Source organism: Helianthus annuus, chromosome 4 (genome assembly GCF_002127325.2).
Source record: "Helianthus annuus cultivar XRQ/B chromosome 4, HanXRQr2.0-SUNRISE, whole genome shotgun sequence".
Taxonomy (NCBI): domain Eukaryota; kingdom Viridiplantae; phylum Streptophyta; class Magnoliopsida; order Asterales; family Asteraceae; genus Helianthus; species Helianthus annuus.
The window spans coordinates 204,534,363-204,678,541 of NC_035436.2; the positions used below are offsets into that span (position 1 = coordinate 204,534,363).

At 37.0% G+C, this 144,179-nt stretch overlaps 3 protein-coding genes and 2 long non-coding RNA genes across 10 annotated transcripts; 4 read left to right on the forward strand and 1 right to left on the reverse strand.

Annotated features, from left to right (window-relative positions):
- Positions 1-29,972: 29,972 nt before the first annotated feature.
- Positions 29,973-30,508, forward strand: LOC110935332. Its single transcript, XR_002589052.2, has 2 exons — positions 29,973-30,116; positions 30,212-30,508. It is a non-coding gene; the product is annotated as an uncharacterized LOC110935332 (long non-coding RNA).
- Positions 30,509-44,065: 13,557 nt separating this feature from the next.
- LOC110935333 (late embryogenesis abundant protein M17) lies at positions 44,066-44,709 on the forward strand. Of its 2 annotated transcripts, none has more exons than XM_022177749.2 (2): positions 44,066-44,208; positions 44,311-44,709. In XM_022177749.2, the coding sequence occupies exons 1-2, from the start codon at positions 44,121-44,123 to the stop codon at positions 44,568-44,570; spliced, it is 348 nt and encodes a 115-aa protein (XP_022033441.1). In that variant the 5' UTR covers positions 44,066-44,120; the 3' UTR covers positions 44,571-44,709. The 2 variants fall into 2 exon arrangements, with proteins under 2 accessions (XP_022033441.1, XP_022033442.1); XM_022177750.2 differs by having other exon boundaries at positions 44,314-44,709.
- Positions 44,710-59,376: 14,667 nt separating this feature from the next.
- On the reverse strand, positions 59,377-85,125 carry LOC110938125. 5 transcript variants are annotated; one of them, XR_004890916.1, is made up of 6 exons: positions 84,763-85,125; positions 80,082-83,458; positions 77,690-77,787; positions 75,802-76,615; positions 74,410-74,563; positions 59,377-60,898 (listed from the first exon to the last, which is right to left on the reverse strand). It is a non-coding gene; the product is annotated as an uncharacterized LOC110938125 (long non-coding RNA). The 5 variants fall into 5 exon arrangements; XR_004890914.1 differs by having other exon boundaries at positions 74,410-77,787; positions 80,082-80,235; positions 81,474-83,458; XR_004890913.1 differs by having other exon boundaries at positions 75,802-77,787.
- A 14,028-nt stretch (positions 85,126-99,153) lies between these two features.
- Positions 99,154-99,742, forward strand: LOC110935334 (glycine-rich protein 3 short isoform-like). The gene is made up of 2 exons (XM_022177751.2): positions 99,154-99,301; positions 99,391-99,742. The coding sequence occupies exons 1-2, from the start codon at positions 99,205-99,207 to the stop codon at positions 99,597-99,599; spliced, it is 306 nt and encodes a 101-aa protein (XP_022033443.1). The 5' UTR covers positions 99,154-99,204; the 3' UTR covers positions 99,600-99,742.
- A 27,082-nt stretch (positions 99,743-126,824) lies between these two features.
- Positions 126,825-127,274, forward strand: LOC110938129. The gene has a single exon (XM_022180601.2). The coding sequence runs from the start codon at positions 126,840-126,842 to the stop codon at positions 127,257-127,259; it is 420 nt and encodes a 139-aa protein (XP_022036293.1). The 5' UTR covers positions 126,825-126,839; the 3' UTR covers positions 127,260-127,274.
- The last annotated feature ends 16,905 nt before the right edge of the window (positions 127,275-144,179 follow it).

Genomic DNA, 144,179 nt, shown 5'->3' on the forward strand with positions numbered 1-144,179 from the left:
AAGTGCATGCTAATTTTTGCCTTAAAAAGTGCACTTAGATGATGTTTGGGATTAAGTTTGGAAATCAGTTATTGACTTATTAACTTTTTGAAAAACCTAAGTCAATAAGTCATTTCCAAAAGTCAGAATTTGATACTTTTCCAAATGACTTATTTTATTATTGGCTTTAATAAGTTAATAGGTCATTTCCAAACTCAATCGTAAACACCTTTTTTAATTTCATCCCTTGGCACACATTTCTAAAGGCTAGTAAAAAGAGATCCCATGAAAACGCGGCCTAAATTTTAGCCGCCTTAACTGGTTTTGTCGATTATATTAGTAACGCCTTAAATCTGTGTTTATTTTTTTATCCTTAACTTGTCTATTTTTGTTAGTAATATTACCTTTTTCCAATGATTTGATGACATAATATGAAACATTGCCACAAGGGCACAACTTCTAGAAAACAACCATATCCCGATCAAAGTGTTAATGACACCAGGTTTTAGTCTTACATTCAGGTTTGAACTTAATTCTTACATTCAGGTTTTAGTCCTGATATAAATGAGGAATTTCATTTAAATTGTGTTAGTGTACAGTCATGTACAATATTGTAAAATGAAGTCAATAGAAGTCAAAGTTGCTAAAGTCTAAAAAATTGACTTAAACTTAATGTGCAGCTACTTGAACTTAGTTCATTGTATATATAGCATCTTGAGTTAGGTTGTTGCTTCTCACACTGATAGAAATCAAATTTTCCTTTGAAGTATGCAATACGGTATAAGCCTAAACAATTTTTGTAAATCGTGTTAAGTTGCCATTCCTATAAATTAAACCGCAATGTTTCTTTAGGTGTAAGTGTCACGAGTTAACTACTTGAGTAGTGAATGTTCAGACACCGAGTTTAAGGGGTAAAGCATATTCAACAATATGCATTATACATTGTGTAGAGAAGCATGTATAGTAATTAACATGGGAAGAAGAATCAAAATGACATAGACCGCATCAACGCCCACTAGTCCCTCATATCGACGGACCACCTAATTTAAGCAACACAAAGATCTTCTTCATATCTTTGCAACTCACTAGTATATCTTAGAAAGGGAATATTAGCATAGTAGTTAATGTGTGGAGAATAGTTAACGAGAGTATAGATATCCACACTCACGAAGTGGTACACTTTTTATATCAATACTCATATGCTTTTGTTTTATGTGCAAACACATGCCATGTTTCGACGGTCTCATTAAACAAACATCTATGTAGTGATCATGAGTGTTACACGTTTATGTCTAAAGACAACGTAGCAACAAGCTGACAAACTTTCTTATTTTGAATCTCAGTACAACTTTCGCATATAAAATTCGTTGCACATTTAAAAAACAAGAAAAAGTCCCTCAAACTGAGTTTTGCTATATCAAAGTTCTTAGAGTTATTTAAAATGCATGTAATTTTAAAAAAAAAATATTTAAAATAACGACTCAGACCCATTAAATTCATCAAAATAAGATGGTATAATTTCTTTTTGCTCAAAATGAATGCTACTTTATCAAATTTTGATCAATTTTAAAGAGATCGAGTTATTGTTCTTAGTATTGTTTTATAGTTACACATACATCGATCTATAAAAGTGAGTTTAATAAAAAAAAAAAAAAAACATGAGTTGAGTGAGTTCTTCGTGTTTTTTTTTCCTGTGCAGTGGCTTTTTATATGCGAAAAATATGTTCAATGATTTATTGGTAAAAAATAGAAAGTATATTGGTTTTTATGATATGAAATTATGAAGCTTTCGATAGATTTCAGAATGAAAATTGTTTAAAGCATCATTTTAAACTTGCTAAAAATTCATAGAAACCATTTTTCATAATAATGATTGAGAAAATAAAGGCATAACTAAAAGTATCATTGTTTATAACGACAAACACATTCACTTTTATAATTTACTTATTGTCTATTTCATAAGAAATAAACCCATACCATTTTAGTAGAATAAACTAGTGTTTCTATCGGCATAAAAGTACAATTTAAAAACACAAATAACGTGTTTTGGTTTGGGGGCACAAATATAGTCAATATTAATGGCTTTGATGATAGGACTATAGGAGGCAACAAGCAACTTCATTCCGTACTAAACAAGCGTAGGGTAATTTTTTATTACCAATACCAACTTTACTTGTTTTCTTTTCTTATATTTTTACTCAACAGTGTTTTTCTTTTTCCCTTGAATAAAGTGTTACTTGTTTAGTCTCAATAGGTATAAGTGTATAACTCCATATAATAATAAAATTCTTTTATGTAACTATAATGATAATAATACAATTCTTTTATGTAAGTATATAATTGCAATGATATAGCATCCTTCAAAATCTAATATCTGTTAGCTCTAGATTAGTTATATAACTGCAATGACATCAAGAGTTTATGTGAATCATTAAGAATGATGGAATCAAACTTAGTGATTTCAGCAATTTGTAAAAGCAATAGAGCAAACATTTCAATTTTAAACTCCAAACTATATTACTATCAAGTTGGAATGTTTACAACCCAGCAAACACTAAATTAATTAATCATAGCGAGAAATCTTTTTAATAATAACTAGACTGTTGCCATAAGTCGCGTATTGCAGCGGCTATGCCTTACTTGTTTATAGCTGGCGGCACGTTATGTGATGCGTTAACCATATGACAACGCCTGTTTCGACGTATTCGATCTAAAGCATCGCGGTTACAGAAAGAAATGGAATCGTACCCGGGTTGGCTCATTTATTGAGAGTTCCACCTAACCACTACACCACCCTTAACTTTGCATCAAGACTTAACACTCCAAAACGTACAATAACTCGTATTTATACCGTCGAATGAAAACGTATTATATTTGACCCGACTCTTTCCGATTTACAGTTTACGTCAAAACGTAGACCAACTGAAAAACGTACAAAAAAAAAAAAAACATGAAAACATATTATATTTGATCCCACTTTTTCCAAAAACATTTACGTTGAAACATGCATTTATGCCGACACATACATAAAAATAACCACGTAAAAAAAGATTTTGAAAAGTTTGAATTCAAGGGGGTGAAAATGACATCTTAAAAGGTTTTAGAAATGTAGAGATATAAATATCAATTTTGAAAGTCTAGGGAGTTGTTTTTGCTATTTTTGAAAGTTCGAGCGGCTACTTTAGTCTTATTGAAGGTGGCATAGGCCACCGACCTTTTTAAAATAATAATAATAATAATAATAATAATAATAATAATAATAATAATAATAATAATAATAATGTGAGAAATTGAGTTATATAAGTTCTTACGATTCTCATGATATTTAAAGATATTGCTTCAAATAATTATAGAGTTACTCTACATATATGTATTTTAAGTGGTTTTCTTTTTTTTTTATTCAAAAGAAATATAGTTTTTTCAATAATATGTAGAGTAATTATCTTACTATAGTGTAATAATTTTAAAGTCGAGTTTATTTATTTTCATAACAAGAGTAGTTATTCTTCTAACTAAGATAACTATATATTTATATGGGAGCCGCTAGAATGAAAACCATCTCGAGTTGTAAGAACCGCGAGAACTACACCTCATGGAGCGCCGTTCGCCATGATTTTTTTTACAAGTAGATGTGTATATTATAAACACAGCCGTAAAAAATCATGGCGAACGGCGCTCCGTGGGGTGTAGTTTTTTACACCACAAGTTTGGTGAAAAAAAAAAGAAAAAAGAAAAAAAATTAACAACACCAAACTTGTGGTGTAAAAAACTACACCCCACGGAGCGCCGTTCGCCATGATTTTTACGGCTGTGTTTATAATACACACATCTACTTGTAAAAAAAAATCATGGCGAACGGCGCTCCGTGGGGTGTAGTTCTCGCGGTTCTTACAACTCGGGGTGGTTTTCATTCTAGCAGCCCCCATATTTATATAATACTCTAAAGTATTTATATAACTTGCGTAATAATATAGGTATATATATTCTAATTCAATGGAGTTGGATCGAGGTCTCTCTAAAATCGACATCTTCGTCTTTAGAGATAGGAGTAAGGTTGTCTACATCACACTCTCTCCAAACTCTATCAATAGTTTGGCTATAAGCTATTTGTTGGGTTCGGTTGATTGGTTGGTATATTCTAATCCAACTCAAACATAAAATTACACTAGAATAATTATTATATTATATATTTACTCTAATCGTAATTATGTAATTATATTCTGATCCAACTCAAGCATATAACTAGAGTAATGTAGTGCGTGAAAAAATCAGGTAGATTTAATTACAAATACGTCAATGCTCAAATTTTTTTGGGTGTTGCTAACTCCACTTCTTTTTTTTTTTTTTTTTTTTTAATTTTGACTAGTTACCCCCCCCCCCCCCCCCTTCCTGAAGTTTTCAAATAAATAAAATTGAACATTTTATTTTGTATTTTTTTTTTTAAATTGTGTCTACTTTAAGTTTTCAAACAATTTAAAAATACAACTATATTATATAACCAAAACTTATCCAAAATTTTATGCAGATTGACTTTGTATCCAAAATGCACATGAGAATAGCAGAACACATGTAACAATGTTGAATTTATAGTGAAGTAATTAATCACCATAGCCAAAATTAGCATGTAGAGTTCAAAACGATTATTGTATGTGTGTGAATACCTGAAATTTGAGTGGATTCATTGAGGAAGAAGATGGTGATAGAGGACGTACTAAAGGCTCGTGATATCATGAAACCGACTACGGATACATGAATGCTCATCTACTTCTATTCATATCCTAAAGGATATAAATTCCAAGAATAACACTCAATTTCAGTTTTGAGGCTTTTTGAGTGAATAAAGTTTGTTTGTAAAATAAAATAAGTAGTGAGATTACACGTGCTTCACAGCAGGCTTTCGCTCAATGTTGATTAGGTTGGATATGTTAACGACGCTCGGAAAAGCAACCGAAAAGATACGTCCAAATTGTTCCAAAATCAGATTAACGAAGTCTCATCCAAAAAAGGATTAAGTTATATATTCAAGTCTTATCCAAATTTCTAAACATTTTAAATAAATTATATAACCAAGTCTCATCCAAAATTTTGTATGGATTGAATGCGTCAATTATATATGTATAGAATTATAAATAAAGAATTTTTGTAAGGGTAAAATTTGACAACTTTAAAGTTATTTTTTTAGAAAGAGACACTACTAGAAAAAGTATTTGTTTGGGCGGTGTAATTGAAGTTTATGGGCGGTTTTAGGACCGCCCAAACAAACGTCGCTGGAAAAAGTGTATGTGTAGTCTAAGCGGGTAAAGAACCGCCCAAAGTAACACGACTCACCGCCCAAAATAGCACCAAAACCACTCAAATTGAACCGCACAAACACCTAGTAAACCGCCCAAAATGGAATTTAGAACAATGTATTTATGGAACGCCCAAAAAGAGTAATGTGAGCCCAGAATAAAAGAATTAAAAAAAATACTACATTGCAGTCAAAAACCAACAAACCCAAACAAATTCAGAAAAACTTGTTTAATTACATTATAACATACATAATGTACACATCTTGTTCAAAAAAACTAAACTAATTCTATGTCTACCTATCAAAAAACTAAACGAATTCTATGTCTACCTATCATCACTAAATACTGAACTAAAAAACCGATGCATGATGTTTTCAACCATCTTCGTCGATTTCTGCTTGTGTGATCTCTCTTGCGTCGTTCAAAATCTAAAAAAACAAATAAAAAAGTAAGATATATATACACACACATGGAGACCTAAATTATAATCATTTAAACGAGAGTGTGATATTTACTGGTATAGTGGCCTCGTGCAAAGTTGTTTGCAGCGTCTTCCTTCCCGCACATGAGCTGCTCCGAGAAAAACAGTTGGTGGTATAAACCAGTTCTCACTTCATCGGTGACAGTGGGCTCAAGGTCAATGAAAATGGCACTTGAAACGTGTATTCCAGCACATGTTTCACTAAAAAATGTGTTGAAAGCCCCCCAACAGTCTTGTCACTTGGCATTTCGCCATCAGGCTATCAATGTTGAACAATCAATAATTATATAAATCAGTTTACAAAATCGATAATTGTTGAACAATCGACAGACAAACATCATATATTGGAACTGAATTGCATAAATCCTGAACAAACACGTCGAAAAAGGTTACCTAAATGTCGTGTTTCAGGCAGTAAGTAGCACAACAGGAATTGCTGACCTAAATACCACAATGATCTGCCACATATAAAATAGGATCCACAATGATCTTCGGTTACGCTTTATAAAGCACCGTATTAGAGAGTCCCTTGGACCAAGCTGGAAATAAGAATAAACAAGTTTTCAGTGAAAAAAATCTATAACTCAAACATGTTGCCTTCGTTTGTTTTTTACCATACAAAAAGTACAAAGACTTGCTAGCACTTTCTTGACAAAAAATCTTGAAGATTTGGAAGCTAAAAGATATAAATTTAGAGATTTTTTATATTTAACTGTGTAGAGGGTCATTCAATACAAAACGTGTTTAATCTCACACGGGTCAAAACAGAAGCATGTTTAATCTATTTTCAATGAAGAAAAGGCAACCACAAATTTATTGTACTATCATACCATACAATGGTGGCAATATACGGAATCTCCCGCCGTTCGCTTTGTTGATCATGATCATTGAATAGACACACTGTCGGTCCTTTTCCTTTCAATACCCATCCAGCCCCAGTTTTATACAACGAATTAACAGGTTATTTTCAGTTGTGAACGAATTACCATTGCAAAGAAAAACCTAAATCAAATTAACAACAAAATCTACACTAACTAGAGTAATTAACGATAAAAAAGAGAGAAGAAACTACCTTATGCCGATAATTCCCTGTTAAAAACGCAGTAATCCTCTTCAAATTAAGATCCACTTAGTACAAATTTTTTAAGGTGAGTTACAGAAATGGATAATTTGAGTTGAATCAAACTAAACAACCGCAATTCATCACTCTTGTCTAGAGATCAAATATACATAAACAAAATTAATATTATATACAAAAATGTGTACAGTATATAATGAGTATTATCAGATTAAGAACAACCAAACCATAAAAAAGTGCCATTCCATAGTTCCAAATTGAACCTAAGAGAGATGATACCGATTAGGTTCCCACCTGTAGAAGCATATAAAATTATAAGCAAATTAGACAAACATGTATTGTCGATTAGGGTAATGAACCTGTTGATTAGCTTCGGTGAAAAAATGGATGAACCTGTCAAAGAGAAGGATGAAAGATGTGATATCGATTAGGGTTTCATAAAGTATCTAGGAGGATAAAAGGATCTATGAAAAAGGCATATGTATCCAATTGTGTTTGGGTATTAGGGTTTCATGAAAAAACTAGGCGGGGTACTAAAAAATATTTGGCGCTTAAAGCTTAAATGTTCTGGGCGGTTCAAAATGTAGCTCAAAAAAAGGTATAGTTTTAGGCGTTTTTTAAACATAGCCCAGAAAAACAATTTTTAAGTTGTTTAAGTTTGGATTAACGTGGCCATGTTTCTTTTGAGCGGTTTTGAGCCCCCCACCGCCCAAAATGAGTTTTCTACTCGCTTAGAAAAATTAGTTTTGTAGTAGTGAGAGTGGCAAAAGTATAAAAAAAAAAAAAGATGAAGTGCATTTAGCCTACTTTTTTTTGTTTCGTTCACTTTCGTAGCATGATTCTATTTGTAGTTAAATGAATTGGAGGACTCTTTTAAGATTTTTGGAAACAAATTTCCTTATCAACCCTTCATAATTCATATACACTCTCCAATGTGTCGTTCTTAATTGTTATTTTTGCCAACCCATATAATTGTTGATGAATTACTTTTCACTTATTATATTCTAAAGTATTGGTTCCATTACGAGATTTTAATTGTGGTTTCGCAAATCGCATCGCCGCTGTTTTTCTTTTACACTTCTAGTGTTACGTTTTATTATTTCATCACATTTACGAACTTTATATATTTTTTTTGAACGGCTAATTTCTTTAATCCCATGTCGTCTGTGAGACTTGAATTTAAGACTTTCCCCTTCCTAACCTACGTATTTTTAAAGGCTTTGGCTTTTCCAATGGACCACCACCCCATTGGTAATTTACGAACTTAACTTATATAGCTTACAGCCTTACATGCTTATAAATATTACATAATGATAATATCATTGTTTTTGTAAAGTTTTGACATATTTATTGTACTGAGCTATTTAAACTTTACTGTAATATATTAATTATCAGATTGATTGATATCTGTTAGTTTTCAGTTTTATTTTATAATAAATAAAACAAAAACATCATCTTGTATTTACGTGTATGTGTTTTGATAATCCAACATGATTCTTGCTATGAAAAAGGGACATGGCCGGTCAGGTTGGCCGGTCACAGAGATACAAAAAACAAAAAAAAGCTAGCCCTCGGTTTTCCTAGTGAATCACCTAATACATTCACACTTTGTCGGATGTAGAGGGGTTTGTGGTGGAAGAATAAAGGAAGACCGGTAGTTTGAATTCATGTATATTTTTTATTATGAATTGAAGATTATATAAATTTGTTTTTAATAGGATCATAACTAATCATTAATCAGTACAAAAATGGGTGTTTGTTATAGCAAAATTCGTAGCAAAAATCCATTTTTCTACCGATTTAATCTGTATATAACTTTCATCGCAAAATTGTTTTGTGAAAAAAATATATCTGTGACAGTTTTGCTAAAAACATGGAACATCGCTATTTTAGCTACAAATTCGACAATTGAGTTATGATACGGTAGTCAAGTATTTCAATAGGTTTTACTATTTGTTATGTTAAGATATTTAGCTACGGACTTTGCGACCAGTCTAGCTAAAGATTTACTAGGTTTTTGCCGCATATTTTATAAGGTTTTTCTATAGAGTTAGCACGCTACTACTTTATCCAGATTTTTCACCAAATATATAAACTAGTAAATTTACCTGCATGTTGCGGAGGGAATTCGGTCGACGTCGAAAAAAGGTCAAAATTAGTCAAATTTAGTGGTTGGATAGAAAATAAAAGAAAAGTAAAAAAAAGTCAAAGATTTAATAAGAGGAAAGTAAAAGATAAAAAAGGTCAAAAAAGAAAGTTAAAGATGGTTAAAGTGGGTAGGCAAAAGTTTAAAGTTACTATTCACAAACTTGCTAATTATATATATAGTATTAGTAATAGTAACTAATATGTTCAAATTTACAAAAATAAATATATAAAAAACGTACCAAATATAGATATCTGGAATAAAATATCAAATTAATAAAAAGATGCGACAAAAGGAGATCATCGAAAGTTACTATTCACAAACTTTATATTGTATATATACAATATAAGCTCAAATTTACATAACTAAATATATACAAGAACGTACCAAATATAGATATCTGGAATAAAATATCAAATTAATAAAAAGGGTTAATGGATTTGATCACCCCCAACTATTCGCCTTTGGCCGCTGGTATTCTCAACTTTGACTTTGGCTTCCATCACTCCTAACTTAACACTTTGTGTGCTGTGTCACCCCGTCGTTAACTAGCCCCTAACTCTGTTAGTTTTTTGCTGATATGGCATCTTTATCTGATGTGGCATGATGACATGTACAAAATTATTATTTTTAAATATTTAAAAAGATAGGCACCACCCTCTCCTCTCCACCACCTCACTTTCCCCCCTTTCTCAAACCCTAACTCTAATCAATCCTCCACTCCAATTCCTTTAATTCATCCAATCCGCCATGAATCCAGCTCAATACATACACACACAATCTGCCATGAATCCACCTCAATACATACACACACATACTTCAGACACACATATTCATACACATATATCTTTACTATAATAAACACACCTCCCTCCACGGCAATACCTCACGCGCCACCGTCTCTGTATATCTATTTTCAAGACCACATCTGAATCTCTGAAATATATAGATCTGCAATCAATTTCATTCTTCTTCTTTCACTAATCAATTTAACCCCTGAAAATGGGATTCTTGATTTCCCAAAGGTGTTTGTTTTTTGCTAGTAAGGAATTGAAGGAGATGTTGTTTGCAGTGGTAGGTGTAATACTCTCTTTTCAAATTTAACATATGTGGTTGATGATGGTGATGGGGACGCTGCCAAAGGCTACTGGTCACTTTCAGGCGGGAAAGTGTGGGTGTTGAGTGGTGGTGGTCGTAGGTTATTGGAGAAGAGGGTGAACGTGGCCACTGTCGCAATTGTCGATCCCAACCGTTCCTTCACCGTAGCAGCAATTAGGGTTCTGACGGTAGTGGTGTTTTGTGGCGGTGGTGACAGGAAGTGAGGGTGGCGGTGGTGTTAGAAAGATGGAGGGGTGGTTGGGGTTTTATAAAAAATCTATAATTTATTGAATTTTGAAAAATACATATTTAAAAAATATTCTTACGATTTTAAAAAATGCAGATTTAAAAAAATTATATTTTTTTACATGTCCTCATACCACATCAGATAAAAAATGCCACATCAGATAAAAAAATATATTTTTTTACATGTCATCATACCATAACGACGAGGTGACACAGCAACCCAAGTGTTAAGTTAGGAATGGTGTGAGCCAAAGTCAAAGTTGAGAGTGCCAGCGGCCAAATGGCAATAGTTGAGGGTGCTTAAATCCATTAACCCTAATAAAAAATGTAACTTATCTAGCTAGAAAACAATACAAAAAAATATATAATATGAATTATCATAGGGGTTTTCTAATGGCACACCCCCTGTCTATCCGCACACTTTTTCAATTCAATACGTATCGTATAGGCCTATATGATGCGTATTGAAATAAAGTAAAAGACATGGCAGACTGACATGTGCAAGTTATGTCTGGCGGCGGGCTTGATACGCATCGTATAGGCCTATACGATGCGTATCAAGGCACTGATTTTTTGAAGTTTATTTTTTGTTGTGTTGTGTCAAATGCGAACCCGAGAAACGAAAGGGATTTCGAGTAGTTGGTCGATGACATGATAGATAAAGATCTTGACACGATCATATCTATTTTCAAGTATTAGACTAGATAGTCCAAGATGAAATATATTCAAACCATTCAAACCCACCAGTCTACAATGTGTTATGGTGAGATTTTCAAGTTTGTACAGTGGGAGAAAAGACTAGCACCCCTGTCAATATTGTCATAATGCAATGAGACATAACTGAGATTTAAGCGGCGTGTTAAAACGGAACATAGTCCCAGATTGTCTAAAGAAGCACTTCTATAATGAGTCATGTGGTAAACAAATACCAAGGGTATATTCAGATCTCTATTCGGTCATCTTTCTAAGCTTTTACACACGAATATGTGGTTCCCAATTTGTGGAACATAAACCCAGATTGTCTAAAGAAAAACACTTTTATCATGTGTCATATTAGATTCGTATCAAGGCACTGATTTTTTGTAGTTTATTTTTTGTTGTGTTGTGTCGAATGCGAACCCGAGAAACGTATTCTCTGGATCACACGTGGGAGAAACTAGCTAGGACTAGACCCCTGAAGTTGTCATTTGATAATCAGACATGCCAATCACACGTGACAGTTCATTTGATATAATACGTCGGAGATCAGACCAACACCCTTGTCGTTTCGTATTTTCTCCTTTTGTAATTCTCAAAGATTCTCGTAACATATTCTCTGTTTCTCTAAATCGTCTGTAAAATTATGTTTCTCTAATATGACACATGATAAAAGCGCTTCTCTAGACAATCTAGGATTATGTTCCGTTTTATGACACATGACATATGATACGGCACGCTTACCTTAATCACATCTTCCATGGAGTCACAGATCCGATAATAGGGCCCACGGATCTTATGCCTACCCGAGACCGACCTCTGGATCACACGTAGGAGAAAAGACCAACACCCTTGTCGTTCCGTATTTTCTCCTTTTTTAATTCTCGAAGAATCTCGTAACGTATTCTCTGTTTCTCTAAATCGTCTGTAAAATTACGTATCTCTAATATGACACATGATAAAAGCGCTTCTCTAAACAATCTAGGATTATGTTCCGTTTTATGACACATGACACATGATACGGCACACTTACCTTAATCACATCTTCCATGGAGTCACAGATCCGACAATAGGGCCCACGGATCTTATGCCCACCCGAGTTCGACCTCTGGATCACACGTGGGAGAAAAGACCAACACGCTTTTCGTTCCGTATTTTCTCCTTTCTAATTCTCGAAGAATCTCGTAACGTATTCTCTGTTTCTCTAAATCGTCTTTAAAATTATAAAAAAAAAACAAACTATGCGGGCTTTCCATCCATATATTCCGTCCAACATATGACACATGATAAAAGCGCTTCTCTAGACAATCTGGGATTATGTTCTGTTTTATTACAGTCGTGAGGTGGTCAAACCTTTCTAAAAGTAGAAAACAATAACATATTAACCAGTAATAAAGATTGAAGAACAAAATAAGAAAGTGTTCCTCTTTGTTACCAAGCATGTCATCTGAAACAATTAACAGGACATTTTTAATAGGGGGAATCTATTGGAACACCTGATCGAGAGAAACTTCTTCGAGCTAACTGCCGATATCTCATCCTTCTTATTTTGCTGTTAAACGAGGTATAATAGCTAATAAAATATGTTTAACTTTTGAAGTCTGTATATTCTCTAACTTTTGAAGGTTCTTTATATGCTTCTTTCCTGATGCACGTCTGTGTCGAACAGTTTCTCCGTCGCTAATTTCTCCACTCACCATGAAATCGAGCAGTTTCTTAATAGATTCCGTTCGGTTTCAAAGCCGGTTGAGGATTACGAGGGTTCTAGACTCGTTCAAGGCATGCTTGTTTGTGCGATTTACAGAAATAAGGATGCATTCCACGGTAAATGATGCAGCTGATGAAACCGAAGCTGTTATTTCGGTTGTTCAGTACTTCCGAGACGATTCAAGTGAGTCCTATGAAGCAAGTGTTTATCTATTCAATTGAGAGGAATCATTGCATTACATCCCCGTTGAAAACAAGTGGTTGTAATGATGGAACCCTTGATTTGAAACACATTTTTGAGAAATTTATAGTTTAAAACGCATCGTATAGGCCTATACGATGCGTATTAATCGATGAATTTACTGAAATACCCCTGTTTTTCTGATAAATTCAGGGGTATTTTTTGAGAAAATTCAAAGTTTAATACGCATCGTATAGGCCTATACGATGCGTATTAAGCCGATATACGATACGACATAGGCCTATACGATCATATATGATCATATATGACATTATTTCAAATTTAGTTTTATCGTGTTTCCCTTGGTTCGACGCATATACGTGTCGTTTTTTGCCGAACTTTTGCATATTTTGTCGTTTTATGACGTATACCTTCAACATACGTCGTTTCGGTGCCGTTCGGTTGCGTGCGAATATCGTATTCTATGATTACGTACAATTTTGTTTGAAATCCACTTGTACTGCATAGTGCCGTGTTATATGTATACGTGTGTGGAAATATCATTAGTCACGTATTTTGATGTATTTTTGCCTATTTTGACGTATTCTAACATATTGTTGCGTATTTTATAGTATTTTTGATGCATTTGAACGTAATCTAACATATTTTAGCTTATTTTAACCTATTTTAGGGTATTTTTACGTATTTCAGCGTATTTTAACGTATTTTAGCGTATTTTTACCGTATTTTAGCGTATTTTAGCTTATTTTAGCGTATTTTAGAGTTTTGTTTCGTATTTTAGAGGTTTTTTTTCGTATTTTTTCGTATTTTAGCGTATGTTGAAGGATAACGTAAACAAGTTCTCCACAGCTTGTTATTCAGATCTCTATTCGGTCATCTTTCCAAACTACAACACATGATAAGTTTAAACTTTATAGTGTGTGATTTGACAAGGAAAGGATTGGAGTTGATTTATACTTTTAATAAGCTGTCACGGTTGTCAAATTCATTGCATGCATTCATATTGTTTAGACAACAACAGATAATGAACGGATTGTTGGACTTCTTGTTCCAAATGCAGCTGTAGGATCCGTACTTAAAGGTCTTTCTAAAATATGCAACCGAGACCGCCTTGTTTATTTTAATGAAGCAATGAAGATTGAATGTGCCAACCGCAACTGTTTTTTACTACGGAAATGGTGGCTATGCGAAAAACAAACCGCAATCGTTTGTGACTGTGGGAAACACTAGCAAAAGAAACAAATATTTTTAGAGAAGCGTTGGGATTCAAGGGTTTATTTAGAAACATCTTAACACGATATAATTGCAAAAGTGTTTGTCGGGCTTCCAATGCTCACATAGGGTGATAAACAACGCTGATATGAACACATACCAACTGATTCAGATTTAAACAATGCACGCCTCAATTCATCTTTTTTACTCTTTTCTTCGATTTCAACAAATCTTTTGAATAATCAGTACACAACAAATCTTTGTGTAGTTATTCGGAATGTTTCGGATCATCATAGAAGACGAAACTTCAGCAACCATTTTTCCTTTTCCTTCAATTTCGAGAACATTCTCCGTAACATGAAGACGTGTCGGGTTCTTCTGCTAGTGGTTTCTGTAACTAATTGGGAACCACATATTTGCTTCAAGATTTATGTATCTGAATCAGGTTCTCAAACAAACACCACTAAGGATGAGTTGGTATTGAATCAAGAATATGAAGATCACGGTGCAAAGAGACCGCCTTGTTAATTTTAATGAAGCAATGAAGATTGAATGTGCAAACCGCAACCGTTTTTTACTACGAAAACGGTGGCTATGGGAAATACAAACCACAATCGTTTGTGAATATGGGAAACACAAGTTTTCTTTTTGAGCTTGATGGATGTCCGTTATCTCAATGCTTCTCCTCACATTACTGATCTGGAATTGGAGAACCGTTGTGTATTTGCTTACTGATCTGGAATTGGAGAACCGTTGTGTATCTGAATCAGGTTCTCAAACAAACACTACTAAAGATGAGTTGGTATTGAACCAAGAATATGAAGATCACGGTGCAGACACTTGGGAAGAAAGTCATTGGACTGCCGCAGATGAAGTCAAATGTGATCAAACTTAGACATCAGACGTAAATCTTAAAGCAAATATGTGGTTCCCAATTTGCGGAACATAATCCCAGATTGTCTAGAGAAGCGCTTTTATCATGTGTCATATGGTAACAAGCGTATTTTGTTCCAAGATCAATTCCAATTGCAGTTTTTTCAACTCTCCTGTTCCAAATGCAGCTGATGAAATCGGAGCTGTTATCTCGGTTGTTCAGTACTTTTGTGATAAATACAATGTTCATCTTCGTTATCATTTGCTTTCTGCAATTCAAGCAGGCATGGATGCTAAACGTACTGTCATTACATCCGAGACGATTCAAGTGAGTCCTATGAAGCAAGTGTCTGTCTATTCAATTGAGAGGAATCATTACATTACATCTCCGATGAAAAACAGAATCGATAAATTTAGGAAAAATGGGGTTGAAAGATGATAACCCAACAGTGGAGGATCTAATTCTACAGCTTTGATAAATACAAGGGTATTCTCAAATAATGTTTCCTAGATGTTTGGAGACCGACAAATGTCCAAAGTGCTGCTTCTTCGTTCGCGTGACGGAAAGCTACCGCGTAACATGAAGCTACCTTGCAAAATTAAAAAATTAAATCGACACCTTCAATACGCATCGTATAGGCCTATACGATGCGTATTACTTTTTGGTAAGGGGACATTGTCAGCCTTTGACAGACATAGAAGTTTGAACCCACTTCAATACGCATCGTATAGGCCTATACGATGCCTATTGAGGGTGTCGATTTAATCCCCCAAGGTGTGCCAATAATACGACCCTTATCATATTACTAACATATACTTTAAGTAGGTGGAATGTTTTGTGGCAGTTGTGATGTGAAGGTTTTTATTTATTTAACTGAATGAATAACATATAGTCTAATAGCATATTAATACTGATTTTTTTTAACCGCAAAAACTTCTATATAAAATATAGAAAATGGTCTGCAAGAAACCGAGACTCGTGATTACATCATCTAGAGATACTTTTCTAGTGGTTGCTCATGAGAAATCTCGTCAAAACTTCACTACTTATGGTTTCTATCACATATAAATCGATCCATAATTTTCAATTTTAATTTTCAAGCCCTAATAAAGTCTAGAACAACAAAAAAAACATCAAAACAACAAAATTATGCTATTAAAGTCTAGAACAACAAAAAAAATCATCAAAACACATAAAATTTCAAAACATTTTTAACATCTCTATAACTCTATCTCTCCTAAAAACCACATAAAAGAACAAAAAATAAAAAACGAAGGTAACTCGTTAAATTTTGTATTCCAGGTGGTGGGGTGGCCGGAATCAAGCTTTTCCGGTGAGAATGCAGCCACTGCCGTCGTGCCTGTTGACTACTTTCGTGCGTCGGTCGCTGCGCGATCAGAAGAGGGAGAGTGGGAGAAAGAATTGGAAGGGGTGGTTGGGTTGTGTTATTTTATTTAACTTCAAATTTAATTGGGTTGGGTTAATTGAACTTTGGTTACAATGGAATGTTTATTAGGAGCTAATGGCTAAATTGTTAAGTGAAAGTTATTGGGTTAAATTTTTAAGTAAAGTGGTTAAAGAATAATTATATACACAAGGTTATATTTTAATAAAAATCAAACTTTAAATTCATAAGACTTTTTTTAAAGAGGACAGTTGAAAATTTACAAGGGGTGCGGTTGAAAATTTTCAAGGGGTGAGGTCGAGATTTTATGTGAAATTTAACCCTAAAACCTTTTTTTTCAAGGGGTGCGGCCGCCCACCCACCCAAGTGGGTAGGTCCGCCCCTGTTTATCATGGTAAAGAACAGATGGTACAAGTTCAGTTCGTCATGGTACCAGTGTGATACTTATACTCGCTATTGTTTACTGTTGGTGCACCTGTGTCTGTACTTTGTCTGTATTCGGTCTGATATAAACGATGTCCTGATTTGTGTTGTAAGTTGACCAAGTCAACCATCCTCCGGTTTGACTTGGACAACAGTTGAAAGAGGTTCTGATCGAAGGATAGCCTCGAAGGATACACCTGATCCTTCGAGGTGATCGAAAGATATGGTTCGACCATGGTTCGACCATTAGACCTCGAAGGATGATCCTTCGAGGTCCATGCTGATCTTTCGTGTGAATTATGATCGATAGATGATCCTTCGGACCATCTATCAGATCCTTCGATCCAGACCTGCTGAGCTGGGTATATATACCCATGCATGTGTTGAGTGTGAGTTAGTTCTGAAGTTCTGTCATTTGCACCGAGAGATAGAGAGTCTTCCTTGAGAGCATTCTGTCGGAACTCACACACACACACACACACTTGAGAGTTTACATGTTAGATTTGTAAACATTGAGCTTGTAACCGAACCCTCATTGCATTAATACGACTAGTGTTAATCGGTGAATCTTTGTGTGTTTGTTTCTCTACTTGTTACTAACTCGGTTTGCTTGCTAGCTTGGATTCCGCACTCGCTAGTAGGTTTGTATAACAAGGTTTAGGTTCGTAATCCTCCGCGAAAAGGGACCTACAAGTGGTATCAGAGCTAAGGCTCTTAACCTTGTTTAAAACCGGGTTTTTACAAGTTGTGGTGTGTTGAAACACTTGGTTTTGCACCTGTTTTTACTAAGTTTCTTGCTTTTTCTTTGAGTAAAAACGTGTCTAAACTAACCGGGAGTGTTCAAGTTTGGGTTGGGTAACATAAAAATTGGTTTTTAGAAAACTTTGTGTTTTCCGGTGGTATTCCGGTGTGTTTCCGGTGACTGAACTTGAGGATAAGGTTTTGCCTTTTTGGGTATAATTTTTGAAAGTCAAAAAGTTTGGTGGAAAGTTGTGCAGAAACATCCCTTCTGCCGAAAGCAACTTCACCAACCCCTGTCACCTTTTCACCAACCTTTCACATCAGATCAGTTTGTGTCAGAGCTCTCGAAAGATATCTTTCGACATCGAAAGATCATCCTTCGATATCTTTCGATCAAGGAGGGCTCGAAAGATTTATATCCTTCGACCCATCCTTCGAAGTCTGAAACATATCCTTCGACAGAGGAATCTTTTCGAAAGATTAGTGTCCGAAAGATTAGAATCCTTCGTATTGGTGAATCTTTCGAGATCTGTTATTCGAAAGATAAAGAGTTAACTCGAAAGATAAGGATCTTTCAAAAGGGAATCCTTCGAGCTCTTGAATCCTTCGAAGTCATTGTTCGAGAGTCAACAGTAATCTTTCGAATACTGTTGATCCTTCGAACAATAAATCGATCTTTCGACTGTGATCAGTTTACTGCTAACAAGTTTCTGTGATTTCAGATCTTTCGACCAGGATCTTTCGTTTGTGTTATCTTTCGGATCATTCTTACTTAGCATTTATTTTGCTTATCTATCATGAATCCGAGTTGGTGGGGAAGTCCGGCTCCAGACAGTGGAAAATACATGAATACCAGTCAATCTCCATCATGGGCCGAATCTCCAGTATCTACATCCTCACAAACAAATGCCACTCCAGCTGGTCAATGGGCGTTTGTTTCAAATCAAACTCCGAGTATTCAAAGTCTTCTTCTAAGCGAAAGTGAAACCGGAAGTTTGAACAGGCCTCCAAAGTTGATGCATCTTCATGAATATCCAGGATGGGTTGATCGTTTCCATACATATATTCTTGGTCAAAATACAGAGTTGTGGTTGCGGTTCACTACGGAATTCGATCAAACTATCGAGGTTGCTGCTTCTTCTACAGCTACATTTGCCGATCTTCCTGATGATCAAAAGAAGACGTATGACTTGGAAAAGAAAGCATACGCTATTCTCACTCAAGCACTGAGCAAGGATATTTATCATCAGTTCGTCAGTTTCAAGACTACGAAGAAGCTGTGGGATGCATTGAAGACAAGAGGAGTAGGTAATGAAGCCACACGTCAACTACGACGAGATCTACTGAAGAAAGAATTCGATGGTTTCACATGTATGGATAAGGAGTCCTTAGGAGATATGACAAGCCGTTTCTATCACCTACTTACTGAGCTGACCAACTTTGAAGTCACAACGACTCCAACAGAGGTGGTAAAGAAGTTTGCCGATGCATTGCCTCCTCAATGGAATAACTTCCTGGAAATCTTGAAGTACAACGGAACGTTGAGAACTACAAACATCAACGATTTCGTGCAGCTTCTGGAGAACAAGGATCAGGAAGAAACGTTGAAGGCAAAGAGAGTTGCAGTGCCACAGAATCCAGAGATGTATTATGGCACCTCCACTACTTCATCTGCAAAAGCCGGTTCACATGCTCCACTTCAAACGGCGTTTGTCACAAGCACGGATATGTATGGCAATCTAGTGCAAGTTCCTGTAAAGCCGCCTCCAACCACAGATCTGTATGGAAATCCAATCCAACCACCTCCTCCTCCTCCTGCTCAACAACCACAATATGCGTGTTATGGAGGAACATCATCTGCAGGTCAGCAATCAAAGTCTAGTACCGTTCAGCTCGACACGTCAAGCTTCTCTAAAATCAGTGTAGAAGTAGCTAAGGAACACATGGAGCTGCTTAACACTGTAGTGAGCGCGTACTGTGGGTTGATAGAAGGTCAGATTGGCAACATTAATCTGACACAAGAAGATTACAGGCAGATTGATAAAGAGGAGATGGACTTGATGGACATCAAGTGGGCCTTTGCGAGTGCTGTGAGAAGAGCAAAGGATTGGATGGAAAGTACCGGCAGAACCAGCTTGGAAAGCAAGCGAGACACCAAGTATGGGTTCGATAAACAAGCTGTAAAGTGCTTCAACTGTGGTGAACGGGGCCACTTTAAAAGGGAATGCACAAAGCCAGCCCAGCACGGGAATCAAAATCCTTTCAGGAACCAAGGCAACCAGCAGAACAGAAACAATGATCGTACATTGGTGCCTGTCAACAACCAAACCAACCGAGCACTTGCAGTTCAGGTGGATGAAGGTTGTGACTGGTCAATCCAGTTGGGTGGTGATGCTCCTGATGGAACAGCATGTTTTGCTCAGATTGTGAAGGAGCTAGTTCACACCAGTGGTGGAGAATCTTCTGCCAGTGGTGATGAATCGTCTGAAGATGAAGACTCCTCTGGATACAGCAGGAGTGTTGATGAAGAATCATCCAACTCTGGTGATGATCATGTGGGTGAGACATCTAATGTTTCGGATGATATTGACATTGATGAACTCTTGGGGGAAGCTGTAGCAGAAACTCAAAGAAGATCTATTCTGGTGGATCAGGCTGCTTACTCTTCGTCTTCTCTCCATTCAGCCTTTATGGCTAATGTCGACGGCTCATCAAGTCAGGTATGTGTCGATGAACCCACTGCTATTAACTGTGATGAATGTGATAGATTGCATGCTAGGTGTGCTGATTTGGAAGGAAACATGTCTGAGTTGCAAGCCAAACATGATGCTTTACAAGCTAGTTTGTTTGACTTGCAAGACAAACATAGTTCCTTGAGTGCTGATTGGTGTGACTTGCAAAGCAAGCATGAGGCTTTGCAAGAGAAACATGATGTGACATTCATCCACAATCAGAAGTTGACTGTGGACCTCTCTAAATGCACAGAAGCCAACATGTTTTATGAAAACCATGAAAAAGAATTTAAGTCAGTAATTGAAACATTAAAGAAGGATAAAACAGAACTGACTAAAATGGTTTCAAGAAAACAAACTGATATTAATTTGTATATATCTCGCCTTGAGAATATGCAAAAAGAGATGGCTTGTGTGAAAACCGAAAGTGATGCGATCAAACTCAAGCTAGACAGTTATTTGAGTTCTAGCTATGTGTTAGATCACATCATTGACGTTCAGAAGGAAAAGAGAGATGTCACATGCATAGGGTACAAGAAGTGTCCACCACCAGTGAGACATAACTATGACGCCATGCCTGATGAAGAGGACAGGGTTTTCTTTGAACCTTCTGTGCCTCTAGATGTTAAGGAGTTTGCTGCAGGGCTCGGATACCAAAAGGAAGTATCCTCAGATTCAGATGTGTCAGCAGATACATTTGTGAGTGCTGAACAGAATCAAGATCCTCCAGTTGTGATTGAGGATGCTGATTCGTCTGATGATGAATCTGATGATACTGTCCCAGCAAAGTCTGATGCGGTAGTCAAAAATGAGGACATACCTCTTGAGAATCACATTCTATGTGATCCCCCTGTTCAACCCGCTAAGACTGTTGCAACTGAGTCCTCATCTGCAGGAGAGCCGGAGAGTGTGAATTTGCTGTACACTCTAGTTGGTGATGATAAAATTTACTCAGACAAAGATTTTCCCATTAAGAATGTTAATCAATCCTTAATCTGCAAAGTCTTTGAGAATTCGACGAGTAAGTTCTTGGGAAAGGCAGGACCTAAAGTTACAGTTACTCAGTGTCCTCCTATTCCAAAGGCTGAAATTCGAAAGCAATTTGGAAACAAGAAATTGCCAACAGTGCCAACACAGCAAAATCACACCAAACCCAAAGGTAAAACACCGGCTCAAACTAACAAGAAGCCGAACCAAAAGAAGAAGAAGAATGTTAACTTTGTGAAATCGACGGGAACAGACAAAATTGAAAAGTTTGAAAATCAATCTAACTTAGATTTTGTCAAGAAAGCTATTGTCGAGAAAAGAAATGAACCAAGCAGTTCAAAGCCTAGTACCTCGGGTTCACAAAGTTCAACATCATCGGCTAGACGATCACATGATTCTTCGGGGTTTGTAGAACGAAGATCATGTTTTGAGTGTGGAACCATTGGGCATATTATTAGAAACTGCCCATATCTTCATAAGCAGAAAGGAAAGGTTGATGATCCCCGTGGCAAAACTGACCGTAAGCCAACTGTTTCCACAAAACAAGATCCCCGCCTTGTAAAAGAAAGGGAAAAGAAACAGAAACGCCAACAGGTCAAAAGAATAGAAAAAGCGATTAAAACCGATGCGGTTCAAAAACAATCTGTTGTTGTAAAACCAGACAATTCTAAAACTTCAAATTCTCAAGAAGTTAAACTTTTAAAGAAAAACACTGGTGAAACCAAACAGACTTGGAAACCAAAAACGGTTACTGAATCAGGGGGACCATCACAATTCACCAACCATCAAAGACAAGAAGTTATTGTCATTGATGAAAATGGAAGACCCAAGACCACAATGGCTTGGGTCCCCATCTCCAACTAATCATTTGAGTTCATGTGCAGGGTGCTTCAGGAGGAACTATCAGTAGTCATTGGATTGTTGATAGTGGGGCATCCAGGCACATGACGGGCGACATGAAGCTTCTCTACGACGTTAAATCTATTAGAGGAGGTTATGTTGCTTTTGCTGGAGATAAAGGTGGATATATAACGGGTGAAGGAATGATATCTAACGGGATTGTCAGCTTTGACAAGATCAATTTTGTGCAACAACTTGATCACAATCTTCTTAGTGTTTCTCAAATCTGTGACAAGAAATTTTCAGTACACTTTGATGCTAATGGATGTTATGTGCTGAAACCCGGCTTCAAAATTCCAAAAGAATGGATTCTCTTGTCGGCTCCAAGGATAAATGATTTGTACGTCCTTGACATGAGCCAGGCTATTACTACGTCTGCACAAGCAACTTGTTTCGTTTCAAAAGCCACAGAAAAAGACACTATCTCTTGGCACAGACGAATGGGTCACATTCACTTACGCAAAATGAACCATTTGGTTTCAAATGAATTGGTGAATGGTGTTCCCCTCAAAAATTTCCATCTTCAAGACATCTGTGTTTCGTGCCAGAAAGGAAAGCAAACAAAGAAGAAGCACCCTACAAAGAAGATCAACACAGTGGCAGTTCCTCTTGAACGTTTACACATGGATTTGTTCGGTCCTGTCAAGCACAAGAGTATTCGGGGTGACCAATACTGCCTCGTGGTTACTGATGATTATTCAAGATTTTCTTGGGTTGCGTTCATGGCACACAAGAGTGAAACCTTTGGCATTATCAAAAACTTGATCATTCAGATTGAGAATTTGTATAAGTTGAAGGTTAGGCGGATACGTAGCGACAATGGTACTGAATTTAAAAATCATTCCATGGCGGAGTTCTGCACTTCAAAGGGTATTCTTCATGAGTTTAGTGCAGCTTATACTCCTCAACAGAATGGTGTCGCTGAACGTAAGAACCGCACATTGATCGAGACTGCTAGGACAATGTTGGTAGAGTCGCAGCTACCCATTCCATTCTGGACTGAAGCTGTGGCCTCTGCATGTTACACATTGAACAGAGTCCTTACAGTCAAAAGACACAACAAGACCTGCTTCGAGCTTCTACAAAAACGGAAACCAGATTTGTCTTATCTAGAACCGTTTGGAGCTCCATGCACAATCATCGATCCTAATGGAAAGTTTGGGGCAAGAGCCATTGATGGATACTTTCTTGGGTATGCCACCCCTAACTTACGAGTCTGGAATCTAGAGACTAAAAGGGTCGAGGAATGGTCTGAGGTCAGAGTACAAAGGCACACCTTGCCAGTCAAAAATCCGGGTCAACCTTGGATGTTTGAGTACGATGACTTCTTCAATTCGATCAATGTTGAAGCCGTTGAAGAAAATGCTGCGGCTAGGATGTTTTTCGAGAGTGACAATGCAACAGTTTCACCGGTGGTTCGTCCGATTCTTGTGAATCAAGAACCATCTTCTTCGGTGAACAATAATACTCTCAACAATGAGGATTTTCATGATGCCAACGAATTGAACGAATCTTCAGAGGATGATGAATTTCTAGATGCAGATCAAGAAGCTCCCACAACAGCAGTTCATGGTACTTCAGAGGGTACTCCTCCAGTGGATACACATAGAACAACTGAGACTACTGCATCATCCTCTTCGTCAATTCCGGGTCTTGAATTGGTTGTTGATCTTAATCTTAACAACCTGGGTATAAATGTTCCAGTTCCAGATAATCCAGAAACAAGGATTCATAATACCCATCCTCAACAAAACATCATTGGAAATGTGCAAAGTGGCGTACAAACAAGAAACATGTTGCGAAACAACAACAATGCAGGCTTGTATGCAGCTATTCGAGAATCCGGGCAACAAAACGATTGGTCCTTCGCGTGTTATGTCTCACAAGAAGAACCAAGAACATGGAAAGAAGCCTTGAAAGATAATGCTTGGGTTGAAGCAATGCAGGAAGAACTGCAACAATTCCAGAAGCTGGGTGTCTGGAAACTTGTAGAGAAACCTACTGGATACAAGAAGATTGGTACCCGTTGGGTTTTCAAATGCAAAAAGGATGACCGCGGAGTTGTTATCCGAAACAAAGCTCGTTTAGTCGTTCAGGGTTTTCGTCAGATTAAAGGGATCGACTACAACGAAGTCTATGCACCTGTTGCACGTCTCGAAGCAATTCGAATCTTTCTAGCCTATGCGTCCTTCAAAGGATTCAAGGTCTATCAGATGGACGTGAAAAGTGCATTCTTACATGGTGTGGTTGAAGAAGAGGTGTACGTCGAACAGCCTCCAGGTTTTGAAGATCCTATCCATCCCGATCGGGTTTGGTTGCTCAACAAAGCTCTTTATGGTCTTCATCAAGCACCACGAGCTTGGTATGCAACCTTATCTCACTATCTGCTGGAGAACGGTTTTCGTAGAGGTCTTATCGACTGTACTCTTTTCATCAAGGAACAAGATGGAGATCTTCTTCTGGTACAGGTATACGTTGATGACATTATTTTTGGTTCTACTAATGATGTCTTGTGTAGGGAATTCGAGCGCATAATGCAGGATAAATTCGAGATGAGTGCTATGGGGGAAATGACCTTCTTCTTGGGCCTACAAGTACAACAAACGGAGTCTGGGATATTCATCCATCAGACTAAATATGTTGGTGACATCTTGAGCCGGTTCCAGATGTCTGATGCAACGCCCATTGGTACCCCATTGCCAACTAATCACGGAATTACTCCAGACTTGAAGGGAGAAGCTGTTAGCCCTTCTATCTATCGCGCCATGATCGGATCTCTCATGTACCTCACAGCATCAAGGCCAGACATAATGTACCCAACGTGCCTGCTTGCCAGATATCAAGTTAACCCGAAGGCCTCTCATCTTGCTGCTGTTAAAAGGATTTTTCGTTATTTGAAGGCGTACCCTGACACCGGTCTGTGGTACCCTAGGGATAATAACTTTGAATTGGTAGCTTTCAGTGATTCTGATTTTGGCGGATGTAAAATCGACGGCAAGTCCACAACGGCTGGATGTCAGTTTTTAGGAAATCGCCTAGTCACATGGCAGTGCAAGAAGCAGACGTGTGTAGCTACATCAACATGCGAAGCTGAATACATTGCTGCCTCAAGTTGTTGCTCCCAAGTTCTTTGGATCCAACAACAGATGCGGGACTACGGTTTTGAATTCCTAACTACTCCTATTTACGTTGATAATTCTGCTGCTTTAGATATCACTAGAAATCCGGTGCAGCATTCAAAGACCAAACACATCGAAATCAAATATCACTTCATACGTGATTGCTTTGAGAAAAGGCTAATCGATGTTGTTAAGGTCCACACCGATGACCAACGTGCCGACTTATTTACCAAAGCATTTGACAAATCAAGATTTGACTTTTTATTATTGGTAAACGGCATTAAGGTCAAGCAAGAGTAAAACCAACATCGGAAAATCATTTTTGTAAATACCTTTGTGTTTTAAATTTATCTTAGTTTATTGATTTTAGGGGGAGTAAATCAGAAAAATCAGAAAATCCAAAAACATTGAAAAATTCAAAAACACAAAAACAATAGAAAAACAAAAATGAGTTTCCTGGCGAGCAAAAGAGAAAGTGATAGTACATCAGTGGTCTATCCAAACCTCTTTAAACCTTAAATGAAAAATGATAAGCAGCTCTATATAAGATGTATCGGTAGGCTCACAATCATTTTAAAGTGTGCAGGGTGATATAAATCTTAATCGACTGAAGACCAGGTGGGAACCATTCATTGGCATATGGTCTTAGTACCGAAATTTCGTTTGATAGATTGCCGAGGTTCTGAGATATTCGGTCTTTATGCTGCTTATCATCTGGGTATCATGGTTGTATCTTTTACCGAAAAATAACGGGGACGCAAGTCTAGATCTTCCATGATACTATACATACGTGTACATATTGCATACTGCATTCGACCTCAATAAGTGATAAACAATCACATGTCCAAATCAAATAAGTGATAAAATATCACATTTTTCCGGGTGTCAAGTTCGTCTCTCTGCTGTACGGAAGTACTGACCTGTTCACGGACTTGCACCTGTGCCCTCATGCATACGAAAATCAAGTTCCTCATCAATAAGTGATTATGTCACATAGGGCTTGTTTTCAAATCAAAATAAGTGAGTATCTCACAATTTATACGGTCAAACAGATGATAATCGGTATACTCACCGGTAAGATGAACTCTCGTGCATACCTTGATACGGGAATGTGTCGTGATGTGGATGAACACCGGTCGGTAAGTATAAATCATACATTAACGTATCCTCTAAACATGATTACATCTGATAAGCTGAGCTTAAGTGGACAACAATACCGATAATTGTTATAGGATGCTTATCTTAATGTTAACTAACTGAACAACAAGAGTGTTTTGGCATGACCGTATACTGATATGATTCTCTTACCCTCGAAACTCGCAAAAAGAATGTTTGTATATATTTATTTATTTACTGCTTAAATTTTATTATTTCTTTTAAACAGTTTCGTCGTTTGGTGCATATCAGCACGACATTAGCGGTGATGTCGTTTGATAACACTCAAAGGATTTTAAATTGTTGTCTTTTAATTTCAAAAATACCAAAAAGATTTTAGGTGTGTTTTAATATAAACTTTATAAAAGCCAAAAAGATTTTATTTCTGCTTTATTTTCGATCGTACGATGTTGGAGCTCAAGTCTTCGTTACCTGAAACCTGTCTGAAAACCGAACCGACTAAATCTTCATAAACGGTCAGAAATTTGCATGTTTTGAAAGTTAGAATTTAAAATTGATAAATTTATTAAACTTTCAAACTGTCGGACGGTGTTTGATTGTGACATGGTCATTCGTGTGTCATTTGTTTATACTATATTCCAAGCAGTTGTTCTCATTACGCGTTTAGATTTCTTGCATGTGCAGATTCTAAAGGCTAGGAGAACATGGTCGTTGACGAGCTTTGGAATGAAGACACGAAGGCACTCAATGAATGAAGATGATCGAGTTGCCGCTGGCCATCATCATCACCTCAAGGATCTTACTTCATAAAGTTAAAGTATTTCACGAGCATAACTCAAGGGGGAGCTTATGTTAAGGGGGAGTTTGTCAACACACTTCCTACATGATACGGGTAGTTTGTTGATACACTTTCTACTTTCAAGACGTGAAGACTTTGAAGATCCTCCGACATTGAAGACATGATAGGACATCAAAGTCTTGAAGACCTGAAGACCAAAGACCGTCAAAGTTCAAGACGAGTCTACACTTTTAGAAGAACAAGACAAAGCTTAGAGATCAAAGACAAAGCTACAGCCAAGGGGGAGTTTGTTGGTGCACCTGTGTCTGTACTTTGTCTGTATTCGGTCTGATATAAACGATGTCCTGATTTGTGTTGTAAGTTGACCAAGTCAACCATCCTCCGGTTTGACTTGGACAACAGTTGAAAGAGGTTCTGATCGAAGGATAGCCTCGAAGGATACACCTGATCCTTCGAGGTGATCGAAAGATATGGTTCGACCATGGTTCGACCATTAGACCTCGAAGGATGATCCTTCGAGGTCCATGCTGATCTTTCGTGTGAATTATGATCGATAGATGATCCTTCGGACCATCTATCAGATCCTTCGATCCAGACCTGCTGAGCTGGGTATATATACCCATGCATGTGTTGAGTGTGAGTTAGTTCTGAAGTTCTGTCATTTGCACCGAGAGATAGAGAGTCTTCCTTGAGAGCATTCTGTCGGAACTCACACACACACACACTTGAGAGTTTACATGTTAGATTTGTAAACATTGAGCTTGTAACCGAACCCTCATTGCATTAATACGACTAGTGTTAATCGGTGAATCTTTGTGTGTTTGTTTCTCTACTTGTTACTAACTCGGTTTGCTTGCTAGCTTGGATTCCGCACTCGCTAGTAGGTTTGTATAACAAGGTTTAGGTTCGTAATCCTCCGCGAAAAGGGACCTACATTTACAATATAAAAAAGATATTGTATACCGCCACCGAAGTTGTTCGTATGGTATGGTTCGGTTGATCACGGTAAAATACAAAAAAAAAATCAGTTATATATCATCCGTTCGATTTTGAACAACACTTTTAGCAACACGAATAAGAAAATTAACATATCGCATACATTCGTAACTTTATAAAGCATTACACTATATTAGTAAAATAATGAAAAAAGGTAACAATAACATGTACGCTAGTATTTCGATTACTTATACATCACCACTCATAACTCATTTTCGTGAAAAAATTATATCAAGATGTAAATAAATATAGACGCGTCATAATATAGATGCATGGTAATATTGATAAAATATATTACTTTAATTTATTTTTGTATTTTATAGGTAGAAAAAAGTTATGAGCTTAAAGATGATGAAGTTTTATCAAAGCTGTATAGAGATTGTCAAGAATCTTGACTATTTGAAAGGACATTGCATGTTACACATGGAACATGGAAGATTGTTAAAGTTCAACATCTCGATTAAAAATAGTGACGAAATTAACTGGTGGAGATAGTAATTAACTAAAGACCTCACTTTGCACAAGGAGGTGAAGTAATTAGTGGAATTAAATGGTGAAGTTCCAACGAATTGTGTGCAAGAATATGAAAAACAGGAAATAAAGTCAAATTATTAGTGTGCAATATTGGCTAAATGGAATTTGATGGGTTAAATTTGAAGATAGTATTACATGTCTTTGGCCTAGAAAACGAGAAGGGAAGAAACATTTTTAGAAGTGAATGTCGCTCTAATTCTACTCATAAATTACTCTAAGTTAATCCTAATTCACTTTACGTAAGGAATCGGATTATAGTATTCTCCACATCTAAAAGCCTCTAACCCCGGGCATAGGTGGAATAACAAAAGAAAAATCTAAATGGGCTGAATAGAAATCAAAAGTACAAGCTTTCTCAAGATCACAAACAAAGCAAAGGCAATCTCGATGGACTGGTGCGCTTTCATTGTTTTATTATTGTTCTTGTTTGTATCTTGTCGTTTTCTGTATTGGCCTAGCTTCTCGCTAGTGTGATAAGATCTACTATACCGATGGCGGAATGTCTTGGCGATAGCCCTTGTCATGGATGTAATTTCTTGTAGAGGAAATACTTACACGATCATCAAAATATGGCGTCATAATCATACTTAAGCATTCATAAACTATATAGATAGTAATACTTCTAGCTAGAACCTATGTAGATACACCATGAATTGTTATTGAATGAATCCTCTTAGGTGGTACGAATATAAACTTGAGTACACCGCTTAAGAGATAAAAAAAAAAAAGATTAAGATGCGAAGTTAAAGTAGTTATACGCAATAATTTCACGATGGTTTTTAAAGGTCCTGTTAAACATCTATATAATGTTTTTTCATTGTATTTCAGTTTTTAACATATGTATATCTTTTAACATGAAGTTATTAACTGCACCCACATATAGAAATTTGAGAATACCTAAAATGACATATAACAATGGATTGACGTAGAGTAATTTTTTCATCACATTAATTAGCATGGCTTTAAACTTTTAGAATGCCAAAACAAGAGTCGAATGGTTGACTAGAACCCTTGATGACAGTCGCCTTCCATTTCCACGTGTCCGTGCATGAAGACACCTGCCGGCTGCTAAGATGAAGATCAACTCTGAGTAAACTATAAATAGAAGCCCAGACCAGACATCGTACGGTTCAACGGATACACTGTATCCTTATCCATAATGCATGCACAAATGTTGTTACACAACCCTGAGTTCACTATAAATACAAGCCATACATTCATCATATTCACATCATCACAAACAAAACTTCTTTTGAAGGTGATAAAATGAAGATCAACTCGTGTTTGGCTTTTGCACTTCTTCTTCTTCTTCTCGTTTCCTACGCTTTGGCGGTAGAGACCACGACGACCCAGGGTCATTTCCAAAGTTATTTATAAATTTATAAATACTTTAATAATGTATAACAATGGTAATGAAATCTAATGTATGTTTTTCTTTAGTTAATGCAGAAGTAAAAGATGTAAGGGATAAGGTAAACACAGCAGGTCAAGGTAATATGGTTTTCTTCAACAGACCACGAAAAGGCGGCAGTGGTAATGGTGGCAGAGTATGCATTCAACAATGCTGTTATAAACATGCTACTTCTCCGTGCAAAACATGTTGCCGCTCACCAGAAGAAGCCAAAGCCTTCGCTGAAGAAGAAGCACATCCGTAGACGTCTTAGAGTTATGTGTAAGAATAAATCCGTGTATTCTAGTAGACACTGAATAAACCGGTACATGGCAATATGGCATCGTATTACAACTTTGCTTTGTGTTTTGTTTTGCACCATCCAGTTATCCGAAACAGTATTTGATTGAAACTCAAACGAGCATAGAAAACAAATTTTCAAATGAGCATGTTTAGTCTTATAAAAAGAAACTAACAAACCAAAATTATAAGAAAAAAATAAAATTATTAGGTTAAAGATGTTCAATATTGTGTGTAATTGAAACTTAGAAAAAGAATGAAAAAAGTCAAGGTATATGTAAATAAAATCTTGAAAAGAAAAAAAGAAAAAAAAAATCAAAGCTACGATTCACCAAAGTTAATAATATATATATATGGTTAGGTTCATTAGTGAACAAACCCTTTATTGTAAACACTAGTTAACTAATCATTGCCCTTAATTATCAATCCACAAGTGTATATACAAGTGTAAATCAGTGGCCAAGATTTGATAATGTGTATATTACGATTTGATGAATGACCAGGATTTGTTCACTCATTTTACAAGTACACTAGTGTTCACTCTAGAACTAATTAATTAATATTAATATGATGAACCTAAACCAATTTCAATAGTGATCACGGTTTATTATAACCTATTAATGATGATTTAACCATATTTCACCGAGAAAGAATCCCAACAGTTAGATCATTTTAGCCAAGAATTCTCATACTCGAATATTCACTTAGGCTATGTATCCGAGTTTATCCGATACACAGCTGTTTTAAACATTCACTTAGTTTTAAACATGTTTAATGATGTTTTGAATCAACAAGTTGTATAGTTGTTTCTTATTTACAAGAATTTAGACTTGATTCCACTACCCACCAAACTTCATTAATAATTTCCCAATAATGATATCTAGTTAAAATTTATAGCTTTTGAAGCTACAAAAAGTTATTTGTAATGATCCAAACAATGCTTGCTTTGAAATACTCCACAAATCGCAAATTATTAAAATTTAACAAGACTGCAAACATATGGAAGTATCGTAATACCAAATATTATCATATTAGTCCCAGATGTCGAACATGATTCATCAGTTATGCAACCAAAATCTACTAAGAACCATAAAAGACAAACAAAGTCCAATCAACATGAAACATTTAGATACAATAAAAGCATTACAATATAAACGATAGCATGCTCAATAGCATCACAACTAACAAAACTAACACATCTCTTCTTCATATCTTTAGAATAAGAGGATATACAATGATGCAGTAAACAATATGCTATATGTGGTGTAGCAAAGAAACATAACCCTAAACCGGGAAGATTGCTAAAAAGTAGTATCTAGAGCAAAGAAATTACCAAGAACATCGGAGGAGTTAGAGAAAATACGGTGGAAATCATCAAATCCCTTGTAGAAATACACACGCACTTAATGATCATGTTCTTATCACGCTCAAAAGTTCAGATTCATCGGACTTATCGATCCATATAATATCTTCATTAGAACCAACTTGTGTATATAATCGTCTTGTCGACTTAACACGACACGTATACTTTAGAATCCATGATCATAAGTATATGTTTTACATTAGTCATAGACATCTATATTATCTAACATACTTTAGAATACATGATCATAAGTATATGTTTTACATTAGTCATGGACATCTATATTATCTAACACATAGCTCTAAACAACAGATAATCTATGCAAGAACTACTTAGACCATAATTATCAAATATTATCCAAATAAATATTTTATCCTGCAAAATAATAAATTGAAATAATTGTAACAATAAACTCATCATGATAAAGGAACTTGAATCTTCAAATCTCACGGTGAAGTACCTTAAAGGGTAGAGTCAAAAGACTACCTGTTGCAAAATACTTGAAGCAAATGCCACTGGTGCATTCCTTCGCCTTTGCTATTATGGGAAACCTTCCAATTTGAGCTCGTGGCCTGGTTTTCTGTCTTTTGGATACTCCTAAGACAGACTTGCCCTTATCCTTGTTATGAACAATCTTCTCTTGTTCTTCCAACTTATGTCAGCTAACTCATCCAAAGTTCTCTTTAGATTTATGTTATCAACAACTTGATTGACAATTTTCTTTGTGAAATAGATGTGAGTGCCATTATGATTTGTGGTCCAACTACATCTAAGTCTCCAAGCACGCTTAAGATATTTCTCAAGGCATTAAGAGATAAATTCTCACCAAGCCTCATAAGCTTCCATGTATTTGGGTCAATGGAACATTTCCTTCAACTCTATCACCATCTCATAAGCACTAAGGCTTTTCAAACGATTTTGAATTTCTGGTGATATGGACATCTTGACATATCTCGCTACTTCACTCGCAATTTTGAAAATATCAATCCAACCTTGTAGATTTTCTAGGTGCTTGAGAGGTTGAAGCGACAGTTGAACTTTCAGAACATGCAGTTTTTCAGTAGCTCTATGTACCTGTTTTAGGTTACTATACCAAGCTATGAAATTCGTTTCATCGAGATTAACTGTAACACCCCCAAAATCCCACCTGCGGAAATCCCGCGAGGCGTGTTACGCATCAGAGTTCGAGCCACCAATCACATTGAACCAATGGTAATACTTAAATAAAACATAATATCAATTTCCAAAGTGTTGTGTAGCGGAAGCATGTAAATAATCGTTTAGCAAATGTTTCATAATAATGCTTAAAACCAATGTATCAAATGTAAGTTAATCCAAGAGCCTCGATCCATGACCACTCCAGCACTCCCAGATAGCAAGTCCATGTTCCAAACGTTAATGACCTACAAGCATGCAACAAGTGTGTCAGACTACGCTGGTGAGTTCAAGGTTTTGTTAACGTGTTTTGTTACCAGATGTATGTTAATGCGATTCAATGTTTCGTTACGATATTGCTCATGCTAGATACCCTAGGGAATGTGCCCATATGTATCCGGGGAGTGTGCCCCTTAACAACCCCAATGCTCCTAACCGAGCATTGGTAATGATCGATCCCATGTACAATAATCAAGACCCAATTTAACTGTTTACCCAGAGTTTCCCTTCCAAATGTTTACTGGTTGTCCCAAACCACCGGGACGCATGCTAGAGAAATGCAATGAACTCACCTTGGTTTGCTCGGTAAGATACACAAAAGGTTCTTGAATTAAAGGTGGTCAACCACGTCCTAACAGGGTTACCGTACAAGTCAGGTTTGGTTCAAGTAAAGCACGTACGATTGCACAGAGTTAACACGTTACAAACACGTATGGATCATGGCAACACTTAACAGTTAGGCAATACAGGTTAACAGTCATAACATATCCAAACTTGTATGATTTAATAAGCCCAAAGTTTCCGGCCCAACATGTTGTGCGATCCAATATGAACCGGCCCAACACATAATTAGCCCAACATAAAGGTCTCGGCCCAAGCATAATCCCCCCGGCCCAACTTATAACATACGAGTGACATTGTGCGATCCAAGCAGACTTGTGCGATCTGCTTTGGTTGTGCGATTTATCATAAACCCGACCCAAAGATTAGAAGCCCAACAGGTAAACATGTAGCCCAAACAACAAATAAACAGAAATCTTGTGCGGCCCGGTTAACCTTGTGCGACTGGACACTTGGGCTGTCCGGCCCAATCAGTTTGTGCGTTTGTGTGTGCGTGTGGCCCAACGGAAAGGACCTGATTCAACTTGTGCGACGGGACTCCTTGTACGACCAGGAGTCTTGTGCGATTGATCTTATCATTCCGGAAATCATGCTATTCAGTTACAATCCATTTAATAGTTTCCATATTACACCAAGTCAATCAACAACATCAACAGTTTCTACCTCTACCATAATCGATCAAATCATAGTTTTTATCACCTAATCCATATGAACCCTAATCATGCTTTCAAGAACACATCCTACCAATAATCAATCGGATCAACTTTGAGACATAACAACCTCATGCAAGCCGATTTCATACATAACCCGATATCAACCAGCTAACAATCCGAATTGCATAACATAACATAGGTTAATCATCTATTCGGTTCTTAATGGTAACATCCGATAAAGTGCACATGTGAGCCGGTTTTATCACAATCGATCATACAATATTTCTAGTTCATCATGCAGTACATAGGAATCATAATATCATCTAACACACAACTACAACAGAAATCCTGAAACAATTAGCAATACACTAACCGAATAAGAGGATTGGAACAAGAGTTGATCCAAACGAGAGTCTTTGGTGTCGCCGGCTTCGAGAGAGAGAAGAGAGCAAGTAGGGTTTTTGTGTGATTTGGTAACAATGTGAGATAAGTGCAAGCACCCTAGTGTTAATCGGCTAAGGGTATGGGCCGAACCCCAAACTTGGGCTGCCCTATGGTCCGAGTACAAACAATACGGCCCAATGGCCTTGTGCGTTCGAGTGATGATTGTGCGGTTGGTTCATGTTGTGCGTTTGAGCCAATACATACATACATTGCATTACATAAAACACAAAATCATAACGTTTAATAATCGTAGTAGTTCACATAAGCACGTAACGTTACACAGAAGTAGGTTCGAATTACGAGTTGTCACATTAACTTTTAAAACGGATCTCGGAAATGGCATTTGATGAACACATCTATAAAATTTAATGCTTTCATACTTGATATAATAATTAATTTTATGACCTAATCTCAAAATTAATTGTTATAAGGATGTGGGACCCTGTTTCATAAATACAAAGTGAATGGCTAAGCACTGTCCACTCGATATCTACTACGTGGGTAGGTATGGATTACCGATTGCATCACACACAAGTCTCAGGCATTCTGAGACCCCAAAAGTCGGGTGTCTCACAGTTAGGACCCACATCTCTTTGATTTTTGAATCCAAATTATTCTTGACAATTAAGCTCCATTAATTCCTTTCACTAATTTAATCCATGATTAATGCTCAAATACTCCCGTGTTCTTGTAATGCAAAGTGCAAAGAAACTAGTAAATATAGTTAAACAATTAATTGCAGTAATAATGAAGTTAATGGGTTCTTGTTCTTTTTTAGTCACTCGTAGCTTAATTTCTCCAAGCCACTAACAGAAATGATGTTCCATTATTAAGGCTTAATACACTTTTTTTCTTTTATAAAAATCTATCATTTTAGGTCATTTTCTTCGTAACCCACCTAACAGAAAATCTAATCAGAGTACTATATTTTATACTGTAAGACCCTAACTTACGTTTATTCTTATTAACGACGCATCGGAAAACAGGCCTTAAAAATTTCTTTCTTTACTAAATATATTGCTTACATAAAGACTCAGTTACAAAATGCTTATCATTTACTAAAAGAATTTACAACATTCATGATAAAATATTACTACATATGTTACATAATCCAAGCTAGGTGACCGTTCTTTCTGTACAATCCCAACCCTTGACTTGATCTCCAATCCTCTAATTCTTCGTGTTAATATTAAGTCTGCTCAACCTGCATTCACCACATACATACACATCATTAAGATTTGGGGACATCAATCTTAAACTAAACATATGCAATCCATTAACCACTCCATATTCTTCTTCTCACGCCAGTCCTTTTCGAATAAGCTTTCCATGTATAATCATGCATTCGAATTCCTTAAACCTTCACAAGGTCCTTAATAGTGTACCTGCATTCTCATTTCATACTCAAGATCCCAGTTTAGTAACCTAACACTCAAACTTATTTAAGTTATACAAATATACACACACATCCCATCCATTCGTAAGCAGTAAATCCTGCTTCGTACACAGGCGCAATCAAACATATAATTTAAAACACATACTTCCATACATGATTATGTACACATAAACAAATGTACAAACTATACAAACATATACGCTACTTAAGACAACCCAAAGGGGGTTTGCTAAGACATCTTAAATACAAGCTTCCAAATAAATAGATCACGTACATACGAACCTACGTGCATTCTCTCTTCTATTCATAATTACCTAGCAGTGCCGACTATCAGAAGGTAATTATTTTCTAACATCCAAAACCAGTTAAATACATCTTATAAATAAGTTTCATGAGTCAAAACAACAAAATTCAAACAAATTTCGAAAGTTAAGGGCGTCGCACTATGCGACGGGTATAAGGGGTGGGCGTCGCGCAACGCTATACCCCATTTTCGACAGAAAGTATGTCCTTTGCTGCTGCAAATACCCAGCTCCAAATTTAATCAAAATTCTAACTTAAAACTTCCATAACTTTTGTTTCGCAAGTCCGTTTAACACGATTATTTTTCCTACGCGATCGTAATTTGATTTTCTATCATATGAGCTTGTAATATAACATCTGGACTAAGAACAATCTTAACTTAAAGCCTTCGGCTTTACATACGCGTTTTCAACTATTTGACCCATTCATATTTTTCTTACTAAAACTCGCATATCTCGGACATTCCTCAATCAATTTACTCAAAACTTATTCTACCTGTCCGTAAGACATGTCCTTACATTATTGATTTAAAGTCTTTACCCCGGGTCCTTAATCTTTACGTGTTACATTATCATTACAAAACTTATGCACAATTATTCGACCCGTTCGGTCTACATAGCTAAAGTTACCGAATACATACAACCAAAACCATATTTAACTTCAATCGTCAATATGCTCATTTAACTAGACGTCACCTTACTTAAACAAACTAAGAAGTGATTTCGGAAATCACTTACCTCAAGTGCCCGTTTCGTACATGCTTCCTCATATCCTTTTCGTTAGCCTCCCATGATTTCTCCCATCTTGACGTGATCCTATATTTTCATGTCATCATGGTTACCATTTCATTAGTATAAACGCACATTCTAACATTGCATTCATTTCACATTCATATCCTACATTAACCTTTACTCGTCAAATTCCAACAACACAAAGTATAAGCTAGAAGTCGCATCTTTTCATTCCACATAGTTCTTCATGCCGTCACATATAGAATATATTGATATAACATGTGTTTAATGATTTCTTTAACATACACTTGTGACAAAAGCCTTATTACGCTATATTACGCACAGTTCTTCATGCCGTCACATATAGAATATATTGATATAACATGTGTTTAATGATTTCTTTAACATACACTTGTGACAAAAGCCTTATTACGCTATATTACGCACAGTTGACTTTCTGAAAGTCAACTGTCTATCTTATGAATTATCAACCTAATCTCATATATCCACATCATTATAGTCGATTATACTATGGACATCATATACATTCCCTACTCCCATAGTAATACACATATACAACCACAAGATCATATATGCACAGAACATAGACAATTCCTTCCATACTAGTCATCTCATAATTCCACAACTTACAACATCATTCAAGATTAACCAATTTAACACTATCTTTGAACCCGACACTATCCTTACTAGAAATCCACATACCATTCAAGGACACCACATTCATCCCTTGATCCTTACCACGAAGTCAACAAAACGCCTAAGGTGTACCATATCTTCAAGCATAGAGTACAAACTCCTAATGCACGCTTCTATCACATCATACTAACCATTCAAATTTTCACATGAACTCCATCTAAAACGCACTTCACATATTAGTTAGCTAACAATTACATCATTATCACTTTCTATACATATTTACCCACAACTTGCATATAATTCCACATATAATTGTCACCTAAGCATTTCATCAAACACTTGGTGTGCATACAACTTTCTCAACATAAAGTACAAGTATTTTTCTTACTTTTTCTTCCTAGTTCTTGCTTTCAATCATCAACAATGCAAAATACCAAACTAATTTCATACCATGTTCAACCTAACTAGCAAGATGATCATATACAACATAACATATCAAGAATCAAACAAGGATTGGACATGGGTGGCATACCCATGTCGCCATCTTCACCATCAAATGTGGGTTTCACCCCCAAACATCAAATTACTCAAAATCATTCATAGTTCAAATTTATTTGTTGATTCTAACGTGTCCTCATGCTTAATTTCACACAATTTCATGGATTGATCATAACCCACTTCACATAAGATCACCAAATCATAAGTTTCAACTTACCATATGTTTGCAAGAGTTGGGTCATCAAGAAAACGAGTTCATGCATTAGTTTTGGCTTGAATCCACCTTCAATAAGACTTAAAAGGGCTGAGTTTAGGGTTTTCCCCTCCTCCCCTTGTGGGTGTCGACCACACCTCCATCACACACACACACAAATACTGAGTTTTTTTTAGTTTATACAAAACTTAAACTCAATTCTTTCAAGTTTAGTCCTTCAATTTTTGTCACACTTTCACAATTTCCTCCAATTTCATTCCTTACTTATTTTGACTAAACTATTTAACTAGGTTAATTAGCCTAGTTATTTTATTTCATGTCTTATCATATGGGAACATATGGCAAATATAAACATTCAAGTTTTGGGGTGTTACATATACTTATATTAGTGCATTTTTTATTCTAATTAATATTCAATAAGGTGAACCTAAAATGCACGGATCACCAAGACCCGAAACCATGATCCGTGTGACCCATAAACAACCGATTCAACCCAACAATCACTCCCTTAATCGTTGTTTGGTCACACCTTTTATTGATATCAGTGTTAGTCCGTCGTCCTCATACTAGTTCAAGATGAGATAATCCTTTTTTCTTCCATCTTGGACACTCTGATGTGTAATGCCCAAACTCATTGTAGTTGTAGCACTTAACGTGGCTCTTGTCATGTTGTACTCGACCTTCCTCTCGATCCTTCACGGCTCCCCGACCTCCTCCTCGACCACACCCATAGTCTTATCGATTTGAGTTTCGATAACCACAATGCTCACACCTATGCTCATTTTCCTTTGCTTTTTCATCCGAATTTGAAAAAAAAAAAGTTGATTTTGCTCGGTTGGATCTCCTCATTCTTGATCCTTTCTTTATAAGACTTAAGCCGATGGTCTTCAAGTCTACCACATGTTCTATAGAAGCCACCATATGAATGAAATGGTTAGGCAACCCATTAAGGAATTTCTTAACCAATTTGCTTCTTTTATAACTGAACCATGTGAGGCGACTCGAGAAGCATACTTGGAAAACTTTTTAGCAAAGCGATTTATAACTTCTTGGTCCTTCATCTTGAGATTTTCAAACACTCCCATTAGAGTTTGAATTCTTGCATCTTGGATTCGATCCGCACACAAATAACGGGTTTTGAGAACGGCCCATGTCTGCTTTGTGGTTAAGAGATTTCCTATTTGAAAATATGTTCTTTGGGAATGATTTGGAACACGAGAGCCATTGCAAGATTATCTTTCTTGCATCAAGATTTGTTCCCGGTTCAATCATATACCACACCACATGAATATTGAAATTCACCTGCATCCTCATGGCCCATACCATGTAATTTGTGGATGACAACACGAGGCATTAAAGAGATACGATGTTGTTATCTTTGACGATGACCAATTCTTGATCCTTTGGGGTGGAGCCATTCTTGTGATTTACTGCACAACCAAGGTTTAGTAATCAACTAAAAACACTACTTTAAAGTATTACTTGCAAACACCTTTTGCTCGCTTTCACCTACTATTTTTATTACTTTGATTAAGACCTTCTGGTTGCTTAATCTCCCTTTGTTCTTCAATCAACAAACTAGGTTAATAAGCTGATATGTCAATAAATATACATATTATTAATAGATATTATCTCCCATTTTTTTTACATTTTTGGTTACAAATTCGATTGAATCGACACATAATTGTGTTTTATTTGAATATTGTAGTTTTGGAAAGCTTCTTGGTGATTCGTTGCGGAAAACTCAAGAAAAAATGAAGTTTGTGGAAATTTTGCCTAGACACGGCTGGTGTTGGTTATCTGAGTGAGATGGCACACAGCTGTGTCAGCCTTGGTCTCACACCCTGATCTCAGCAGCAAGTAGTAACGGTCCACACAACTGTGTCACTTCACGACACAGCTGTGTGCGATGCCAGGTCTGATATAACCAAAATTTTAGCTCTCAATTGAGGAATCTAACTTCGGGGGACCGAACCCTAGTTCTCCCAAGCCCCAAAAGTCGGTTCCACGCATCTCTTGAAGAATTTGAAGCCAAGGTTGAAGAAAAAGCACTCCAAGGGAAGATCTAACACCACATAGCTCACTTTAACTCATTTTGGTTTGAAAAACTCTAGATCTACCATATTTTCTTCCATATTTACGAGTATGGTTGTGGTTTTTTATGAGTCTTAGAGGCTAATCATTTGGGTTGTCTAAACCATGTTGAAACTATTATTAATGTGATGAATTGGAAGTAATTGTGATGGCAAGTTTATGTTAATCTCTATGATATGCTCTATTATTGTTCTGGGATTTTATATGCTTGCCTAAAGTTGGATTTCAAGAATGTATGATTGTTATTTACTCATGACATGTTGGAAAACCCATGTGTAGATTATGATTGTTAAATCTTGCTACTAGTTGGTTTGATTCAAGGCATGAGAATAAGATTGGTAGTTGTTAACATGAAACAGATGAAGATTTGAGCATGTGTATGTAATCTTGCACTTGGATTTGGAAATATCATAATAGTGTTAATGTGGATTCTAGAGTATGTTAGTTGTGTAAGATTGATGATTTAGGACAAAATTGTTATCTAGTATAATCATGCTCATAGTTCATATCATGAACAACATTAGGATACTATCTAATTAAAAGCAACTTTAGGTGATTAGTGTGTTTTTCATATTAGTTTTCCTTAGATTGTCGAGTTAGGAGTTTTAACAGACGAGTAACTCTTGTCTAAAAATTAACATTAACTTACAAACGAGCTTAAAAAGAATGATTTTTTGGTGATTAGAATGTTATTTCATTCTAAATTTTCTGAAGAAATTAGAAAACTAGGCGACCTTGACTGGGACTTAGTTACTTGAGAGTTACTGTCATCATTAGTGCTTCCCATAGATCATTACACGAACATTAGTGGATACTTGGTTTAGGCAACTTCTCGTTAGATATTGTTAAATTTTGTTAACTTAGTATTTTTATTATTTGCATGATAATTTAGAAAACTGGCAACTTATTGTTTGAAATGGCTTTGAAGTAACAAAAGTTTAGTATCAAAAGTTACCGTGTCCATGGATTGATACTTGGTTCTTACCGACACTGTACTACATATACGATAGGTACACTTGCCTATGTGTGTGGTTTAGTACTGAGGTGAAAATCATTTCTATAAATATAAAACCGAATTGTGTGAAAAATCATTATTAAAAATATATATAATTCACGCACATCACAAGCCCTGTGATTTGATCTAAATCTCGACTCGTTTCTGCTATCTAGAACAGAAACCTTCAATCCGTTGACCTGCAATCAGAATACAATCCCTTCTTCACTCGATCTCCAATCTAATACCAATTGTTGGATATCAAGCTTTGATTACAAAGTTAAACACAATTATGAAATATGTGAAATACATAATACATAAAGAAAGATGCAGTAAATTACACCAAAACTAGCAACTTTACAAGCCCATACTACCATACACCCGTTTCAGAAATGTGTACAGCCCACTCCTAAATACTAGTTACAAATTATCCATTAACTAGGCCGACTTCTTAACCTAATAACATAAAACTAAAAGTGACAAAAACACACTACTTCTACTGCAAGTTTCAACATAATTCTGACCCAAATCCATGACCTGAAACTGTGACTCGTAAACAAGCGATTCAACCCGACAAGTTGTTTTATTTCTACTTTTCTTATCTTCTTAAGTAAAAAACATTATTTCTTGGAAATCCTCTAGACAATAGTCTTTCTCCAGATCCCCAACCGAAGCAACCGAAGCAGAATATAGAGCTCTTGCTAATGCTGCACATGAAATGTCTTGGAGTACAAAATTTATTACTTTAAGCTTGGTATCTCTGTTATGCAATCTCTACAACTGATTTATGACAATAGAGGGCCATGTATCTTTGTGCAAATCTTGTTTGTCATTCACAAGTGTAGAATGTCACACTTGATTATCACTATTTACAACAGAGGGGCAACGCAGAGCTGGTTTTGGGTCTGTGCGGGAGGTGCCACCGCATAAGGCCCCAAATATCTAGGGGCCCAAAATGTTTAAAAAATATATATATTTTATAAAATATATATTTATATATTTTATATATAAACTTATAGTATAAAATATACACAAATGCGTTCTAAGGCTCAATGGGTGCGTCACTTGTCAGGTAAACTCGTGGTTCCGGGTTTCGAATCCTGCTAGTATCTTTGCTTTTCTAATTTATTTGGTTTCTCCATGTTTTTCTTTTCTTTAGGCCACAGTCTGATTTAAGCTAGTTTTATTAACAGGGTGAAATAGCCCATCTCACACCAAGTCACCAATTGCAACTTTGCAAGATTTTTTTTTCTAGTTTTTAATTTTGATTTTTTACATTTAAATTTGGGCTTCCATAAATTTAAATTTGTAAGTTCTTTTATATTTTTCTTCTCATTTAATCGTCTACATAACGAATTTTACATATTTTCTTATTTAAATTTGTAGGTTTTTTATTTATCATTTAATCTTTTACAATATAAACTTAGAAAAACTCAATATCTATATCCATTTCTATTTATTTTTATTTTATTTGTATGAATAGGTTCATGTTGTCAAACTAATTTGGACATATTTATACATATTATAGTTCTTTTTGTTGAAGTATTCAAGGGTTAGTTATTTTTGCTTCTCCGAAGGGGTGTTGAAACTAATGTTAGGTGTATTAATTTATTTGTAACATAAAAATAGGATTTCTTGTTTTTAATCAATATTTGAGTTGTGTAGTCGCTTTACGAACATGGATAATTGTGATATATTGAAATATAGAGAAGAATCGGTATAGTCTTATAAATACTTAATCGAGAGCTTTACTTCCAAATCTTTTAGTGCGAATAGGGCCCAAATTTCGGAGACAGCTCTGGGGCCATGTATCTTTGTGCGAATCATGCTGATGCACTGACTAAACCTTTGAGTTGTGGCTCATTTCTCAAGTTCGGATCCAAGATTGGAGTCTCAGGTGGATCTTCCATCTTGCCGCCTGGCATATTAAGGAACCTGATACTTCTACAACATTATGTGTGCATAATTTTGGAAAAAAAGTATTTGCATATATTGTATGTTTTGTATAAAATATTCATGAAATGAATTAACCGTTCAGCAAATTATATTATAGTTCATTATATTCTTCAACTTTGAATTATTCCTTCAACAATATATAGTTATTTCTTTGTACTTAATTTTATTAGATCTGTATAATTTAAAGTAATTTATAATTATAATTGATCATTGAAATTTTGATAAAACTAACAGTGTTATAATAACGGAGGATTGATGGGAGTAAGTTAATGTTTTCAGAACTTTTTGTTTCATATGTACTTCCACCTCTTATCAATTTCTTTACAATTTTAGAAAGCAAAAAACAAGTGATCGACGAAAGGTTTGACTTTTAACACTTGATCACGCCCGACTTCAGTTTCCAGGTGTCACTAGATCAACACCTGCCACAGCCTGAATCCTGACACCGAGACATTGACAGATTATGTTTATCCTAGCATGCATGCACAAATGATGATCCACAAGCCTGATTTCACTATAAATAGAAGCCCGATCATTCACTCTATTCACATCATCACCAACGTAAACTTTTTCTTTTGAAGCTGAAAAAATGAAGATCAACTCGTGTTTGGGTTTTGCACTTCTTCTTCTTCTTCTCGTTTCCTGCGCTTTAGCCGCCGAGGAGACCACGACTCAGGGTTTGTAATTTTATATTTCAGTTTGTCCTAAAATAACTGTTCTTTTCCAGATACATACTTTAAAATGAAGATCTAATGAATGTTTTACTTCCGTATGTAAAGAAGCAAAAGGAGCTAGCGATGAAGTAGAACCAGCATATCGTGGAGGTGGCGGCTGCAAGGGCGGTAATTGTGGAGGAAGTGGCGGCTGCAAGGGCGGTAATTGTGGAGGAAGTGGTGGCTGCAAGGGCGGTAGTTGTGGTGGCGGGGGTGGCTACCATTGCAATCATGGATGCTGCAAGTATTATGGAGGTCAATGTAAACAATGTTGTCACTCGGCAGCAGAAGCCAGAGTGTTCGCGGAAGAACAAGCGCACCCCTAGAGATCCTAGGTGATATGTAGTGCCAAAACGAATCCATGTATTTTGGTAGACTATGAATAAAACGGTACATGGTAATGTAATAAAACTACTAAGAATAAAAGTGAAGCGGGAAAGCTATCTTTTTTCCGCCTTTGTGTTATATTTTCCACCATCCATTTATTTATTTATTTTATGCGTCTCTTGTGAAGAATATTTGATTGATAATAACGAAGATAAAGTACTTTTAAGATCCGAAAAAGAATTAAAATTTTTTGTTGTCGGAAAATGGTTGGATTTGCTAATAAGATTATGAGTTAAGAACTTTATTCATGTTATGAATTTATTAGTATTATAAGTATTATTATGCTATAGGGTGTGGTCATGACTCTCATGACCACCATGACCCTCCACGTTAGTGCCATGTAACCAGGGGCGGACCCACATTGAGTGGGTCGGGGTCCACGGACCCCAATCTTTTTTAAAAAATTAGTAGATTCGGTATATTAATTTTTGTAAGGACCCCATAAAAATATTTAGTTGGACCCCATAGTATCAAAAGCAAAGCTGTTGTGGTGGTTAATCCCTTGTTTGCTAACAAAGAGATCATGGGTTCAAGTCTAATACCAGCCGATTTTTTGTTAAAATACACTTTTAAAATGTTAAAATGAATGAAAATTTACTCAGTTTATGCCTTTATGCTTAGACATGTGTTGTTTTGTTATTTATTTATCTTTCTTAAAGGTTCCAAGCTCAATAAATCACCCCGACCCAACCCAAACGACGACCGACCCGAAAATTCTATCGTTTGGGTGTAAAAAATCCAAGTATCGAAAAAACTGGACCCCATTGGAAAAAAATCCTGGGTCCGCCACTGCATGTAACCCACCTCTAATCCATCGTCCAAAATCATTACCCTAAGGGTGTCTTCATGACCCAAACCACTAATCTCTTATTTGTTTTAATTTATCTTTGTCTAAAGAAAAAAGAAATGATTTCTTGAAAAATGGAAAGGAAGACCATGGTTGTCATGGTTTAATCCATGCAAACCATGGTGGATCAATCAACGGGGTGGTGTAGCCTTCCATTCATGTTGCTAGGTGGCAAATCATGTCCCAACCATGATCCCAATACCCTATAGCCTTACAAGCTTAGGTTGACTGTTGTCTCATCGTATAACCCGTCCCCAAACTTCACCAATCATACTTTAGTTTAGTTCATAAAAGTGGGTTCTAACACATGTCATATGGTTACTTTGGTTTTATACATAAAAGTGGTTCTAATCATGCATTTTGGCATCACCTTTTTCTTCATTAAGGAAAAGGGTTTGTTTTTCGATTTTAGGCATTCGGAATTGTAATGGTCATATTTCCTACATTGAGCAAGATTCGCTTCGTTTGAAACATGAGTTTTGTTGTTATGATATTTGAGTTCTCTTTCCGGTCAGTTGGATCCCGGCTTCTTTAGCCTCTAAAACGGTTATTATCCCGACCTCAACCTTGTTGCCTTGAGTTCCCTTCAAAGCGGGCAAACAAAAGTTTGCTATATTTCACATGTGAACCATCTCGCCCTTTGATCCATTCTTTGAATGTCTTGAGTCTCCCTACAGCTTCATTAAACAACATTATGTGCAGATCGAAGCAATGTTCGGCTAAAGCAACAATCTAGACGAAGCGAAGTGGTTTGGAACGGAATCCTGATATTTCCTTACTATTGCGTATTTATCAATGGTTGAACCAAGTGCAACAACCAATTCATATATAGTTTAAAAATAAGTTATATAACCATTGAAGGAAGTTGGTTAATATTATACAGGTGTATGCTTTTAATTTTAATTTAATTTTTTTTCATATATTGTTTCCAACGTTAACATTTTTAATGTAATCTTTAACACTTAGAGCACACGGGGCACCTGCGTGATCATATAGTATCACGCGTTAAACTCAAATCATACACCGCCGCCACCTCTTTCACCACGCGTTATAAACATAACGCGTTACCACCATTACGCGTTAAACTTTTGAGTTTTGATAGGGTATGACTTGTACATTGTGCATTAATACTTGTATATTGGAATCCCCATCACTAGTGATACCACCCCCACTACATTTCTATCACTATCACTAGAATATTGGGTGCTGACATGGCATGATTTGATTGGGTGCTCCCATCACTAGAACCCATCACTAGTGAACCACCCCGGGTCCCCTTATAGTTTAAGATTACATTAAAAACACAAACACTTTATTAGAGGACCCGGGGTGGGTCAGTTAATTCACGTGATGAACTTTATAACGGAGTTATACACCGCCGCCTCCCCTACATATCACGCGTTATTTTGAAAACGCGTTAAACGTATAACGCGTTGAACTTGATCAATGAATGTGTATTAACTTGTACATTGGGTATTAATACTTGTACATTGGAATCTCATCACTAGTGATACCACCCCCCTACATTTCTATCACTAGTGATAGAATATTGGTTGTGCACATGGCATGACTTGATTGGATAGTGGGAGTGATAGATTCTATCACTAGTGAACCACCCCTAGTCCCCTTACCCAAAACACAAACACTCATCTCAGCCAAGACAGGAAAACAGCCAACAAGGTTTTAGCATCTAGTTTTGTTTTAAAACACTTTCAACATTTGTGTGCATTAAAGAACCCTGGCTCACACCTGTCTTTTGTTTCCATGTGTTACTAAATGAAGACACCTGCCGCTGCCACAGCCAGAAGCCTGACACCGAGTGATCGTATGCTGAACAGATACGTTAGATGTTTATCTCAAATGACGAGACACAAGCCTGAGTTCACTATAAATACAAGCCAAAACATTCACCATCTTCACATCATCACCAATGGACGCAACTTACTTCTTTTGAGGGTGATAAAATGAAGATCAACTGGTGTTTTGCTTTTGCACTTCTTCTTCTTCTTCTCGTTTACGTTCATGTAGAAGCACAAGCAGCTAATTGCATTACATGCAATTGTGCTGCTGGTAAACGTTTTGCATGTTGCAGAACTATATGCAAGAATAAATCCATGTGTTTTAAGTAGTTAATGTGTAAACCAGTACGTTGCATAGTAATACAAGTATGAATAAGAAATAAGTGGAAAAAAGTCATTCTTCCACCTTTGCTTTGTGTTCTATATATTTGGTACCATCAAGTTAATTCTTGTATTTCCCGTGTGAAGAGTATTTGATTAAAACTCAAAAGAGCATAAAAGAAGGTAGTCTTAATTCTATTAGTTATAAAAATAGGAATTGTGAAGGGTCTCACACGAGACAGTATGGCCCAAGGATGTGCTTTATGTATCCTTGATTGCACTTCTTATTAGATTTTAGTTTATGACATGCAATTAGATTAGATTACCATTAATATAAATAAATCAATTACATGTTATATACTTTACATATGTATCCATAACTTTTTTCTACGATATTTTATATAACAAAATTACATCATAAAAACAAGCATTTACATATATCAATTGAAAATTTGGAACGATGCGTAAAAGTATCATGTAGTGATTAAAAACAAATTTTAGAAGTTTATGTTTTGTGACTGACAACAAATTTGAAAAAAAGTGTTAATTTTGAATATATAGTTTTCAGAAACCATGGTTAAAAACTACCTGGCTTTTGGCTGTGATCGAGCAGAATGAATCAACGAGTTTTGGGAACCCGTGCGTTGCAGCGGACCTATAATTATACACGTAATTTAGGTACATATATGATAAAGAGGCAACACTTCTCCAAGTATAGAAAATTTATTAATATAACGTTTTAACTAATATAATTACCATTTAGATTTTTAAGAATCATAAAAAACCGAATATATATCCTATTGTGTTGAATTGTCTTTTTTATATAATTGAGTAAATTACTTTTTGAGTCCCTATGTTTTAATGGTTTTAACCACTTGAGTTCAAAATAAAAAAGTTTAACGCCGTGAGTTTCTAGCCATTTATTTTATAACGTTTTGAGTCTAATTTTGTTCATTTTGTAACAGTTTAAATCCAATTTTGTTTAAAAAATTGGACTCAAAAGGACTCAAATGGTTATAAAAAGCGTCTAGGTCTAGGGACACAGTTGGTTAAACATTTTGACTTTGGACTTAAATGATTAAAACCATTAAAACAAAAGGACTCAAAAAGTAATTTACTCTATATAATTAGCAACGAAAATGTGAATACATTCACATTTTGTAAGTATGTACAATACCAAAACTAAAATTGTCATCAATAATTCCAATTCAACATACATACAAGTGCAATATCACTAAATCATATCATTTATTCAATAAAAAAAAGAGAAATTAAGTTGTGACCAATAGAAAGAAGTAGAAATTGAATAGTAATATTGCGAGGGGGCTTAATTTTGTTAATTAATTTGTAAGTATGTACAATACCAAAACTAAAATTGTCATCAATAATTCCAATTCAACATACATACAAGTGCAATATCACTAAATCATATCATTTATTCAATAAAAAGAAAGAGAAATTAAGTTGTGACCAATAGAAAGAAGTAGAAATTGAACAGTAATATTGTGAGGGGGCTTAATTTTGTTAATTAATATAGAGGTAATTTTCTTCCTCTTTCCTAAATTGTGACAATATATTGTAATCTCGTATGTTTAATACACATAGAACTGAGTAGAGAAGAAAAGCTATATGATATTTTGTTTGCACAACCACAGAAGAAGTAGCTTTAGCTATAGCATGAGTTCATTGCTCTAAAAAACGGAGAAAAGGAAATCAATATAAAAAGATAATTTATTGATGGCTGTGCTTGAACACTACACCGAACTCGTGGGCTGAATGAACCAAACAAATAGTTCATCAACTAAATTCAAAATGGACGACTATATTGCCTCAAATAAAATGGTTCAACGGACTTTGGATACCGTAGGTCCCTAACGAGGATCTTAGAGAAACCAATTCCTTGTTGGTGAACACACAAACCAATTCCTAGAAGGATATCATTTTAAACATTCACTTATATTGATTTCAGCAGAGCAACATTACAAAGTTCATTAAAATGCTCGTGAATCTTTGACCTACAAAGTTTCAGATGCTTGTGGTGTTGATGAATGGTCAACTGCAACTTAATAATCTTATCCTCTGATTGCATCCATGTCATGCCGTCACTCCACAACTTGTTATCTGACACATTCTATTTGCCTTTAGTTGTTCGAATGCCACATCTGCACACACAACAAAGCTAAACGCGTAATGAGAACAACCGCTAGGGATTTAATCAATCTTAGAGAATTTTTCAGATGAAAATCTCACTAAGGATTGATTTAAACAATATAAATCTTCTTGGAAAATCTTGATCAATATTTTGAATGTCTTTTCTTCTGTCAGACCTAACCCCAACAGTTTCATCACGAATGTTCCGGTAAATCAAATACTTTTTTTTGAACGGTGAATTCATGTATAAGATTACCACGCTCTCTAAATCGAGAAACCGCGTATTGCCCCAATTGGCCTGACTATGTTGTCTTAACTGGGTCACTGTTTTTTCTTTGTATTTGATATTTTGTTACTTATTTATCAGTTATAAAAACAAGTTATAAATAATCATGACACTTAAAATGGTATTTTAGAGTGGGTTGATACTTGATAGGAGTAGGTTAATATTGTAGAGATTAACATGCTTTTAACAAACAATTTTGTATTATATTGTTCCTCGCGTATCACTCTTATTTTTAATTTCTAAACACCCCCCCCCCCCCCCCCCCGATCTTTCCACATGTATTTCTCAATCACTAGCCCAAGGTCTACGTTTCACTTATCGAATTTTTACACTTTTAGAAAGCAACAAAAAAAGAGTCTAAATGTTTGACTAGAACCTTTCATCACACCTGTCTTCCTTTTCTTCGTGTTACTAAATGAAGACTTCCGCCGGCTGCTAAAATGAAGATCAACTCTGGGTTTACTATAAACAGATGCCCAAACGTACATTCACCATAAATAGAAGCCAAGTCATCATACGTTAGATGGATACAATGTATCTATAAATACAAGCTCGTACATTCACCATCTTCACATCATCACCAACGAACGCAACTTACTTCTTTTGAAGCTAATAAAATGAAGATTAACTCGTTTTTGGCTTTTGCAGTTATCCTTCTTCTTCTCGTTTCCGTTGATGTAGAAGCACAAGCAGCTAAGGAAATTGGCTGTCGTAACTGTGCACCAAAACGTGGCAAGCCTACCGTTCAATGTCATCCATGCAAGTGCCCGCGTAGTCCTAATTCATGTATATGTTGCTCCGGAAAACCAGCAGTAGAAGTCACAGCAACACAAGCGCATCCATAGAAACTCTTGAGTTATATGCAACAATAAATCCATGTCTTTAAGTAACCAATTAATAAGCCGGTATAAGGCATGGCATAGTAATATAAGTATGAACAAAAATAAATGGAAAAAGACTCTTTTCCGTCTTTGCTTTGTGTTCTATTTTGCTTAACAATGTATAATTAATACCTTATATATAGAAGTTTCTTTGTATTGCATATTTACTTCTCAATGAATAACAAGTCACCATCTAATTTTTTTATTTTTTTTTTATTTTTATTGTGTCTATGTCTATGTGAGAGTATTTGATGCAAACTCGAATGAGTATAAAAGAGGGTTTTCTTATCTGGATTAAATAAACAAATAGGAATCGGAAAGGGTCTCACATGACATCGAATATACGTTCCTTTTTAGGGAAGTGAAAACGCTAAGATGTCCACTTCTACACACATTTGAAATACTAACCAGGTACCGGTACAATTATTCCCACAACATAATAAGCCTAACTCACAAGAAATAACAGAACCATAAACACACATGTGATGGCCCATAATGAGAGACTACTGGATTTTTTTATGAGGTGAATCAGCGATTACAGTCTCACATAGGTCTGAAGTCATAGGCACATGAACATTAATCGTATGGAGTCACCATATGCCTACAGTAACAATAATAATTCGTAGACTGTTAGCAACAGCATACGAATCTAGCGAACAAAAACTAAAACTAACATAAAACTAGTTAAACCTGTTATAGCCAATATTGGTTACTTTGACTACTACCATTTAGTTTTAGTTTTAATTAGTCCGCTGCCAAACAAAAAACAAAGCCACAGGTTACCGTAAAGCATTCCAGCTGTACAGCTTCTATTCTGATGCAATGGTCCATGACCAACGCCGCTAAAAACTGATCCGACTATTTGGAATCTCCGACTCGTTGATCTCCGATCTGGAACACTTGATAAATTGAGGTAACTAATTGAATTATCTTCTGTTTTTGATATTATTATAGGCAAATACATACACCACATAGATGTACACTGCTATGTGCTAATCATTACGCTCCTGTTAAACAATCTACTAACAGTCTACTACTCTAAAAACCGTAATAAAAATCACCCAAAACTTCGCCCGATACACAAGTTTCTTTGGAACAATGTGATGCAGCCCAAGTTAATGAAGAGCCCATGGGCAAGCCCAAGAGAGCTTATAAGAAGCCCACAAGGCTACTGGATTAATTCGGATGTCGTAATATTTGTAGCATGGAATTAGTCATCGTATTTTTAGAGCATGTTTTAAATTGTTTGCATTGTTAATTAGTTATGCATGATAGTTAGGCCACCCGGGGTGGCAAGATATTTATGCGTGATGAAATAGTTTCACGCGTGGACTTGTACAAAACACCACCGCCACCCCTCATATTCAACGCGTGAAAATAAAATCCCGTTATTGTGAGGGAAATTGTTGGGTGTGGTGGTGAGTGATGGGCATTTCCACTAAAAATAGTTGTGAGTGATGGGCATTTCCACTAAAAAATGTTGTGAGTGATGGAATAATAGTTGATGACATGTCGAAACTTGATTGGATGTTGTGAGTGATAAATGGGTGATGAGTGATAACCACCCCTACCCCCTTAGTGAAACATGATAGGTAGTGGTTCCATGCATGTCTTCAAAGAATAAGGAACATGGGCATTATGTGTTCATAATCATTCATATTCATATTCTTGTAACTTTGTTTTGCTGAAGCCCACACAAGCAGAAGGCGACGCCAAATCCCCTTCCTCCTCGGTGAGGGCGCCTAATCCTCTTCCCCTTCTGTGCGTTCAGGTATGTTTTACTATAGGGAATCTAGCTTTTTGTTCGGTTTGTTTATTATGAGTTAAGACATCTTATATAACCATTGAAAAGTGTGGAAACCACATGCCCATAAATTTGAATATTGATATTAATCTCCATCAAATCCTTAGGTTGTATTTCTCGATTAAAGCGCTTTATGAACAAGCGTTGAATGTTGTTTTGATTAGTGAGTAATTTATCATTTTATTGGCTTGGATGGGTTCTACATTGGATCGTTATGTTACCTCAACTCATCAGCTTGTTTCTTTTCTTTTTGTCATATTAAATAATAATTGTTTTTTACTTTTTATTGAATTCTTTTCTTTTATTTATTAGGTGATAACATGAATGTGGTTAGAAGTTGGGTACAAAGCCAATTTTTCCTATAAAGTATAGAAAGCAATCTCTTTGTGATATGTGACAAATAATTATTTTAACTAAAAGGGTATGATGGTAATTTGATTATTAATTTAATTATGAAATTATCTTCTAAACTAACTAACGAGATTTTTAAGGAAATTGAATATCTCTCTAATTCAAATGGAAGATTATCAATTATAATAATATCATCGCTGCAACATTTTGTTTTATCCGTAACTGGTTCGTCACACTGCGTTTTATCAGTAACTAGTTCGTCACATGGATTAGGTTCAAACGTGAACAAATTTCCTAGCGTGAACTGCGTGAATTGATCTGAACCATTGATTTCATATCCATTTGACAAGGGCAAGATTGTAACTTTGCATAAAATCTTAAAATGGTTATGAATTTAAAATCTTATTAAAATGGTTATTAATTTTAATGTAACTTTTCATATACATTAATTTCATACGTGAACTGCAATATCAGTTTCATAAAATGGTTATTAATCTATCGGAGAATAATAAACGACCGTCGTTCATCACGTCACCCTCTTCATCTCGCCGGACATCTCGACGGACTTATCAAGTTTTCGACCCCAGAATATTGTTGCCGTCGCCGTCACCTGCCGGACATCGGAAGATAAGTTGGACTATTATTCCGGCGATCATCGTAGCCCATGTTGTTTAACTAAATGGTTATTCAGTTTGCGAAATTCTTTCACTAACAACTTCAATATTGATTTAGAACTTGATTTTTATGTTTTTGTAATTAAATTGGTGTCTTTGTCTACATTGAAACATGGTTGCATTATTTCCGGCAGGTGATACCGTAATTCATTCATGGCCGACCCAGAAATCGACAATCATAATTCTAACCAAAACGTTGGCGATAATGTCTGCGTTACAACAATGGATCGTCCAGGTAGTACAATCGTATGACCGTTGATTTCCATAGATTTAAACGAACACGTAAGAGTTTCATTGTTTTTTGGTCGTTTCGGCAATATTAGAATTATAGTTTACTCATTTTTTCGTTGAATTAGAGTTTCCAGTCCTCTTTTTTATTGGGTATAATATTTAGCTCCGTCGTACACATGTGTACTGCTGTGTTCTATACACTCCAACGCGATAGTACACATGTGTATAATATACGGTGGTTACATGTAAATAGCATAATCTTAGTTAATGAACCTTTAAAGACCCGCATCATTGTTTGTCCTTGTTATTTTGAATGATTCTTTTTGTATTGTAATTGTGCAGAGTCAGTTGCTAGTAACGTTTGCGAAACTCCAAATGGGCCCAAAGGAAATAGCAAAAAAGAAATTCAAAAAACATAGGAGGAAATGTAATTTTGTGGCAAACGGGTGAGGAAGCATGATAAAAGGAATTGTCCACTTAAAAAAGGTAAACCAATGAAGGATGATTCGTCTATAGAAGAAGATGATGAGGAAGAAGAGGATGAGCAGTATGTGTATGACGTAGGAAACGAAACCAGTACAGTGCTGATGGCCATTTTGATGAGAGCGAAGATAACGGTAGTGACATCTAAGAATTTTCTTGGATTTACAAACAATTGAAACAATTTGGATAGTCTTTTCTTTTTATTGTTTTGTGATTTTCATTTAAGCGTTTAATCATAATTTTTTTTTGTTGTTTGATGCGACATAATAAGACTTGGTATCACTAATAATTAGTATTTTTCTTTTCTTTGACTGCACTTGTATTATGTCTTAAACAAAGTCAATATAGACATAAATAACATTCATCTCTATTGAAAAAATCAGAAAAAAAATCGGTACACATGTGCACTTTTCTGCTAAATATTATACACATAAACAACATTCCTCTCTATAGAACACAGCTGTACACATGTGTACGAAGGAGCTAAATATTATACACAATAAAAAAGAGGACTGAAAACTCTAATTCAACGAAAAAAATGAGTAAACTATAATTCTAATATTGCTGAAACGACCAAAAACAACGAAAATCTTACATGTTCGTTTAAATCTATGGAAATCAACGGTCATACGAATACACTACCTGGACAATCCGTTGTTGTAACGTAGACATTATCACCTATGTTTGTAAACAGGTGTACTTGTATATTTACATAACAAGTACTCATGTGCACTTACTTTACTACGTTATAACTCTGCTCATTTTTTATTGTAAAAACGCTTAATTAGATTTAGTACACATAACCCATAATATGTACACTAACAACCTGTCAAGTAGTCTGACATATAAAAAAACCAAACACATACAAAATAATCAAAATACCAAACCTGTCAAGTTTCACTTTTACAAAAAATATCAAAATACCAAACCGTCAAATGATTCTAGTTTGCCAATCACCACATGTTTATTAATCAAATACATAAGAAAAACTCAAACCATCGCCTGGTCATGTTCAGTTGCTTCAGCCAATACGCGATTACGGTGCTTGTTAACCTTTGAAGTTACTAGATTTATTGCGTACTTCTTCCTCAAACGTGTCAAGCACGCCTTCTTGGCCGCATGCCCAAGTGGGAAGCCACTATCCCACTTAACGGTTGTTACCCCAAACCACATTTCCCATTCCATAAGATATCCTCGACCTGAACGCACAAATAACAACCAATGTATATTTGAATAATCGGCCACGCACAATTTAACATAGTATTCACAATTATAATACACAGTTTAACTTACAAAACAATTTGTGTGGCCGAACAGTCGCGGCTTTGTTCCTTTTACTTTATCAGCATGCCCGAATATATTGGATCCGCTTGTTCGTTCCTTTTCCTCATAGTTTAGCATTGATACAAAGCTATTTATCACTCCATCGTTAATCCACACTTGCTTGGTTGTAAATCCATCATTTGAAAATGGTACAACCCAACGCCACTCTCCGTTTCAAACACCAATTTCCTGCAAAAAATGTCATAATAAATTAATAATGTTTTCAATTAACCGAATGTCTGCCAATTACACTAGCATACGAGTACACCTGTGTACCAATCAGACACAAAGGACAACTAGCCTTGTGTGTCCAAAAAAAAACTATCGCATTTTTTTAACCAAAAAAAAAAAATCCGACTACACATATGCGGTTCTCGAACCCAGACCCATCAGTAAATATGTGTACATCGCATATTATGGTCATTTTTCAAATTCGAACACATGCTCATGTTTACGAAAAGTATGATATATGTCGAGTACACATGTGTATTGTCTTGTTGTAGTGATTTGAACACAGCAGTACACATGTGCAACTATATGGGTATACACATGTGTACACCGTGTAAACAGACCTATTATTCAAATAGCGCACTCAAACTAAAACGTGTACTGCACATAACATTTGTAGTACTACATGGGTGTGTTTCGGGGAATAGAGCACGTAAACACGTGTAAATATATAATCAGTCTTGTTATCGAATATCAATCATTTTTCGGAAAAGATTATGATCCTTACGCATTTGTGTTGGCAACTTCGTTCAGTTCCGTTTCAAGCCCAACTTTTTTCCCTGTCTTTTTCTTTGGGCGACCAGTACACATGTGTACTTAAACCACATAATCATATATAACTCAACACCTGACGACCTAACATATTAAAATCATGGCACAACCCTTCATTGTGTTTAACCAAACTTTTTATTCTACAAAATTAATAAACAAAACAAATCTAAAACTATTTTAACACTACATACACTGGTGTACATCACGAATTAACAAAATTATCAACAGAATTGCCAAAACCGTACACAGGTGTACTATGAATCTGAATCGATTGAAGAACATACTTACAATTCAATAAAAAACAGAACAACATCACAACATTCAAGCACTGAACAGCGATTAACTACTTCAACGTAATCATACTCCGATTCGATTGACTCCTACTTAAAATCATACCATTGTAACTAAGATTTGTAAATAAACAACTTTCATAACACAACATTCAAGCCCTAATTCCCATTTGCGATCTTACTTCATTAACGAACTAAAAAGAACATGCAGTTAGTTTCGATAACATATAAGGATTAAGATTTTCAAATGTGTACCTTTGATTGTTGAAGAAGTACCAGATTTGTCCTCTGCCGTCATCGATGAAGATTGGAGAAAATGGGGTGTTTCCTTCCTCTGTCGTCGCCAGAGAAGAATGGAGCAAAGGGGTTTTTTTTATTTGATTAAAATGGATATCTAAACAAGTAATAAACAAATAATTAGATTATTACGGGATTTCATCTAATATTATGGAAATAATATTGTTTCCTCATTTTAATAAGCAATTAACATAATTACACTTTTACCTTTTGATTTAAAAAAACAATAAAAGATAACCTATTAATTACAATCATGCCACCCCATCAACAAATCAAGATCATATTAATCGACGGTCAAGATATGTTCACGCAGTTCACTCTTGGGAGGTTGTTCACGCTGGAACTGTGTTTTATCACTGTAACACACTTTGAACACATCTAGGGTATGTTTGGCAAAAGTAGCTGGTGGCTGCTAGCTGAAAGCTGGAAGCTGGTAGCTGGTGGCTGGAAGCTGTTAGCTGTAACTGGTAGTTAGTAGCTGTAGCTTTTTAGATATATTTGGTGTTTGGTAGAGTAGCTGGAGCTTTTAATAAAATATATAAAATGACAAAAATGGACATAACTAAAAATTTAGAAAGTTGGTGCATTAAAAAGTTTCCTATTTTTAGAGGTTAAAATAGTCATTTTTTTCCCTAAAAGCTTGTAGCTACTAGTAGCGTTCAACCAAAAGCTTAAAACTCCTAACCTAAAAGCTTAAAGCTCCTTCAACCAAACAAGACATTTTTTTTTTAGTAGGAGCTTTTTCTTAAAAGCTTAAAGCTAGAAGCTCCTAAAAGCTCCATGCCAAACATATCCCTAGTATCCAACATCAAGTGTAGTAAAATATAGTACTATCAGTTTATGAGCTCTTAACATTGTTTTATATAAGTTTTGATAATTAAACACACCCTTTACAAATAAAACACATCAGTGTAAGACATACATAATATAAAACACAGTAGTGTCTGATTCGACATAGACACACTAGTGCCTTAAATATACAATATAAAATACTCTGGTGTGTGAAATACACAATATAAAACACAACATGTTCGAATTCGTGGAGGTTTATGGTATTACATTTACTTCCTTATTTAAAACATAGTAGTTTTGGAGGAGAGAATGTAGAGAGAGGAACTCGCAAGAATTATGGGGATGTTATGGTATAGTAGTTATTTCCTTATTTAAAACAAGCTGAATGACACATTTACCCCCCCCCCTCAAACAATTAAATTAACCTATTTTTAAGACACACATACTACCATAATGCCACCAAGATGATCTCAACAATCAAACACACTCATCCAATTGTTAAGCTCACTTCTTACACTTTGTAGGAAAAACACACTTTGTAAAGGAACCCAACCCATATGGATGAAATGGTTTCTTTTTATTTGTTAGGCGATAATATGGATGATATGGAAGATGATAATATGTATGATACGAAAAACAACTCATTTACACCAACTTGGGAGAGTGGGGCAGAATCACCAATGCTTCTTGAGAATGTTGTTGGTCCAAGATCAACCAAGTAAAGATAAAATTAAAATATGGAGGTTATTTTCGGTTAGCCAAGAACTCGTATAAAAAAACGTTATTGTTTTCGCTTTCAAAAATGTCTTTACATATAGGAATTTGATGATTTGATTGAAGAGGTTGCCACTCATTATCATTCGAATACGAAGCCTTCTTTTTCGCTTTTTTATATTGACAAATACGCTATTAAGAAATTATTTGTTAAGGTTGATTCTCATGAAAACTTTAAATTGATGCTTAGTATGTATGAAGTTGGGAAAGAATTAACCGTTTACGTCACAACGAATAATAATGTCAAGACAAGTTCGGTGAAAAAAAGGTAAATGTTTCTTTTGATGTACTTTACATATGTTGTACAAATAGCCGGGATGATGTTCATGAGAATTTTACATGTTTTATAGGGAATTAGATGATGCTTCTGATGAAGAAGATGAGGAGGAATCAGTAACTTTTAGTGCAGATGATGAAGTTGAGTAAGGTCATCCCAAACCGGTAACTTTTAGCAACCAAAATGGAACTATTATGTAACGTCCAAATTACACATTACAAAATGTAATGTTATCATACTATAATTGAACAAAATTCGGGCATGACCCGTTCGTAATAAAAACAATTCCCTGTAAGACTAACGTGTATTAACTTAAAATACGACACAGCGGAAAATAAGAGCCCAAAAATTTCGTTCTTTAATAGCATATCATACACATGAAGGTTCAAATGCGAAATGCCATATATTCATTAAAACGGATTTATAACGTTTTATAACCTTAATACTTCAAAACCTATATGAGTTACACTATGTGGCCATTCTACCCCGTACAATCCTTGCTCTCAACTCGAACTAAGTCCGCTTCACTTCAATAAATGTAGAGAAAACCCAAACGATACCTGTGGACACCACGTACAACCAAACCGTTAGTCATTAACATAACATACAACATTAAACTATATAATAGAATTTCGTAGAGCATTCTATAAAGTAATCGTGGAATTGTCCAAGCGCTTTCTTAAATACTCTTATCCAAATCCAGCTCCATTTCTTCATGAAACCAACAATCCATACCTACATTACATTCCAACTCAATGCACATCATTAGTAATCATAAATACTCGAACACTTTGATAACGTTCATGCATATGTCTTAAGCATGGAACATTCATTCACACATACATTCACACCTACGTACTTATTATCATACATACATACATATATATACTTATATATACATGCTTACCTTCATACGTGCCAATTTTCCTTCCTACGCACAATCAATTAATCACGAATATATTCACAAGCTCCTTTTACCATTTCGCACATGTAGGTTTATGCCGAAATGACACATTTACAACCTTACATAGTATAGACCATCTATGATTCAACCCACGTGCCTTTTGGATTCCTATACACATATACTTATAAAATTTCCTACACTGACACGAAACAATCCATTCATTCACTAACCAACAACCTTAGCATCATTGATATACGAAACCATCCTTATCATAACGTATGTGGCCTTAAAAAAAATCATTTTTAAACAAGTTCCATACTCAAAACATCACAATTTCAGCAAAACGCCAACAGCACGGTCCCTCGCGGGCCGCGTAAGCCATAGCTTACTATTATGCGGAGCGCGACAGTTCCACCGTAAGCTACGGTGGCTACCGTAGCTTACGGTGGCCATAAAACCCCTACGGTGAAGTGTTGCTGCCTTACGGTGGCCAAAAAGACTTCAGAACCCACCGTAGCTTACGGTGGCTACCGTAAGCTACGGTAGTGCCCAGCTCAACTTCCATTTTAAACATTAGAACTACCATGTCTTGACCCATACACAACCGAATCATATAAAACTTGTTCCTAATGGTCCGGAAAATATTCCCCTTACATAATTGACTAAAAATTCTTACCCAAGGTCTTAACCATAACAAATTTCATTACATTACGCAACCCATGCACATAAAATCCGACCCGTTTAAACCCACCAATTTACTTTCGGCTTACATAACAACCTTCTTCAATAATGAGGCATTATTAGCTTTGTACTTCTGATTATTACATTTTCTTTCATGATTTTTCATAAACATAAGTATTAAAATCTATTAAACCTACTAAAAAGTGAATCGAAATCCACTTACCTTGAGTACTCCAATAAGTGTATTTGTCACCTTGCCTTATCTTGACCCGTTATCCTCCTATGCTTGACCTCTCCTTGACACGCTCCTATTATCTCATTCTATTACATCCATTCAATAGTTAGTATACATAATCATACGCATCACTAATCACACTTCTATTCACGTGTCAATCGTTTAACGAGTTCAACATGTATCATAATACTACAATGCTAATCAATCTAACAATTTATCATTCCATCATCACAAAAGTCTTACATGAACTTCTAGCATGCATAATTATATATTTACTTCATGTTCGTTATTCTTTCAAAATTCCATACTTAGAATGATAGCATTTTCTAAATTAGGCAACTTACTTCATATGTTAAACATTTCATACCATTTCTTAACACTTGGTTTTTACACATCCATTCTACTATTTTCTATCAACAACCCGTTTCGACCCTTTGGTGCAATTATATGCATAAACTAGTTGGTAAGTGTTTTAGACACTTAAAATAATCAAATAACTTACTAATAATTTATTAAAATCGGTAGTTCATGATTCATACAAGTGTGCATAACAATACAACTATTTTTACTGAATATTTATACTATAATTTGTGCAGCAATTTTCTGCGCAGCAGCTGTTCACGACACATTTTGACCCATTTATCTTCTGATTCAGTTCTTCATGTTCAAATATGAAATGATCTACACTCCGAGATCTTTCTAAGCATATAAAGATCGTAACAATCGGACATTCCTATGATTTTATATGATTTTTACAAAAATCAGCACAGAAGCTGAAATGCTTCCAAACAGCTTGCTGTCAAAACAATTTTACTAACTTTTCATGCTGTTTTGACCCACTAACTCTCATAACCAGCCTCTTATGACTAAATATGAAATGTAATATGCGAAACAACCTTTTCAACGATATAAGGCTCGTTGTCTAATTCCTAATAACGAATGAGATACGGCCTTCACAAGATGACTATCTAAGGCTGTCAAAAGTGACGAATTTACTAACTATTTTACACAACTTTGTAGGCATTTTATCAAACACTTGGCGGGTTTCGCATTTAAAGCATAATGTACAAATATTCTCATGTTCATCTTCCTAATTCTTGTGCACACTTGCCATTAACATCTAAATAAAACTCGCATAACTTCACACCATACTAAATCTAACTTCACCCATCAAAATTCTATAGAACATATCACACATAGTCATCATCAACTTCATTCTACTACCACTACAAATGGGTTTTTCCCAAAACATCAACATAATCGAAATTAAGCATGCTAGGGCCTCTATGTATGAAGGTCCCTTTTCTCGGAGGATCGAGAACAAACCTAAACCTTGTTATACTAACCCACTAGCAAGTGCGGAATCCAAGCTAGTAGGCAAACCGGGATGAAGCAAGTAGAGAAACAAGCACACAAGATTTCACCGATTAACACCACTGTATTAATACGTATGAAGGTTTACGGTTACAAGCACAATGTTTACAAAACCAAAGATGTAAACTCTCAAGTGTGTGTGTGTGTTTCCAGCAGAATGCTCTCAAGCTCTCTATCTCTTGTGTGTGTGCATCTACTTCTAAACACAACACTGCATGGGTATTTATACCCATACATAGCAGGTCTGGTCGAAGGACTCGATAGATGGTCCGAAGGATCATCTATCGATGACAGGGAGCTCGAACGATCAGCATGGACATCGAAGGATCATCCTTCGATGTCTAATGGTTGAACCATGGTCGAACCATATCTTTCGAGCACCTCGAAGGATCAGTTGTATCCTTCGAGGCTATCCTTCGATCCAGACAACATCATGTTGTCCAAGTCAAACTAGGAGGATAGTTGACTTGGTCAACTTACAGACTGACTTAGGACATCGTTTTCATACAGACCGAACACAGACAAAGTACAGACACAAGTGCACCAACAAACTCCCCCTTGGCTGTAGCTTTGTCTTGATCTTGTCTTGATCTTCTATAGATGTAGACCTGTCTTGAACTTCGACGGTCTTTGGTCTTCGAGTTCCCAAAACTCTGATGTCCTTTCAAGTCTTCAAAATCGGAGGATCTTCAAAGTCTTCACGTCTTGAAAGCAGAAAGTGTATCAACAAACTACCCGTATCATGTAGGAAGTGTGTTGACAAACTCCCCCTTAACATAAGCTTCCCCTTGGGCTATGCTCGTGAAATACTTTAACTTTATGAAGTGAGATCCTTGTGGTGTTGATGATGGTCAGCGGCTACTCGATCATCTTCATCTTTTGAGCGCCTTCTGGTCGTGTCTTCATTCCAAAGCTTGTCATCGACCATGTTCTCCTAGCCTTTAGAATCTGCACATGCAAGAAATCTAAACGCGTAATGAGAACAACTGCTTGGAATATAGTATAAACAAATGACACACGAATGACCATGTCACAATCAAACACCGTCCGACAGTTTGAAAGTTTAATAAATTTGACAATTTTAGCCTTTAACTTTCAAAACTTGCAAATTTCGACCGTTTATGAAGATTTAGTCAATTCGGTTTTCGTTCAGGTTTCAGGTAACGAAGACTCGAGCTCCAACATCGTACGATCGAAAATAAAATAGAAAGAAAATCTTTTTGGCTTTTAAAAAGTTTATATTAAAACACACCTAAAATCTTTTTGGTATTTTTGAAAGTAAAAGACAACAATTTAAAATCCTTTGAGTGTTATCAAACGACATCACCGCTAATGTCGTGCTGATATGCACCAAACGACGAAACTGTTTAAAAGAAAAACAATAAAATTTAAGCAGTAAATAAATATATACAAACATTCTTTTTGCGAGTTTCGAGGGTAAGAGAATCATATCAGTGTACGGTCATGCCAAAACACTCTTGTTGTTCAGTTAGTTAACATTAAGATAAGCATCCTATAACAATTTTCGGTATTGTTGTCCACTTAAGCTCAACTTATCAGATGTAATCATGTTTAGAGGATACGTTAATGTATGATTTATACTTACCGACCGGTGTTCATCCACATCACGACACATTCCCGTATCAAGGTATGCACGAGAGTTCATCTTACCGGTGAGTATACCGATTATCATCTGTTTGACCGTATAAATTGTGAGATACTCACTTATTTTGTTTTGAAAACAAGCCCTTTGTGATATAATCACTTATTGATGAGGAACTTGATTTTCGTATGCATGAGGGCACAGGTGCAAGTCCGTGAACAGGTCAGTACTTCCGTACAGCAGAGAGACGAACTTGACACCCGGAAAAATGTGATATTTTATCACTTATTTGATTTGGACATGTGATTGTTTATCACTTATTGAGGTCGAATGCAGTATGTAATATGTACACGTATGTATAGTATCATGGAAGATCTAGACTTGCGTCCCCGTTATTTTTTTGGTAAAAGATACAACCATGATACCCAGATGATAAGCAGCATAAAGACCGAATATCTCAGAACCTCGGCAATCTATCAAACGAGATTTCGGTACTAAGACCATATGCCAATGAATGGTTCCCACCTGGTCTTCAGTCGATTAAGATTTATATCACCCTGCACACTTTAAAATGATTGTGAGCCTACCGATACATCTTATATAGAGCTGCTTATCGTTTTGCATTTAAGGTTTAAAGAGGTTAGGATAGACCACTGATGTACTATCATTTTCTCTTTTGCTCGCCAGGAAACTCATTTTTGTTTTTCTATTGTTTTTGTGTTTTTGAAATTTTTCGATGTTTTTGGATTTTCAGATTTTTGGATTTACTCCCCCTAAAATCAATAAACTAAGACAAATTGAAAAACACAAAGGTATTTACAAAAATGATTTTCCGATGTTGGTTTTACTCTTGCTTGACCTTAATGCCGTTTACCAATAATAAGAAGTCAAATCTGGATTTGTCAAAAGCTTTGGTAAATAAGTCGGCACGTTGGTCATCGGTGTGGACCTTAACAACATCGATTAGCCTTTTCTCAAAGCAATCACGTATGAAGTGATATTTGATTTCGATGTGTTTGGTCTTTGAATGCTGCACAGGATTTTTAGTGATATCTAAAGCAGCAGAATTATCAACGTATATAGGAGTAGTTAGGAATTCAAAACCGTAGTCCCGCAATTGTTGTTGGATCCAAAGAACTTGTGAGCAACAACTTGAGGCAGCAATGTATTCAGCTTCGCATGTTGATGTAGCGACACACGTCTGCTTCTTGCACTGCCAGGTGACTAGGCGATTTCCTAAAAACTGACATCCAGCCGTTGTGGATTTGCCGTCGATTTTAATCCGCCAAAATCAGAATCACTGAATGCGACCAAGTCAAAGTTATTATCCCTAGGATACCACAGACCGGTGTCGGGGTAAGCCTTCAAATAACGAAAAATCCTTTTGACAGCTGCAAGATGTGAGGCCTTTGGATTAACTTGATATCTGGCAAGTAGGCACGTTGGGTACATTATATCTGGCCTTGATGCTGTGAGGTACATAAGGGATCCGATCATCGCGCGATAGTATGAAGGGCTAACTGGTTCACCCTTCAAGTCAGGAGTAATTCCATGATTAGTTGGCAATGGGGTACCAATGGGCGTTGCATCGGACATCTGGAACCGGCTCAAGATGTCTCCAACATATTTAGTCTGATGGATGAATATCCCAGACTCCGTTTGTTGCACTTGTAAGCCCAAAAAGAAATTCATGTCCCCCATAGCACTCATCTCGAACTTATCCTGCATGATGCGCTCGAAATTCCTACACAAAGTATCATTAGTAGAACCAAAAATAATATCATCAACATATACCTGTACCAGAAGAAGATCTCCATCTTGTTCTTTGATGAAGAGAGTACAATCGATCAGACCTCTTCGAAAACCGTTCTCCAGCAGATATGTAGATAAGGTTGCATACCAAGCTCGTGGCGCTTGATGAAGACCATATAGAGCTTTGTTTAGCAACCAAACCCGATCGGAATGAACAGGATCTTCAAAACCTGGAGGCTGTTCGACATATACCTCTTCTTCAACCACACCATGTAAAAATGCACTTTTGACGTCCATCTGGTAAACCTTGAATCCTTTGAATGAGGCATAAGCCAGAAAGATCCGAATAGCTTCCAGACGTGCAACAGGTGCATAGACTTCGTTATAGTCGATCCCTTCTATCTGACGAAAACCTTGAACGACTAAACGAGCTTTGTTCCGAATAACCACTCCACGGTCGTCTTTCTTGCATTTGAAGACCCATCGAGTGCCAATCTTCTTGTAGTTCTCGGGTTTTTCAACAAGCTTCCAAACACCAAGCTTGTGAAATTGCTGTAATTCTTCCTGCATGGCTTCCACCCAGGCACTATCTTTCAAAGCGTCTTTCCACGACTTTGGTTCTTCTTGTGACACGTAACACGCGAAGGACCAGTCATTTTGTTGACCAGATTCTCTTATAGCTGAATACAAACCAGCATTCCGGTTGTTTCTCAGCTGATTACGCGTCTGCACACCGCGATGGACATCTCCTATGATATTCTGCTGGGGATGGGTATCATGAATCCTCATTTCAGGATTATCTGGCACACGAGCATTGATACCCAAATTATTCAGATTAAGATCAACAACCAACTCAACACCTGGAATGTGGGTAGAAGTGGATGCATTCCCTTCAGCAGTATCTATATTCTGCGTATGAGGTGTATCACCAGAGGCACCTTGAACAGGAGCAGCTGGAGCTGAAGATCCTTCGGCTGCATCATGATATTCATCATCTTCAGAAGAGTCATTATAATCAGCAGCATCTTCAAAAACCTCATTTTGAACCATATTGTTGACTGACGAAGAAGCTTGAGGGTCAACAACAATAGGTCTGACCAATGGCGAGACAGCAGCGTTGTCACTTTCCAACAACATCCGAGCCGCTGCTGATTCTTCATCAAAGGTTGGCAGATTGAAGGAGTCAAAGAGCCCATCATAATCGAACATCCACGGATCACCCGGAGCCCTAACAGGACTCGTGTACCTTTGAACCCTAACTTCGCTCCATAGCTCAATCTTTTTAGTAGCTAGATTCCAAACACGAAAATTCGGAGTTGCATATCCAAGGAAGAAACCCTCGATAGCTCTTGCACCAAACTTTCCATCCGGTTCAATCATAGTACAAGGAGCACCAAACGGTTCAAGGTAAGAAAGATCCGGTTTCCTTTTCTGAAGGAGTTCGAAGCAAGTCTTGCCATGTCTCTTAACTGTAAGAACTCTGTTCAACGTGTAGCATGCAGCCGATACAGCCTCCCCCCAGAATTGAATAGGGAGTTCCGACTCTACTAACATTGTTCTTGCAGTTTCAATAATAGTCCGATTCTTCCTCTCAGCGACACCATTTTGTTGCGGAGTATATCGAGAACTGTACTCATGAAGAATGCCTTTAGAAGTACAAAACTCATCCATAACTTGATTCTTGAATTCAGTTCCATTGTCGCTTCGGATCCTTTTCACTTTCAACGTATAGAGATTCTCCAACATTGTAAGAAGATCCTTGAGGATGCCAGGAGTTTCACTTTTGTGTGCCATAAAAGATACCCAAGAAAATCTAGAGTAGTCATCAGTAACTACTAAACAATAAGCATCACCAAATGTTGTCTTGTGCTTCATAGGTCCAAAAAGGTCCATATGAAGACGTTCGAGAGGCATGCTGACAGTGTTGATTTTCTTCAAAGGGTGAGACTTCTTTGTTTGCTTCCCCTTTTGGCACGAGACACAGATATCTTGTAGATGAAAACTTCTCACAGGCACACCATTCACAAGATTATTTTTCACCAAATGGTTCATCTTTCTCAAGTGAATGTGTCCCATTCTTCTGTGCCAAGATATAGACTCCTTTTCTGTGGCTTTTGAGACAAAGCAAGTAACTTGTGCAGATGTTGTAATCGCCTGGCTCATGTCGAGAATATAAAGATCATTAACTCTCGGAGCCGATAAGAGAATCCATTCTTGTGGAATTTTGAATCCAGGCTTGAGCACATAACAGCCAGCATCATCAAAAATCACTGAGAACTTTTTATCGCAGATTTGCGACACACTCAGAAGATTGTGATCAATTTGCTTCACATAATTGATCTTATCAAAGCACACGATACCATTGGAGATACTTCCTTCTCCAGTGATGTACCCTCCTTTATCACCTGCAAAAGCAACATACCCTCCTCTAATATTTCTCACGTCATATAGGAGCCGTAAGTCGCCAGTCATGTGCCTGGATGCTCCACTATCAACAATCCAATGACTATTAATAGTTCCTCCTAGAACATCCTGCACATGTCAAATAAACACATCAGTTGAGAATGGGGACCCAAGCCTTAGTGGTCTTGGGTCGTCCCTTGGCATCACGATACGTAAGCTCTATCTCTTGATGGTTTTCAAGAACAACTGCTCCCTCTGAATTGTCACCCGACTTAGGTAACCAAGTTTGATTTGGCCTGCCAGATTTATTTTTATAAACAATTTTTGAAGTTTCTGGTTTTACAGGTTGTGATACACTTGGTTCCTTCTGAACTGTTTTAACTTCAGATTTTAAAGCTTTTTCAACAGTTTTTATGTTCGTACGTCGTTGTTTAGTTTCTTGTTCTTTTACAGTTCGTTTATCTTGTTTAGGTGAAACTGACCGACGTTGAGGGTGAACTGTTTCAGGTGGAGTTTTCTCAACAAATTTCTTCTTTGGAGTATTTGGGCAGTTTCTGATGATGTGCCCAATTTCTCCACACTTAAAACATTTTCTCCTTTCAACAAGCTTAGGAGATCTTGACTGACCACAAGATGTCGAGGTCGTGGACCCAGAGGTACTAGCCTTTTCATCACACCCGTTTGTGTGTTGAGTGTAATTGTTATCATTGTTTCGTTTTAAGATTGTGACTTGTTTTACAAAATCTGTATTAGATTTGTTTTCAAAAGTTTCAATCTTATCAGTACCCTTGGATGACACAAACTTGACATCCTTTTCTTTCTTTTGAACTCGAGCTCTTGTTGTTTCAGGCTTTTGAGCTCGATTGATTGGTTGTTTACCTTTAGAAGCACTAGGTTGTAGAGTGGTTGGAGATTTCTGATTCCTAAACTGTTTTCTAATTTCAGATTTAGGAATTGGATCACATTGTGTTACCACAATTCCTTGTAGAGTTTTTCCCAAAAATTTGTTTGTATTGTCTTCAAAGACTTTATCAATCAAAGATTTATTTACATTTTTAATTGGAAAAACGTGATCTGAATAGATTTTACTATCTCCAACCAAGGTATACAACACATTACTGCTTTTAACAGTAGACACCGCCTTCTTTTCAACCTTGACAGGATCTATCACTTGTTTCTCGACTGATGAAACGGCAGGAGTGTCAGGATCACACAGGATGTGATTCTCAATGGGAATGGCAACTCCTTTCATCTTGTTAAGTGAGTTATCCTGTTCACTCACATCCACTTCTGGTTCATCATCCGATGTCTCACAGTCCTCAATGATTGGAGAACTTTGATCCATGGATGTTGATGCTTCTTGTTGCTTTTCGGATGTGTTAGATGAACTGTCCGGTTTGAACCCTAGGCCAGTAGTAAATTCCTCAAAATCAAGAGGCACACTGGGTTCATACCGAGGCATTTCCTCCTCATCAGGCATCTTGGTATAATTGTTCATAACAGGGGGCGGACATTTCTTGTACCCTATGCCTTTCTGATTCCCTTTCAATTGTTGAACATCGATGATGTGATCAAGCACAAATCGGGAGTTAGAATAACTTTCCAACTTCTGTTTGATCGCATCATGCTCAAATTTGGCAATGGCTAATTGCTTCTTAGTTTCTTCCACAGTGTTAATATATTCATTTATACTTACTTGCTTGTGGTAAACTACTTTATTAACTTCGGAAACATTTTTCTTTAAAGTTTCAATTACTTCCTTAAAATCTTTTTCGTTCCGAGTTAAAGCCATATTCGCCTCTTTGCATTTCGATAGTTCAATAACCAAACTCTGATTATGACTATGAAGCTTTTCTGATTCAAGCTTCATGTCAGCACATGATTTACAAATACTAGGGGCAGGAGGTTCAAAATTTACCTGACTAGTAGAGGCTGAACCATTTGCCATAAAGGCAGTTTGAAAAGAAAAAGCTCCATCTTCAGAAAACAGCTTTTCCATTTCCGTTGATGTAGCAGCAGCCTTCCTAATCAGAATTGATTTCTGACATTTAAGCTCATCAGCTTCATTCAGAAGATCCTGAATATCTTCACCTTCTTCATTCACATCAGGCTCTGAGTGATTATCCCCAGAAACAGAGCCTTCTTCATCTGAACTTCCAGAATAACCAGAACTGTCATCACTCCCAGAAGATTCTTCTTTATGAACCTGCTCGATGACTTTAGCATACAAAGCAGTTCCACTTCCCTGATCACCTTCACCAAACTGAACTGACCAGTCACAGCCTTCATCTGCTTGAACAGCCAAAGCCCGATTGTGATTGGTAGTTCCAGGCTGTCCCTGATTGTTGTTCACTGCCACCATCCTCCGTTCACGGTTTTCTTGTTGGGCATTCACATTTATCTGGTTTCTGAAAGGGTTGTGATTGCCGTGTTTTGTTGGTCGAGTGCACTCACGTTTAAAGTGCCCTTTCTCGCCACAGTTAAAGCACGTGACGGCATTAATGTCAAACCCATACTTCGTGTTTTTCTTTCCTTCCAACGAAGTTCTTCCAGTTCGTGCCATGAAATCTTTCGCCCTTCTAACCGCACTAGCAAAAGCCCATTTAATATCCATCAACTCCATTTCTTCCTTGTCGATCTGATCATAATCTTCATTGGTCATGTTGATGTTCCCAAGCTGACCTGCTACCAAACCACAGTATGCACTGACCATGGTGTTGATAATCTCCATATGTTCCTTAGCGACTTCAATGCTAAGGTGTGAAAGATTTGAGTTGTCGACTCGGATTGTGTGATAACTTTGGGGTTGAGGTTGAGGATTGCTTGTATAGTGAGCTTGCTGTTGTTGTTGTTGAGGTTGTGGTTGTGGCTGAGTTGGAACAGGAATATAGGACCTCGGATCGAATTGAGGTTGTGGTGGAGCAGCTGTTGACTGAGGAAATGGAAAGGAACTTGAACTTGTATTGGACACAAATGCAGTCTGCAGCTTAGGTTGCTGTTGCTGAGCTGCAGCAGATCTTGCCAAAACATCGAATCCTGGAAGATACATTTCCGTATTCTGAGGAGCTGGAGCACGTCTTGCTTTCCTAATCTCTTCATCATTTTTATGTTCCAGCTTTTGAATGAACTCATAGATGTTGACTTGATCTAGAGTTCCAGTATGCTTCAACAGTTCAATGAAGGAACTCCACTTTGGAGGTAAGGCGTCAGCAAATCTACTCACCATTTCTTGTTGAGTAGCGACAACTCCATAAGCACACATCTCACTAATCAAATGATAGAAACGTGTGATCATATCATTCAGAGTCTCGTTCTCCAAAAACTGAAAGGATTCAAACTCTTTCTTCAACAAATCATGCCGAGATTTTCGAGCAGCTGCATTGCCTTCTCCTCTAGCAACTAAGGCATCCCACAATGCTTTCGTGGTCTTGCAATATGAGAACTGATGGTAGATGTCTTTGTTGAGTGCTTGAGTAAGTGTGGCAAAGGCCTTTTTCTCCAATTCATAAGCCTTCTTGTCATTTTCAAGCATATTTGCATAACCCTCTGAAGTTGACGCAGCAGTTTCAAGATTAGTATTGAACGCATTGATGAAACACGTCCAAAGATCAGTGCTTTGCCCTTGAACATATGTGTGAAAACGGTTTTTCCATGATGGAAAATCGTTCATATGGTTCAACTTAGGTGGACGATTGTTGCTGCCAGTTTCACTTTCACTAATCAGAAGGTTCTGAAGACTTTGACTTTGATTGGATACCAAAGCCCATTGACTTGGACTGATTGATGGCTGTGGTACCATACTCTTTGCCCAATCTGCAGCAGTGACTAACTCTTGATTGTTTCGTGAGTCCAAACTCCAATCCCATGGACTTGTACAGCTCATTTTGATCAAATATTAATTACCAAACCTACACACCACAAACTGTTAAAAACACAAACAACTAAGAATCGAAAGATACTGACTTGTTCGAAGGATCAATGCTTGTTCGAATGATCAACAAGGTTCGAAAGATCCCTGTTGAGTTTCGAACAAAGACTTCGAAGGATTGATTTCGAAAGATTGATCACACGAAGGATCCTTATCTTTCGAAAGATGATTTCGAAAGATTCTCCTTATGTTTCGAACACAGGTCTCGAAAGATTCACAATGAAAGATCCCTATCTTTCGAACACTAATCTCGAATGATTCACCAACACGAACGATCCTTATCTTTCGAGAAGATTCCAGAAACGAAAGATAATGCCTAGACTTCGAAAGACTAAACGAAAGATGCTTATCTTTCGAGCTGCCTTTGATCGAAAGATGTCGAAGGATATCTTTCGATGTCGAAGGATATCTTTCGAATGCTCTGACACACTGACGAAAAGTACGACAGGTTGGTGAAAAGTTGATGTGGTTGGTGAGCCAACTTTCGGCAGAAAGGATGTTCTGCCACCAACTTTTCCACCAACTATTTGACTTTCAAAAAGTTTACCCAAAATGGCAAACACCTTATCCTCAAGTTCAGTCACCGGAGACAAACCGGAAGTATGACCGGAAAGTTCAAAGTTTCACAAAAACGATTTTTATGTTACCCAAACCGACCCCGAACACTCCCGATAGGTTTAGTATCCGTTTTTCAGTTTCAAAATGCAAGGAAATTACCAAAAACGAGTGCTAAACCAAGTGTCCAAACACACCAAAGAACTCGAACAAACCGGTTTTAAACAAGGTAAAGAGCGAGGCTCTGATACCACTTGAAGGTCCCTTTTCTCGGAGGATCGAGAACAAACCTAAACCTTGTTATACTAACCCACTAGCAAGTACGGAATCCAAGCTAGTAGGCAAACCGGGATGAAGCAAGTAGAGAAACAAGCACACAAGATTTCACCGATTAACACCACTGTATTAATACGTATGAAGGTTTACGGTTACAAGCACAATGTTTACAAAACCAAAGATGTAAACTCTCAAGTGTGTGTGTGTGTTTCCAGCAGAATGCTCTCAAGCTCTCTATCTCTTGTGTGTGTGCATCTACTTCTAAACACAACACTGCATGGGTATTTATACCCATACATAGCAGGTCTGGTCGAAGGACTCGATAGATGGTCCGAAGGATCATCTATCGATGACAGGGAGCTCGAACGATCAGCATGGACATCGAAGGATCATCCTTCGATGTCTAATGGTTGAACCATGGTCGAACCATATCTTTCGAGCACCTCGAAGGATCAGTTGTATCCTTCGAGGCTATCCTTCGATCCAGACAACATCATGTTGTCCAAGTCAAACTAGGAGGATAGTTGACTTGGTCAACTTACAGACTGACTTAGGACATCGTTTTCATACAGACCGAACACAGACAAAGTACAGACACAAGTGCACCAACAATGTATTCATATTGTCTAGAATTCCTACTCAATTTCAATAAACACTCACGGATTACACATAACCCACTTAACCAAACATCACCAAAACACTTAATTCGACTTACTTTGTGTTAGAGACACTTAAATGATCAACATTCAGGTTCATGCATCCAAGCTTCCTTGAGATTTCTTCCCAATTTGATGAAATTAGTGAAACTAGGGTTTCACCCTTCCCTTGCCTTTGTTCGATCGATCCAGAGCCAGACACACATACTGGCTTCTTTTTTTTTTATTAAATATATTACACATTTACACATTAGCCCCCTTGTCTTTTAAGGTATGTTTAAATTTGTTATTTCCATACTAACATGGTCTCTTTTCTTAGTTTAACTTAGTTACACACACAAATTTAAACTTACTATCGTTTTCTTACGGTACCATTTTACGGTCACCGTTTTCTGTTATTTAGCATCACAAAAATTATATTATTTTATAACATACGGAATTTGGGGTGTTACAAGTCTACCCTCCTTAAAGGAGGTTTCGTCCCCGAAACCTTTCTCATCAATGTCGGTTTGTTCATTTGCAAGCCATAATTTTAAGAACATCACTTCTAGAAATTTCCCTTTCATTCTTACATCAATTCAACCCACCCAGATTTGTACGTATCATCCCTTTTAACATCAAACATATATTCCATTTGACCCGTTCATAACAGGTCAACTACATATACTTTACATTTCCATTCTTTATCAATTCCATCTTAAATTTTCAACTCATTACATTACCGCACTTAAACTGGTGTGTGCTGACTAGTAGAGACCTAGTGAGTCTAATACCATAATTTACATTACAACAATTTGAATTTCATATGAGCTTGCTAATACATTTCATTGTTAGCATTAGTTTCACTTATTCCTAGAGTTCTATTTCTACATCCTTACTCATTCACACTGCTTACTACATAAGCCTGAACTGAAACTTAATCTTAATCAACTTTTAAAAGCTAAGCCTTCCTTTTCATAACACATTATGTGCCAAATAATTTTATTCGGAAACACTTTTCAACCATAGCTATAATTTTACATTCAGATATTAACAATTCGCTAAACTTACTTCTTTGGCGCAGTGCTTCGGCATGTAAGACCGAACCGATCCTCTTCATTACCATTCATACCATCTTCCGGATTGACCTCATTAATCCGTGTAATGAGCTTTTGCTCATGAGCATTCTTTCATTGACCTTGCTAGATTTATCTCATCCTAATTCCTGCCATTCTCATTATAAAATTAGGGGTTTACACATTTCTTTTGATTTCATTCAAACATGATGTTTATTAGACCACCTTATTTTCCTATTTATCCTTTCTCGATTTCTGTTTAAAACATTAGTGTGTTCAACCTGTTCAAAACAGGTCGATACATGACCATTACTTATCACGTAAATTTCTTGGTTTGACCCGTTAATGACGGGTCAATGCATACCCATTCATTTTTTTTTTCAAATCTTTAACTCATTTGTCTAGGTCATAGATGTCATTCATTTCGACTCCCATGAGTTAATTAATTCCATGTCTTACATGTAACTTATTTCAAATTTTATTTCTTTCGACTAAGGTTTATGTTTACGTGCCAAACATTATGCTCTCCTACAAGTATAAAACTTAACAATTCAAAACATTAAATGTCGGGTTTAAGTGGCGGTTACCATTTGACCTGCATGACTCATTCGTCTTTTTAACCATTCTCACATACAAACATATTTGTATATGTATAAGTTTAAGACATAACTTGAATAATATTTGCTTTTTAAAGAATATTTAATTGCTTAGTCTGTAATTACCTACACATTCGAATCTTTTCATTCTTATCGTTTGTTTCGAACCCGTCAAGCGGTTTCTAACATATCATTTATACTTTCATTCCTTTAATGTTTCGAATCCGTCTCGCGGATTCTAGCATATTATTCATACTTTCCTTCCTTTCATGTTTCGAATCCGTCTCGCGAATTCTGACATATCATTCATACTTTCCTTCCTTTCATGTTTCGAATCCGTCTCGCGGATTCTAACATATCATTCATACTTTCCTTCTTTTCATGTTTCGAATCCGTCTCGCGGATTCTAACATATCATTCATACTTTCCTTCCTTTCATGTTTCGAATCCGTCTCACGGATTCTAACATATCATTCATACTTTCATTCCTGAAAGTCTTACATTTCTTTTTACGCTCATGTCCACCTACCAACTAATTCTAACGGACATGCTTGTAACAATCATCACAGTCTCACGAACGTCATATGTTTCTTGTGTACTGGCCAGGTACACACACATTCCACATACTAGTTTCGTGCCTTTGTGTAATCGTCACCTTATGTCCGAAGAATTAGGTTTCGGCACGTGTATCATTTTCATAACTTCGTGTCCATTCTATTATTATATTTCATTAAAATTTTCCTTGGCTCAATAAATTTTTGCATTACGTGCACCCATATGCTTTTACGTACCTGGGTCATTATGTCTTATTACATGCCTTGGTGCTGGTCCTAGACCACATCCACAGATCATCCTTTCCAAGCAATTGTGCTTACCCTTCACATAACATACTATTAGTTTCCTTTAAATACATAAATTAATACATACTTACATTCGCTTTTAACTTTAGGCCTTGATCGAGTCTTGGATTGTACGGGTTCCTTGTCACAAGAGCACACAGGTTTGAGTTCAAGTATATACCTCCTTCTACTTGATTTCTCTCAAACCAGGGCTTTGATACCAACTTGTAACGTCCAAATTACACATTACAAAATGTAATGTTATCATACTATAATTGAACAAAATTCGGGCATGACCCGTTCGTAATAAAAACAATTCCCTGTAAGACTAACGTGTATTAACTTAAAATACGACACAGCGGAAAATAAGAGCCCAAAAATTTCGTTCTTTAATAGCATATCATACACATGAAGGTTCAAATGCGAAATGCCATATATTCATTAAAACGGATTTATAACGTTTTATAACCTTAATACTTCAAAACCTATATGAGTTACACTATGTGGCCATTCTACCCCGTACAATCCTTGCTCTCAACTCGAACTAAGTCCGCTTCACTTCAATAAATGTAGAGAAAACCCAAACGATACCTGTGGACACCACGTACAACCAAACCGTTAGTCATTAACATAACATACAACATTAAACTATATAATAGAATTTCGTAGAGCATTCTATAAAGTAATCGTGGAATTGTCCAAGCGCTTTCTTAAATACTCTTATCCAAATCCAGCTCCATTTCTTCATGAAACCAACAATCCATACCTACATTACATTCCAACTCAATGCACATCATTAGTAATCATAAATACTCGAACACTTTGATAACGTTCATGCATATGTCTTAAGCATGGAACATTCATTCACACATACATTCACACCTACGTACTTATTATCATACATACATACATATATATACTTATATATACATGCGTACCTTCATACGTGCCAATTTTCCTTCCTACGCACAATCAATTAATCACGAATATATTCACAAGCTCCTTTTACCATTTCGCACATGTAGGTTTATGCCGAAATGACACATTTACAACCTTACATAGTATAGACCATCTATGATTCAACCCACATGCCTTTTGGATTCCTATACACATATACTTATAAAATTTCCTACACTGACACGAAACAATCCATTCATTCACTAACCAACAACCTTAGCATCATTGATATACGAAACCATCCTTATCATAACGTATGTGGCCTTAAAAAAAAATCATTTTTAAACAAGTTCCATACTCAAAACATCACAATTTCAGCAAAACGCCAACAGCACGGTCCCTCGCGGGCCGCGTAAGCCATAGCTTACTATTATGCGGAGCGCGACAGTTCCACCGTAAGCTACGGTGGCTACCGTAGCTTACGGTGGCCATAAAACCCCTACGGTGAAGTGTTGCTGCCTTGCGGTGGCCAAAAAGACTTCAGAACCCACCGTAGCTTACGGTGGCTACCGTAAGCTACGGTAGTGCCCAGCTCAACTTCCATTTTAAACATTAGAACTACCATGTCTTGACCCATACACAACCGAATCATATAAAACTTGTTCCTAATGGTCCGGAAAATATTCCCCTTACATAATTGACTAAAAATTCTTACCCAAGGTCTTAACCATAACAAATTTCATTACATTACGCAACCCATGCACATAAAATCCGACCCGTTTAAACCCACCAATTTACTTTCGGCTTACATAACAACCTTCTTCAATAATGAGGCATTATTAGCTTTGTACTTCTGATTATTACATTTTCTTTCATGATTTTTCATAAACATAAGTATTAAAATCTATTAAACCTACTAAAAAGTGAATCGAAATCCACTTACCTTGAGTACTCCAATAAGTGTATTTGTCACCTTGCCTTATCTTGACCCGTTATCCTCCTATGCTTGACCTCTCCTTGACACGCTCCTATTATCTCATTCTATTACATCCATTCAATAGTTAGTATACATAATCATACGCATCACTAATCACACTTCTATTCACGTGTCAATCGTTTAACGAGTTCAACATGTATCATAATACTACAATGCTAATCAATCTAACAATTTATCATTCCATCATCACAAAAGTCTTACATGAACTTCTAGCATGCATAATTATATATTTACTTCATGTTCGTTATTCTTTCAAAATTCCATACTTAGAATGATAGCATTTTCTAAATTAGGCAACTTACTTCATATGTTAAACATTTCATACCATTTCTTAACACTTGGTTTTTACACATCCATTCTACTATTTTCTATCAACAACCCGTTTCGACCCTTTGGTGCAATTATATGCATAAACTAGTTGGTAAGTGTTTTAGACACTTAAAATAATCAAATAACTTACTAATAATTTATTAAAATCAGTAGTTCATGATTCATACAAGTGTGCATAACAATACAACTATTTTTACTGAATATTTATACTATAATTTGTGCAGCAATTTTCTGCGCAGCAGCTGTTCACGACACATTTTGACCCATTTATCTTCTGATTCAGTTCTTCATGTTCAAATATGAAATGATCTACACTCCGAGATCTTTCTAAGCATATAAAGATCGTAACAATCGGACATTCCTATGATTTTATATGATTTTTACAAAAATCAGCACAGAAGCTGAAATGCTTCCAAACAGCTTGCTGTCAAAACAATTTTACTAACTTTTCATGCTGTTTTGACCCACTAACTCTCATAACCAGCCTCTTATGACTAAATATGAAATGTAATATGCGAAACAACCTTTTCAACGATATAAGGCTCGTTGTCTAATTCCTAATAACGAATGAGATACGGCCTTCACAAGATGACTATCTAAGGCTGTCAAAAGTGACGAATTTACTAACTATTTTACACAACTTTGTAGGCATTTTATCAAACACTTGGCGGGTTTCGCATTTAAAGCATAATGTACAAATATTCTCATGTTCATCTTCCTAATTCTTGTGCACACTTGCCATTAACATCTAAATAAAACTCGCATAACTTCACACCATACTAAATCTAACTTCACCCATCAAAATTCTATAGAACATATCACACATAGTCATCATCAACTTCATTCTACTACCACTACAAATGGGTTTTTCCCAAAACATCAACATAATCGAAATTAAGCATGCTAGGGCCTCTATGTATTCATATTGTCTAGAATTCCTACTCAATTTCAATAAACACTCACAGATTACACATAACCCACTTAACCAAACATCACCAAAACACTTAATTCGACTTACTTTGTGTTAGAGACACTTAAATGATCAACATTCAGGTTCATGCATCCAAGCTTCCTTGAGATTTCTTCCCAATTTGATGAAATTAGTGAAACTAGGGTTTCACCCTTCCCTTGCCTTTGTTCGATCGATCCAGAGCCAGACACACATACTGGCTTCTTTTTTTTTATTAAATATATTACACATTTACACATTAGCCCCCTTGTCTTTTAAGGTATGTTTAAATTTGTTATTTCCATACTAACATGGTCTCTTTTCTTAGTTTAACTTAGTTACACACACAAATTTAAACTTACTATCGTTTTCTTACGGTACCATTTTACGGTCACCGTTTTCTGTTATTTAGCATCACAAAAATTATATTATTTTATAACATACGGAATTTGGGGTGTTACAAGTCTACCCTCCTTAAAGGAGGTTTCGTCCCCGAAACCTTTCTCATCAATGTCGGTTTGTTCATTTGCAAGCCATAATTTTAAGAACATCACTTCTAGAAATTTCCCTTTCATTCTTACATCAATTCAACCCACCCAGATTTGTACGTATCATCCCTTTTAACATCAAACATATATTCCATTTGACCCGTTCATAACAGGTCAACTACATATACTTTACATTTCCATTCTTTATCAATTCCATCTTAAATTTTCAACTCATTACATTACCGCACTTAAACTGGTGTGTGCTGACTAGTAGAGACCTAGTGAGTCTAATACCATAATTTACATTACAACAATTTGAATTTCATATGAGCTTGCTAATACATTTCATTGTTAGCATTAGTTTCACTTATTCCTAGAGTTCTATTTCTACATCCTTACTCATTCACACTGCTTACTACATAAGCCTGAACTGAAACTTAATCTTAATCAACTTTTAAAAGCTAAGCCTTCCTTTTCATAACACATTATGTGCCAAATAATTTTATTCGGAAACACTTTTCAACCATAGCTATAATTTTACATTCAGATATTAACAATTCGCTAAACTTACTTCTTTGGCGCAGTGCTTCGGCATGTAAGACCGAACCGATCCTCTTCATTACCATTCATACCATCTTCCGGATTGACCTCATTAATCCGTGTAATGAGCTTTTGCTCATGAGCATTCTTTCATTGACCTTGCTAGATTTATCTCATCCTAATTCCTGCCATTCTCATTATAAAATTAGGGGTTTACACATTTCTTTTGATTTCATTCAAACATGATGTTTATTAGACCACCTTATTTTCCTATTTATCCTTTCTCGATTTCTGTTTAAAACATTAGTGTGTTCAACCTGTTCAAAACAGGTCGATACATGACCATTACTTATCACGTAAATTTCTTGGTTTGACCCGTTAATGACGGGTCAATGCATACCCATTCATTTTTTTTTTCAAATCTTTAACTCATTTGTCTAGGTCATAGATGTCATTCATTTCGACTCCCATGAGTTAATTAATTCCATGTCTTACATGTAACTTATTTCAAATTTTATTTCTTTCGACTAAGGTTTATGTTTACGTGCCAAACATTATGCTCTCCTACAAGTATAAAACTTAACAATTCAAAACATTAAATGTCGGGTTTAAGTGGCGGTTACCATTTGACCTGCATGACTCATTCGTCTTTTTAACCATTCTCACATACAAACATATTTGTATATGTATAAGTTTAAGACATAACTTGAATAATATTTGCTTTTTAAAGAATATTTAATTGCTTAGTCTGTAATTACCTACACATTCGAATCTTTTCATTCTTATCGTTTGTTTCGAACCCGTTAAGCGGTTTCTAACATATCATTTATACTTTCATTCCTTTAATGTTTCGAATCCGTCTCGCGGATTCTAGCATATTATTCATACTTTCCTTCCTTTCATGTTTCGAATCCGTCTCGCGAATTCTGACATATCATTCATACTTTCCTTCCTTTCATGTTTCGAATCCGTCTCGCGGATTCTAACATATCATTCATACTTTCCTTCTTTTCATGTTTCGAATCCGTCTCGCGGATTCTAACATATCATTCATACTTTCCTTCCTTTCATGTTTCGAATCCGTCTCACGGATTCTAACATATCATTCATACTTTCATTCCTGAAAGTCTTACATTTCTTTTTACGCTCATGTCCACCTACCAACTAATTCTAACGGACATGCTTGTAACAATCATCACAGTCTCACGAACGTCATATGTTTCTTGTGTACTGGCCAGGTACACACACATTCCACATACTAGTTTCGTGCCTTTGTGTAATCGTCACCTTATGTCCGAAGAATTAGGTTTCGGCACGTGTATCATTTTCATAACTTCGTGTCCATTCTATTATTATATTTCATTAAAATTTTCCTTGGCTCAATAAATTTTTGCATTACGTGCACCCATATGCTTTTACGTACCTGGGTCATTATGTCTTATTACATGCCTTGGTGCTGGTCCTAGACCACATCCACAGATCATCCTTTCCAAGCAATTGTGCTTACCCTTCACATAACATACTATTAGTTTCCTTTAAATACATAAATTAATACATACTTACATTCGCTTTTAACTTTAGGCCTTGATCGAGTCTTGGATTGTACGGGTTCCTTGTCACAAGAGCACACAGGTTTGAGTTCAAGTATATACCTCCTTCTACTTGATTTCTCTCAAACCAGGGCTCTGATACCAACTTGTAACGTCCAAATTACACATTACAAAATGTAATGTTATCATACTATAATTGAACAAAATTCGGGCATGACCCGTTCGTAATAAAAACAATTCCCTGTAAGACTAACGTGTATTAACTTAAAATACGACACAGCGGAAAATAAGAGCCCAAAAATTTCGTTCTTTAATAGCATATCATACACATGAAGGTTCAAATGCGAAATGCCATATATTCATTAAAACGGATTTATAACGTTTTATAACCTTAATACTTCAAAACCTATATGAGTTACACTATGTGGCCATTCTACCTCGTACAATCCTTGCTCTCAACTCGAACTAAGTCCGCTTCACTTCAATAAATGTAGAGAAAACCCAAACGATACCTGTGGACACCACGTACAACCAAACCGTTAGTCATTAACATAACATACAACATTAAACTATATAATAGAATTTCGTAGAGCATTCTATAAAGTAATCATGGAATTGTCCAAGCGCTTTCTTAAATACTCTTATCCAAATCCAGCTCCATTTCTTCATGAAACCAACAATCCATACCTACATTACATTCCAACTCAATGCACATCATTAGTAATCATAAATACTCGAACACTTTGATAACGTTCATGCATATGTCTTAAGCATGGAACATTCATTCACACATACATTCACACCTACGTACTTATTATCATACATACATACATATATATACTTATATATACATGCGTACCTTCATACGTGCCAATTTTCCTTCCTACGCACAATCAATTAATCACGAATATATTCACAAGCTCCTTTTACCATTTCGCACATGTAGGTTTATGCCGAAATGACACATTTACAACCTTACATAGTATAGACCATCTATGATTCAACCCACGTGCCTTTTGGATTCCTATACACATATACTTATAAAATTTCCTACACTGACACGAAACAATCCATTCATTCACTAACCAACAACCTTAGCATCATTGATATACGAAACCATCCTTATCATAACGTATGTGGCCTTAAAAAAAATCATTTTTAAACAAGTTCCATACTCAAAACATCACAATTTCAGCAAAACGCCAACAGCACGGTCCCTCGCGGGCCGCGTAAGCCATAGCTTACTATTATGCGGAGCGCGACAGTTCCACCGTAAGCTACGGTGGCTACCGTAGCTTACGGTGGCCATAAAACCCCTACGGTGAAGTGTTGCTGCCTTGCGGTGGCCAAAAAGACTTCAGAACCCACCGTAGCTTACGGTGGCTACCGTAAGCTACGGTAGTGCCCAGCTCAACTTCCATTTTAAACATTAGAACTACCATGTCTTGACCCATACACAACCGAATCATATAAAACTTGTTCCTAATGGTCCGGAAAATATTCCCCTTACATAATTGACTAAAAATTCTTACCCAAGGTCTTAACCATAACAAATTTCATTACATTACGCAACCCATGCACATAAAATCCGACCCGTTTAAACCCACCAATTTACTTTCGGCTTACATAACAACCTTCTTCAATAATGAGGCATTATTAGCTTTGTACTTCTGATTATTACATTTTCTTTCATGATTTTTCATAAACATAAGTATTAAAATCTATTAAACCTACTAAAAAGTGAATCGAAATCCACTTACCTTGAGTACTCCAATAAGTGTATTTGTCACCTTGCCTTATCTTGACCCGTTATCCTCCTATGCTTGACCTCTCCTTGACACGCTCCTATTATCTCATTCTATTACATCCATTCAATAGTTAGTATACATAATCATACGCATCACTAATCACACTTCTATTCACGTGTCAATCGTTTAACGAGTTCAACATGTATCATAATACTACAATGCTAATCAATCTAACAATTTATCATTCCATCATCACAAAAGTCTTACATGAACTTCTAGCATGCATAATTATATATTTACTTCATGTTCGTTATTCTTTCAAAATTCCATACTTAGAATGATAGCATTTTCTAAATTAGGCAACTTACTTCATATGTTAAACATTTCATACCATTTCTTAACACTTGGTTTTTACACATCCATTCTACTATTTTCTATCAACAACCCGTTTCGACCCTTTGGTGCAATTATATGCATAAACTAGTTGGTAAGTGTTTTAGACACTTAAAATAATCAAATAACTTACTAATAATTTATTAAAATCAGTAGTTCATGATTCATACAAGTGTGCATAACAATACAACTATTTTTACTGAATATTTATACTATAATTTGTGCAGCAATTTTCTGCGCAGCAGCTGTTCACGACACATTTTGACCCATTTATCTTCTGATTCAGTTCTTCATGTTCAAATATGAAATGATCTACACTCCGAGATCTTTCTAAGCATATAAAGATCGTAACAATCGGACATTCCTATGATTTTATATGATTTTTACAAAAATCAGCACAGAAGCTGAAATGCTTCCAAACAGCTTGCTGTCAAAACAATTTTACTAACTTTTCATGCTGTTTTGACCCACTAACTCTCATAACCAGCCTCTTATGACTAAATATGAAATGTAATATGCGAAACAACCTTTTCAACGATATAAGGCTCGTTGTCTAATTCCTAATAACGAATGAGATACGGCCTTCACAAGATGACTATCTAAGGCTGTCAAAAGTGACGAATTTACTAACTATTTTACACAACTTTGTAGGCATTTTATCAAACACTTGGCGGGTTTCGCATTTAAAGCATAATGTACAAATATTCTCATGTTCATCTTCCTAATTCTTGTGCACACTTGCCATTAACATCTAAATAAAACTCGCATAACTTCACACCATACTAAATCTAACTTCACCCATCAAAATTCTATAGAACATATCACACATAGTCATCATCAACTTCATTCTACTACCACTACAAATGGGTTTTTCCCAAAACATCAACATAATCGAAATTAAGCATGCTAGGGCCTCTATGTATTCATATTGTCTAGAATTCCTACTCAATTTCAATAAACACTCACGGATTACACATAACCCACTTAACCAAACATCACCAAAACACTTAATTCGACTTACTTTGTGTTAGAGACACTTAAATGATCAACATTCAGGTTCATGCATCCAAGCTTCCTTGAGATTTCTTCCCAATTTGATGAAATTAGTGAAACTAGGGTTTCACCCTTCCCTTGCCTTTGTTCGATCGATCCAGAGCCAGACACACATACTGGCTTCTTTTTTTTTTATTAAATATATTACACATTTACACATTAGCCCCCTTGTCTTTTAAGGTATGTTTAAATTTGTTATTTCCATACTAACATGGTCTCTTTTCTTAGTTTAACTTAGTTACACACACAAATTTAAACTTACTATCGTTTTCTTACGGTACCATTTTACGGTCACCGTTTTCTGTTATTTAGCATCACAAAAATTATATTATTTTATAACATACGGAATTTGGGGTGTTACATATTAAAGTTAACTCCACATTTGAAAATGTAGTAGAGTTTAGAAGAGTCTTGTCCCATTACGCAATCATGAATGAGTTGGCATACTTCACCGAGAAAAGTGACCTGCACGGGTCACGACTAAGTGTATTGACTTACAATGCAAATGAAGAATACGTGCTTTTATTATACAGAGATTTGTACGAGAATTGAGAAGACTCATTCATAAAGACGAATGATTTTAAAGATGAACTAATAAGGCGAAACCCGGGAAGCGTTGTTGAAGTTGACCTTGAGACTTAAGGTAACAAGAATTTTTGGAATGGTAGTTGTACTTTAATGAAAGTCGGGGAACTTTAATGGAAGCATTGTTGAGGTTGATCTTGAGTCAAAGTTGAGCGGTTGAGGTTGATCTTACGAAACTTTATGTTTATTGAACGGAATTGATTATGAACAAGTAAGAATTGTATTTTAATGAAAGCCTGTGTTTTTTTATTATGAGTGTTATGGTTTTGTTTGTATTGATTGTCAAGATTAACAAGTAGAAGAATTGGGGTGATACTATTGGGTAAATATGTAATTAATTGATTATATTAGAATGGGGAAATATGTAAATATTCATCTAATAGTTCATTAAGGGTAAAATAGTCATAAATAAGAGTCATTTTAATGAAAATGGGAAATATGCAATATATATGGGTTAAGGAGAGGAAATATGTAATTGGTTTATTTTATTATTATTTTTTTTTGGTGTAGGAAAATACGTAATAAGACAGCTTAAAAGGGAAAATATGTAAAAATCCAAACAATTAAAAGGTATAACTCAACAACAGTATTGAAAAACTTCCATCTTTCACCACCACAAATTACAAGAATAAATGCCGTTTTTTGGAAGAAATAACCTGTTTAGAAAGAAATACTAAGAGTAAATTCTTTTAAAATCAAGTGTCGTAAAAATGTTGTTAAAGCTCATTACTTGGTAGTTATGTGTCTGGCAAGGGAAAGGAGGACGAATTTGGTGTGGAGGAAGAATCTATTGTAACGCCAAGAGGATATATTAGTTATTTTTATTTTTTAAAGAGTAAATTACAAAAATCGTCCTTTATGTTGACCATAGATTGCAAAGTGTATCGTTTATCTTCAAAACGTACAAAAATCGTACTCGATGTTTGCAAAACCCTACACATTATGTCCTTTATCCATAACTTAGTTATTTTTCATTGTTAAGTGGCTGTGAAATGATCTAAATACCCTTACTATTAAAAAAATAACTAAAAAGTTAAAAGAAATATAATTAATATTTAAAAATTCATATGGGACCCACCACTCACCCCACCCTCTTCATCTTCCCCAATCTTCACCACCACCACCACCGTCTCATCCTGCCGGAAATACGCCACCACCTCACCCTCTCACCATCATCTTCAACCTCATCCACCACTGTCATCACTTTCAGATAAATCATTATGATCTAATTAAAGAAGCAAATGCAAGTAAAATTACAAACTATTACCAAAATCGTTCTGGATGACTTTCAAAACAAATCTAATCAACTAGCTATCAGTCGTCAACCACGTCACATTTTACAACCACAATTCCAGGTTTAAGGCAATAACTTCTAATGACCTTCTATTTCACTTCATTAAACCTAATTTTAATGCAGCAAAATATAACACAAATTAAGTCCAACACTTACCATATATACTATTTACGGTTGCAGCAGCTGCAGATAATAATCCATCAATAACAGGTTCTCATATCTTACATATCCTGAAAAAATAAAAACAAATCAAAATGAACCCTAGCATTGTGTAAACCCTAGCAACATTGCTTATCCTCACCAATGGCAGCTTACTCTTCAATTTACAGCATAATTTCAAACTAATTAACCTCAAATTACAAAAACAAATTCGACTTTCTAGCAATTCATCTTCCAAAAATATTATTCAGTATTAAAATTTAAAATTCATCACATTGCACGGTTACACTTCATAATCAAAGCAGAAATAAACGTACTATTAACCGTTAATCAACACCAAACCCTAGGACTCATTTGCAATTAACAAAAAATTCAAACCAAAAACATTTCGAAACAGAAACCCTACCTTCGACGCCAGAGCAAGCTCATCAATCAGGGCAAAAGGCCGATGATCTCTCAAGCTCATTAATTTGCGCCCAAGCTTCCCAGTGATGACTTCATGATTGTATATGTAATTAAATCGAACAGTCAACCGATGAAATATGTATCAAATCGTGAAGAAATAGTACGTTTGTTTGCGCCCAAGCTTCCCCAGTGATAACTTCATGATTGCATTTGCGACGCTGGTGGTTCTGGGTTAATCCCGACAACAACATTTCTAGTGAGGTGATGGTGACAGTGGTGGATGAGGTTGAAGATGATGGTGAGAGGGTGAGGTGGTGGCGTTTTTCCGACGGGATGAGGTGGTGGTGAAAGGTAGAGATGGTGAAGATTAGTGATGAATTGATGATGAAGTGGGTGGGGTGGGTGGTGGGTCTCACATGAATTTTTAAATATTAATTAGAGTAAACTGCAATTTTACCCCCTGAGGTTAGGGGTCATTGGCATGTCTACCCCCCTAAGGAAATAATTGCAATTTTACCCCCCACTGTTTGCTGTTATGTCGCAACCTTACCCCCCAGCGTCAAAGTCAATAACAGATCTGTTAACTCTAAGTTGAAATGACTATATTACCCTTCCATTTTACCCCCAACATTCGTGTTAAGTCGCACAATTACCCCCCACTGGTAAATTACTAATTTGTCCTTTGTTATTACCCCTTGTACTTTGTGTTAAGACACAACATTACCCCCTGCAACCACTGCCACCGCCATTCACCACCACAACCACCACTGCCACCTCCAGCCACCACCCTCAACCACCTCCAGCCACCACCCTCCAACACTCTCAACCGGGTACCACCACTGCCACCGCCATTAACCTCTCAAGATCCAAATCTCACTCTTCCACCTTTCATTACACCTAAATCCTTCATGGGTCTTCAACTTTCACTCCAATTCACATAAATCTCATCTCTTTTTATCTGCAACAAAATGGCACAATAGACAAATCAAGCAACTTTTCTTTAGTAGAACTTGATAACTCAAAAGTTGCATTTCATAAACACATCAACTTCAAATGCTACTTTCACTTGTCATAGTTCTAAATCCTTCTCTGTTCCCACCATCTGTGGTTCCTTTTGTCAATACATCAACGAGTTCAAATGTAGAGAGCAACATTCTTTCCCTACATATTACCTCCACGAGCCGACTCCACACACGCGGTTCAGGGTTAAACCCCATCTGCGCCGACTCCACACACTCGTTCGATGTAGCAAAATGAGGGAGGAATCCCCTGCTCGCCATCACACCAACCAACTCTGTTGCTTTCCGCAAATATCCCAACTTGCATAGAGAATTCAGCACAATCCTATAACTAGATTTGTCCAAATAAACACCTTCATAAGGTAGTCTTTCCAGCATTTCAAGAGCTTCATAAGTTCGATCATACCTGCACATTTTATAACAAGTTATTTTTTGGCTATAAACATCCCATCACCATCTTCGCCGCCGTTGTTGCTGCTGTTGTTTTCGTCAACATCTTCATCGTTAAGCAGAGTCGCAGCTTGCCGCAGCTTGCCGCATCGAGTCCGCAAGCTGATTCAGTTCTTCAATCGCATCCATTTGGATCTAAATATCTAATAATCGATAACACGACAGATCGAAGCGGATAATATCACAGATCGAGCAGATCGAAAGTAGAGAGTATAAACCCTAGGTTTTTGATGAAGAAGATGATGGATCTACAGTGAGATTTGAAGAGGAATGATTATTATGTAAAGAACAGATGATGGGATCCGACACCAGTCAGTCACCACTAGTGTCACAACCCCCGATCCCTCGATTCCGGGAACGGGCGGCCGTGAGCCAGTTGCGGTGGTATCACGTTATTAATTTATTTGGCAGCGGAAATTTCATCAGGACCGTAGTTAGGAAATGTTTAAATCAGAGTAAACCACCTTATTTTATAATATCAAACACATGGGTGAAACCCAAGTTTTTATTACACACTAAATTACAGGGATAAATCCCACTTTATTGAAATAAACGTTTTCTTTTATTTAGGTAACTTTTATAGCCACTTTTCCAAGCCTTCAATGCTGTCCAGCTGGCTTCTAGTTTGGCTTTCACATTTTGTTACCTGAAACGCGTTTTAAAAAGGTTTTGTCAGTGGAAAATACTGGTGAATGAATCTCAGTTTAATCAAGAAATATGAATTTAGTTTAGACAGTATTGAGGGCGATTACAATGTTTCCATCTACCCAATTACTCATTCAGTAGTGTCACGTCTGACTGAGGGTCATATTACCCATTGGCTAACTCTTCGTCCAATGGTAACGTTACTCACATTTTGTATACAAAACCCCAACATACCGGTAGTAATTGTAGAATTACAAAGACTCAATCACTGCTAAATTGCATTGTAAAACATTTAAGGTTTTGTAAAAACAGTTGGTAAAAAGGAGATTACTCACATTGCTATTTTAGGGTTTTCCTTTATGATTTCCTGGTGAATATCTATAATTTACACAAATGCACGTGTGTTAGTATAATAACCCATTTTAACATTAGTAATACCCTCCCCGAGACGGCATTCCAACGACTACGTCGGGCAGAACCACGACAGCCGTTACGGAACCCTAGATCAATCGGGCAGCGTATCTAATACGTCTCCAGGGGTTATAATACTTACATCGTAGCAGAACCTCGCTAATTTAGGGGGTATAATGCCCGGCTATAATAACTCCCTACAGAAATTGTGATTTGAGAAACGAAAATTGAACGAGCAGACTGAACTCCCGTTGCCTCCTATTTATAGTTGTGAAATCGGACATCCTCGCGGCCCGCGTGAAGTAAGGCTAGGCCTTACGCGGCCCGCGTCAACAGGCGGTCAAAGCGTAGCTTGTCCGGATCACCTACTAGCTTCGACACGATGATGACACGTGTCGGCTCCGGGTCATGCCACAATTCAGGAGGCTCGCGGCCCGCATGGACTTAACCAAACTTGTACGCGGCCCGCCTAAACTTATGGTTTTGGCGAAGTCTGGTTTCACATTCGCGCGGCCCGCATGAGCTTGAGGTGAGGCCCTACGCGGCCCGCCTCAGTTTAACAAATTTTTGTTTTTATTTATTTTATATAGTATACTCTATTTTCGGGGCTCGGTTTTCACATACGGGGTACATATAATGACATATTAATATATATATTAGGGTGTCGGAATTATTATGATAAGTGTCGGTTTTACCGAGGGTTGTTATATCCTCCCCACCTTGTTTTAGAGCTCGTCCTCGAGATCTACTGGAACAAGTGTGGATATTTCTTTTTCATTTCCGATTCAAGTTCCCATGTGTACTCGGGTCCTCTTTTGGAATTCCATTTCACTTTGACCAGAACTAGTCTTTTATGTTTGAGATTCTTAATTTCCTATCTTCAATTTGTAGAGGCCTCTCCACAAACTTGAGTTGCTCATTTATCTCTATATCTTTGAGAGGTACTACGAGTGATTTGTCAGCTAAACACTTTTTAAGATTGGATACATGAAACACATCATGTATTCCTGCCATTTCCTCTGGCAGTCGTAGCTGATAAGCTACAGGTCCTATTCTTCGGATAATTTCAAAAGGTCCAATATACCTGGGACTTAGCTTTCCTCTTTTGATGAATCTTACCACTCCTTTCCAGGGTGAAACTTTCAACAATACTTTATCTCCTTCTTGAAATTCTAAGGGTTTACGTCTATTATCGGCATAACTCTTTTGTCGATCACGTGCTGCTTTCAGTCGTTCCTTGACTTGAATAATTTTATCGGTTGTTTCTTGTACTATCTCGGGTCCAGATAGTTGCTTTTCTCCAATTTCTGCCCAACAGACTGGGGTTCTGCACTTTCGTCCATAAAGTGCTTCGAATGGTGCAGCATTGATACTTGTGTGATAACTGTTATTATAAGAAAATTCTATCAAAGGTAAGTGTTCGTCCCAATTACCTCCGAAATCAATTACACAAGCTCTAAGCATGTCCTCCATCGTCTGAATTGTTCTTTCGCTTTGTCCGTCCGTTTGATGGTGATAAGCGGTGCTTAGGTTTAGCTTAGTTCCCATTGCTCTTTGAAAACTTGACCAAAAATGAGAAGTAAAACGGCTATCTCTATCAGAAACAATTGATAAAGGTATGCCATGTAAAGAAACGATTTCATTTACATACAATTTGGCTAATTGTTCCATACTAAAGGTTTCCTTTATTGGTAAGAAATGAGCTGACTTGGTTAACCTATCTACAATCACCCAGATTGTATCATTTCCTTTCCTTGTTTTAGGCAATTTGGTAACAAAATCCATTGTTATCAATTCCCACTTCCAAACTGGTATTTCTAATTGTTGTAATAAACCTGAGGGTTTCTGGTGTTCAGCTTTAACTTGTGAGCAAGTTAAACATTTAGAAACATAAGCTGCTATATCCTTTTTCATTCCTATCCACCAGAAATTTTTCCTTAAATCCTGGTACATTTTATCACTTCCTGGATGCATCGTATATTTAGATTTATGGGCTTCTTCTAATATACAGTGACGTAAATTTCCTAATTTAGGTATCCACATTCTCTTTTTATGGAACCTCCAAATTCCATCCGTTCCTTGTTCTAATTCCTTAATCATTCCCTTTAGTTTTTCAGTATCTTCCTTGATTACTGATTCTTGTGCTTTTCTAATCTGTTCGTTTAAATCTACTTGCAGATTTAATTTAAGAGAATGTATTCTTTTTGGTTTTTCATAATATTTTCGACTTAAAGCGTCAGCCACCACATTGGCTTTTCCTGCATGATACTGAATATCGCAGTCATAATCACTAAGCAATTCCATCCAACGTCTTTGTCTCATATTCAACTCTTTTTGCCCGAAAACATATCTTAAACTTTTATGATCAGTGAATATGGTAAACTTACTACCATAAAGATAATGTCTCCAAATTTTAAGGGCAAAAATTATGGCTCCTAATTCCAAATCATGGGTCGAATAATTTCCTTCATGACTCTTAAGTTGTCTAGATGCATAAGCTATAACCTTTTGACGTTGCATCAATACGCATCCATAACCTAACTTAGAAGCGTCACAAAAGATTACAAAGTCTTCAGTTCCTTCTGGTAATGCTAGTATGGGTGTATGGGTTAATCTTTGCTTAAGGATTCTAAAGGCTTCTTCTTGTTTTGGTCCCCATTCAAACTTAACAGATTTACAGGTTAACTTAGTTAAAGGAATGGCTATTCTAGAAAAATCTCGAATAAATCTTCTATAATAACCGGCCAATCCTAAGAAACTTCTAACCTCAGTTGGTGACTCAGGGGTTTTCCATTTAGTAATTGCTTCGATCTTTGTTGGATCTACATGAATTCCTTCATGATTCACCAAATGTCCGAGAAATTGCACTTGTTCTAACCAAAACTCGCATTTTGAAAACTTAGCATAAAGCTTTTCTTTTCTTAATAAACTTAAAAGTACGTGCAAGTGCTTTGCATGCTCTTCTTTGCTTTTAGAATAAATGAGAATATCATCTATGAAGACAAATATGAATTTATCCAAATATGGCTTACATATTCGGTTCATCATGTCCATAAATGCGGCTGGGGCATTGGTTAAACCAAATGGCATGACAGTAAATTCATAATGACCATACCTTGTTCTGAATGCGGTTTTAGGAATATCCTCTTCCTGTACCTTTAATTGATGATATCCTGATCTTAAATCGATTTTAGAGAAAAATCGAGCTCCTTGAAGTTGATCAAACAAATCATCGATCCTCGGTAATGGGTACCGATTCTTAATCGTGACTTTGTTCAATTCACGGTAGTCAATGCACATACGCATCGATCCGTCCTTTTTCTTGACAAATAATATTGGTGCTCCCCATGGCGATGAACTTGGTTGTATAAATCCTTTTTCCAATAATTCGTCTAATTGTTTCTTCAGTTCTTGCATTTCAGCGGGTGCTAAACGGTAAGGTGCTTTAGCAATTGGTGCTGTTCCTGGTAATAGGTGAATTCTGAATTCGACTTCCCTGTCTGGCGGTAGTCCTGGCAATTCTTCTGGAAAGACATCTGAAAATTGGGATACTACTGGGATATCTTTTAATTCTTTTCCTTTAGTGTTAGTGATTATTGAAATCAAATACACTATAGATCCTTTTCTTATACAACTTGCAGTTTTCATCACAGAGATGAATTTAGTGGATCTAAAAGGTTTATCTCCTTTAATTGAGATCTTTTCACCTCTTGGTGATTTTAATTGAATTGTCTTTTGATCACATAAAATACTGGCTTTATTGGCTATTAACCAATCCATTCCTAATACTACATCAAATCCAACCAGATTCATTGGGTAAAGGTTTGCCATAACAGTTTCTCCATTTGCGGTTTCCACTAGACATTCTTGTGGTAGTTTAGTTAATGATTGATTTAGGAGTTTGCAAAATGAAGTATTAATAAAACTTTGGTTTGCACCAGAGTCAAATAATACTTTAGCAAAAATATCATTAACTAAAAACGTACCAGCAATGACGTCTGGGATCATCTTGGCTTCGTCTGCAGTCAAAACAAATGCTCTAGCATTTCTAGTGTTCTGGTTGTTTGCAGCTGGGGTCAATTTTGGGCAGTTTGTCTTAATATGACCTGGTTCCCCACAGTTGAAGCATACCCTGCTATTGGCTTTCTTCCTGCAATCTTCTTCCTTGTGACCTGAGATTTTGCAGAAATTGCAGTATATGGAGCATTTTCCAGAATGCTTCCTTTTGCAATACTTGCAATAAGGTGCAGATGTAGAACCTACATTCCTACGGTTGAAATTCTTAGAACGGAATTCTTGGGTAAGCCTTTGGGATAAGTTTTTCCTCTGATCTTCTTCCCTAGTACGGATTAACTCATCTGTCAAGGTATTGGCTAGTTCTACAGTTTCTTCTATGGTTTGAGGTCTAGCTGCCTTGACTACATGCCTAATTTCCCCAATTAATCCCCAGATATAACGGGAGATTAACACTGGTTCTGGTGATGCAAGGGTTGGTACCATCCTAGCATATTCAAAGAATGTGGTAGTGTAACCTTTACTGTCTACCCCCGTCATTCTAAGATTTAGGAACTTATTTGCTATCTGTTCTTTTTCATTGGGAGGGCAGAATTTCCTTTCTACCATGTTCTTGAATTCTTCCCATTCCATATTATAAATCCTATCACTTCCTCTGGATTGGAGGATAGTGTTCCACCATTCTAAGGCTGCATTTTTAAACAGATTTGAAGCAAACATTATTTTATCTTCTTCAGCACACTTGCTTATTTTCAGAACTGCCTCAGTTTTCTCTATCCAGCGTAAAGCTGCAATGGGTCCTTCATTGCCCGAGAATTCTATTGGTTTGCAGGACCAGAATTCCTTGTAAGAACAACCATGTGGCATGGTTCTTCTTCTTTTGGGAACGGGCGCTTGAAGTATGGGTCCATTGTTCACGCTGTTTTCTGGTTCAGTTGGTCGCTTACTGCTATGCTTACTTTTATTATTCGCTTCCTGAACTGTTTGAATAATAAATGGCATTGCATCTATAATTCCCTGTGCCACAATATGCTGAACGGCACTATTATCCATTTGGTTTCCGTTGTTATTATTGTCCGAATTCTCATTAACCACGTTAATGTTACTCTGGTTATCGTTATTCAGATTTTCTTGATTTCCCGCGTCGGCCATCTGAATTTTAGACATTTACCAAATATTAATATCACAAATAATATTTATATATAGCCAATCACATGACACGCATTTTTTTAACCAAAAGCGTCGAGCATTGCGACATTTACTCTATTTATATAGTATGCATCAATACACACCAGTACAGAAATAAAAATTTACAGTACCGACTGAAATGTAAAGCTACAATACTAATAGTATGCATCCGTAGTTTTTTTTTTCTAACACATACACACATATATTGTTATATTATTATTATTATTACTACCGTCTTGTCATCACATTCACTGATATGGATTCATCCAGAAATCCATATTGCGCTCGTCGTACTTCCAGACGAGACGCTCTCCCACCTGTCGCATTCGATCACTGCTTTCTAAAATTTCCTCCCCAAAAGTCCTAAGTTCCTGGACATTTTCTGCACTCATTGGGGGTGCAGGTTCTAGGACTGGGTTTGGAAACTGAGGTACGGGTTCCTGATACGGAGCCTGGTAAGGATATGGGTTCTCTAAAATTTCCCTAACGTATGCATCACTAATGTTATAGGGATCTTGAGGATCTAACCCTGGATAAGCTCCTAAGTTGGGTATTGGCACATTTTCCTGTATTGGGTTTTGTTGCACGTAGTCCCTAACATCGTCCCACCAGGGGTCGTAATTGTTTGGGTCTAGAGGATCAGGTGCAGGTACCCTAGGTATCTCCTCCGGGTTGTAATCAGGCATTTCTATCTGGTCTTCTACTTCCATGGGTTGATCAGGATTTTGTGGTTGTGGTGCTAGCATTTGTTCCAGGTTTGGGTCAGCAGCAGTGGTTGCTAAAATATGGATATTAGCGATACCCCTATTGAGCATATCCTGATTATAAGCATCAGTTTCTCTTTTTGCTGCGGCTAACACTCGCTGTTCTTGTAACTTTTTCATTCTTTTCCTACGCTCGTGCGCTCCCCTACTGAACCATCCCCTCTTTTTCTGAGGAAATGGCTCTTCAGACTGAGCCTTAAACACAAAGATCCCTTCTTCTGTGTCAGCAGAATACCCTGAGAGGGCAGGCTGAGAAGAGGAGGTGCCTTCGCTCCTAGGCGAACCAGACAGTTGACGATAGGCGTCAGAAGGTCCTTGGTCACTCATACTGTAAACTAACAAATAGTCAGATAACACATAGCAAGAAATACAATTATACACTTATTTCCATAATTTATTTCCTAACACTTTGAATTTTGATGTCAGCAGAACACTTCTGTGGCTGAATCAGTGGCATAGCTCTGATACCACCTCCTGTCACAACCCCGATCCCTCGATTCCGGGAACGGGCGGCCGTGAGCCAGTTGCGGTGGTATCACGTTATTAATTTATTTGGCAGCGGAAATTTCATCAGGACCGTAGTTTGGAAATGTTTAAATCAGAGTAAACCACCTTATTTTATAATATCAAACACATGGGTGAAACCCAAGTTTTTATTACACACTGAATTACAGGGATAAATCCCACTTTATTGAAATAAACGTTTTCTTTTATTTAGGTAACTTTTATAGCCACTTTTCCAAGCCTTCAGTGCTGTCCAGCTGGCTTCTAGTTTGGCTTTCACATTTTGTTACCTGAAACGCGTTTTAAAAAGGTTTTGTCAGTGGAAAATACTGGTGAATGAATCTCAGTTTAATCAAGAAATATGAATTTAGTTTAGACAGTATTGAGGGCGATTACAATGTTTCCATCTACCCAATTACTCATTCAGTAGTGTCACGTCTGACTGAGGGTCATATTACCCATTGGCTAACTCTTCGTCCAATGGTAACGTTACTCACATTTTGTATACAAAACCCCAACATACCGGCAGTAATTGTAGAATTACAAAGACTCAATCACTGCTAAATTGCATTGTAAAACATTTAAGGTTTTGTAAAAACAGTTGGTAAAAAGGAGATTACTCACATTGCTATTTTAGGGTTTTCCTTTATGATTTCCTGGTGAATATCTATAATTTACACAAATGCACGTGTGTTAGTATAATAACCCATTTTAACATTAGTAATACCCTCCCCGAGACGGCATTCCAACGACTACGTCGGGCAGAACCACGACAGCCGTTACGGAACCCTAGATCAATCGGGCAGCGTATCTAATACGTCTCCAGGGGTTATAATACTTACATCGTAGCAGAACCTCGCTAATTTAGGGGGTATAATGCCCGGCTATAATAACTCCCTACAGAAATTGTGATTTGAGAAACGAAAATTGAACGAGCAGACTGAACTCCCGTTGCCTCCTATTTATAGTTGTGAAATCGGACATCCTCGCGGCCCGCGTGAAGTAAGGCTAGGCCTTACGCGGCCCGCGTCAACAGGCGGTCAAAGCGTAGCTTGTCCGGATCACCTACTAGCTTCGACACGATGATGACACGTGTCGGCTCCGGGTCATGCCACAATTCAGGAGGCTCGCGGCCCGCATGGACTTAACCAAACTTGTACGCGGCCCGCCTAAACTTATGGTTTTGGCGAAGTCTGGTTTCACATTCGCGCGGCCCGCATGAGCTTGAGGTGAGGCCCTACGCGGCCCGCCTCAGTTTAACAAATTTTTGTTTTTATTTATTTTATATAGTATACTCTATTTTCGGGGCTCGGTTTTCACATACGGGGTACATATAATGACATATTAATATATATATTAGGGTGTCGGAATTATTATGATAAGTGTCGGTTTTACCGACGTAGCTTGTCCGGATCACCTACTAGCTTCGACACGATGATGACACGTGTCGGCTCCGGGTCATGCCACAATTCAGGAGGCTCGCGGCCCGCATGGACTTAACCAAACTTGTACGCGGCCCGCCTAAACTTATGGTTTTGGCGAAGTCTGGTTTCACATTCGCGCGGCCCGCATGAGCTTGAGGTGAGGCCCTACGCGGCCCGCCTCAGTTTAACAAATTTTTGTTTTTATTTATTTTATATAGTATACTCTATTTTCGGGGCTCGGTTTTCACATACGGGGTACATATAATGACATATTAATATATATATTAGGGTGTCGGAATTATTATGATAAGTGTCGGTTTTACCGAGGGTTGTTATAACTAGGGAAGAATATTATCAATTTGGGATGTGCAGACGTTGTTGCTGCTGTTGTTCTTGAGATTTCTGTGGAGGTGATGATGATTTGAGATTTCATTTTATGAAAACCCTAATATGAAGTATAAGAAATGCAGTACAGTGAGTTATTTGAAGAAGATGATTCTAATTTGACTTTATAAATAAATAATAATAATAATTATAAATAAATATAGGGTAAGATTACCAAAATACCCCTGCCTATAACAGTCAAATAACTGTTGACTGACGGCAGTGGGTAAGGTTGCAACATAACACCAAACAGTAGGGGGTAAAATTGCAATTATTTCCTTAGGGGGGTAGACATGCCAATGACCCCTAACCCCAGGGGGTAAAATTGCAGTTTACTCTATTAATTATATTTCTTTTAACTTTTTAATTATTTATTTAACAGGAAAGGTATTTAGGTCATTTCACACCTACTTAACAATGAAAAATAACTAAATTAGAGATAAAAGACATAAGGTGTAGGGGTTTGCAAATATCGAGTACGTTTTTTTATATTTTTTTAAGATAAAGAACACACTTTGCAATATAGTGTCAACATAAAGGACGGTTTTTGTAATTTACTCTTTTATATATAATGTTTTATAGTTAATGATGTTTGTTTTATAGGGTCTTATTTTTATTTTATAAATAACGTTTCTTATATTAATATGCTATGAAACAAATAACATTTTATCTTTAGTTTTATATATAACATTTTATTTGAATTCTCTTATATATGAATAACTTTTGTAAATTCTTTATTTTCAAAATAATATATACTTTTTTTTTAACTTAATCCGAATTCTTCTATGCGCAGCTATAGTTTTCATAGTTTTCATAGTTCGGGACGATAATTACGAACGTAAAATACAAAAACAACAGTCGAAAGGTTTGACTTAAACACTTTAAAGGTTTGACTCAAACACCTTGATCACACCTGTCACTACATCAAGACACCTGCCACAGCCTCAATCGAGACACCGAGTTACCGTATGCATTCTCATCAATCGAAAGCCTAAAGTCCAATATAAAATTACTATTAAGATTTAAGTGTCAGTGACAGTTTGACAATCCCATGCATGCACAAATGTTCACACACAACCCTGAGTTCACTATATATACAAAGCCCAAACATTCACCATCTTCACACCATCACCAACACAACTTACTTCTTTTGAAGCTGAGAAAATGAAGATCAACTCGTGTTTCGCTTTTGCATTTCTTCTTCTTCTCGTCTCCTACGCTTTGGCCGTAGAGGCATCGCAGCATGAGACCATGAGTCAGAGTTCGTATTCTTATGCGTACTCAATGTGTCCTAAAATAAGTGTTCACTTCTAAAGTTATTTAATGTATGTTTTTATTTCTTTAATGCAGAAGCAAAAGCAGTTAGGGATAAGGTAGAACCAGCAGATCATGGTGGAGGAAGCTGGAATGGCGGTGGCTGCCATGGTCCTGGCTGCGGTGGTGGCGGTGGCCATAATTGTTATCATGGATGCTGTAACCATGGATATCACGGTTGTAATGAATGTTGCCACTCAGCAGAAGAAGCCAAAGCCTTCGCCGAAAAACAAGCGCAACCCTAGAGATCCTGAGTGATATGTAGTGCGAGAACGAATCCATGTATTTTAGTAGACTATGAATAAAACAATACATGGTTATGTAATACAAGTACTATGAATAAAAATGAAACGGAAAAGCTATCTTTTTCCGCCTTAGTGTTATATAATTCTATGTGTCTCCTCCGAAGAATATTAGATGCATGGTAATGAAAATAAAGTAGGGTTTTGATTTCTACTTATTTGTGAACAAGACATGACTATTCAAGAAAGTGATCGATAAAAAAATGTACTTTTGAGATCCGCAAAAGAATTAAGATTTGGAAAAGTAAAAAATAAAGTTGTTTTACCAATATAAATTAACAAATTAGCCAAATAAATTTAGTAAATTATCCAGATAAGTCTTGTGTCAAGTTTAGCTGAAATATATTTCAGAATTTATAAAATAATAAAGGTTGAAAAATATAATCCCTTTGAAAACTAGAATAGTTTATTAGTAAATATATACAATTATTTCTCAAATATATATAGGGGAGGGTTCCATTAAAAAAACCACATAATTAGTAAGAAAACTCGAAAACTTCTCCTTAATAAAAGGAATGAGCTTTTTAATGAAAATAGGGGCAAAATTGGAAAAAATATATAAGTTGTCAAACATTTCTATATTCTTCAAATGCTATTATTTTTTTAAATGCACTATAAAATCACAAACTTTATTATCTTTCGTTCGAGTATATTTTTTTGTAACAAACAAATTTTCTTAGGTTTAAGGTTTACTTTTTAGGTTTTTAGGAAGTGGGGGTGGAGAGTTTAGATTTTAGGGGGTGGTGGGGGTTTAGTTTTTTCCTAGTGTTGCATGTGTGTAATACAAATGTATTTAAAAGAATGTATTTTAAAAATGATAGATTTACAACCAAAAAATGTAAATAAAATTATTTGGTGTGTTTTTTAAGCTTTTTTTTTTTTTTGTTTTCGAGTTTTCGCAATAAAAAGAGTTCATGAACTCTCCCCTATATATATACCGTTTACCATTCTCAAACTCACTAACTTATTCACAAAACTCTCTCCAAAATATTACGGGGGTGCAGGTGGGGTGACTAGGGATGAAGAAGAATGTTTTTTTATTAAAATAAAATGATAAAGCCAAAAGACAAAAATACCCCTCTTATAAATGTAAAATTTCAAACATACCCCTCATTATTAAACAGTGTTAATTAACTAAGTTAGTCACTTGGATAAAATGTTAAAAAAAATGCCAAACGTGGGGGGCAAAATGGTACAAAAAGGTCATTTTGGACAAAAATGCCAAACGTACCCAAACCTCAGGGACGATTTTGGCAATTAACTCTAAAAAGAAAATATAATATTTATATCTTTCCTAACCTATCAAAAAATTATAATTCTTTTTATCAAATTGTGTATAGTATAAAATAATTTTCGAGTTTAATTTAGATTTAAATTCAGTAACTAATCATAAGTTTAAAAAAAAATTTGATTTAACTAAATAAGTTTAAACCAATTTTGATTTAATAAGCATAATCATCTCATTAATATTAAAATCAAAACTAGTAATGAAACATTTCTTTCATTTAAAAATTTATGTAAAATTTCTTTAAACACTATTAAATAATATAATTTATTATGAGAATATTCGTGTAATACACGAAACTTAAACTAGTAACTAATTAATGAGGTGGTGGGTGAACAACTACACTATTTTCACCATCTGAAATGGCTTAGGCGAACACTTGACGAAAAAATGCATAGATTAAGAAACCACTACGCATGGTTTAAATAGAAGTAGGATTATGTCACATGCTTATTTTACCACGTGTCACTGCCTTTTGAAAATGACATAACCTCGACGTAGACACTTAGGGCCGGCCCAGAAAGGGTGCAGGGTGGACGACGTCCCAGGGCCCAAACTCCTTAGGGGCCCAAAAAGTTTTTTTTTTTTTTTTTTTGAAAAATTATGTATATTAAATGTGTATATATGTTTTGAAATATAAAAAAAAAAAGTTAAGCAAACAGGTAATTGGTCTGGTGGTTACTGTTCCCTGTTCAGAGAGTTTGCATTAAACTAGTAGATGCCCCGCCCGCGTTGCGGGGCAATGGTCGAATAATTCTCAATCAATTAAAAAAAGACTACTATAATTTTGCTATGAAAAAATGCGATGATAAGACCGTAGTTTTTAGCTCAGGGCAAAACTTTAATTTTTCAGGACTAATGAGCCAGTGTTAGGCAGCTAGAGTTATGCGCCGCCCGCGTTGCGGGGCGCTAAACCGAGTATTTCTTAGGTTAATAACATGTACGCCTTTATGTCGGTTAGTTGTACATGCTACCTATAACACAATATAAAAAAAGACACATCAAGTTAACCAATTAAAGAAAAAAACAGTACCATAGTTATGATTAAAAAAATTAACTAAAACGATGACAAGCGTGTAACTTATAGTGGGCAAAACAATAATTTGTCAGGACCAATTAGCGAGTGCTAGGCAGCTGTTCGGCATGAATAAAAACAAAATTAAGTCAAGAAAGAAAAATAAAACACTACCATGGTTTTGCCAAAGGAAAAAACGATGGCAAGATGGCAATTTTTAATTAGTGGAGGTAAAATCGTAATTTTAAAATGGAGGTAAAATAAAATTTTTAACTCAGGGCAAAACCATTTTTTTTTATTTTGAAATGGGGGCAAAATCGTAATATTTTAGCTGTGGGCGAAATCGTAATTTTTAGCTGGGGGCAAAATCGTAATTTTAAACTGGGAACCAAATTGTAACTTGGCAGGACTCTAGCTGAGGGCAAAATCATATTTTTATTTTGAACTGATGGCAAAATTGTATTTTTTAACTGAGGACAAAATCGTAAATTTAAGCAAGAGGCAAAAGCAAAATTTTATTTTAAATCGATGGCGAAATCATAATTTTACATATGGGATAAAATTGTAATTTGGCATCACCTATAAATAACTATTATATGAAAAAAGAAAAAAAAACAAAAGTCAAAGTGGCCGCCAAAAGTGGCCAACCACTTAGCAATACTATTACCCGATGACGTAAGCAAGTTGGTTTTGTATATGTTGAGAATTTGTCAAGTTTGATTTCCGAAGAAGCCTTCTCGTCAGCCTACTTAATTACCATTCCTCCTTTTAGTTTTGTCCCAATTTAATTTTCCTTTTTTTCTGTTGTTTTGCTTTTGCATTTATTTTCCTATTCAATTTCATGTTTTCATTTTTAGTTTAAAACTGAAAACTTCTATCATTTACATTTTTTTGTTTTGTTTATTATTTAAATTAAATTTAATAAAACAATATTTGCAATGTTTTTTTTTTCCTTTTATTATACAAAAAACTAATAAATGGAACACGTTTTGAGCATGTTATAACTATATTTTTCTTGTTTTCTTATTTCGTTTGCTATATCGAGTGCATCGAAACAAATAAAGTTTCCATTTGGTGCAACACGAAAGTTTGATCCACTTATTTGTATACAATTTTAAATTTTTTATATATATATTTTGAAAAAAAGCTATATTTTATCTACCCATTTTTTCATTTATTCTTATGTTTTCTAGTATACAAATAAATACTAACTCAAATATATTTATATTTCTTTATAAAAATGAGTTATTAACTTTATATTATACGGGCCCGTTTTTTTCTACTCGCACAGGGCTAAATTTTTTTTTGAAGATTTTCGGAGACGGCCCTGTAAACACTAAGCTACAATATTAAACCTCAACAGTCTATCTTTATCTACCATGCATGTACAATGATGTCATACACAACCCTCAGTTTATTATAAATAGAAGCCCAAACATTCACCATCTTTTACATCGTAAACAACTTACATTTTCTAAGCTGATAAGATGAAGAAGATCAATTTGGTTTTAGCACTTCTTCTTCTTCTCATTTCCTACGCTTTGGCCGTCGAGGCATCACAGCATGAGATCCCAAATCAGAGTTCGTGTTCATTTCCAAAGATATTTATTTTGCGTTAATTATACGTATTTTAAAATGTAAACAGTTACTAATCTAACGTTTTATTTTCTCAATTAAGCAAAAGCGAATAGAGCTACGGAGAAGGTAGAACAAGCAAGCGATGACGGCCAGGACCGGATTGGTCGTGGCGGCCACCATGGTGGATTTGGGTGTAGTCATGGATGTTGTGTCCGTGGAATATACCGTTGTCGAAAGTGTTGCCCCCCGCCAGAAGAAGCCAATGCCTATGCGGATAAAAAAGATCACCCTTAGAAACAAATCCCATGTACTTTTGAAGACCAAAATAAAATTGTACATGAGTAAAACTGAAGTAGAAAAGCCATGTTTTTCCTCATTTGTGTTACAATTCGCACCATCCAGTTATTCACTATTGCATACCACCCATGTGAAATCGGGCCTTCTCTCCCATGGGCACGCCCTTGAGTAAGAGCGACCCGACCCGACCCAATCTGTCCTCTCTCCTCGACACATATGTAGGCAGCCTAGTGGGTTACGGGTGACATAATGGAGTAGGTCTCGAAACTATGAATATATGGTTTTTTGTTCCTTCTTATTTGTCGAGAGGACAGTGAATCAGTGATAATGCAAGAAAGTGATCGATCAGTTTCATTCTGAGATAATAGAATTAAATTAATTCAAAAATTCATATATTAAACAACAAGAACAATTTTTTTTAATTAAACAATAATTACATAAACATGATTAATATAAAATACTGGCTGAGTTACATCAATATCGCATGTAAGCGAGCAACAAGCTGCGCCGCCACCCCTTTCTGAATAGCAAACCCTAGCCTATTAAAGACAAACCCCTGCCCCCCTGTTGATGAGCAACTGCCGTGGACAATCTTTTGGACCCTAGTCAACAAACGGATAGCTTCTGGAGCTAAGGAGCCAAAGGTGTCGAAGGCGAAGGGGACAAATGCATGTTGGTTATCAGCACATGCTTTAACGTGTTTATCCACCTTTTTAGATTTCGCTTTCCTTATAGCTTGTCCTACTACAAACCCGCATTCTCTTAAACCAGCTAAGGGGGAGACTCCAGTGAGATCCACAATGGAAATTAATATTAATATTAATATTAATATCTATTAAAAGAAGAGTGAAAATGAACAGTAAAAAAAAACCTTACATGGCTTATTATTGTGCGCGTGTTTCACCCTGCTTAATTTCTTCCCATCTTCTCAAAAAAGATATACAGGCACTTAGAGAAATGTGAGAAAGACAGATGCGGAAGACAATAGAGAGAGATCCGGAGCCGGTGAATCTCCGGCAAACGACCCCACGCGCAGAGCCGTCCCCGAGAACTTTAAAAAAAGTTAGGCCTGGAGCGGAAAAAAAAATTGGGCCCAAAAATTGTGGTCAAGTGGAAATGATTTAAAAAAAATAAAACCTTGATGGTGGAGCCGAGACTTGAACTTAAAGACCTTTTCTTTATCTTGAAATAGCTTTTCCACTCCACAACAAACGTTTTTTTACATAATAAATGGATGCATATATTAAATATATAATTTAGTATATATATATAAACTTATAAAAACTTTTCGGACCCTTTAAAAATTTGGGTCTTGAGCGACGGCACGGGTTGGCCGGCCCAAGAGCCTGCCCTGCCCACGCGTGCTCGCCTCATACCCACAGAAACCCACAGAAACGAAGTTGTTGAGTCTAGGGTTTCCCGGCTAGGGTTCCGATCAAGTTCTCGTAATTTCCGATTAGCCCTTTTCTCTTTTCTCTCGCATGTTGGCTATTTGGTTAGATCGGTTGTCCATGAACCTTAATCTGACGAGTCATGCTGATCTGATGAGTAGGTTACCTCCGATGAGATTCCAGCAAAGATTTGATACCTCTCGAATTGGGTTAGTCTGTGTTGTTCGCTATAACACTTCATCATCAGACTCCGTCTTATTCGGTGAGTTTATTTTGTTTGCTCTTTGTTTTCATGTAGTGCTTTGTTTTGGTTTTTTGTTGAAGCAACTATAATGCAAGAAATTGAATTGTGATCTCTTCTTGTAATAATTTTTGGTATTGGAAATAATAGATATTTTTGTAAGTAATAATTTACAAGAATACAACACAGGTATGGATATTAAACTCAATCATATATTATGATGACAGAAATATGAAGAAAAACATATTTTCTCATCGTTTGAACTTTAGAAAACAAAAAAATAAATATAGAAAAAAAAATAGTGAATAAGTATACATAAAAATAGAAATTCAGAACGTAAATTCGATACTTTAAGGGAGGAAGGGGCACTTCACGGGTAGGAGATTAAGGGTCGAACTAGGGCCAGGGCCAGAAGACCGCCGCCACCCCCCCCCCCCCCCTCAAGGGTAGGCAAGACGGGTTCAGTTAGCCAGCAGGCGTGCTAGTGCACGGGTTGGTACCTTGCGGTTGGTGGATGGGTTTTAATTGGATGAAAAATTTAACTTTTTTTAAATTAAAAAATAATAAAATAGCTTATGACATGGGTAGATGTCGTAATGTTTACTAGCTGATAGATAATTTGAGCAAAATTTGACATGACGGGTATTGGTTGCAGGGGAGGAGCTTAGTGGAAACTGGGGATGCACCCGCCCCCATCCAATGTTTCGGTTAGAAATGTAAAATTTTCATTTTTTCATCCAAAAATTTTAAAATTATAAATGATCCCCCTCCCCCCCCCCCCAATTATGTTGCCTAAATATTTATACAATATATAAATTGGATTCCATGACTCCCCCCCACCCCCCCCCCCCAAAAAAAAAAAAGAGTTAATTACTTTTTTCGTCCCTATGGTTTGTCAAAAATCACTATTTCAGTCCATTAGTTTAAAAATTACGATTTTGGTCCCTGTGGGTTCACTTTCGTAACCATTTCAGTCCACCAACTTAACTCTATCCATTTATTCTGTTAACTTTGGGTGAAATGACCAAATTGCCCCTACGGTTTAATTAAAAAACGCTAGTCACAGGTTTCGAACCTGTGACCTATGCATTGAAATATGATTGTTAAACCAATACGCCATGCATCAAGATTGTGATTGAATTCAAATTATTTTCCTTATAACATAGCTTATTCATCATCATCTTCCCCAAAACTTTCATCTTTATCCATAGCAACCACCACACCACAACCACCTCCGCCATACACCACCACCATCCCCATCACACACCACCACACCTCCGTCACACGCCACACCTCCGCCGCACACCACCATCTTCTCCAGCGATTCAATTCTGGCACCACCACCTCTGCCGTATAATTGAAACTGCAATAGTAATTACGGCACCACCACCTCCGCCACACAATTAAAGCTGCAACAGTAACCATTAACCACCACCATCCTCGTCACTCCGCCACCCCACCACACCACAACCACCTCCGCCACACACCACCACACCTCCGCCACACGCCAAAACCTCAGTAGCAGAATGCTCCGTTTGTCTCAACGTCGTGCAGTAGTTCCGGCGAGTTGAAGCAGCTCCTCTATGAGAGCTCTTGCAGTTGGTTTTTATACATCTCTGGGTGTGAAATTGATCGAAAATGAAGTGAAATTGGAAGGTTTTAGTTCTGGTGAGTTTGATTAAGGGGTGTCATGGTAATGTTGTCACTAATTTTGATGTGGTGGCTGCCATGGATAAAGATGAAAGGTTTGGGGAAGATGATGATGATGAATAGGCTATGTTATAAGGAAAACAATTTGAATTCAATCACAATCTTGATACATATCCTATTGATTTAACAATCACATTTCAAAGCAAAGGTCACGGGTTCGAAACCTATGGCCATCGTTTTTTTAATTAAATCATAGGGGCAATTTGGTCATTTCACCCAAAGTTAACAGAATAAATGGATGGAGTTAAGTTGGTGGACTGAAATGGTCACGAAAGTGAAACCACAGGGACTGAAATCGCAATTTTTAAACTAATGGACTGAAATAGTGATTTTTGACAAACCACAGGGACGAAAACAGTAATTAAATCAAAAAAAACTTTTGGTCAAGCTCTACCACTGTTGGTTGGTCCGGGCTAGGGTTCAGACCCTTGAATGCACCGTCCTCCCTAAACCCTCCTTAAGATAAATTGAAGTTTTTATTGCCCGTATGGTCACCAACAATCGCGCTATACAGATCTTCAACTCATTTGTTAGAATCATCATCTTTATCACAATAACAATCAAAGAAGAAAAGTCGGGTTGACCGGTCGCTGCACTTGTTTTATTGGGTTATGAAGCATTGTCCTATTCGTTTATAAAAGTTCCACCTAAAAGTGATTGCTCGATGGATGCAACCCCAGCCGCTGCTCTAGAAATCGCCTCATTCGAACCACGTCTACTGAAGTGTTCTAAGAGTCATGCGTTTGTTGATGCTTAGCTATGGGCAAAGTTGGGTCAACTTTATAGATATTTCAGGTCAACAACTTCATTCCATTTATTGGAACTTCAGCCCCAACAATGGATTTATCACATTTTTAGTGTTTTCCTACCCCTTTCTTTTATATTTACTGGTTAGACTCCCCCTTTAAAGTTTTCAAATAAATACAATTAAATCTTTTTATGTTTACTTTCGGATACTTGATTGTATGTGGACCGTCAACATGTCACAGAAAGATATTCAGACGCTGTTAAACAACGAGATCTTTTATAAAGACGATGATGTGGTTCAAGAAATAAAGTTTCAAAAAGTTGTTTGAATATCCTTCTACTACGGGATCAACTCAGGAAGCCAATGGATGTCGGCTCATCAACAATATTTGGAAGCCCAGACAAACTAAAGAGCGAAGACTACAAGTTGCTTGGAATCATTTTTAATGTATTTCGGTCTTTGTATAAATATTAAACATTGTGTTATGTTTGATTTTGTGAAAGTTGACCAAAGTCAAATGGCATCCTCCTGCCGTTTGACTTGTTGTTAGACATTACCTCTGTCAAAATCAAAATACGGAAACTTTTGAGTATATCTGATTGTGTATTGATCATATTTCGCTTCGGTTTGGTGTGTTAACTTGGATTTCACACTTTTAACATATTTACAACAAGAAATATATTGTTCAAGATCATAATCTGTACCTACAAGAAAAGATCGGTGGGCGCCAATGAAGAAACACTAAGTTTAAACTGTAGGGTTTATCCTTGAGGGAATAGTCTCATCAAGAAGGTTAATCCTTGATCTTTTCTCGATCAATGGCTCGGAGTATAATCCGCAAAACAATAACCCCGTTAAGCTAATTACAAGTGTCTGTTAAGAGTGAGAGAGTGAGATAGCCGATCTTTAAACCTGTGGTTGAAGGGGTATTTATAGCCGAAGAGTGTGGAGAAAGAAAGGGGCTGGGGGCCTTGGGCTAGACGTAGCCAACAAGGAATATCTAGTATGTCTCCTCTGACACGACTGTTAGTACTTGGAGAGGGTTGAGACGTTGGCGCACAGTGATTTGTGCCACGCATCCTGTCGGATGTCCTTTGTCACAACCCCCGACTCCTATCCCGGGAGCGGGCGGCCGTGATCCAGTTTCGGTGGTATCCTGTTATTTGTCTAATTTCCCAGCGGAATTTTTCATCAGGACCGTAGTTAGGAAATTATTTTATCAGAGTAAAATACCACACTTTTATAATATTAAACACATGGGTAAAACCCAAGTTTTCAGTATACACATCTTCATAGGGATACATCCTATTTTATTTAATAAAAACATCTATTTTATTATTAGGTAACTTTATTGCCACTTTTCCAAGCCTTCAGTGCTGTACAGCTGGCTTCTATTTGGCTTTCACATTTTGTTACCTGAAACGCGTTTAAAAATATTTTGTCAGTGAGAAATACTGGTGAGTGAATCCCAGTTTAATCAAGTTTAGATAAAAACCATTGTACAATATTGAGGGCGGTCTCGCAATTACATTTGTTTCCAAGTTATAACAATTAACATCCATGGTACTGTCATACTTAACTTGTGGAAATGTTACTCCTTGACCAAGTGGAAACAAATTTTGTATACAAAACCCCAACATACTCATGATAATTGTATTCTTACAAATACTCAATAACTGCTTAATATATAATTATTCATGTGAGGTTTTGTAAAAACAGTTAACAAAAAGTTTACAAAAAGCGGATAAACTCACATTGTTGTCTTAGGATTTTCAGTAAGGATTTCCTGGGAATAATCTATAAATTACACAAATGCACGTGTGTTAGTATAATAACCCATTTTAACATTAGTAATACCCTCCCCGAGACGGCATTCCAACGACTACGTCGGGCAGAACCACGACAGCCGTTACGGAACCCTAGATCAATCGGGCAGAGTATCTAATACGTCTTCAGGGTTATGATACTTACATCATAGCAGAATCTCGCTATTTAGGGGGGGTATTAGACCCGTGTATAATGCCCACTATGTAAAATTGATAGAAAGAAAAAAAAAGATTTGAGCGATCGGAACTGAAGGCCGATGCTCACAATTTATAGGGCTGTAATCCAAATTTCTCGCGGCCCGTGTAAATGTAAGCTTAGGCTTACGCGGCCCGCGTTAACGCTGGTCAACAGCGTAGCTTGTCCGAGTCATCAGGTAGGGTCGCCGGGTGTTGGGCCACGTGGCGGCCTAAGGTCGTGCCAGGCTTTAAGTTCTCGCAGCCCGCGTAAGGGTTAAGGGTGGCTTATGCGGCCCGCCTAAAACCCAAAAATCAAATTTTTAATTATTTTTATTAATATTTAAGGTATTCGGGGTCCGTTTTCACGTATGGGGTGTATTTTAGGACATATTGGGATATTTTAAATATTTTTAGGGTGTCGGAAAAATTACGAGGGTGTCGGTTTACGTTAGGGTTGTTATATCCTCCCCACCTTGTTTTAGAGCTCGTCCTCGAGGTCTACTGGAACAGGTGTGGATATTTCCTTTGCATTTCTGATTCAAGCTCTCATATGTACTTAGGTCTTCTTTTGGAGTCCCACTTTACTTTGACCAGAACTAATCTCTGATGCTTGAGATTCTTAACCTTTCTATCTTCAATCTGTAGAGTCCTTTCTACAAATTTGAGTTGTTCATTTACCTCTATATCCTTAAGAGGCACTATGAGTGATTCATCAGCAAAGCATTTATTGAGATTAGATACATGAAATACATCATGTATTCCTACCATTTCCTCTGGCAGTTGTAGCTGATAAGCTACAGGTCCTATTTTTCTAATGATCTTAAAAGGTCCAACATACCTGGGACTTAGCTTCCCTCTTTTGATGAATCTTACCACTCCTTTCCAAGGAGAGATTTTTAACAATACCTTCTCACCTACCTGAAATTCTAACGGCTTACGTCTGTTATCAGTGTAGCTCTTCTGTCGATCACGTGCTGCTTTCAGTCGTTCCTTGACTTGAATGATCTTATCGGTTGTTTCCTGTACTATCTCAGGTCCAAATAGTTGCTTTTCCCTAATTTCTGCCCAACAGATTGGGGTTCTGCACTTTCGTCCATAAAGTGCTTCGAATAGTGCAGCATTGATACTTGTGTGATAACTATTATTATAAGAAAATTCTATTAAAGGTAAGTGATCGTCCCAATTACCTCCGAAATCAATTACACAAGCTCTAAGCATGTCTTCCATTGTCTGAGTTGTCCTTTCGCTTTTTGGATGATAAGCTGTGCTTAGATTCAGCTTGGTTCCCATTGCTTTTTGGAAACTTGCCCAAAAATGAGAGGTAAAACGGCTATCCCTATCAAAAACAATTGATAAAGGAATTCCATGTAATGAAACAATTTCATTTACATACAATTTGGCTAATTGTTCCATACTAAAAGTTTCCTTCATTGGTAGGAAATGAGCTGACTTAGTTAGCCTATCTACAATTACAGAGATTTTATCATTACCTTTTCTTGTTTTGGGTAATTCGGTAACAATATCCATTGTTATCAATTCCCATTTCCAAACTGGTATTTCTAGCTGTTGCAACAATCCTGAGGGTTTCTGATGTTCAGCTTTAACTTGTGAGCAAGTTAAACATTTAGAAATGTAAGCTGCTATATCCTTTTTCATTCCTATCCACCATAAATTTTTCCTTAAATCCTGGTACATCTTATCACTTCCTGGATGCATCGTATATTTAGACTTATGGGCTTCTTCTAATATACGGTGACGCAGGTTTCCTAATTTAGGTATCCACAGTTTCTTCTTATGGAATCTCCAAATTCCATTTGTTCGTTGTTCTAATTCTTTAATCATTCCTTTTATTTTTTCAGTATCATCCTTGATTACTGATTCTTGTGCTTTTCTAATCTGATCGTTTAAATCTACTTGCAGATTTAATTTTAGAGAACGTACCCTTTTTGGCTTTTCGTGATACTTTCGACTTAAAGCATCAGCCACTACGTTGGCCTTTCCTGCATGATACTGGATATCACAATCATAATCACTAAGAATCTCCATCCAGCGTCTTTGTCTCATATTCAGCTCCTTTTGCCCGAAAACATACCTTAAACTTTTATGATCTGTGAATATGGTAAACTTACTACCATAAAGGTAATGTCTCCAAATCTTAAGGGCAAAAATTATGGCTCCTAATTCTAGATCATGGGTTGAATAATTCTTTTCATGATTCTTAAGATGTCGGGATGCGTAAGCTATAACCTTTTGACGTTGCATCAATACACATCCATAACCTAATTTAGAAGCGTCACAAAAGACTACAAAGTCTTCAGTTCCTTCTGGTAACGCTAGTATGGGTGCATGGGTTAGTCTTTGCTTAAGGATCCTAAAGGCTTCTTCTTGTTTTGGTCCCCATTCAAACTTAATGGATTTACAGGTTAACTTGGTTAAAGGAATGGCTATTCTAGAAAAATCTCGAATAAATCGTCTTTAATAACCAGCCAATCCTAGAAAACTTCTAACCTCGGTTGGTGATTCAGGGGTTTCCATTGGGTAATTGCCTCGATCTTTCTTGGATGCACATGAATTCCTTCATGATCGACTAAGGGTCCAAGAAATTGTACATGCTCTAACCAAAACTCGCACTTAGAAAACTTAGCATAAAGCTTTTCCTTTCTTAATAAACTTAAAAGTAAGTGTAAATGTTTTGCATGATCCTCTTTGCTCTTAGAGTAAATGAGAATATCATCAATAAAAACAATTATGAATTAATCCAAATATGGCTTACATATTCGGTTCATCATGTCCATAAATGCGGCTGGGGCATTGGTTAAACCAAATGGCATGACAGTAAGTTCATAATGGCCATACCTTGTTCTAAATGCAGTTTTGGGAATGTCCTCTTCCTGTACCATTAATTGATGATATCCTGATCTTAAATCGATTTTAGAGAAAAATCGAGCTCCTTGAAGTTGATCGAACAGATCATCGATCCTCGGTAATGGGTACCGATTCTTAATCGTGACCTTGTTCAATTCACGGTAGTCAATGCACATACGCATTGATCCGTCCTTCTTTTTGACAAATAAAATTGGTGCTCCCCATGGCGATGAGCTTGGCTATATGAATCCTTTCTCTAACAATTCGTCTAACTATTTCTTTAGTTCCTGCATTTCAGCGGGTGGCAAACGATAAGGTGCTTTGGCGATCGGTGCCGTTCCTGGTAGCAGATGGATTCTGAATTCAACTTCCCTATCTGGTGGCAGTCCTGGCAATTCTTCTGGAAATACATCTGAAAACTGAGACACTTCTTGAATGTCTTTTAGTTCTTTTCCTTTAGTGTTAGTGATTATAGAAATCAAATACACTATAGATCATTTTCTTATACAACTTGCAGTTTTCATCACAGAGATGAATTTAGTGGATCTAGATGGTTTATCTCCTTTAATTGTGATCTTTTCACCTCTTGGTGAATTTACTTGAATTGACTTTTGATCACATAAAATACTGGCTTTATTGGCTATTAACCAATCCATTCCTAATACAACATCAAATCCTGCCAGATTCATTGGGTAAAGGTTTGCAATAAATTTTTGATTAAAAATTTCTATTCTTGCTCCCTGCAAGATTTCAGAAATCCTAACGGTTTCTCCATTTGCTGTCTCTACTAGACATTCTTGTGGTAGTTTAGTTAATGATTGATTTAGAAGTTTGCAAAACGAAGTATTAATAAAACTTTGGTTTGCACCAGAGTCAAATAATACATTAGCAAAAATATCATTAACTAAAAACGTACCAGCTATGATGTCTCGAATCATCTTGGCTTCATCTGCAGTTAGAACAAATGCTCTAGCATTTTTAGTGTTCTTCTTGTTCGCAGCTGGAGTTAATTTCGGACAATTTGGCTTGATGTGACCTTTTTCTCCACAGTTGAAGCACAGTCCATTACTAGATTTCCTCTTGCAATCTTTTTCCTTGTGTTCTGGTGCTTTGCAGAAATTGCAGTGAGTGGAGCATCTTCCTGAATGCTTCTTTCTGCAGGTTTTGCAGTATGGTGCAGAGGTAGAACCTACATTCCTACGGTTGGAATTCCCAGAACGGAATTCTTGAGTAAGCCTTTGGGTTAGGTTTCTCCTCTGGTCTTCTTCTCTAGTACGGATTAATTCATCTGTCAAGGTATTGGCTAGTTCTACAGCTTCTTCTATGGTTTGGGGTCTAGCTGCCTTGACTACATGCCTAATTTCTCCAATTAATCCCCAGAGGTAACGGGAGATTAATACCGGTTCAGGTGATGCAAGGGTTGGTACTATTCTATCATATTCAAAGAATGTGGTAGTGTACCCCTTACTATCTACCCCGGTCATTCTAAGGTTCAAAAACTTATTTGCTATATGTTCCTTTTCATTGGAAGGGCAGAATTTTCTTTCTACCATATTTTTGAACTCCTCCCATTCCATGTTGTATACCCTATCACTTCCTCTTGACTGGAGGATAGTGTTCTACCATTCTAGGGCTGAGTTCTTAAACAGATTAGAAGCAAACATTATCTGATCTTCTTCAGCACACTTGCTTATTTTTAGAACAGCCTCAGTCTTTTCTATCCAGCGTAAAGCTGCAATGGGTCCTTCATTGCCCGAGAATTCTATTGGTTTGCAGGAGCAGAATTCTTTATAAGAACAACCATATGGCATGGTTCTTCTTCTTTTGGGAATGGGAACTTGAAGTACGGGTCCATTGTTTACGCTGTGTTCTGGTTCAGTTGGTCGCTTACTGCTATGCTTACTTTTATTTTCTGCTTCCTTAACATTTTGGATAATAAATTGCATCGCATCTATGATTCCTTGTGCCACTATATGTTGAAGGGCACTATTATCCACATGGTTTCCATTGTTATTGTTGTTCGGATTCTCGTTATTCAGATTATCGTTATTCGAGAGGTTATCATTATGGTTTTCTTGATTCACTTAGTTGTCCATCTGAATTTTAAACATTTACCACATATTAATATCACCAATAATATTTGAATATATTCGATCACATGACACGTACTTTGGTCAAAAGCGTCGAGCATTGCGACTTTACTCTATTCATATAATATGCATCTATTACACACCAGTACTGAAATAAAAATTACAATACCGACTGAAATTTAAAACTACACTACTAGTAATAGGCATCCGTAGTTTTTTTTCCAAACACACATATTATATATTATTATTATATTATCACTACCATTTTTACCATCCCATTCATGGATATGGATTCATCCAAAAATCCATATTGCGTCCATCGTATTTCCATACGAGACGCTCTCCCACCTGTCTCATCCGTTCACTACTTTCTAAAATTTCCTCACCGAATATCCTAAGTTCTTGTACATTGTCTGCACTCATTGGGGGTGCAGGTTCTAGGATTGGGTTCGGAATCTGGGGTGCGGGTTCCTGGTATAGGGCCTGGTATGGGTAAGAATTCTCTAAAATCTCCCTAATGAATGCATCGTTATTGTAATAGGGATCTAGAGGATCTAACCCTGGATAGGCTCCTAGATTGGGCATGGGCAAATCTTCATGGATGGGGTAACGTTGCACATAGTCCCTGTTGTCGTCCCACCATGGGTCGTAATTTGGGTCTAGGGGATTTGGGGCAGGTATTCTAGGTATTTCCTTCGGATTGAAATCATGCATTTCTACTTGGTTTTCAGGGTTTTCTATCTCCATGGGTTGGTCAGGAATTGGTGGTTGTGGTTGGGGTGCTAACATTTGCTCCAGGTTTCGGTCAGCTGCAGTGGTTGCTAAGATATGGATATTAGCTATACCCCTATTAAGCATATCCTGGGCATAAGCATCGGTTTCTCTTTTAGCTACGGCTAGTGCTCTCTGGTCTTGTAACTTTTTCATACGCTTTCTACGCTCGTGTGCTGCCCTATTGAACCATCCCCTATTTTTCTGAGGAAATGGCTCTTCAGATTGAGACTTAAATACGAATATTCCTTCTTCTGTATCAGCAGAGTACTCCGAGAGGGCAGGCTGAGAAGAGGCACCTTCGCTCCTAGGCGAATCAGATAATTGACGATACGCGTCAAATGGTCCTTGGCCGCTCATACTGTAAACTAACAAATAGTCAGATAACACATTACAAGAAAATACAATTATGCTGTATTCCCGTTATTTATTTCCTAACACTTTAAACTTTGGCGTCAGCAGAACACTTCTGTGGCTGAATCAGTGGCTTAGCTCTGATACCACCTTCTGTCACAACCCCGACTCCTATCCCGGGAGCGAGCGGCCGTGATCCAGTTTCGGTGGTATCCTGTTATTTGTCTAATTTGGCAGCGAAATTTTTCATCAGGACCGTAGTTAGGAAATTATTTTATCAGAGTAAAATACCACACTTTTATAATATTAAACACATGGGTAAAATCCAAGTTTTCAGTACACACATCTTCATAGGGATACACCCTATTTTATTTAACAAAAACATCTATTTTATTATTAGGTAACTTTATTGCCACTTTTCCAAACCTTCACTGCTGTCCAGCTGGCTTCTATTTGGCTTTCACATTTTGTTACCTGAAACGCGTTTAAAAATATTTTGTCAGTGGGAAATACTGGTGAGTGAATCCTAGTTTAATCAAGTTTAAATAAAAACCATTGTACAGTATTGAGGGCGGTCTCGCAATTACATTTGTTTCCAAGTTATAACAATTAACATCTATGGTAATGTCATACTCAACTTGTGGAAATGTTACTCCTTGACCAGGTGGTAACAAATTTTGTATACAAAACCCCAACATACTCATGATAATTGTATTCTTACAAATACTCAATAACTACTTACTATATAATTATTCATGTGAGGTTTTGTAAAAACAGTTAACAAAAAGTTTACAAAAAGCGGATAAACTCACATTGTTGTCTTAGGATTTTCAGTAAGGATTTCCTGGGAATAATCTATAAATTACACAAATGCACGTGTGTTAGTATAATAACCCATTTTAACATTAGTAATACCCTCCCCGAGACGGCATTCCAACGACTACGTCGGGCAGAACCACGACAACCGTTACGAAACCCTAGATCAATCGTGCAGAGTATCTAATACGTCTCCACGGGTTATGATACTTACATCGTAGCAGAATCTCGCTATTTAGGGGGGTATTAGACCCGTGTATAATGCCCACTGTGTAAAATTGAGAGAAAGAAAGAAAGATTTGAGCGATCGGAACTGAAGGTCGATGCTCACAATTTATAGGGCTGCAATCCAAGTTTCTCGCGGCCCGCGTAAATGTAAGCTTAGGCTTACGCGGCCCGCGTCAACGCTGGTCAACATCGTAGCTTTTCTGAGTCATCAGGTAGGGTCGCCGGGTGTTGGGCCACGTGGCGGCCCAGGGTCATGCAAGGTTTTAAGTTCTCGCAGCCCGCGTAAGGGTTAAGGGTGGCTTACACAGCCCGCCTAAAACCCAAAAATCAATTTTTTTTAATTATTTTTATTAATATTTAAGGTATTCGGGGTCTGTTTTCACGTATGGGGTGTATTTTAGGACATATTGGGATATTTTAAATATTTTTAGGGTGTCGGAAAAATTACGAGGGTGTCGGTTTATGTTAGGGTTGTTATATCCTTGTTGTTGAATCTGTCACCAGTTGTGAGTGGAGATCATGGAGGAGCGAATAATGCACATTGATTGGATATACATCGCTATCCTTTTGTACTTCTTGTCTCCTTTACGATTGATGATCATGGGAGCTGTGAAGCACGCTGATTGGGTGCAACTCCGGCTATTTATGCTATTTGTACTTGTATTAGTTGTCGTTGCATTGCGTGCGCAAAGGAGGGCTTGCGCATTAGCTCTGGTGATAACTGAGTGTTGTGTTGCTAAGTCTGGGTATGGTCCTCTGCGCGATCACAAGTCAGTGATGTGAAAGGGTGGCAAAGGAGTTCAAGTCACAAGTCGGTGAACTTGAAGGACCAAGTTTGATAAGTAGGTTAAATTGGTTAGGTTTCCTAATTACATTATAATTATATTTGGTAATATCTCGGTCACCGAGTTAGGGTTATATGGTAATGTCTTGGTCACCAAGTTAGGGTAAGTCTATATAAACCAAGGTAGGGTTAGACATTATTAAGAGAAAAGGAGACAAGACTAGAGAGAAACCGAGTTATGGTTTGAGAGTCTGTAATCAGTTTTGAGTTATTTTCTGATTAATAAGATTGAGAGTTATTTGATCTAAATTCTTTTCTTCATCTTTTCTATTCGGTTTGATTGTCGATTAGGACTTGAATTGGTATCAGAGCCAAGTTCAATCGTCGAAATCAAACGCGTACTCGAGATCGACGGCTAAGGAGAACAGGAACAGTGCTCGAAGATCTATAGGTGAGTTATACCTACAAGCGAGGCTGTTCCAGGAGGAGTTCACGTAACCGACAATTAAAGGGAAGCAACCGGAATCACTGTTCATCGGGTTCTTCCGGAGTCGAAGAGATTGACAAAGGAACACCGGTGGTGACACGCATCGCGAGGGTTTTGTTTGAGAAGAGACAGAACCGTGAGTTCTTTTAATCAGAACAAGAAGATCTTGAAACGGAGTTACCGGCTGAAATCGTTTTGTGGAATCTTTTGTGGCGGCACAAGAGTTTGTGACACAATCATCTTTCGTCGATGGCTATTATCAGATTCAAGAAGATAACATAAATAAATAAAAAGTCAAAAGGTTTGTTTGACTTGGATTATTAGGTAACGTGGGATTAAAAAAAACAACAGTAAGTTGATTTATTGTTTTTTTTTTGTTTCTTTTCTTGGTTGGTTTAAACTAAGTGTGAGTTTAAATATTGAACATTATTTGGGTTGAATAAGCGGGTTCAATTCAAAGTTTAATTGTTATTCGGTTTTCGAGAGGTATTCGTGACCGGGTTTCTGCGATCAAACGCGCTCGTTTCTGAAAAGTTGTTCAGAAATCAATGACGGACGAGAATAGACCACCACCGGTTGTGGTTAAGGATCAAAGTACCACAACTTTACAGTGTCCAATGTTAACCGAAACAAATTACAACATCTGGGCGGTTCGTATCAAGGCAGTATTCAAGTTTCATGGAATACAACAAGCTTTAGAACCAGGCGAAAAGGAGGTAGATGCCAAAAAGGATGACATGGCAGTTGCACTTCTACTTCAAGCAATACCCGAAGAGCTCGTGTTTCAGGTAGCTCAGTTTCAGACTGCAAAGGAAATTTGGGAAGCGTTGAAGACACAGTATGTTGTGGTTGAACGGGTTCGAGAGGCAAAGATTGAGCAACTGGAAAATGAGTTCGAATCTTTAAAGATGAAAGAAATAGAGACGATTGATTCTTTCGCAGGGAGGATTAGTCAGTTGGTTACCAAAGCAGCTAGTTTGGGAACCACCTACGAAAACAAAAAGCTAACCAGAAAGTTATTAGGCTTTGTTCCAGCAAAGTATGTTCCCATTGTAGCTTCAATTGAACAATTCGCAGATTTGAAGACTATGACGTTTCAGGAAGCGATCGGTAGACTGAAGACGTTCGAAGACAGGATTAAGGGTATCGAGTCTTTAGCAGAAAATCAAGGTAATATAATGTTTGCCAATGGTGAGTCATCCTCGAAATCCAAATTCTATGAAAATACGTGTGGGCGTGGGCGAGGCGGTTCAAGTTACCGAGGTAGACGTCAAGACTATGATGATGAGGACCAAGATGGAAGTCAAAGCCGAGACGGTCAAGATCATGGGTCAAAGCAAACAGGTCAAAGAAGAACCAATGATTGCCAAAAAGGAAGGAAAGATAGATCACAGGTTCAGTGTTACCGTTGTGATAAATTTGGTCACTTCGCGTCACGATGTCCGGATCGTATGAAGAAACAAGATGAAGCTAACTTAGCTAAAAACGATGATTTTGATCCATCATTATTCATGATGAGATGTGATCAAGAGGCGGTTTTTCTAAATGAAGAATGGGTGAATCCAAAGCGGTTCGAGACTGAGCCAATGGAGAAAGACACTTGGTATCTCGACAACGGAGCATCGAATCACATGACGGGTAATCGAGCTTATTTCTTTGAACTTAATGAGCGTGTCACGGGAAAGGTGAAGTTTGGAGATGGATCTTGTATTGACATACGGGGAAAAGGATCGGTATTACTTGAAGGGAAAACGGGGGAGAAGCGCCTGTTGACCGATGTTTACTACATACCGAGTTTGCAAAGCAATATCATAAGTCTTGGTTAAGCAACGAAAGGTGGATGCGACATTCACATGAAACGTGATTTGCTAACCATTCATGATGATACAGGAAGGCTTATGATGAAGGTGACAAGGACCAAGAACCGTTTGTACAAGATCAAACTCAAGATAGCAATTCCCGGTACACAATCTAACATGATTGGAATAAAGAATTTTGCGGGTAGGGATCTACAAAGAGGTGAACTGAAAGATGATACGGCAAGTACGAGTCAGAATCTTCTCAAAGATCCAAGTTTAATGAAGAAACCCAAAATTCAAAGTCCAAAGAAAAATGTTCAAGAATTTAATGAAAAGGTTAAGCAAGGGATTCAAACCCAAGGAGGTACATTTAATGATCCAAGAAAGCGGGTGTTTGCTCAAGATCGCAGCCGAGTCAATGGTGGTGCGAGTTCTTATGACCAAAGGACGAGTTGTGGAAGGACTAGTCGAGTACAAGGTCGCAAGAATGTTCGAGCTAAGAAGGAGCCGAAAAACACAGCTAGAGATCAAGATGAGTTCTATGAGAATCAAGACAAAGAAGACATTCTAGAGCCTACTTATTTCGAGTCGGAATTTAAGGGGGTGATTGTTGGCGGTAATTCCCGACTCATCACAAGTTGGTGATGTGAAAGGGTGGCAAAGGAGTTCAAGTCACAAGTCGGTGAACTTGAGGGACCAAGTTTGACAAGTAGGTTAAATTGGTTAGGTTTCCTAATTACACTATAATTATATTTGGTAATGTCTTGGTCACCAAGTTAGGGTTATATGGTAATGTCTTGGTCACAAAGTTAGGGTAAGTCTATATAAACCAAGGTAGGGTTAGACATTATTAAGAGAAAAGGAGACAAGACTAGATAGAAACCGAGTTATGGTTTGAGAGTCTGTAATCAGTTTTGAGTTATTTTATGATTAATAAGATTGAGAGTTATTCGATCTAAATTGTCTTCTTCATATTTTCTATTCGGTTTGATTGTCGATTGAGACTTGAATTAATGACTTGTGTGGAATTTAGGACCAAACCCCATCATAAACCGATTTTGGTTTTGTACGGGTTTGTATTTTAAAACTTTCTTTGATAAAATGATAGATGAAAAATTAAAATGATATATAAAAACTTTTTTCATAAGTTTGCGATTTGTAGTCCTCAACTGATATAATAAAACAACTTTTATGAGTCTATGAAATAAAAAAAAAAAAAAAAAAAAAACTAGTTATATAGTGAGAAAGAGAAAAATAGGTGATTATACCATAGTTACTTCGTTATTTTATATTAGACTTACATTCTCGAATGTTCTTGTTCCTGAGCAAAGTTCGTGTATATTCATGTGTAACTTTTTAAAACTTTCTGCTATTCTATATATTATCTTTCTTTGTTATTAACCAAGCTGTGAATCAACGTCAAATGCGTTCCGGTTTTGATAAAACCATTTAAACAGGTCAACGGATCAAAACACTTGGTAGCTAAAAGCATACAATATAATATTCCTTCCTATATTTATTGGAGGAGGAAAATATTAAATATGAGGTATTGAGGTGAGTGATTAAGAACCCATCAATACCAAAATATAATTATTATATTATTCAATCCAACAAACACTTAAAAGTCAAAAACAACAAGACTGACCCCGCGTTGTTTGAACGCACACTTGAAGTTTAGCACCATGAAAACATTGCGAATAACCATACAATACCTATTATTAGTGTATATGGTTGCTTTCTGTCATTGTATATATACTATATGTATAGAGTTGGTTAGGTTAGTTAGTTGAGGTGGTTAGACAGTTGTATCTCCTCTATATATAGAGGACTGTATATTGACTTCATAGTTAATGAGATTGAGATGATTTGTGCCTGAACCATCACTTTATGGTATCAGAGCCTCACATCCTCAATTCTGTTACAACACCACCGTTCTGTTATTTTTCCGGCTACAATTTCCGGCCAAAACTCATCCACTCCGATCATCTTCCTCACTTTTCTGATCAATTTTTTGATCTTCTTTCATCTCTATTTCTTCTGTTTTCTTGATCTTCTTGCTGATTTCATCAATGGCTACTTCTTCGAATTCTAATTCTTCTTCAAACATGACTGATTTCACTTCAAATTCCACACAGACTTTACCAAATATCACAAGTTTCATGCCTGTAAAACTTGACAATGATAATTTCCTGAACTGGCAACATCAGGCTCTTAATATCTTGAGAACTCTAGGGCTTCTTCACTTTCTAAACAAAGAGATTGCTCCTCCTGATGAAACTGAGGCAAGAGAAATCTGGAACAGATCTGATGGATATGTTTCTGCGTTTCTAACAGCTAGTTTGTCACCAAATCTTCTTCATCTTGCAAGAGGAACCACTTCTGCGTCAGATTTATGGCACAAACTTGAAGAATCATTCACTCAACAAGTGTTTGCAAAACAGAATCTTCTTCGCACTCAATTTCATCTACTGAAACAAGAAGATAAGTCTATTTCTGATTACTGTGACTCTGCTCGTACTATATATGATTCACTTGTTGCAATCGGAGATTCAATTTCTGAACATTCACTGGTGCTTCAAATTCTTAACGGTTTGCATACTGATTACCAGATGTTCATTACAAATATTGAGAATTCTGATTATAAACCGAATTATTCACAACTGCGAGCCAAACTTTTGACTCACGAAGCACGTTTGAAACAACAACAAGCTCAGATCTCACCTATTGCTCCGATAGCTGCCATGACTGCGATGAATCTAAATTCATCAAATCCACCACATTCGAACTCTCAATCAGTGACAATTTGTCAAATTTGTGATAAAGTAGGGCATCGTGCATCAAATTGTTATTATCGATTTACTCCGGTGACACAAAATTCTCAGAATTCCAATTCTGGTGGTCGATACGGTAACAATGGTGGTCGTTGGAGAGGTAACAGAGGACGTTACGGCGGTCGTCATGGCGGCGGTGGCAGATCTGGACGGTGGTCGAATGGTGATACGCAACGTCAGTTTTCTGCTCATATGGCTAATTTTGACTGGTCAAGGGTTCCGATGAATGGGAATGGTAGTTTGACTCACTCAGGCAATTTTGATTCTAGAATATTTGGACAAGAGTTTAGTGGATCTGGTCCACGTGCGTTTAATCTGCCAACAGGTGTTACTGGGCTCTCAACTCAAGCAGGCATATTGGGCCCAAATCCAAATGTTACACAAGGCAATCAGAATCAGTTTACTTCAAATTTTGGGCCTAGCCTTGGTCAACAGTCTGCGCCGCCTGATCAGCAAACCTTTGGGCCTCACTTTGGGCCTGATCATTTTGCCCAATGGGCTTCTCATACCGGGTCGCCTCATTTTGGCTTAACGGCCGATCTTTCTAGCATTTGTGAGCGTGTTGACTCGTGGGTTCCTGATTCGGGGGCTACTGCCCATATGACAGCTGACCACTCTCTTGTTTTCGGGTCTGTTCCTTATACCGGGTCCGAACGTGTTGTTGTTGGAAATGGTACGTCGTTACTTATTTCTCATATTGGTTTTGCTTATCTTCGTTTATCTAGCCGTACCATTGTACTTAGACATGTTCTAGTAGTTCCTGGCATTGCCAAGAACTTACTATCTATTACACAGCTTGTCATTGAGCACCCTATTGCTGTCACATTCTCACATTTTGGCTTGTCTATTCAGACTCTAGCCGGACAGCTGCTCCACCACACGCGTGCTAGTCCACACCAGTTGTTCTCTCTCTTTGCTGCTCCTACAGTGTCACGTGATACATGGCATTCTCGTTTAGGTCATCCTTGTGATGTTGTGATGTCTAGACTTTCGTTTTTACATTTGGCAAATAAAAATGTTGATAAACATTGTACTGCTTGTAATGTTTCTAAATCAACACGTTTGCCTTTTCATGCTATTATATCTCACTCTACGGTACCTCTACATGTTATACACTGTGATATTTGGGGACCTTCCCCGGTTGTATCTCGTACAGGATATAGATATTTCATCACATTCATTGATGACTTTAGTCGATTTACGTGGATTTACCCGCTGACCCATCGCTCTCAGGCTATTGATTCTTTTCGTCATTTCAAGCCTCTAGTTGAAAACCTCTTTTCTTGCACTATCAAATACCTTCAGTGTGATGGTGCTCCTGAGCTTATTCATGGGCCTATGGCCAAGTTTCTTTCTGATTCTGGTGTTGGTTATCGTATTTCATGTCCTTATACACCCCAACAGAATGGGGTTGCCGAACGGAAAAATCGGCATCTTTCGGAAGTTGCCCGTGCTTTATTATTCCATGCTCATCTACCAAAGAGATTTTGGTATGATGCGTACGCTACTGCAGCTTTTCTCATCAACCGGTTACCTTCACAAATTCTTCATCATTCTTCTCCTTATGAGGTTATATTTGGTTCTCGACCAGATTATTCGATCCTTCGTACTTTTGGGTGTTTGTGTTATCCATTTCTTGGGGATACCCGTGAGGATAAACTTTCACCCAAGTCCATTCCTTGCATCTTTGTTGGTTATGCTCCTTCTCATCTTGGCTATCTTTGTTATGATCCTCACTCGTCTCGTACTTACACATCTCGACATGTTCGGTTCTATGAGACTGTGTTTGATATTCCAGGGAGCTCTTCCTCTTCCGTTTCTTCTTCCTCTTCTTCTCTTGATCCTCCTTTTTGTATTCCTCCTCCTTCCTCCGTTCCTACTTCTTTTACTCCCATTTCTTCAGTTTCTCCTATTTCTCATACTCATTCTTCTTCTCCTTCGTCTCCTCCCTCTTCTCCTTCTTCTCCTCCTCCCCCTCCTCCCCCTCCCCTTGTTCCTACTCATCCGATGGTCACCCGATCACGTGACCACACTATTCAGCCTCGACAGTTTCCTGATCATGTTCTATATCAGGCTTCTACTGCTCCTACTACTGAGCCTTCTACCTTTCGGCAGGCACAGCAGTGGTCTGTTTGGTGGGATGCGATGCGATCTGAGATGTCCGCATTACACTCAAACAAGACCTGGGTTCTTGTTCCTGCACCCACTGATGCTAACATTGTTGGCTGCAAGTGGGTTTATAGGATTAAGCATAATCCTGATGGTTCTGTTAGCCGATACAAAGCCCGGCTTGTTGCCAAGGGCTTTCATCAGACAGAGGGTATTGACTACACTGAGACTTTTAGTCCTGTGGTCAAACCTACCACTATTCGACTCGTTTTATCTGTTGCATTTACACGTGGTTGGACTATTCGTCAGGTTGATGTCAACAATGCCTTTCTTCATGGAGATTTATCTGAGACTGTGTACATGTCACAGCCTCCTGGCTTTGTTGACTCCTCTCATCCACACCACGTTTGTCTGCTGCAGAAGGCTCTTTATGGCCTGAAGCAGGCTCCTCGCGCTTGGTTTTCCAAGCTATCTTCCGCTCTTATTACTGATGGTTTTATCCAGTGTCTTTCTGATACATCCTTGTTTGTCTATAGCAGAGATTCTGTTATTTGTTATGTTTTGGTATATGTTGATGATATTATCATCACCGGGAGTTCTTCAGCCTATGTTACAGGATTGATTGAGCGTTTACACTCTCAGTTTGCACTCAAGGATTTGGGTGCTTTATCATATTTCTTGGGTGTTCAGGCTACTTTCCATGAGGATACTTTACATTTGTCACAGCAGCGCTACTTATGTGATTTGTTACAGCGCACTGGTTTGGCTGAGTGCCGACCTTTATCTACTCCTGTGTCTTCGGGTCGTCAGCTTTCTCGACATTCTGGAGATCCACTGTCTGATCCTACTTTATATCGGAGTACTGTTGGTGCTTTACAGTATCTTGTCTTGACCCGTCCCGAGATTGCTTATGCTGTCAGTAAGGTGTCTCAGTTTCTTCAGACACCTACTGATCGACATTGGGTGGCGGTCAAGCGTATTTTGCGGTATCTCAGAGGCACTATATCTCATGGTTTGTGTATTCGTCGGTCTGATGTATTTGATTTGCATGCTTATTCTGATGCTGACTGGGCGGGTTGCCCTGATGATCGACGCTCGACCACTGGTTATTGTATTTTTCTTGGACCTAACCTCATCAGTTGGAGTTCCAAGAAACAACATACTGTTGCTCGGTCAAGTACTGAGGCTGAGTATCGGGCCCTAGCTCATACTGCTGCAGAGATTCGTTGGATTATTTCTGTTTTACAGGAGCTACATGTTTCTTTATCGGGTCCACCAACTCTTTGGTGTGACAACATTGGTGCTACTTATCTTGCAGTCAACCCGGTGTTTCATCAGCGTACGAAACATCTTGAGATTGACTTGCATTTTATTCGTGACATGGTGTTAGCTCAGACTTTACGTGTTCGTTATGTGCCTACTACACTTCAGCTTGCAGATTTATTGACCAAGGGATTGTCTTCAGTTCGATTTGACACCCTACGGTCCAAGCTTCACGTGGCTGCGCACCGTTCAGCTTGAGGGGGCATATTAGTGTATATGGTTGCTTTCTGTCATTGTATATATACTATATGTATAGAGTTGGTTAGGTTAGTTAGTTGAGGTGGTTAGACAGTTGTATCTCCTCTATATATAGAGGACTGTATATTGACTTCATAGTTAATGAGATTGAGATGATTTGTGCCTGAACCATCACTTTACCTATTATGCTCTCTATATATAACTCTTAACCCCACTTCACACCTCCATACGAACAATACTTTACAAAATATATAGAAAAAATGAGTGTGGGATTGTTAGATGGTGCCACTATTCTTGGCTTTATCGAAGACGATGAAGCATTCAGTAGTTCGGTTCAAGATCGATTTGCTTACTTGGATACCAATCATGATGGTATCCTCTCCTATTCGGAGATGTTGAAAGAACTACAGTCTCTAAGAATGATTGAAACCCATTTCGGGGTTGATGTGAAACCCGACCCTAAAGAGCTCGCTCGTGTCTATGATTCCTCGTTCGTGCAGTTTGATCGTGATTCGAATGGAACAGTGGATTTTGAAGAATTTAAGGCCGAGACAAAACTAATGTTGCTTGCTATGGCAGATGATCTTGGTTTCTTGCCTGTTCAAATGATTTTAGATGAAGACAGCTTCCTAAAGAAAGCAGTTGATAGGGAGGATATGAAGTTGCAGTCAGGTGTTTGAGATTAGTATCATGCATGAACATTTCTGCATTTCACGTATTATGGTTTTTTACCTTTGTATAATACGAATATGCACTTTTGTAGTTGCTAACAAGTAACAAAGAATATGTAATACGAAGATTAAAAAATAAAAAATTTAAAAAAAAATCAATTTATATACGTTTTTCTTGTATCATTAATCCAAAATTACCTTTGACTGATTATTATTACCTTATACCTAAAGCCTGTAGGTGAATTTTTAAGAGTCGAGACTTTAGGATGTGAAAATGTTAAAGGTTATAAGGACACGAGTCTGTCGCATGTTCTTCAAGGTGCAGAAACTTGTGAAAATGGGTTTCAAACCACATAATATTAAAACCCTATTTTTTGAGTGCGAGCTAAAGTGCGAACTCACGGTAGATACTCTTTTTTTTTTAGTGGAAGGTTTTTTGTTCAATCCCAAGTAAGTTGATAACTTGGTATGATTTGGTAGTGAGTATGAGGATGACGACACGTAGGAGTTGTCTTAGTCAAATAAATCCGATTTTATTTTATGATCTATGATATTGAATATTATATGGATTATTTGAAAGTTATATGATATGCGACATTTTAAATTTTTACATGATTAAAATTAAAACTTATAATAGTTGCCGTAAGCTTTGGACAATCATCTCGCTACGAGTCGGGATGTGACAACGACACCATAGTGTCAATAGGAAGGACTTGACCCAGATTTTGGTGCTTGTATAGTCCTCAACCCGAGTTGGCTGTGGATTTTGGAAACAACATTGTCGCCATCTGTGGGACTCGAACCCACGAATTTTTTTATGGTTCTCTAGTCCTCAACCCAGTTTCATTAGATCAAGATCGATTTTATGTATATCTTCCTTCAAGTAATGAATAAACTTTAAAATATATTTACGATAAGTATATCGTTTTATCTTTTAAATCTAACAATAATGTGGTTATGGACATCGGCAAAATATCTTTTTTAAAATAACTTGGATTAATACTTGGGGTTTCTTTCTTTCTCCTTTTTTTGTCACTTTGTGTGATTTCATCTTTTACCCTCACTACAAGAAATGTGAGCAACAGGGGCGACAGTATTAGCGACGACTTCTAAAAAGTCACCGCTAAAGGTGTTATCCGCGTCTAGAATAAATGAAGAAGGGGCAGCCGTTGATGAAAGTTGAGATCTGACGGCTCGGGTTTTAAACGCAAAATCCATTTTTATAAGCGGGAGAATTTCCCCCCTTGTCTGCCTGTACTTTTCTCCCCCAAATCAATTTCTATCTCTCTTTCCATCCCAAAATTCCATTCGTCGCTCTCTTCCCGGCCCTAAATCTCCCCCTCAAAGGTTCCGGCGCTAAGGTTCCGGTGTGAAGGTGGTTTCTAACATGAAAGTGGGTTCCGGCGTGAAGATTTTTTTAGCGGCAACCTCTGCTCTTTAACGACGGAGCATTAGCGGCTACTCTTTAGCGGCGACAAGTCGCCGCTAAAACCTTTAGTGGCGACAAATGGGACTTTTAGCGGCGACAATTGTCGTCGCTAAAACTCTATTTTCCTGTAGTGCGGCCTGTGCACCTCACTAACACTGTCTATATTTTATATTAGTTCTTTTAACTAACCAAAATACCCTCGGGTATTTAGCGCCATAATTTCCCACAATTTCAATTACTATTTGAGGCAACAAGCCATAAAACCGATTTAGTCATGCCCACAACGTCACAGCCTGAGCTTACCCATGACGTGCAATATCGCCCTAACTAGGGTCGGATCTATGTGGGCGTCAGGGGTTGTCCAGGCACCTCTCAACTTTTTTGGCGAAAAAAAATTGTCTCTCGGTTTTATTTATATGGATACCCTTGAATATAACATTAGAGAAAGATGGAACAGAAAAATAAAATATTTTGAAGAATAGAGAGAACTTCGACTGGCATTGCAGAGGCCAACGAAGAAGACTCTTCGTTTTTTTTTTAATAAAAACCAATAGTGTCACACCCCGACCACGTAAAACAACAAAACGTGGCGGAAACGTCGGGGAGTGTTGTAACAGAATCATTGTTTCATAACACATGGAAATTGAAATGTTGTTTTATTGATTAAAAGAGATTACAATGTCTTAACAACAAATAAGCATAACATAATTAACTAGTCTTGCATCTTTTAATGTCACTAAGGCCCAAGTCCGCCTATGTGTATCTTGATCAATCCTATGCATCATCTCCTGAAACACATGTGAAAATAGGTACGTCAACATAAAAATGTCGGCGAGTACATAGGTTTTATTGATTTAGGATTCATAACTTATAAGTTTAGAAAAAGTTGTTTAACAAAAAGTCAGTCATGATCCTTGTAAAATGTTTTGTTTTATAAATCGTTTGAAAAGCGATGATAGATATGTATAGTTAAAAGAATGATTGTAAGGTTAAATGAATAACCAAATAAAATGAATTTGTATAAAACAAACTGTTTTGTAAAACAGTGTCTTGTGAAAAATATGTTATTTGTGTAAAAATGTGTAAATCCAAATTGAATGATTTAAAGAACGCTACGACATGTAATATAATACAAGCACTTACATATAGGAAGTACCAGCGGCGTATCCACCATGCTTGTATCACATTACACACGTCTCGTTACTTAAATCACTTACCCAAACAAACCACCAATGTAAATTGCCCATGTCTAAACCAATTGTCAAATGTCATTGTGAAAACCATGTCAAAATGTCTATGTCAAATGTCAATCATGTAATGTTTAAACAAAATGTCATGTATGGCAAGTGAAATATGTATCAACTAAACCATAGGTAAAATGCACAAAACAATGTATTGAAGTAAAACGTGGTTTAAATCAATGTTATGTTTTGTGGAAATGCATGCTATACTGAATACAAACATTTATGCGGTATTGTGAAAATGCATACATCCAAGCCTTGCGACTGTGGCGATAAACCCCTAAACAAATTTAAAGGTCTATCTGTGTAAATGTTTTAATCGAATTCGGTCATTCCTTTCATCCAAACATACCTAGGATGTCATGAACGGGAGTTGTCAATTCCTATGGTACCATTACCTACTAACGAGCGGCGTGATCAAAGTTAATGAATGTATATTGTCCCACTTAAACAAACCAAATGTCATACCCAAAATGTAAGCATGTGATGAAAAAATGTACTAAGCATGATGAACATACATAGCATGAAAAGGTAATGTAAAACAATGTACTACGTATGCGCTAAACGAACATACGTAGCATAAAATGTCATGTAAAACGATGTACTAAGTATGCACACAATGGACATACATAGCAAAAATATAATGTAATCATGTACTAATAATGTACTAATGAACATAGCAAGTATATGATGTGAAAACACGAAAAACATGAAAGTAACAAGTAGGCACACGTGTTTCACCCCAAAACGTTTGAAAAACAGTAAAAGAGGGGACTATGTACTCACTTGAGGGTGCGTAGAAGTCTTGAACAACAACCAAGCAAAGCTAGAGGGATCACGGAATCAAACGGCACCCTATATAGATAACTACATAAATATCCGGACCTAAATCGGGGGATTGGATAGTATGAGGTTTCGTAAACCAAATGAGTATTGGAACTCATATGATATGGTTTAACAAAGCCTACATACTAAAATGAAACCTAACCTAAGTGCTTACGACCCATTACGACCCGTTTAGGTAGCTTATGCTACTTTAACGCGTCGTTCGCGTAAAACGCGTTCGGACCGCTTAACTAGTCCTATGACAAGTATTATATGCCTTAACATGTCTAATATTGTTGCTAAATCAGTTTAGATGTCAAAATTTAAGTTACATATGCTTAAAATGAATTTTAGCGCAAAAAGGGTATTTTGGTAATTTTCCTAAGGCATATATGTGACAACCCGAGTTTTCAAGGCCTATCCTCGACACGTTACTTGTTTCGCAACTGTGTTTTATGCGTTATAAAATGTGTTGTAAAACTCTTCGCCAAGGCCCGACATCTTCGAAACAAATAAACGATCAGTTTAAACGAACTGAACACGTGAAAGTGTGCGACGGTTGAATCGATCTAGGACTCGTGCCGAAGACTTGTGGCCACGTTCTAATGTTCGGATGAATAACTTGATTCAAAATCAACAATCGAATGGGCCGATGACAATGACTGATGAGTTCCACGTGATTGGGCCGAGAGAATTGAAACACTTATTTTATTGGGCTGAAATAATCCTTCTCAAATAATGTTCACATGTGATAATCTGATTGTTTAACTAAAATTTATTGGGCCGAAGCATTTTATATCAAGAGTTGGGCTCTATTGTGAATTGGATCGGATCACTTTTAACCTTGACAATCCTTTTACTTGTATATTTGACTGTCAACTGTTGATGTGTATACTAATGCTTCACATCCAATTTCTTGAATCAATACAATCTATGATCATCAGTTTACATGACTAACATGTAATATTAAATGCTATTTGATTTCTATTGGACCGAAGAAACTGTTAGAACACTTGAATGGCCGACACCTATTAAATCTTTTAACTGAAATTTCACGTGAAAGACTGAACAATGGGCTAACAAATCGGCCTATTAAATCTGAACTCATTTGACTATGGGCCTTAAACCTTGAGCCCATTATCGGCTAAATGATAGAACCGCCCTTAAACATGCATTATTATGTATACTTATTAATACTGTTGATTAAATAATAAACTCACAAACCCTACCCCTCTTCTCTGATTTGCTACGGACATAGGAGACCCCCTCTCCTTCGAAAACTGTGATGCTCGAATACTTCTTGTTCTTCTTCGGTCAGTATAGTAAACCCTTATATTAAATTGTTTGTGGTTCTTGATATTAGCATGAGTTACTTTTTGTGTTTGTTGTTTGTTGATGCACAAATTGGTCGTGACATAGAATTGATTAGAGTTCTTGGTGAAACTGGATTATAAACGGAATAGATGGGTTATGCCAATGTTTAGTAAATGATTAAACGGATGTGTCGTTTTTATATGGTGGCTGCTCGATTAGTTGATATTGGCCGATTGATTATAGTTTTATGAATAATTATTGAATGATGAATAATGGGAAACATATTGCTTGATTAATTGGATTGGTAATTAATTGGTGAATATGTGATCAGTTCTGTGATTATAGTTCTAATACAAATATCGGCACATTAGTTAATATTCATATCTTGGTTCTGTGATCATATCTTTATTAATCTAGTAGTGGGCTTCACATATCAAAACTGGATATATAGCATTGGGCTTAACTTATGAAGGTTAGACTAGCTAATGTATTGGACTGAAACATAAGTGATAAGTAATGGGCTGTGTAGGAAGTAATTGTTGTTATGTTAAATGGGTCGTACACCCCTTAGGTAGTTTAGACTGGAGCAGGCTGCACATATGGTCTTGTTGTGGGCCGAATAAAGGTTCATTCATATGTGTCAGGGTTAATTATAGAAATCAAGTCAGAATGTAATATGAATTACATAAGTTAGAACTTATTAAAAACATACGAATTAGAATGAGTAGTAGCCGACCAGTTGAGGATTTAATTGAATTCAAGATTTGATCTATAGATGTCTTCATGGGCCGAAGACTATTATTATAATGGCCAGAATTTTGTATAAGTTATATGTGCCAGTATTTGTGATTTATAAGTCAATACAAGAGATTCTTGGCTCCTATGCAGAGATGAATTTTATTTAATCACAGTATCAATTCATATTGAATTAGTTTCTAATCGATTATGCCTATGAAACATGAGGTGTAATTCATTAATTATATGAAATGATATAATTGATTTATGCCATATAATCTGTAATATAATTGTGCAAGTACTAGTCAATCATATTAACATGTTGGGTTCTTATTTCTGTGTGCATTGTATGTTAACATGTTAAGCTGGGATCATATTTAAACATTCGATTGTTTGGAACAATTAGGGTAATACATGAACCTACATACATGTACTTACATTTATCATACATTAGGCTGCGTGTAACGGACCTAACATTTAACGCGTAGAAGTACGTAATCATATACCGAGCAAACTAAGGTGAGTTCACTGCTCTTTTTCCAAGCATGCATCCCGGGGAGGGATATCGGGTAACGTTCCGGGGAGGAATGCTAGTTTATTGGGATGTTTGTTATTATTACTCAGTTTCTATCACATAAGACCCCTTACATCTACCGACAGTTGCCGAGGAGGCAACGAGGTTATTAGTTGATAGCGCTATTAGGTTTGGCACCCTCACACCGTACCTGGGAGGACGGGCGTGAACTAATTTCCTTAAAGCATGACCAATGTTTTGATAGAGACATTGGGGTTGGGCAAACACATCTTGTAGCCATTTCGGTAATCGAGTTAATAACAACATCAAATCAAATTGTTAAACTATTTTACACATGTATCTGGTAACTAAACTCGGTAACAAAACTTTGAACTCACCAGCGTCGTCTGACACACTTGTTTGCATGCTTGTAGGTCGTTAGCTGTCTTGCATTGGAACTTGCTGTCTGGAGTAGCTGGAGTGGTCATGGGTCGACTGGATGGATTTATGTTATTAATTTCTTGATACTATACTTTGGTTTTGAAACTGTTTAATTTTGCTTCCGCTGAATATCTTTGGTTTGCACTTAAACTTGATGGAGGTATTTTAGTAATAATTACGGATTTTATTTTGAAACTTGTACGCGTTCAATGTAATTAGTGGCTCGTTATTGGTATGTCACACGCCTAACAGGGGCACTCCCTAGGTGGTATTTTGGGGGTGTGACAATATAAACTACCTATCATACAACTACTTAAACGACGTGACCATAAGGTATAACCTCGGAAGGTTATTCCCTATACAACTATGGTCACCTAATGTGTTTGGTCGGATCCTAAAGATCGACCAATTGGGTCGGGTTCGAAAAGTATAAGTGATTGATTAGATCGCCTACCTTTACGTCCCTAAACAAGCACAAATCTAAAAGCGACGAGCTAAACATGCTAGAACATGTTTAGTAAAGTTAGAAAACAGGTTTGGTATTAAAACAAACGGTTTTAATACCCTAGAGTAGTTTGGTTACAAAATACGTGAGAAAACGCATTTTGGCCGAAAGTACGACTCGTCACTGAGCCTAGATAACGTGGAAATCAGTAGGTATAGTCACTAGGGACTATAACCATCGTGATTACGCTCACGTTACGAAGTTCAAACGAACTTCGCATTGACCATAAACTGGTCAATGCAGAAAGTCAAATGAAGTTTGACTTTAACGCTAAAAACGAACGAAAAGAACGAAAGAATACTTACAAAGGGTCCCCGCAAGATTGATTTTCCAAGTATTCTCAGGTATGAGGTGATGAAACACCCCAACTTAGAGAAATCTCAGAAATCAAGTGGGTTGAGAATGAAAGGGGATGGGGTATATATAGTGTTCAAAGAGCCGTTAAGATCGTTTATCGAAACCCGAGCTTTGATCTCAACCTTACACTTGTGCCCCGTGTTTTGAAATACCTTGGGCACTCAAAACCAGCCCCTAGGAAGCCCCAAAACCATTTGCAAATGTTGTAAACAGCTGGAACAAGCTGTTATACACTTTCTGCACATCTGGCAGGCTCACGCGGCCCGCGTATATCATAAGCAAGGCTTACGCGCCCCGCCTGGGTGTTCAGATCAGCAAACAGCTTTGCAGAATTGACAGTTTCAGTCCCTGAATGCTTTTAAGGCCATTTCCGACATGTTAAAGGCCAGTCAAGCCAACTTTAAGGCCCTAAAATGATGCTTAATGATGTGAGTAAAATGCAACATATAAATTACATCAAATGAGCCATAAAACTAACCCTTTTTAAGTACTAATGTTGGAAAAAGTGTACTTTTGTCTTCCTTTTGTATTTTCAGGGTTAAAAGAGCTTAAATGAACAAAAGAAGCAAAAATGCAGCCAAATCCAACATAAATACAAAGAAAAGGAAGAAACGTGGCATGCCCGACTCCTCGACAGCATCTCCCAAAGCAAAAACAAGAAGAAAGCTGAGCATGGGGCTGTGCCCAGCTGAACATGGGGCTGTGCCCAGCTGAACACGGGGCTGTGTCCAGCGGACACGGGCGTGTCCAGCTCAACACGGGGCCGTGCTCAGCGAGCACGGGGCAGTGTCCAGGATGGTCAGCCCTGGCACAAAAGACAAAGTGGTAGAAGCTTCTATTGCCCACCACGGGGCCGTGCCCAGCGGACACGGGGGCGTGGTCAGAGTGCTGCAGGTGCATTTATTGTAATTGCGAATTACAATTAATGAAGAGAGAGAGTGTCAGACGGGCACGGGGCCGTGTCCAGCGGACACGGGGCCGTGCCCAGGCTTCTGTTCAGCCTATAAATAGGAGTGCTTGGCTTCATTTCAACTCATCCCTTGGCACACCACCTCTCTCACACTTCATCCACCACCCATCATCACCATAACACCATCATCCACCACCATCATCCATTGTCCATCATAGAGTGTGTGAGTCGTCTCGGGATCCAAGATTGATCGTAAGAGTTCTTGACAATCAAGGCCATGTTTGCCTAAGTCTCTTACATCACTTGGTGAAGACAAGTGTTTAGTATAATACTTTTTTATTTTTAATCTTTTGCACTTTTTATTTGGTTTTGTATTAATGACTTTAATAACTAGTTACTTATGTTGAAGGTGATCTTTCCTTATCGTTTGTCCGTGGTGTCTTGGCATTATTTTACTGTCTATATAAAATAAAAGATTTTCACCATTCATATCTCCACGGTCTATATGGAGGTATGTTGGCTACCTGGTCGGGGGTTAAGGGAACGGTTTGGTAAAGGTCTTGCCCTTGTTCAGCGTTTAGAGGTCCTGCTTGGGACCTGGGTCAAATTTAGTAGGGTCTCCTTCAATGCCCATAGGTATTGGATGGCGGGGATCCAAACTCTTTGACCCCCTCATAAGCTAACTACTATTAATACTATAACCCGGCTATTTAGGACTGTATCCCTGCTGACTCAGACTACTTAGCCGAGGGTAACGTCACCGCCAAAAGCGGGGCCTACCATAATTTGCATTAATAACTTAATTCATTATCTTTCAATAATCCGACCCTTTAGGATTGTATCCTTGCTGACTCAAACTACTGGGTTGAGGGTAACGTCGCCTTCAAAAGAGGGGCCTACTACAATAACTAAGATAATCTCTTAAACAAGTGCAAAAGTGCGAAAATAATCAAAGGTTATACTAATACACGTGTCGGATCCAAGTGATTCATCTTGTCTATCTGTTTTTATTTTATTTTCTTTTTCAGCATTTAGTTAGTTTTTATTTTTCTTAGTTTAAAACATTTTTCTAACTTTTTGATTTGATTAGACGTTGAGGATAAACCGGTATTAAAAGCTCTTGTGTCCTTGGACGACCTCGGTATCTTACCAACACTATACTACGTCCACGATGGGTGCACTTGCCCATATGTGTGTTTAGTGTTAGTAAATATCGTGTTTTATAAATTTAAAACTTGGCTAAAAGTGTAAAAAGGGCTTAAATATATATCTAAAAACATATATACACTAACACGCATCAAGTTTTTGGCGCCGTTGCCGGGGACACAAGGATTTTAAGAAAGCTTAAAATCGACGGCCTAATCAGTTTTTCAAAACCTTTTCAAAACGCGCGCATATTTTTTTTTTCTGCATTTTAGTTTAGTTTTGCATTTACAGTAGCTTGAACACGGGGCCGTGCTCGCTGAACACGCCCCCGTGCTGCATATTTTTAGTTAGATACCCAGATACAGAGTCTGAACACGGGGCCGTGCTCGCTGAACACGCCCCCGTGCTCAACGTGACCAGTAATTTTAATTAAACGCCCAGATACAGACCCTGACCACGGGGCCGTGTTCACTGAACACGGGGCCGTGTCCAGCTTCTGTTTCCGTCCTATTTTTATTTTCTGGTCCCGAGACTCAGTTGTAGTCTGCTGAGTGATTCTTATGGATCAATACTCAGGAGGTTACAACTACACCTATGATGAGGATGATTATAGGGGTAATTATTGCACTAATTGTCGTAACGCACGCTCGGTTCAATATAATAACTCATATCAACCATCCAATTCATACAACCATTATGAGGAGCCCAGGTACGAGCCATCAACTTCATACACATCCTATGAAGACCAAAGGTATGAACCTCCTCCCTCATACTTATGTTTTGATGAACCAAGGTATGAGCCTTCATACTCATACTTTGAAGACTCAAGATATGAGCCACCACCTTCATACTCTTATTATGAGGAACCATGGCGTGAACAACCCACCTCATATGAGTACTATGAAGAACAAAGTTTCGACCCTTATCCATCATATGCTTATAATGAAGAACAATGGTGTGAACCATCTACTTCATATGAGAATTATGAGGAGCCAAGGATCGAACAACCGGATTCAAGCTTTGAGGATCCAAATTCTTTTTCTCTCACCGAAGTAACTAATAGGATATTGGAACAACTTAAAACTATCGAACGTTATATAAAAGAATCTCGCGCAAGGGAAGAGGAATCCCGCGCAAGAGAAGAGTTAAAAAATAATAATAACGTAGAGATAGTTGAAAGTATAAAAATGGAAGAACAAGAAAGTGAAAAACCGACACATGAGTTAAACAATGAAGAAGGTGAGTCCGATTACGTTAAAATTCATGAAGAGTCTAATTTTGAAGAAATTAACCTCTTGTCACCTACTTTCGAAAATCATTGTTTAGTAACCCCTCATGCCAAGTTTTTAAAAGAGTTAAACACTAGTGCTAAAATCAAAGAATTAGTAAGTGTTAAGTTAACTAATGATCAAACCTCGCTAATAAAAGAAGACCCTTTTGAAATTAACATTACACCGGTTCCATGTTTCTTTCAAAATTCATTTATTAGTAATATCACCATTGATAAAGATCTTTGTGTTAACATAATGCCTAACTACATTTTCGAAAAATTAAGTATTAGTGATTTTTCTCCACTTCAAATACCCATTTTTCTATCCGATCGGAAAGTGCTAAAATCAATCGGTGTAGTTGAAGATGTTTTGGTTCAAACAAATCAAATGGTAATCCCAACCGACTTTGTCATCCTCAATGACGCTCCTTTAGTCTTGGGAAAACCTTTTGTATAAACTCATAAAGCTTTGAAAAACCGGAAATTCAACAATCTACCTCTTCAGTTAGGGGCATTCAAAAGGAGCATAGATCTTGAGCGCTCAATGAAATATCCTTTTGGCAATAATGACCCCCTAATTGAAGATGAGCCAGAACCACCCGATAAGGAGGGTCTAGCCAAGGACCCTTATAAACGTGGCGCACCACGGAGGCATTCCGCGGAACTATCCTTAGTTTTAGATTAGTTTAACTTTTATGCTTTCTAGTTTAGTTTTAATTTGTAGGAATAAAACACACTCGGGATGGTGAAGGATACTAAGGGAAGCTTGAACCAACACCCCATGCACAAAAACAGAGCCTCTCGACAATTTTTCTTCATTACAGCAGGTTAAGCACGGGGCCGTGCTCACCCAACACGCCCCCGTGCCCAAAAATCTGCAGAAATGCCCAGTTCAGGTACCTGGACACGGGGCCGTGCTCACTGAACACGCCCCCGTGCCCAGCCTTCTGTTTACTTTTGGTACTGGCAGTCTGGACATGGGGCCATGTTCAGCCAACACCACCCCGTGTTCAGCTACCCAGTACCATAAAATCTTGTTTTTAACCCACTTTTACACATTTTAATCAACCGAAAAACTTATTTTTGGGACACATTGAGGACAATGTGTAATTTAAGTGTGGGGGGATGCTAAAACCTTGAATTTTGCAAGTCCTAATAACAAGCCTTACACAAAACTCTATTGGAACCGCTAATCACCCCAAATTTTTTCAAAAATTTTTTCGTTTTTTTTTTTACTTGTCTTGGTTTAATTTGGGAATAACAAGTTCTAAAAAGGTTATATTTTTACAAATTTACAACCGATAGCGTCGTGATAAAAAGAACCAACATAAGAAAATTATGAAAAGGCATGACAAGTCTAATTAAAATTTGATTATATATACTTGATCACATTAAAAACCCATTCCCACAAAAGTGAGTTTTGAGCCTTTATTGAGCATACAAATACATATCTTTAAACTAAATGCTCATTTTTCGTTTCTTGTGTGAATAGCCGCTTGGTTTCTTACGACTCTAGAACTTGCCATGACGATACATTCCCGGTCCTTACCAACGTAAACCCGAGTAAGTAAATGATGGAGGCATTAGGACTAACCCCTTTTTATTTCTACACCATTATTTTTATTTTTTTTTACCACCTACCCAAAAATCCCCCTAGTTAACCCCTTTGAGCCTAAACCTTTTCGTTTCTTTCCCCAAAACAAACACCCTTTACCCACCAAAACCTTTTCATTTTAAACCCTTTATTTTAGTAACAAAGCTCGGTTTTCTTGTGACACAAAAAAAAAAAGAAAAAAGAAAAAAAAAGAGATGAAGTTAGCAATAAACAAACAAGCTCATCAAAAGAAACCTTGTTTGAAAAATGCTTCATTAGAATAAAAAAAAGTGAAGAAAAAAAAAAGAAGAAAAAAAAAACAAAGTGTTTTACGAAAACCGACGCTTTTTACGCTTTTTGCCCTTTACTAACCACTAACCAACCACCCACCTTTAGCCCAAGCCTAACCCTTCACCCAAAAAGTCCTCTTGATATTTACAAAGGTATAAAGTTAAAAAGGAGGAGGATTGATTGCTTGGCAAGCTTATGGTAGGAATAAGTTCCATGCCGCTCTCGAGTGATTCACTAAAAATACACCTTCGGCCGAGTGTTGAGTGATCCCCCGTGAGGTATGTGAACTTGTATATAAATGAAATTTTAAAAAGGCATGTTATGCCCAAATAAGTAATTTCTCTTATGAAACGTTCTAAATAAATCACAACGAATAGGATTGTAAATAGTATAAAAATAAAACCCAATAAAGATCTTTGATTCCCGACACTCAAGACAAGCCCAAAACCTTCTCTTCTACCCATTCCATTTGGGAGTGTAAGCCACATATTAAAGAGTTTTGCTTGAGGACAAGCAAAGATTCAAGTGTGGGGGTATTTGATGTGAGTAAAATGCAACATATAAATTACATCAAATGAGCCATAAAACTAACCCTTTTTAAGTACTAATGTTGGAAAAAGTGTACTTTTGTCTTCCTTTTGTATTTTCAGGGTTAAAAGAGCTTAAATGAACAAAAGAAGCAAAAATGCAGCCAAATCCAACATAAATACAAAGAAAAGGAAGAAACGTGGCATGCCCGACTCCTCGACAGCATCTCCCAAAGCAAAAACAAGAAGAAAGCTGAGCATGGGGCTGTGCCCAGCTGAACATGGGGCTGTGCCCAGCTGAACACGGGGCTGTGTCCAGCGGACACGGGCGTGTCCAGCTCAACACGGGGCCGTGCTCAGCGAGCACGGGGCAGTGTCCAGGATGGTCAGCCCTGGCACAAAAGACAAAGTGGTAGAAGCTTCTATTGCCCACCACGGGGCCGTGCCCAGCGGACACGGGGGCGTGGTCAGAGTGCTGCAGGTGCATTTATTGTAATTGCGAATTACAATTAATGAAGAGAGAGAGTGTCAGACGGGCACGGGGCCGTGTCCAGCGGACACGGGGCCGTGCCCAGGCTTCTGTTCAGCCTATAAATAGGAGTGCTTGGCTTCATTTCAACTCATCCCTTGGCACACCACCTCTCTCACACTTCATCCACCACCCATCATCACCATAACACCATCATCCACCACCATCATCCATTGTCCATCATAGAGTGTGTGAGTCGTCTCGGGATCCAAGATTGATCGTAAGAGTTCTTGACAATCAAGGCCATGTTTGCCTAAGTCTCTTACATCACTTGGTGAAGACAAGTGTTTAGTATAATACTTTTTTATTTTTAATCTTTTGCACTTTTTATTTGGTTTTGTATTAATGACTTTAATAACTAGTTACTTATGTTGAAGGTGATCTTTCCTTATCGTTTGTCCGTGGTGTCTTGGCATTATTTTACTGTCTATATAAAATAAAAGATTTTCACCATTCATATCTCCACGGTCTATATGGAGGTATGTTGGCTACCTGGTCGGGGGTTAAGGGAACGGTTTGGTAAAGGTCTTGCCCTTGTTCAGCGTTTAGAGGTCCTGCTTGGGACCTGGGTCAAATTTAGTAGGGTCTCCTTCAATGCCCATAGGTATTGGATGGCGGGGATCCAAACTCTTTGACCCCCTCATAAGCTAACTACTATTAATACTATAACCCGGCTATTTAGGACTGTATCCCTGCTGACTCAAACTACTTAGCCGAGGGTAACGTCACCGCCAAAAGCGGGGCCTACCATAATTTGCATTAATAACTTAATTCATTATCTTTCAATAATCCGACCCTTTAGGATTGTATCCTTGCTGACTCAAACTACTGGGTTGAGGGTAACGTCGCCTTCAAAAGAGGGGCCTACTACAATAACTAAGATAATCTCTTAAACAAGTGCAAAAGTGCGAAAATAATCAAAGGTTATACTAATACACGTGTCGGATCCAAGTGATTCATCTTGTCTATCTGTTTTTATTTTATTTTCTTTTTCAGCATTTAGTTAGTTTTTATTTTTCTTAGTTTAAAACATTTTTCTAACTTTTTGATTTGATTAGACGTTGAGGATAAACCGGTATTAAAAGCTCTTGTGTCCTTGGACGACCTCGGTATCTTACCAACACTATACTACGTCCACGATGGGTGCACTTGCCCATATGTGTGTTTAGTGTTAGTAAATATCGTGTTTTATAAATTTAAAACTTGGCTAAAAGTGTAAAAAGGGCTTAAATATATATCTAAAAACATATATACACTAACACGCATCACTTAAACATTGTGGACATGAAACACGCTCAAAAATATGCCGGATGTCAGTTCGTTTGGTCGTATGATCGCGATGTTCGCTTAATTACGACGGAATGCGCATAAGCGCGAAAAACGATCCAAATTGCGCGACGAATGGATTTTTCTCATGCCAAACACTAAAATAAAATATTTTAATGCTTACATAAATTTTTGGATGTCCGGATGTATTCGGAACGTAAGTTATGCGCGAAAATGCAAACTTATGCACTTTTTGACGCTTTTAGTCCCTGAATGAGCATAAAGTTTATTTTAGCACACCGAACCCATCAAAGCCTATTTCTAAGCTATGTAAAGGATATTTAGGGTGTGTTTAACTTATGATCATGTTCCTGAGGGTCTGTTACAGTACAAATTGACATACTTGATTTCGGCATACCAAACCATCCAAAACTTATTTCTAAGTTATGTGGAGGTTATTTGAGGTATGTTAAGTCTAAGTCACTATTCCGGGGTGTTTGTTGCATTAAACTGGTTAAATTTATGCATCAGTGCGCGTATAACCTTCCAGAAAGCGATTTAAAGCCCGAAATCGAACAAGAGTTGATATGTGCAAATGATACACATGTTTATACAAATCCCAAGTATGAAATACAATATTTCATTGGTTTGGTATTTGTTTGATAGCTGAAGTGACACAGGTGTCACAAATAGAAAAAACCCTTGTTATCATTTGAATTTTTTTCTTCTCTTGAAATGCAACCCACGTGGGCTCATCAGCCTCTCTATTCTTAACGGGTCTCATTGGAAGCAGCCTCTCTATTTTTAACGGGTAGAGGTAAGCATATCTACATCTTACCCTCCTCAGACTCTACCTTAGCTTTGCTATTAGTGGGATTTACTGGGTATGATGATGATGATGATATACAGATAGTGATAAAACGCGTGCATATTTCGGCCTGAGTACGTTGCAAACGTTGAATGGATTAGTCCAACATTATGTGATGTGTTGCCAATATAAAAACATGTTTTTGATGAATGTAATTGACTCAATGTAACCTATATAAGAATTGCGATTGAATCAAAACGTAAAGTAATCGAATTTATACCGTAGAATCCTAATGTATTATATGGAACCTGACAAACTCAAATTTTACCTTTAAGTCAAAATGTATTATATGTGACCCCAATCATACGTAGGAAATGTACAAAATAAAGCACGACATCAAATTTACGTTGAAACGTAGACAAACTCAAACTTATATGAAAAGTATAAAAGATTTATTTGGAAATGTAGACAAACTCGAATATCGTACCAACTATGTGGTGTGATTATGCATACATTATTATCAACCCTTTACATTAGAATGTAGACCCAATCGAATTTAATCGATAAATCAAAATGTATTATATTTGACCCGACTCGTTTTCAGACAAAATTTGCGTCGAAACGTACATAAAAAGTAAGCATGAAACCGTATTATAAATAAAAAAATACGTCAAATATACATAAAAAGTAAGCATGATAGCATATCGTATTTGAACTGCTCTTTTCCAAGTAAAATTATTGTTGAAATGGAGAACAACTCAGATTTATATAGTTAAATGAAGACATATTATATTTGAGCTCAATCGTTTTTGAACAAAATTGACATGGAAAAGTACATAATGAGTACGCAAAAAAACCTATTATATTTGACCCAAATCGTTTCTTAACAAAATTTTCGTCGAAAAGTAGACTAACACGAATTTATACTAACACATACATAAATATAAGAATACAACAATTTAAAATTTTTATAAGCTAACGACCGAAGGTATTAAGGGAAATTAGATTATACATACTCTCGAGAGGGTAGAAATGACATTTTATAAAGTTTATAAAATGTTAGGGGGTATATTTCCTAAACTTAAGGGGCTAAAAGAGAGATAAAATAAAATTTGAAAAACTTAAGGGTAAAAAAGAAATGTCTAAGGGGTAAAAAATGAAATTTATAAACTTAGAAGGTAAAGAGAATGTCAACCAACATTCCTCTTTAATTTATCAGTTTTAATT

Coding starts and splice junctions, on each gene's coding strand:
- LOC110935333 (XM_022177749.2), top strand. CDS start 44,121: ATGAAGATCAACTCGTGTTTGGGTTTTGCACTTCTTCTTCTTCTTCTC. Junction 44,209..44,310: donor CGAGGAGACCACGACTCAGG/GTTTGTAATTTT, acceptor CCGTATGTAAAG/AAGCAAAAGGAGCTAGCGAT.
- LOC110935334 (XM_022177751.2), top strand. CDS start 99,205: ATGAAGATCAACTCGTGTTTCGCTTTTGCATTTCTTCTTCTTCTCGTC. Junction 99,302..99,390: donor GCATGAGACCATGAGTCAGA/GTTCGTATTCTT, acceptor TCTTTAATGCAG/AAGCAAAAGCAGTTAGGGAT.
- LOC110938129 (XM_022180601.2), top strand. CDS start 126,840: ATGAGTGTGGGATTGTTAGATGGTGCCACTATTCTTGGCTTTATCGAA.